Source organism: Crocodylus siamensis, chromosome 8, assembly GCF_052110815.1.
Source record: "Crocodylus siamensis isolate JL-2025a chromosome 8, ASM5211081v1, whole genome shotgun sequence".
Classification (NCBI taxonomy): domain Eukaryota; kingdom Metazoa; phylum Chordata; order Crocodylia; family Crocodylidae; genus Crocodylus; species Crocodylus siamensis.
The window spans coordinates 45436608-45579518 of NC_143402.1; the positions used below are offsets into that span (position 1 = coordinate 45436608).

Consider the following 142911-nt stretch of genomic DNA (forward strand, 5'->3'; position numbering starts at 1 on the left):
ACTTACCCCTCTGGCTCTTGCTGAGCCCCCTACTCAGCCTGTGGCCGAAACTACAGCCTCAGGCATCTGAAGACATACTTTGGCCTACTCCCCTCACATGAGGTTCCTACCAGGCTCTCTCTAGGACCTATGCACCACACCCCACCCTGGGGTCTGCTCATCATCTTCCAAATCAGCTGCTAACAGGGCTGGCCCTGTTAAAGCTTACAGCTAGTTCAGCCCTATTCAACCCCCCTCAAGCACAGTCCTTCAGGCCTACTCCCATTCAATCCTACTGTGTGTGAGGCCACAACTCCACATTCTTCCTTAGGGCCTCACTACACTGCCCTCACTCAGGGCCTCAGGGTCCACCACCCCCATAGGCTCAGGTGACACTCCATTTGCCATGTCTGGCCACACTACACTCATGCCCTGGCTTCTTTCACCCCACCTCACGGGCTCAGGTGGCTACAGCCATACCTGGCCCCACTCTTGCCTCTAAAGCCCACCCAAAGATAGGGCTGGGGTTAAGGTGCCCCTCCTCATCTTTCACCAGGGAGGTAACTGGCCTGGCATTTCCTCGGGACTCCTGCACCACCAGAAGCCCCACCAAGCCACCCTTCCCCAGCAGGATGCAGTTTCAAGTCATACCCAGGCCCAAAAACCTCCAGCTCCTACCTGCTAAATATTTCATGCAGCTCAGCCAGGTGCTGTGTTTATATAGGCAGCCAGTGTTTTAAAATGGCTGCTGCAATCGAGCACCTGCCAGCTGCTTGACTCAACCCTTAAAGTGGCAGGCACTGCAAGTGCCCTGCCACACAAGTGAACCAATCTGCAGAGCTGCTACCTGCTTGTCTGACACCCTTCTCCATTAGGATTCCTGGCTGTAGTACCTGGATCATGAGGATCCTGTCTTAAACCACTCTGACTTGGACACTGACACCAATTTAGAGTTCAACTACATATCAACTTCATATCAGGGTCAGTCCAGTTGCACAAGGGGCACATTCTGATGATGTTAAGTGGGAAGAAGCCAATCACAGAAATCTCTTCTGGGAGCAAGTGGCTTCACATAGCCCTTTGCAAATAGGGATTTTTTTTCTCTAGCATCCTTCTTCTAAAGATGCTTGGCACAGGGCTGTAGCTTTAATTTTGAAAGCAGACTAAACAACAGAGCAAGTCAGGACCCATTAAAAATGTGACAGTGCAGCAGCAGACTAGCCACCCTTCTTGAAATCATGAGCCTTCTATCCCAGTCCCCCTCCCCCATGGGTCCCTTCCCTGGCCATCTCTGCTTTTTCCTGCCTAAAGCTCTATTTATTTATTATTTTCATCTCCCTTATGAGCTGCCTTGTGTTTATCTCACTTCCCCCTCCTCCTCTGTCTCTGCCCTGGCCTTCAACCATTGGTTAGAGGAGGAAGCCTAGGGATTCTCTATATAACTAACCACTCCATTCAAAACCATTTCAGTAAGAGTGCAGGCAGCAACATCCTCAAGATCACCACGCACATTAAAGCAAACTCCAGAATCTAAAATCTGTGGGTCTCACTGGGGTCTCCAGAAGAAGCCCAGCAGTCTACTCAGGAAAAAGGAACCATTAGCGTGAATGAACTTCATCCAAGGAGCTTCCAAGTTCATAAGGACAAAGGAAGGTAATTTATTTCTGAGGAAGGCTTTATTGTTTCATGGAGTGATTTGCAAAACATTAAATCAACAACTGATTTCATAGCTTTTCAGAAATAACTTTTCAGAAAAGAAATAACTTTTGCATGCTTGTCTGTCATTCCCTCTGCATCTATATGTTGTGTGACAAACTGAAAAAAAAAGATTGTGCAGACCAATCAAGGTGTTCTTCAGCTGCATAGGGACAAAAAAAGGGAACTTGGTACAGGTTATAGCAAACCCTTTATTTCCCCCATTCGTTTACGAACCAGGTTGCACTCAGAGTAAAGGGGCATCTGGGGACATGAAATAATCTTTTTTAAACATTATTTTTTCACAGTAAAAAGTTACCTTCAGAAAAGGTTTGTCTCATAATGTGTCAGGGCCCTCTAGCAAGGACATCCCCATACACTTGCAGTGCTGTTGAATGAAACAGGTACATAGTGCTGTCTCCCTGATTGTGGCGGGTTGACACGTGGCAGAGGGATAAGGTAGTGGCTGTGTCAAGGTGAAAGTCTTAACTAAGAATCTAGTGGATTCTCCTGTTCTTATCCCAAAGAAAGTCTTAAAGTCCTGGCTTTGGCTATCTGACACCTTTTAGAAGTTAGTATTCTGGATGGGGTACTGGAAAAAGCCACATATGTGTTAAGCTTCCTATCTGAAAACTGTTTCAGTGAAGCCCATCTCAGGAGCATGGTTGAACCATGATTTTTTGTAGATTCATTTATGTTCTTAGTAGACTCTCAGGTAGACTGACCAGAGAGATGTAGGGAGTTGGTCATTGGTATAGTTATTTGCATGATTTTTTTTCCCAATATGAGGGTCCCACTCTAGTATTTAAGTGTATCAGATGAAATAGAGGGTCTCCTTTAACCCTGAATGGGTATGTTTCACAGTATGTATAAAAAAACGTGACAAATAATTTAATTACAATTTTGGCTGATTAAAATCAACATTATTCCATGAGCCCTAGGGTCTGGCCAAACATGGGGGGGGCGGTGTGCATGCATGGGTTTTTTTTTACAAAACTGTATACTAGTAGAAGTGTTGGCATCATTTAATTTTATAAATTTCAAAAGCTTTGTTTACCACATAAACATTCCCTGTGATGTTGACAACCCAAACATTGCAATATTTAACCAGAGCATGAGACTCTAACAATGGGCTGGTAGTGACTGGTGTATTTTCATTGTCTGATCTGAGTGAAATGAAAAAAGTAAATGAAAAAAAACCATGATTAAAAGAAGCATTATGAGAATAATGGAAGCTATATGAAAAATAAAAAGAAAGGAACCTTTATAAAATAATGAAATAATAAAAGGAACAATAAAAGGAACCGTTATGAGAAAGACTCTTAGGATTGTGTAGGGAACACTAACTATTGGATACATTTTTAAGCCAAGTTATAGATTTCTATACATGAATATATATAATTATTGGATTCAATAAGATTCTGTGGGAAGTGGCTCATTCCTCCTTAAATTCTTGATGTTTTAGAGAAATGTCTACCTAATGGTCTTGAATGTCTATAGCACTGTGTTAAATTATTTTCTATTATGCTTTCTAACAGGAAAATTTAAATAATACGTTAATATGATGGTTGATGAAGTTATTAGCAGGATCAAGAAAGATTATTTTTAACATGAGGAAGCAGCATAATTCAGTGAATTCTATTTCTGCCTCTGCCACAGACTTAGCGTGTATCACTGGGCAAGTTTCTTCCCCTCTCTGGGCCTCAGTTTCCCCATATGTATAATGAGGACAGTACTTCCCTCCCTTTGTTAAGTATTTTGAGCTTCATAGAGAAAAAGCATTCTCTGGACCAGGTCCTGCCCATTGGTCTTCTAAAGATGCAGTGGTGATGATGATGGTGCCCTCTTCGAACACAGGGAATATTTACTTCAGACCAACAGTCCAACACTGCAAGCAAACTGAAGAGCCTTGAAATGTAAATAATTTTCAGACTTTTTAGGCTAAGAGGAAATAGAGGTAATTTTTTGCTAATTGCTTTGCAAGTATCTTGTGGGTCGTTAGAACTGCCTGTTTCTGGAACTCTGGCCTGTACAAAGAATCTGACTGAACTCATTGGAGTTGCATATCTGCGTATGTTTTGCAGGACTTAAGGCTGGGAGAGCAGAAAGGGACAGCATGTTATAGCATGCCTCAGGTACATTAATGGGTAGAGGATATAATATAGCTGTGTTTAGTCTGTGCAGCTCAGCTCTCTGACTGAGAGCTAGTAAAAGCCTTTCAGACTGTAAAGATATATTTGTAATGATCCTCCACTATCAATCATCCTGGAATCTTTGACCATTTGCTTGAAAGCAAAGACTTCTAGCACTTGAACTAAAAAGAGTGACCCTATTAGCTGGCAGCACTAATAAGCTATTATTCTAATAAGTGGAATAGCCACCAGAGGGTGACATGGAATATCTTTTATAGTAAGTCAGCTTACCACAAAACTCCTGTCACTAAAGCACTTTTAAAAAGGTAATATCAAAAAGTGAAAATTTCAGGTATATAATATTGTTTGATTAAATGCTGCCATCTTATGGATGTGATATAAAACCAAGGAGACAGAACATGAGGTCATTAAAGATCTTGTGTTGTTCCTTGAAAGAGAGATTCTGTCTCAAAGGTATTTAGGTACATCTATGCCTCTTCCGTATTAGTTTAACTAGGGAGAAGTGAGGGGCCACCAGCCTGGTTGTGGGAGGCGTCCAGAGATAGCAGCAGCCCTGTACTCCCTGCTCTCTGGCATATCTGCCCAGGGTGCTGAAATTGCTACTGTACCTCTGCTGTTTTGGTACCTAAATCCACTATTTTAGAGCCATCAATATTCTCAAAACTGCTGCTTGGTTGCCACCTAACCCTGATGACATCTAACTCACATAGTCACTCATGTTGCTCCTAGTGGTCTCTCACAAAGCTGTCTCAGTGCTGACAGCACCTGACTCCACAAGTTGGTTAGAGCCCCCCCTCCCCCCGCTCTGCGCTCCAGCCACTTGCCACATCACTCCCTCACACAGGCTGATATGCCACGGGCCCTGCACACCCCTAGGGGCAGCTCTGCCTACATGTTAGGCATTGCAGTGCCCAGGGTGCCAGAACTGAATCCAGAACCTGGACTGAGGTGCCGCCTATAGCAAGTAGGGAGAATGAGGTGCCTCAGAAGGGCAATCCAAAGCCTTATATGCTGCATGAGCAAGAGAAACAAGCTTGGCATATGTCAGAACTCCCTCCACTTCCTGCAGCTTAGGTGCCTGAACCAGGGCTGCAAGGGAAGCACCTCCATTCACATGGGACACTGAAACCAGAACCTACCACTGTGGTAAATACCTACAAGGATTCCTTGAAAGAGCCAAGCAGGGCCCACTCTTTTTAAAACACAGTTGGTGACAGTGCCTCCCTTTCAGATGAATAGCTTAGTGGTTAGCAAACTTGCCTAGGAAATAGAAGAATCCTGGTTCAGTTCCTTCTTTAGTCTGAGATTGTTCAAATCCAGATCTCCAACCTCCCATGCAAGTGTCCTACTCACCCAGCTATAGCAGAGTCCAAGAGGAGGACACTGTTCACAATGCATCACTGTGCAGCAAAGAATGCAATATTCCATGGGCCAGAAAGAGAGCAAGCAAGGACCTAACTGAACCTACTAGTTACAGATCTTAGCTGGGGTGGGGGGTGTTGTTCCATGTTATATTACAGTCACTGGATAAAAACAGGTATAGTCTGGAAAGAGGATTAGACCAAGGGTTAATCCAATAATTCTTTGCAATATGACTTTCTTCCTTTCCTAAACTGTTCTGTGGTTTACCAGTTGCTGCCCTTCACCCTAGAGATACATGGCATGGATATAGTTTATATAGATATATTGGATATAGTGGAGCACCAGCTTCAGGTGCCCACTTAGAAGGAACACAAAAATGGCAGCACCACCACTGCCACAGCTGTCCCAGTCCCTGCTGCGACTGCTGTTACCACTGTTCCCTCCTAGGGTGCAGTGCCTGGTAGGCCACTGGGAACAGTAATGCAGTAGTTATATTTGTAAACTCCTTTGGAATCCTTATGGATGAAAGACACTAGGCATATAAAATGTCATTATTGTGACTATTTTAGCATGTAGAAACATTCCAGTCAGTAGCTGCTGAAAAAAAGGATGGGGTCCACAGCTTCTCTTTAGTCGAAACATATCCAAGCCTCTCTTCTCCACATAAGGAGGCAAAATACAAAAGAATTTTCTTTAAAGGGGTATTATATTTCTGTTCCCTTTGCTTCTTTAACAAATTCATGGCACTTTAAATGCTCCAGCCTCACTTTTCAGGTCCATTCTAGCTATGATTAAAGGATTTGATTAATATTTTAGCATCTATATTCAGCATATCAATAGAAACCAGTGTTATGATCTCCTTCCCAAAGTTGGATGTTTACAATTTAAACTGCCACGGATCTGATTAAAGGATGATAAAAAGATAGAATTGATTAAGCTTGCCTGGCAGGGTATAAGTAAGTGTGATGGAATGAAATGGAGCAAAGGACAGGCAAGAGCCTTTTATCTACGTAGACTCTTTAAGCACTCTGTCTTCCCCTATCCTCCTCTTTGTATCTCCAAGTGCAACACCAACATGTAACATAGATCCCTCCTCTGTTTCCTCATGTATATCTCTCATGCCCTCATTACCCTGTCCCCATTTTGTGTCCCTGATCTTTTCTTTGTTTTTCTCTTCCTGCCCCACCCCATACTTGGTCTGCCTGCTCCCTCTCTGTCTCCCCAGTCTGAGACCAAGAAACACACTATTTTTGTATCCATCATAGTCCCTGGTCTTCAGCTTGATGCTCCCACTCAGTTCCCTTTCCTGGACTCCTTCCATCACATTTTCATATGGTTTATTTCCACCTCCACACCAGCTGAGATTCTTGATATCCATGTTATAAATGGGTCACATAGGTTAACAGCAACTTGCTAGAGGTGATGAAGAGGACCCTGACTCCTCCAGAAGTTAATGGAAATCTCCCATTGATGTCACTGGAAAAGGGATCAGGTGCATGGGCACAGTGTTAATGTAGAAGGTGATGTTCATGTCTGTCAATCATCCATCCCTTGTATCATCAGCAAGGTAACAACTGGCACATGCTAGACATTTAGATTTGTTACATCTATGCCCCATGACAGATGTATAGTGAATGTCTAAAAGTTACTCTATAATTTCAATAAGCAAAAACAGGAAGTAGGATGGGCATGGGGGTAAGAATCCAGGTGCAGAGTCAGAAATATAGCTGGTGAGGAATTTTTAGATTAGTTAAAACAAACTTTTCATAGGAATTTACATATTTTCCTGCAACAAAGGTTTCTTGAGTCCAAGATGGAATTTCCGGTCAGAATCAACAGTTAAGAGTAAGAGACTTGTTCACTCATTCTAGATAGCCAGTAACCCAGAGAAAACTCAGGTTCAAGTCCCTGCTTTGGCTTAGACCTTGCACTTTGCTCGCTACATCCTAAGTGAGTGCTTAGTTACTGGACTACTGGCTGTTCTGAGGTGGCAAGGGTCTCTCTCTGCAAAGAATCTTAGGGAGATCCTGATTTCATCCCAATGTGTAACAAAGGAACTTTCAAAATTGCAAAAATGTTTGCATGCTGGGAAAGCCATTTTTATCCAATTCTAGTCAGAAGACCTATATTCTATTCTTGGCTCTGCCATGGACTTGCTGTGTGAGCTTTGAGAAGTCATGTGCTATCGAGTTTTCTCTGTGGCAGCTTCTGTCTCTGCAATACCTACTTACTGCTTTGAGCACAGTGATTTTGAACGGATTAATGACTGGAAAATGTGTTGAGATCCTTAGGTGGACGGTGGTATTGATGTACTAAATGTTCTTTCAAAGATGTGACTGTGACCTGTAAAGTGCAGTCATCTCTGCTGATGTATAGGTGCATTTTGGGAGTGCCTAGGACAATGATCAAGATGAGAGCCCCATTACTGTGTTCTCACTAGTCAAAAAAGAGTGTAGCTTAGGGAGCTTTACATCATTCAGTATTTAATTGAATGTTATAGGATATTCTGAAATGAAGCTGTTCAATTAAAAACTATATAGATGGAGGGAAAAATACTCTCCCACCACATTAATTGGTATGAGATGTCTGCTGTAAATATAACATACAAAAAATCCTGTCCTATATTCCCAGCACAGCTTGTAAGCATATCTTACCAGGACTTTTCTCTTGGCACAAAGGAGAATTGTGTGGTATCTAAAATCTACAAGGGTTATGATAAAAAATAGTTATTTGTCTGCTTTGTGGGTGCCTTACATAGCTGGGATGTTTAGTAAATATCCATCCTGATACCTCACCAACGGCCAAATTCAGAACCTTCCAGGGTCAAAGGGAATACCTGCATCAACATTAAAGGGAGCTGGGTTGAATGCCATTGGGACCCCAACACTCCTCCAGAGACTATTACAGTACATTGTTGCCATAGATGGTAGTTAAGATGGGTTAATATGAAGTGTTACCAAATATGCTGAAGATGAGGAATGATTTAGTAGACAGGTTATTAATCTGTGCTTTTGGAAAGGCACGTTCAATTCTTTGTTTGATGGCCTTGAGTAAGTCACGTAGTTTCAGATTCTTAAAGGTACTGAATTTTCATTGATTGTAGAAGAGGTTAGGTAACTTTAAAAATCCAGACCTTAATCTGTTATCTCAAGAGTAATGAAAATGACAATGTGGTTCCGCCAGTGAAGCACTTAGTTCTTTTGTTCAATTTTATCAAGTTTCCTGTTCCCCTGATAATCTGTTTTTGCCTCATTCTCTACAGGTAAAGCTAAGACCAAGCAAGGACATTTTAGCACTGCAAGCAAATATACATATAAGAATCTGGAGGGGGTCTGAGACTCAGTCATCAATGGCTAGAATCCCAGCCTCTGTGGCACTAGCCATGTGCCTGACTTGCTTTTTCTCAGGTGTCTGTGGTCAGACACCAAGAAACTTCAAGGACAGTACTGTACCATTTGAGGTTCTTGGCCAGGAGCAGGCCTACAGTCTTGTTCAGTCAAGATTATTACAGGATGCTACAGTCCCCTCCAACCAGTCAGATGACTTTCCTGGGAATGCCCAGCCACAGCCAGCACTGCCTCCTATGTGTGTAAAGCCTGCTGAAATCAGACACATCTTCAAGTACATCAATACCATTGTGTCCTGTACCATCTTTATGGTGGGCATCATTGGGAACTCTACACTGCTGAGGATCATTTACAAGAACAAATGCATGAGAAATGGACCTAATGTCCTCATTGCTAGCTTGGCCTTGGGGGACCTTCTCTACATCCTTATAGCTCTTCCAATCAATGTATACAAGGTAAGCATGATGAGGCACTAACACCATATGCCATGATATTGAAATTTGGGGAAAGTGGCAAGGGGAACTTTATCAAATGAAGGTGCTGAGATACTGCAGCATAATTTAAATACCTAACTTGGTTTAGCAGGTGGCTATGATATACATCTGATTATTGATTGCAAATCAGGAAAAACAGTGTTACCCAATGAAAAAGTCACCGAGCTGGGGCCCAGAAAACCAGAATTCTATTTCCAACTCTGCCACTAACCTTCTGTGGACAGGTCATGTACAATATGCTTTCCTCATCTATTCTGGGAGAAAGCTCTTTTCCACAGACATTTTCATACTATGTGTTTGTATACAGCCTGATACAGTAAAGCCCTGGTAGGTAGGTAGTCACGAGGTAGCCAGCATAATCCTAGGTTTCATACGTAAGAGGGAGAATCAGGAAACCTGAGATAAGTTCCCATGTTTCTGCCTGACATTATTTCTACACATGTTACTTCTCCTCTCCATTGCTCAGTTTTCCCATCTGCAAAACAGAATGATGGCAATAATGCTTTCCTTTCCTTTTTTCACTTTGAGATCAGTGGCTTTAAAAAAAAGGCTACACTGTTATTCATGACAAACAAGGTATATTCTCAGATAAAGACTGTGCATGAGTTTGTGAGAGGCTGAGTGTTTGTGTGTGAACATTTAATTAAACTTAACCCCTCTAAATCACTGCTTAAAGCCTCCGAGAAAAAAATATATTATGATCCCACAATGCACAGTTTAGCTTATTCCAGTTGAGCCAAATATTACTCTTGTTAATTCTAAAATGTCCATTAAGTTTACCCTTCACCCTAACTTGATACTTTTTTAGTGATTCTGAATTTGGTTGATAAAAATAGTAGTAGTCATGTAATATAGGACTTCTCTGAAGCTTTTGACTTGATACTGCACCACATTTTCAATAAGAGGTTAAAACCAGGAGTGCTCAAGACCTGGCATACAGGCCAGATCTGGCCCCTGGTGCCATGTCACCCAGCCTATAGGGCTCCCCATGGGTTCAAAAATTTGGCAGTGGAGGAGCAATGTCACTGCTTCCTGACTGCCAAATTTCTGGGGGCAGCACAGGGCCTTATCCTACCACATGGGGCTGGTCAGTGGGCAGCCCAGACCTGATCATGGCATGCGAGCGGTATGGGGTCTGATCCTGGTACAGAGGGCCAGGAGAGAGCAGTGCCAAGCCTCAGGGCCAGATCCCAGGACTTGGGGGCAGTGCAAGGCCCCAGGGCTAGATCCTGGTGGATGAGCTTGACACTGGCTCTAGGTACTGACCCCAGCAGGCAGGGACGACATGGGGCACCAGGGCAGGATCCTAGAGTGCAGAAGCCCAGGGCTCAATCCCAGTGCAGGAGGTTGGTGTAGGGCACTATCTGGGTCCATGGGGGGGCTTCATCCTTGTGTGCAAGGCTAAATCTGATCCATGGACCTGCCTCACGTCTTTCCTATGGCCTGTGGGGTCAAGAGTTTGAGCAGCACTGGGTTAACATTATAGGAAATCAACAGGGTGCATGTTCAATGGATTAAAAACTCACAGATAGAACTCAACAATGTTAGTGTTAATGGAGATTCATTGTGCAGCATATATACATAATAGAGTGCTTTTAGGGACCCCTTCTTGGTCTTATGCTAATCAACAGTCCAGACTAGTTAAAACTAGGGTGCAAATATATCACGAAAGAGAGTAATCATAGGCACAATTTTACCAAGGGTTGTGGTGGGTTCTCAGTCACTGGAGACTTTTCAGTCATGACTAGATATGTTTTTTTAAAGCTACACTTTAGTTCAAACTAATTAATGGCAGTAATAGGGCCTGTGTTACACAGGAGGCCAGACTGAATAGTTGCAATTATCGCTTTCATCTTTGTAGTCTGTGAATCCTCACACAAGGTTTGAGTCATGTGAACTTCCTTCGTACTAGGAGCTGAATTGAATGGCTGCTGAATTGGCAGCAAGCCCCATGTTAGTTAAGAGCAGAGAACAACCAAGTGAGGGAGACTGGTGAAGGAGCTCTTCTGAAGAGACAGGCGTGGAGTTTCACCTGTGGCCCAGCCAAGAGGCTGCCTGTACATGAACCCTGGAAAAAGGAATCTCAGAAAGGCAGCAAAGCCCTGCAGAAGTTGGGGCTAGGTCACATGGAGTGATCAGAGTCCTGGTCTTCCGCACCCACTAAACAGGCTGTACTCGGGGGACGGCAATCAAGGTTGGACAGTCACTGGAGAGGAGCCAGATTACAATCAACTCTATGGCTGCCTGTGTCTTGTCTCCTTCACACCACAGGTCACCCAGCATTGAGGCACTGCCCTGAGGAGGAAACCCAGGCAGTTGTATCCAATGGCAGCTCAGCAAAGATTTGTGTCTTGGAGCTTTCGCAGTGTGCAGAGGACTGGGCAGCCTGATTTCTCAGTGCAGCTGGCCTGACCTCTTCTGGACACAGTGCTTCAGCTGAGGTCTCACCAGCACTGTGTAGAAAGGAAGTATCACTTTCTTAGCCCTGCTTGTGATGCATCAGCTAATGCATCACAAGCAGGGCTCCCTGCACTCCCCGTCTATAAGGATGGCAACTTTCCCCCACCTTGTGCTGGCTTCAGCAACTCACATGCAGTAGCTGAGGAAGATCTGGTCCTTGACACAGTGCCGCAGGGAGTTTCATCTCAGTTCAGCTTCCAGAATTGTTGCCTCTAGTCTAAACTGTGAGAGTGCCAGTTTGAGTCTCAGCAGAAGCAACCTGTGGGATATGTGCCTTGTGGCTGCTTGTGGTGACACTATGGAAGTGTCTATACAGCTCTGTCCATTGCTAATAAAATATTTCCCACCCAGTTAGGCTCACCAGAGCTGGCAGTGAGGCAGAGTAGACTGAGAATAGACCTCAGTGGCCCCCTCCAGCACTGAGCTGTCTACTCTACTGCACTGCCAGTCTCTGGTGCATGCAGATAGATGGAGCTTATTTTATAGGCAATGGTCCTTGTTTAGGTGGGAGGCTGTGTAGACAAACCCTATGAGATCAGAGGCAAACAGAGTCTGACCTGTAGTGTCCAGCCACAGTTTAGGGGACTCTGCCAACTTGCTAAAGCAATCCAGTGCTTTGAATTGCACATCAGTTTATCTGCTACAAATCACCAGGCCCCTAGCAGGCATATACAGAGACTGAAACAGTAGCTCTGTCCCTTAGAAAGCTCTATTTCCAGTGGGTTATTCCATGAGACTCTGTGCTCTGGAGATCTATGTTCAATTTTCAGCTGTTGCCAAATGTCCAGTTGAGTTTAGTGAATTCTACCCTAGATCCTATTTGGCACCTTAGTCTCAGGACTGTAGGACAGGGGCTGTCACAGCTGGTAGATGCACTGGCAGAATTGTCTTGAGAGTGAAACACCAGAGCTGCTGCAGCTCAGGACACAGATACTGTGTAGTGTTGTGTGGGGGCCCAGAAGTACAGTAGGATGCGATACCACTAGGGAGGATGGCGCTGCATGGGTAGAGCTTGGGCTAGGGAAGCCTGATATAGTAGGGCCATAATGAAGATATCTGGGTAAAACCACATGGATACTGTGTCCCTCTGGGGTTTGCAGGCTGAATGCAAGTATTTATCATCAAGTCTCAGTGATCATTTATTAGTAGCAGTCATGACTGTATAGCATTCTTGGAGCACCTGGCATTTCATTTCTGTAAAGCAGCCTAAATTCCCTGTCCCAAAGAGCCTGCAACATAGAATACACAGATACCACAATAAGTAAACATACTATGTGTGGTGTATGAGAGGGGTAAGATAGCTGAGGACGACTAGAGGTGGCTCACAGGAAGGTGCATTTGTTTTCATAGTTTCATAGTTGGTATAGAGTAGGGATGGAAGGGACCTAAGCAGATCATCGAGTCCGACCCCCTGCCATGGCAGGAAAAAGTGCTGGGGTCAAATGACCCCAGCAAGGTGTTCGCCTAGCCTCCTCTTAAAGACCCCCAGGGTAGGAGCCAGCACCACTTTGCTTGGAAGTTGGTTCCAGATCCTAGCTGCCCTGACAGTGACGTAGCACCTCCTGATATCTAGCCTAAATCTACCCTCTGCCAGCTTGTGACCGTTATTCCTAGTTACTCCAGTAGTGCTCGGGGGAACAGGGACTCCCCCAATGCTTGCTGATTCCCCCTGAATAGTTCGTAAACAGCCGCTAGATCCCCCCTCAGCCTTCTCTTGTGGAGGCTGAAAAGGTTCAGGTCCCGTAGCCTCTCCTCGTAGGGCCTGCCCCACTGCCCCCGATCATGCAAGTGGCCCTCCTCTGGACCCTCTCCATGTTGTCCACATCCCTCCTGAAGTGTGGCGCCCAGAACTGGATGCAGTACTCCAGCTGCGGCCTGGCCAGTGCCGCATAGAGGGGGGGATCACCTCCATGGACCTGCTCGAGATGCATCTGTGGGTGCATGACAAGGTGTGGTTGGCCTTTCTGACTGCTTCCCCACACTGTCGGCCCACGTTCATCTTGGCATCAATGATGCCTCCAAGATCCTTTTCTGTCTCTGCACTGACGAGAAGGGAGTTCCCCAGCCTGTAGGTATGGTGCTGGTTCTTCCTCCCCAGGTGCATCACCATGTACTTGTCAGTGTTGAAACTCATCCTGTTCTCATCAGCAAATTTGAACAGGGTGCTTTTTACCCCCCTCGTCCAAGTCACTGATGAAGATGCTGAACAGTGCAGGCCCGAGAATCGAGCCCTGGGGGACCCTACTGCCCACATCCCTCCAGGTCGAATAAGACCCGTCCACCACCACTCTCTGGGTGCAGCCCTCCAGCCAGTTGGTGACCCATTTGACTGTGTGGGTGTCGGCACCACAGTCCCCTAGTTTTTTAATGAGAACAGGGTGAGAGACAGTGTTGAAGGCCTTCCGAAAGTCCAGAAAGACTACATCCACTGCTTTTCCTGCGTCTAAGGATTTGGTGACCTGGTCGTAGAAGGCCACCAGGTTGGTCTGACAGGACCTGCCTCTAATGAACCCATGTTGGTTGCCCCTAAGCATAGCCTCCCTGGCTGGCCCCTCGCAGACATGCGCCAGGATAATTCTCTCTAAAAGCTTACCCAGGATTGAGGTAAGACTAACTGGCCTATAGTTTCCTGGGTCCCCCTTCCTCCCTTTTTTGAAGATGGGAACCACGTTGGCCCTCTTCCAGTCCTCTGGCACCACACCAGAGCACCACGAGTGCTCGTAAAGCCATGCCAGGGGTCCTGCAATGACCTCAGCTAATTCCTTCAGCACTCTGGGGTGGAGATTGTCTGGACCAGCTGATTTAAATACGTCCAGTCCCTCCAAAAGTTCCCTGACTAGGTCCTCAATGACCCTAGGCCTGGGTGCGCCTCCCCTGGGGCCTGAGGGGGTCCTGGTTGTGGGGGTTGATCCGGTCCCTGCTCAGTTTTGTTCATCAGTAATGTTGATCCAGAGCCCGCTGAATTCAGTGAGAGTCTTTCTGCTAATGTCAGTGGCCCTTTGAGATCAGGCCCCCCTAAGCAGGGGCTTGACAATGCAAAGTACCTGCATGGCAGAGGGAACAGTGGATGGTGGGAGGCTTGAATGTGAGGTTGGTAGTTGATAAGGAGGTGAGCAGTGGCATGGGTGGCAGAATGGATAGCCAAGTTTCTAGGAAAGGGTCTCCTGGCGGGATGAAGGAGTGTAAGTAACATAGGAAAATCCAGTGGACAGAGAAAAGGGGAAATCAGAGTTATCGCAATATGGGCTGAGGTTATCCCAGTAGGCTAAACCTAGGTGACTGCTATGCTTTCACCACTATGGATTTCAAACAACATTAATGGATATTCCCCTATTAAAAATGGTGAGAATATGTACCTATTCCAAACATAGCTGGATTAATACATGGGGTGGTGAGGCCCAGGGCCAGAAGCCCCTGCTAATCAGGGGCCCCCTGCATGCCTGGGTTCCCATGGGAAAGTGGGGGGGTTCTAGCCTGTAAGGGGCTGCTGGGAGTGAGATGCAGAGGGCACTGTGTACATGCACATGGCTTGGAACGCAGCTGGGCAGCCTGGAGAGCAGCTTCCTGCAGGTAAGTATATTGGGGGAAGAGGTATGGGGGGCAGATCAAGGCTCCCACTGTCAGGGAGGGAGTGGGGTAGGGGCAGGGACTGGAGCTAGTGCTGGAGGCACCTCCCAGCTTGAGTGATACATGGGACCTAGGGCTGAGTCAGAGAGCAGGACAGAGCCATGGGTGGCTTGTCCAGGGTGTGTGTGTGTGTCGGGGGGGGGGGGTCAGCTCACTGCTGCTGTGTGTACCCCCCATGGGAGGCATGGGGGGCAGAGGAAGGGCACGTGCCCCCTTGGATTTGTACGCAGGGTGGATGCAGGCTGCCTGCTGTGAGCTTGGGTCTCCTTGCCCTGCTGCCTTTGCCCCAGGGACTCCATGCTAGCTGTGCACCCCCTGCCTGCCAGGCAGCAGTGGGAGTGGCAAGCTGTGCTGCAGCCCCCAGGGAAAAGGCAGCAGGGTGGAGAGCCCTGAGCCCACAGCAGGCAGCCCCCATCTGTCCTTGCTCCACTCCAGCTGTGGGGGGTGGCAGGGAGCAGGGAGGAGAGGCAGGTATGTGTCACCCTGGCTCCAGTCCAGCCAGGTCACTCCAGACTCCCTCGGATGGCACAAAGGCCTGTGCCTTGGCAGTGACAGCACCAGGAGAGGAAGGGGCCCCTCCTCCCACTGGAGCCCAGAGCCCCAACAAATCTTAATCCACCGTTAGTTCCAAAACCCATCACAACTGGTAGATCCAGCCTCCAGTAGCGCCTTCTTCAAGTCCACAGAGAAGGAGCATGCAGCAGAGCAAGGAACTGAATCCATATCTTCTGAGTCTCAGTATAGTATACTATTCACTCTTCCTAGCTATGATTACCCCTGATTAACACCAGTTAAAGCACTGAAAGGTACAGGCCTGTCATGGTTATAAATCTATGGCCATAGCCTAAACATGCTGTTCAGTACACACTTAACAGGCACAAAGTTCTGGTTGCTTAACTGAATTTCCTGACTTCTATGAAATTAAAATCTCAGACTTCAAGTTGCACTAATTCTTTCTTTTTTGCATGCATGCATGTAATTCAATTCTGTAATGCACAGAAATGATTTTTGCCAGTATAATCCTGAGTCAGTCAGCCCAATAATTGGATTTCAAATGGTTATGTTCAGTTATAAATTATCATAACAACCCATCATAAGTATGCAGTTTTATTACATTAGTGCCAGGCAGTATGCTAAATAAGTACTGTGGGGTGAACTCAGTGTAATGCCACTGAGTTTCTGGGATGAAGTAACAAGTAGGGGGTGCACATGCACACCCTAGGATTGGCGGTGCACGCCCTGTGATTGGCTGCTGCCGATGCTGCCAGCAGCGCCTGTGGGCAGTTGCCACTCACCACCACCCCTGCACTCACAGCTGACACCGGCGGCAGCATCTGTGAGGAGTTGCCAATTGCTGCTGATGCTGCTGGCGGCATCTGTGGGTGGTCACTGACTGCAGGTCGGCGCTTGCCACTGCCACTGACACCACTGCAGCCACCTGCAGGAGCTCCCCAGTCACCACCTCCATGCCCCCTCTGCCACCGCCTGCAGGTGGTCACCATGCCCCGCTCCCCAGCCTCCAGGGGCACACATTGTTCATGATTTTAGAAAAAGTGTCCCCCCCGGGAATCCTAGTTACCATGAATATAAACCAGAAGTTGTGAGGTTTAGTGAAGTGCAGACAATAAAACGAGGGCAAGACTTCATTCAGCCCCATTGTCACCGATGGACAGGAAGCAGGGAGAGTCCGTAATGGGTGGCTGTGGGAGGCCAATTCTGCTTACCTTACTCAAGCATGTACCTTTACTGGCATCAAGTGGGTAAAGGAAGCAAAATTTGGCCTATGGTAGAATCAACATTGTTATTTTTGTTAGTTCCTCCTTTGTTGGCTAAATCCTGATCTCCTTGAGTTCAATTAAGAACTAGTCCTAGATGAAGCTTTCTTTCCTGACTTGTCTGAGTCTGACCAGTGACTTCCAAAAAATGAAGAATTACATAGTATCATAGAATCCTAGAAATTAAGGGCTGGAAGGAACCTCAAAAGATCATTGAGCCCAACCCCCCTGCTCTGGGCAGGAATACTGCTGAAATCAAATGATCCCAGGAAGGTGTCTGTCCAGTCTCCTTTTTGAAGACTTGCAAGGTTGCACCACTTCCTTGGGAAGTCTATTCCAGATTCTGGTCACCCTTATGGTAAAGAAGTTCTTCCATACATCCAACCTGAAACCATCCTCTAACAGCTTATGGCCATTGCTCCTTGTCCTCCCCTGGGGCACCTTCATGAACAGTTTTTCTCTCAACTCCTGATATTCAACCCTTACATACTTATAGATGGCCGCCAAGTCCCCCCTCAGCCTTCTCTTCCCCAGGCTGAACAGTCCCAGATCCCTTAGTCTTTCCTCATAAGGTTTGTCCTCCAGGACCTTAATCATTCTTGTGGCCCTTCTCTGGACCCTTTCAAGATTCTCCACACATTTTTTGAAGTGCAGCGTCCAGAACTGGACACCGTACTCCAGCTGGGGTCTCACCAGCACCGAGTAGAGGAAGTATCACTTTCTTAGCCCTGCTCGTAACATGTCAGCTAATGCATCCCAGTATGCTATTAGCTGTGTTGACTACAGTGTCATGCTGGCGGCTCATGTTCATCCTGTGATTAACCATAACCCCAAGGTCCCTTTCAGCCATCATGGCCAAGACACCTCCTAACTTATATTCATGTCACTGGTTACTTCTTAGAAAGTTGGCCATTGCTTATTTTCCTAGTCTCAGGCAATGAAATATTGTCTATTGTAGCTAGTATTGCAACAAAAAAACTGGTATTAAGACCTATGTTGATAGTCACATTCAAGTTTGGATGCAAGACTGAATTTGGTCTGGGTTTGAATGTAATTACATTGAAATTCAGGAGCCGGTTTTACAAAATTCTTGCTCCCTCTGAAAAATATGTCTCTTTAATTAGGAATCCAGCCCAGACCCAAAAGCCTTAGGCCTAAAGGATTCAAATCCGAGTTCTATACATCTGACCCCAAAACGCCAGTGTATGGGTTCACATATTGGCATTGGGTCCATTACCAGCACATGTGACCATCCTTTTACATCCATGCTCTTGGAACAGGTCTGGTTAACAATATAAATAGTGGTCCTACAATCCTATTTGTAGACTGCCAAAGGGGGGACATGTAAGCTTTCTAATGATTTTACCTTACCTTCATGGGCAGTTACCGCCCTGAAGACAACTCTGTGATACTGAAAAAAAGCCTAACATGTCTATTAATCACATATGCTTCCTCCACCACTCTTCTCAGCTCCTGGCAGAAGACTGGCCATTTGGAGTGCAAGTGTGCAAGCTGGTCCCATTCATTCAGAAGGCCTCTGTGGGCATCACTGTCCTCAGTCTCTGTGCACTCAGCATAGACAGGTAACATACCTATCACCACCATCACCACATTCTCCAGCTGGACCAGTTTATAGTTTCATAGTTTGTAGGGTCGGAAGGGACCTGAGCAGATCATCAAGTCTGACCCCCTGCCATGGCAGGAAAGAGTACTAGGGTCAAACAACCCCAGCAAGGTGATTGTCTAGCCTTGTCTTAAAGACCCCCAGGGTAGGAGCCAGCACCACTTCTCTTGGAAGCTGATTCCAGATCCTAGCTGCCCTGACAGTGAAGTAGCACCTCCTGATGTCTAATCTGAATTTACCCTCTGCCAGCTTGTGACAGTTATTTCTAGTCACTCCTGGTAGTGCTCGGGGGAACAGAGACTCCCCCAATGCCTGCTGGTCTCCTCTGACTAGTTTGTAACGGGCCACAAGATTCCCCCCTCAGCCTTCTCTTGGGGAGGCTGAACAGGTTCAGGTCCCGTAGCCTCCCCTGCTGCCCCCTGATCATGCGAGTGGCCCTCCTCTGGACCCGCTCCATGTTGTCCACGTCCCTCCTGAAGTGCGGTGCCCAGAACTGGATGCAGTACTCCAGCTGCGGCCTGACTAGTGCCGCATAGAGGGGGAGGATCACCTCCTTGGACCTGCCTGAGATGCATCTGTGGATGAATGGCAAGGTGCGTTTGGCCTTCCTGACTGCATCCCCACGCTGCCGGCCCATGTTCATCTTGGCAGCAATGATGACTCCAAGATCCTTTTCTGCCTCTCTGCTGATGAGAAGGGAGTTCCCCAGCCTGTAGGTATGGTGCTGGTTCTTCCTCCCCAGGTGCATCACCTTGGTTTAATCATAGTGTGGCCATTTACTGTCACACACCCCATGGCTCCCCCAAGCCAAAGTCAGAGAAGAGTTTAATATACTGGAAGTTAGACTCAGGCTCACACAGACAGTCCCTTACTAACATCCAAGAGAGTCTAATTTGGTTTAACACACCTGAAGGGGAGATGGAGAAATGTGGAAGTTAAAATTGGCGTGGGGCTACTTTAATCCATCCCTTTGTAGTCCTTTTGATCCGGCCCTTTTCTTGCTGCTTTCTGCTCTCCTGATGCTCCTGCAGGTGAGGTACAGAGTGTGAAGGGAAGGGAACAACCTCCCTTTGCATTCATGTCTCTTTGGCAGGTACAGAGCAGTGGCCTCTTGGAGCCGAATCCAAGGGATAGGAATCCCCATGTGGAAGGCAGTCGAGGTGATGCTGATCTGGGCTGTGGCTATTGTCCTGGCTGTCCCTGAAGCCATTGCATTCGACATGGTGGAACTGAACTACCGTGAGCAGATTCTCTGGGTCTGCATGCTGTCCTCTGAACAGAAGTCCAGCTTCACAATGGTGAGTACACCACTCCCTCCTCTGCCTGCAGGGTGATGTGATGGGGTGGGGGCCCAGGCACGTCTAAGTTTTCGTCCCAGGCATGGCTGCAGAAGTGGATGGTATCCACCTTCTCCTGGTCCTCAGAACAAGGCAGGGGATAACAGGATTGGGCAAAGTTTGGAAAGGTCTAGGATTTGGCTCACATGCCCATTTGGGTCACAGTGGGCATGTCTGCATGTGCCCCTGACTATGCAGTCCCAGTGGCGCATGGGTCATTTTTGACCCTCCTGTGCAGTAGCTTGTTGGTACTGAGCAGTGGTGGTGGCATTATGGTTACTGCCCACCAACATTATGTCAGTGTAATGATGAGCTACATCACCATAGCTCATTGCTACAGCAACAGAGCATCTCGCATAGACATGCCCTGGTACCTTACTATTAACTGGTTGGCAGGTGAACCAGAGATTTGGTTCAGCCTGTTGGAGAGACAGGAGCTAAATCAGGACTTGTCATCTAGATCCACAGCCACATTCACTCAGGCTCCAATTTGTTGGGATTTATGCTCACCTCTAAGCCAAACCTCCCAAGCCAGTGTCCAGTGATTTCACATGGGCTGAGATGAATGTAAGACTTGCACCTCTCATGATTGCCCTTCCTTGGAAGGGTCTAATTTGGCCAGTCAGAGGCAGGACTAGTTGGGCCCTGGGATCCAGTCTGATTATTTCCGTCATTCCTCATGACTCTTCTGTTCTGCATGCAGTTCTACCGAGATGTGAAGGACTGGTGGCTTTTTGGCTTCTATTTCTGCCTGCCTCTGGCATGCACCGGTGTCTTCTACACCCTCATGTCCTGTGAGATGCTAAGCAAGAGAAATGGCATGAGAATAGCCCTCAATGACCACATGAAACGGGTAAGAAAACCAGGAAAGGGAACCAAGCCATCTGCCAAGTAAGCTGCAGAGAGAATATAGACACATACTGGCCCCAGTATTAATGAGTACAAAGTTACTTCATTCCACTCAAGTCAATGAAGTAGAAGACAATGGAGCTATGCAAATTTACACCAGGACCTGTGGCCACTAGCTATATACATTTCAGAGCTCACTGAGTTTGCCTGGATCAACAATGGTTACATGGTCATAACTTTCCCCATAGTTTCACGTTTTGTCATTTTCAACACTTAACCTTTCATCTCCAGGTAAATACTTAGAAGTATATACAAGGATAGGCAGGTGAAGCAAGGCTCTTTAGAGTGCCTTAGGCTCAGACAAGGTTTTTGTAAACACAGGCCTGTCCCTGGTCTCATTTACACTGAATTTTACACTGCTGTAAGTATGATTTACACCAGTGAAAGAAGAGGAGACTCGGGCTCATTTTAATGACACTTTTGACAGGGGTAAGTCAGACCACTGGTGACGTTTAGAACTTCATAGGCAGTAGCTCTCCTTATTTAATGTGCCGCAGGCTGGGCAACTCTCACATTATTATATGAGAGGCACTGTGTTTCTTAAACTAAACTAGTTCTTTATTAACAGCACTATACAGAGAGATGCTTCAAGCGCTGCTAGTGTTCCAGCCAGGCACACACACAGAGGTGCTTCCTGGTGCCTATTCCAACTATCCCTTCCTGCAACCTATACCTTCTTTCAGGTTCCATGCGGGTTCTTACATCCTTCCTTTCAACATATAATGCTGTTTCTTTTTTACTGGCATTCTCTGAATGCTGGAGTTAAAGACGCATAGCTCAGTGCAGGGACATGGCTTTCAACATCCGCCCCGGCTAGGTCTCACAGTCCTTCAAGCCCACTGCTTTTCAAACTAGTCCTCTTTTCTGTTTGCAATGTCATTGATGGTGGAGACTTGTTTCCACTGAATTGCTGTCCTCATTTTGCTGTGTCAGCTCTCAGTACTGCTCCTCTACTTTGTTTCCTCTGACTCTTCTCTATCAGGCCAGTTGATACCTATGCCTCTTTATAAGTCCACCAGGTCCTGGCCTTGTCCCCATCTATCCAGGCATTCAAGCTGTCTGGTACTACTGCACAGTTGTCTTCAGTTTTTTCCCCACCACTGTCCTGAGTTGGTAGCTATCCCATATGACAAAAGACAAAAAACCAAGCAAACATCTGTTCTGATTTACTAATATCATGTGTACTTGAAAAGCACAAATTGAGCATCCACGAGAAAATGCTTTACTGTATTTGAAGGGAAGCAAAGTTCACAGATAGTCTCCTGGGAAGAGTAAATGAATCAATCTGTAGAGTGCCTCCCCTACTGCAAACAGTAAAGTCATAAACTTTCCCCTCCTACAACACAGGACAAAAAGGGATACCTGGGTATAGAACCCATCCCCAGGTATGACTGGGTCTCTGTCGCCCCATTACTGTGGTCTGTGATTGCTCGTTCCACGGATACATTTGAGGGTTACCCAGGTAATAGTTAAAAATACCTGCATGCAAGAGTAACAGTGCATCATTATTCTGTCTCAGGCTGACTGTATATGGGAAGCCAAGGGCTCTAAAGTACATCTCTAAATGTTCTCGATTGCCTGCTGGTTAAATACATGATTCATTATTACAGCAGAAACAGGTTGCAAAGATGTCACTGTTTCATTGGTTGCAATGGCTGGCCCTTGTGTGTTCAGACCTCCTAGTAGCTTTCCATTGACTGGGAGGAATATTGGACTCAAGCTTGTTGCACCAGGACAGTGGTCAGCTCTGATGCTCAGCTCCAATACTTATTTTCTCATTCTTGTAAATTCCCTTATCTTTGGACATGTGTAGAGCAGTGCTGTCCAACTTTCTTGGCTCTGTGGGCTGAATTCAGCCCACAGGGCTTCTCACAGGCTAGATGACTCACCTTTGCCACAAGAGCAACAGCTGCTGGAGCCACTGAATTAGCCAGTGATTTGAGCTAGCAGTGTTGACTGAAGACCCCAAATCTGGTTGCCGAAAAAGGAGTCTTGGGAGGGAGGAGGGGGAAATGGTGGTGGCATATGCTCCCTGAATTTCCGAGCACTGCCAATGCAGAGGCTCCTGCAACTGCATGGGCCACATTTTAACCCCTTGCAGGCCACATGCAGTCCATTGGACAACCCTTGTCTAGGGGGTTAAGGGAGACTATGGTGGATGCTGCCACAGATCTTTCCCCTCCACTGTGTGAGCAATTACGCTCACCATTGGCTTGACTGAAGCCAGTGGAAGGCTTTCCATTGATGATGTGTGCTTGCAGGGCTTTTGAGTATGCGTTCACCCAATGTCGCTCACTTGGGATGCACATAGGGTATTCCAAGCCACCAATGTTTTGTCCTGCTTGTACTGTGCTCTCCCTCCCACATCACTCAGGGTTTCTCTGAGTGTCCAGTAATACAAGCTTCAGTGTAACAGAATCAAAAGGGATCACATAGACATCCAAAGGAGCCATGAGCCCTTATTAGCATTGTGCAATGATTGCTACCATTTTGAGAACATGCTGGTGCTACAGGGGGCACCTGTGGATTTGAAAGGAGTGCACTAGTTGGTGCCCTCTTGTTCCTCTAGTTCACGCTCACTCTCAGCATGCGCTGACCAGCATGTCCTTACTCATGCGTTTTAGCGCCGGGAAGTTGCTAAGACGGTGTTCTGCCTAGTGGTGATCTTCGCCCTCTGCTGGCTGCCTCTCCACCTCAGCAGGATCCTAAAGAAGACTATCTATGATCAGACAGACCCCAACCGATGTGAGCTGCTCAGGTAGGGGCTACCAAAAAAATGACCTTTGCTACTGTACTGCACTTAAAACTTGTGATCACAGAGAAGTAAGGCTGGAAGCAGTGCCATAGTAAGGGTGGGGGGGCAGTGGGGTTACTGCCCTGGGCACCAAAGTTAAGGGGCGCCAATAGGCGCTGCCCAGCTGGGGTGGGGTGTGGGATGGAGCCATAAGTGGCTCGTCTGGGGGGACACGGGGATGGAGGGAGGGCGGCTCCTGCCACTGCATGTACTCCAAGGCAAGCATGGGGGGGTTGGGTGCCCCCTGGATCTGTGTGCAGGATGAGGGTGGGCTTCTGCTGCAGACTTTGCCCTGGGCATCACTTCCTTGCCATGGCACTGGCTGGAAGGGACCTCCAGAGTTCATCTAATCTAACCCTCTGTCTGAGGCAGGAGCATCCCTATCCAAACCATCTTATAGAATTCATTATCTAAACTCTACATAAAACTACTATCAACCCTGACACAACACAGATATAACATCATAACCTGGCACAGAGAAAGCAGGAGAACTGTGACAGACAATGTCTTGCTTCTGTAAAGGTTGTCAATATATGCTCAAATGATCCCAAGTAAAGGAGCACTGGCATACCCTAGTCAAAGTCCCCCGCCTTGGCTTGCAATTGCAAAGGTGAAGTTCCCAGTACTGGACTGAACCAGGGCACACATGATGTTAGGATCAAGGAACAGATCTCAGTTGCACTGTTACTACCTGCCAGTGCAAGAAGCCATTATTCTACACTCCCCCTGGACCAACAAGTAGAAAACCAGGTGCCCAGTGAACCAGTGTGGTCCTGGAGCTGGGACCAACAATCAGCTGTTTGGCAGTCCCAGCCCCAGGACTGCACTGGAGTCTTGAACTCACTCTAGTCCAGTCCTGGGGCTGGGACTTACCAACAGACAGCTGATTGTGGGTCCTAGCTTCAGGACTGCACTAGGGCCAGTCCCAGAGCCCCATCATGCAGCTGGCATCAGGCTGCATGGCAGGGAATCTGTCATACGCTCAATTTAAGGCATGATGGAAATTAGCCACAAAATTATTACACATATTTTGTAAAATATTTTGTGGCTTATTTCCCACATTATAATGCCATTAATTACATGAACATGTGTCCAGGTTATTAAGTAAAATGCTGTTAATTGGTTAATCACATCTTAAATATAATGTCTGCTAGGAGCCAGACAGAGCAACAGGTTGGTGCGCTGTGGAAACTTCTTATTTTGTGTTTAGAATTTTTCTACCACATCTAGCATCCTCTCCTCTCTCCTCCCAGTTTCCTCCTGGTCATGGATTACTTTGGCATCAACATGGCCTCTCTGAACTCCTGCATCAATCCTGTGGCTCTCTACTTTGTCAGCAGGAAATTCAAGAACTGCTTTCAGGTAGGAAGTAATTTCAGTGACTCACTGCAGGTGCCAGTAGTCAAAGTGCCCCATGGCACTGCCCACCTTAGCTCCTGAGAGAGGTAGTGGAATCCTGTGGAGGTTAGCCAAAGCCTAAAGCAGGATTTTTCTTCCTCAGATTAAGGGCTGAGCCTTGGAAAGACGGTTAATACTTATATGACTTGCACCTACAAGTCCTAAGCAATATTGTGTTGGGGACTGTTCAAATACTCAGAGGGATAAAGTCTCTGTCCCAAAGAGCCTTCAAATGTTATAAACAGACAAGCAGAGAAAAGATGAGGAGAAACAGAGGTACAGAGATGGGGAAGTGGCTTGGCAAAGGGCACACAGCAGATCAGTGACAGAGCCACAAACAGAACTTGCATCTCCTGATACCCAGTGCAGTGCCATTTGGTAGATAACACTGCCTCTCAGTGGAGTCACTGAAGTATCAGCTTCCCTTTGGGGAATGACCTAGTTGAAGCAAACAGTCAGCTATTTTTTATGGCAGAGGAGAGGGTCCCAAATGGTGTTACTGATGCTCCCATACCCACATCCTTGCTCAGCTTGACAAGACTGTGAAGCACAGTGAAGAGGCTCAATCCAGAACAAACTGTGACTAACACTGTTTACCATACCAGCAAGGCTGGGAGCATTGGAAACACTGAAATGTGATATAAAAGGACACGTGGAAACAAGCCAAGTTTAATTTTTACCTTTCCTTGAGCTAACAGCAGAGGTAAATGGTGAACAGATAACCCAGGGACTGAGATACCTTCATGCAAAGTGTTCATCAAATAATTTCAGATGTAATTAAATCCAAGTCTGTTTCTAGGTAATTTGCAAACAAAGGTTGGAGTGGGCAAGTCTTACTCTGGTGAGCACTTACTCTTCTAAGTATAGTCCTATGGGATTTGATGTCATTGCTCATGTGAGTAAGGTTTGCACAATCTAGTCCTAAACTAATCCCCTAAATTATCTGCCATTGGTAGAATAATTATATTTCAGTAGTGTACTGAGGCACTGAACCAAGTTCAAAGCCTTTTGTTCTAGGTACTGTACTTAGCACATAGAAAAATGTACAAGTTAAGGGTTTGTCTACATGGGGATTATAATCCAGAATAGCTCTTCTGGACTAAACCTTTGAAATCAGATTCAGTTATACCTGAATAGACAAAAGTACTCTAGCTCTGGCACCTTCTCACAGGGAGTCAATCCAGAAGCACTATTCCACATTAAAATTTCACCCAGATTAATGTTAATGAAGATACAAAACTTAAATAGATAAAAACAAGGATTCAGCTGTGACAGATGGGCAAGACAGTTAAAGTGACTTGCTCAAGATTGTGCGTGGAGTCAGTGGGCACACCTACACAAGATGCTAAATACACAGTAGACTAATTCTACGGTGCAATTAGTGCTTCACAGTAAAAGCTGTGCTAATGAGCTACTGCATGGTAGAATTAGCCTACTATACATTAGCATCACTAAAAGAGCATGCACCAGCAGTACTGCACAGTAGCACCAGTTACTGTGCATTGAGTTAGTACCTGTTATTACAAGTACTAAACCTAATGCACAGTAACAACATTGCATTAATGCATGTGTAGATGTGCCCAGTAGCAGGGAAAGAAATTGACTCCACATCTCTTGCAGCTATGTTTCCTATCTGTCTGTAAAGAACAGCTGAGGTTTTCAGAGGTAACTAAAGGTATTTGGACACCTCATTCTTATTTTAAGGAGTCCTTAGGTATCTGCATTGATACTTTTTCCCAGGCCAAAACTCTTCTAGTTATTTAATCACAAGACATCTTTCCTGCACTGATATTCTTAGGGGAATATTTCCCCCTGCTTTCTCCCACAGTCCAGGCTCCTAATCTCTCTCTGGCTCTTCACAGTCCTGTCTGTGCTGCTGGTGCCAGAGACCGACCCTGAGCATCACACCAACGGATGATAAAGGGTCTGTTGGGAAGTGGAAAGCCAATGGGCAGGAACTCGGTCTGGACCGGAGCAGCTCCCACTTGAGTAACAAGTACAGCTCTTCCTAAAGATACAGAAATCAATGGGGAGAGAGGGAGAGGATGAGAGACAGCACCGCAAGAGATGAAAGGAGACATCTATCTCACTCTCAGTCATTTCCTGGATGGGTCTGAATCATTCACCTTCATATTACAGCTGCTGGAAACAGCAGGAGCTTCACTCCCCACTTTAACACAACCCAGAGCTCAGCCATAGCCTGGGCCATAACTGCAAACCTAAACCTCCCTGTTCTTTCTTTCATTTATGATCTTTTCTGCACTCCTCTAAGGATAATTTGGTTTTTAAATCCACAAAGAGAAAGATGAGTGACCCTGGGACCATTCCTCTCCAGCTATGGGGCAAGGGGTGCTGGGATTGATCTCACACTGAAACTGACAAGGGATGTCAGCAGGGGAAAGTGAATTCTCATTTCCAGATTTGATTCAAGAACCCAAAGCAAAGCTGATGTAGCTGCATCACCAGCACTTCACCTTCCCCTCTTTGCTGCTGGGACACAATTGCTAGAAATGAAATTCACCCAGTGGCAAAGAGCCAGCTCCAACCCTACTTACCACTTAAGTTCTATTGGAGCCCATTGGATTCACATTTCCTGCTGGCTGTTTACTCAGGGGATGAAGTTCACCCTTTGTGTCTATATTGTAATAATGGCAATGGCATGTATATAATAAAGCTTCTTAGGGGATGTTATATTCATAGTAGTATCAGGGTTAAGAACCTGTTTTTTTATTTGAAATTATAGCTTATACATACACACACACATGCGTGTGTGTGTGTAGGCTATATATATATTGCCTACTGTAGCTTCTCCCCTCCCTTCTATAGGGTAGCTTCTTTTCATTGCATCTTCTATTGCGAGAGCTGAAGAAGTCAGCTAGGTCCGTTTTACATTGCTGTTTGTAAATGCAAGCAAGGGAATGGCAACACTGGCTAGAATTAAGGTGGAGCTAGGACCAGGCAGTGTCCTGATTTCTTTATCTAGTCTTCCACTCTACCAGCTTTTCACTTAAGCCTGATTTGCATCACTATACAGTGTCCCAGTCCTGGCCCTCTTTAGAACAGAAGCTCTGTTGGTGTTGTGCTGTGGACAGATCTGTACTTGGAGACAGGAAGTTCATGGCATACAATTTCTCAGTGAACTGTAGGGGGAAAGGAATTGCTGAGCACCACTGGTGCTGAGCAACACTCTGCCCAGGAACTTAGACAAAGGAGTACTCCACAGTGTAGACTTGTAAGGGACTATTAGATCATCTGGACTGACATCCTGTGTAACACAGGCCAGAGAATTTCCTTCAGTTCCTCCCGCACTGAGCCCAGTAACTTGTATTTAACTAAAATATCTAGAGCTGAAGATTTCAAGAGATAGAGGAACCATGATTTGGAAGTTTCTTTCACTAATAGGTCACCCTCAAGGACACAGTTCAGAGACTCCCCTCAGGACAATGCAGATTGGCTACTGATGGTGATTGTTATTTCATTTCCGTGGATTCTTTCCCTTGTGTCCATACTGAGACAAGGCTCTACCTTGGAATGAGGTGATGATATACTGACAACTATGCCATTTCTGCATTTTATACAGAAAAACATGATCCAGGCCATTTGTAATGGTTGATACAGTCATAGATACTCTATGCTGCAGTCAGGGTTTGTAAATCCAGTTGTCCTAGGCCATAATTTCAAGCATGATGGAATTACTGAGTAATTAGAGGAATATTGGAGCTGCTTGAAATATGGTATATAGAATTTTCCTAAAATATTCAACCTTCTAAAATTATTTTCACAGGCCTTAGAAAAGATCAGTTGTCAGTATATATCATTTTCTTGAGATACTACGTGCAATTTTGCGTTTGTAGTGGCAGACGGTGGAACGCAGATTCATCAAACATCAGATGACAAAGATTTTAAAGCTGAAACATTCCAGGGTAGATGCCACTTTCTCAATAGAAGTTATTTTTGAAACATCCTTATTTCTGTCAAGGTTCTGACATCTCTTATAGTTATTCAGTTTGCCGGGGAACTGAAATGATTGTGTTGTATATATGTACTGTATATAAACCTCATTCTCTTCCTTCCCATTCAGCCTCTGATCTAACCTCCGACTGCTTTAATCTGCATATACCCTGTCCTAGACTCTGGAATCTGAAGTAGGGTTAAACTGAGCTCTCCATTAATGCCCAGTAGATTACGTGATGACTATCTGTAGTTAGGGTAAGTCACCTTGTTCAGGACACAGAGCAGATAGGAATTTCTAATTGCAGGGAATGATGCAACAGAAAAGAGAGCAGGGGAAAGCTGAAGACGAGGGAAGCACTGCAGAACCAGTGGCACAAGAAAAACATGCAGCTTTGTTCCTATGGAAAAGGAAAGGATGCAAGTGGCATTTGACAATTGTGGTGGCACTGGGGACAAGTGAGGTGATGCTGCAGGAAAGGCTGCTGGCCTTGAGGTCAGCAAAAAGCACCTCAATAAACAATCTGAAGCACAGTGAGCAATAGATACACAACAGCACAGTTGCCCAGTGTGAGAACCCCATTAGTGCATACAGGTATCCACAGCTTGATTTGCCTTCTTCCTGCCTACCTGTTTCTTGACCCTTGTAGCAGTTCACATCCTGAACCATGCGCTGGCTGATTTTCAGGCAGTTGTTTCCAGTCTGATCCTGGGATGCCAAGATCACAGGGTTGTACTTACGAACAAGTCACATAAAAAACTGGAGCTGGCAAGAGCCAGAATCTCCCTGATGTGAAGATCATGGGAACAGCAGTCAGAAAGGAGGCTGCCTCTGACACAAGAGCACTGCAGAATACGGGATGGATGAAGGGGACAGTAAGTCACTTCATAAAGATGGTAACAAGGGCTATTTCTCTTGATCCAAGAGTGACGGAGACATTAAATGAGGACAAAGTGCTTAGTGCTTCAAGGGTATGGGATTGTGGAAAGGGTACATGGTGTTCTGGCTTGTGGAGCACTTGCCAGTGAATAAGATGAAGAATGGCAGCTTGGGCACATCCAAGCTGAGAGCTGTGATGATGTTTGGAACAAAGAGGAGAGACAAGAAAAAAAAAACACAGATGAAGGAAGGAAGCTTATTCGGTAAATAGCAACAATTTGGAAGAAATGGGCCTTATCCTGACAGTACACAGGCAAAGTGTCCAGAGTCCATCATTAACCTGTTATGGAAAGGTACCTCAGACAATACATCTTGAACTCCTCCCAACTTTAAATAAAACGACAACCAATTTCAGCTTGTGGTTCAGTTTCATTTTAGGGCAACCCTTGCTGTGTCATGCCCTATGTGCATGTAGGGCTAGGTAAATTAATGCATGGCTCCCATAAATGTCAATGGGAATTGAGCATCTAAATCTCCTAGACAGCTCTGAAGATGTTAACAACATTTTGGAGGTGTCAAAAATACAGAATAGCCCATACTTTCAATAGCCGCTCCATGCTTTTGGGGTACTGGAAAGAGATGTCAACTGTTTGTTGTTCAGAACAGACAGATTTCAGACATAACAGAAGAACTGCAGATAACTGTATTTATCAATCAGTCAGACACAGAGGGGAAACCAATCGTATTCCTTTTCATCCTACAGGAGCACTTTTAATCATTTCCACATTAGCAGTTGCACCCACATCAACATTTTCATTTTAAATGTTTCAAAACAGTCTCAGAACCACTCGTTATAAATATTACAACAAATTGACTACCGTGAGTTAACTCCAGCTCTGCATTCTGATGCCCCAGCTGCATGCTTGTTTAATGAGGGCATCAGTATCCCCAAGTGCAGTTATTCCCTTGCATTCCACTGTAGCTCCCTCAAACTCTTGCTTCAAGCACAACTAATCTCAAAGTTCAGCCAATAGTACATGGAAAAAAGTTATTAGATCCAGTAGGATGCTCTAGCATTTTAACCCTTCTATATCTCAGATGGATATGGCTGCAATTTCTCCAACTTTAAATAGCACCTTTGGGCTGAAACTCAACCCAGAAAGAGTCAAGCTAAAAGGAAACATTTCAAGAAAGTTATGAACACGGAGTTATAATGGAATCTGTTTTGCAGACTCAAGTTTTGAATACTAGCAAAGTGCTAATGCCATGACATAGCCACATGCTGTGAGATCCCATTTCCATTGACTCTCCATCCGTTCTGGGGGGGGCACATGGTATCATTAAGAGAGCAAGCACCCTTTCTTCCTTGTTAGAAGGAAGTTCAGAGAAGACAAGGAGGGCCTTACAACCAAACATATGGCTCAAAAAGGGTCACGTCCATGCATCTCAAGAAATCCTAGGAACTCATCCATCAGCTGCCAAGAGCCAACTGGGTTTCAGATTATTAGAACTACAAAGGTTTTGTTCTCTTGTCTGTTGTCTGTAGGACTTCTCAGCTGAGTAGTCATGGGACGAGCTTGTGTGTGAGTCAGTCCCTGTATTTTACCCTCCAGGGAAACTGCCTTCCTGCTTGTTAAAATACTTATTTTTAAGGTCTCCCTTTCATTTGTGTTAGTGAAGTTGGTGACCAGGAGGGACAAACAGTGCCATCTAGAGGCAGATGGGGACTGTGCAAATTCCCCCTTACACAGCTCAGTTGGGCACTGGCCAGGAACTAATCAGGCAGGGACTATCAAACTCACCCCAGGTGTGCCCCAAACCCATCTGGAAATCAGGTCTTTCACAAGAAGAGTCTCAGCAATGTCAATGGACAGCGCTGTAGATAGAAAAAATGTCAATAGCCTGCTATGCCCTTCCAAGCCAATGGCTTGCCACAACCTTGCATCACATTGAAAAGGACAAGATGAGCCTACTGCAGTGGATAGGGAGAGAAAGGAATCTTACTTTGAAAACCAGGAAAACCATCTGTGAAAGCAAAGCACTGCCAACCCATCACAGGGATGAAGTGTGTCAATTTGTATTTGAAAGAAACATTTTATTTATAACAGACCACATTTTATGTCCCTCTTCTCTTCTGCATGTTAATAAAACATATTCATGTTTGAAAGGAAAGACTCTGGGTGTTTCTTACTAATGGGCAAGGGGTGAGGGAAGTGTGCTAAATACTTAACAGAGTTCCAACTTGTCCTTCTAGCTCTTGTGTTCCTTTGGTGTCTCCACACATATCTCCCTCTCTCCCTCCAGTGCAAGCATCTTAGCAAGAGTCAGTGATCTGAGGGGTTAAAAATGATCACTTCACTCTTGATAGGTAAACTGATAGGTATTGATTTTATACTACATTACACTTTTTATATGTAATGCTATGGACAAGATGTCAACAGACACCAATCAAGACCATATCTTCATACCTGTAGCCACTGTGCACTGTAAAAAAAACAAAAGCATTTTGATCTTTAAAGATGACAACTCCACTGAAATGCACAACAGTCCTAGAGTAGCTTAGTGCTCTTTCTGCTAGAAAAGATGACCAGTGTTCACATTTAAAGTGGCACTGCTGGGCTTTACAGTTATGCAGTGCTGAAATGAGCAGAGGTGTCTTCAGTATCTTAGGAATTTGGGAGATGCAGGTGATCTTTACCTTATTGGATAAAACCCTTCAAGATGTTTCGTTCATCTGGCTCAAGCAGCGAGTCACACACAGTACATATTTCATCGGATGACTCAGGCATACACCAACACTTCTGTTTTCAGGCGACGTATTTTCTAAGTAACAGTGAGATCTAGAATATTTTCTTTACTGGTTTTGTTTTAACAAAGAAACCCCTCGATTTCTGCACAAGCTGCTGGGTTTAGCTGAGAAGTACTAGTAAAGCTTGCAGGTGTGCTTTGGCTCAGTGCAAACCCTACATGTGCCTGACATCTGAGCTGGAATATTGCTTCTTATAGCAACAGTAATACCTGGAGCACAATAAGGGCTGCAGCTCCCTGCCCTGCTAGGTGTTAGGAATATGGATTCATGCAGAAATATGACTTCAGGTTCCTACAGGTTAAAGGAAGAAAGAACTGACATAACTGTTCTATCTACAAATACATTGAGCTTAATTTTATTCTCCCTGACGCAGGGGAAAATGAGGGAATAAAAACAACACAGAGGACATCAGAATCAGGCCCGCAGAAACTCTTTTTTCCCATATCCACGTTGAATTCAAATGGAGTGGAACGTGATGTGGTCTGTGCTCTACATTGTTTATTAGAGAAACTGCAAGGTGGTCTTCAGAACTGCCATAAAAAATAAACCTCTTCCCATTAAGTGTAAATAAACCCTATATACACACACACACGTCCATCTGATGGGGCTAATCCATTTCTGTCTCCTTCTGGGCCTTGTATTCCTTCACGCTCGCCTATAAATGAGAACGGAAAATGAATGTCACAGGTATACGACTGCTTAATTAAAAGGAAAGCAACCCCACACACTATGTTCTTCATGTGAACCTCTGATTCATAACACATCACCTAAGGCAAAGGAAAAGGGCAACATTTTTGCTTACCTGGAGCTCCCACTTGTAAACAGTGGAGGATCAATGTAGGTCTCAAGATGGAAAGAGACTCACAAGCTTAAGTTGCTCCAAGAAATGGCTGTTTTATTTCTCAGTATAACATGCAATCACTGCTGGGAAGGCTGGGCAGCATCTCCTGGCCTCAGGATCAGCCAGTCTATCGATACAGGTGTCTTGCCAACTGACTTGGGAGCTCATTCAGAACCCAGTCCCCACTGAAGCTGCTGTCACTACTGTCAGCGACTTCAACAGGAACAGAACTGGACCCTTCCTCTGCAGATCTTAAGTCCATTCAACTTTGGGGAAGGGGTGAGCAAAGGTTGAACAGATTCCAGTTCCCAGTTTATTGCCAATGAAGCCTATCCTGGTAAGATGGTGAAGGAAGATTTTATAGGTAGGCAAACTAAATCAGAAAGAGACCATGTGATTTCCCTAAGGGCAGGCAGCAATTAAAGGTTGGTCAGGGAACTCAAGTCTCTTGACTCCTCACTGTTGCTCTAGATACAATACCACAGTATTTCCATGTATTAACTGATCTCACCAAGAGACCAAGGCAGGACTCACTTGGAAAATGTTTAACCACCAAGATCCTTGGGTGAAAATGTGATCTTCTGTCTGTCAACTGACATAGCTAGTTACTTCAAGAGAGGGAAGGGGCCCAGAATCTTTTCAATGTGGAACAGTGACCTCACCTCAAATGTGCTGAGCACATGGTGGCAGACGTCCATCAAATCCGTCAGCCCTTTCCGGAATGGCTCAACAGCTGGGATTCCCCCTTCAGGAAAAAAAAAATAAAAAAATCCAACATTCATTAAACATGGGTGGGGCCTGACTGGCTCCATCAGGGGACCAGGGAGGCTAGCCCAGGTGTGTAATGACTTGACCAAAGATCTCTTTAGCAGACCTCATAAGGTAAGGATCTGGGCCAGTTCCCAGTGCATCAGCAGGCACATTATACTCCTGCCTGCCACCACACCTCCCCCCAGCAATCATGAGAGGGAATACATGGGCTGAACAGACCAGAGAGACTGAAATCACTCACATTCCTACAATGGCAAGTCAGATGTAATGCCCCCCAGCAGGGAAAGCCTGACATGCTCTTGCATAGGTTCTACTCTTTTATGCAATCAGTGCTCACAGCTGCAGAACTGGAGTATTGTGACCTGGGGAACAAGTCTCAGATCTTAGCTAAGGTTTTAAAAGGTTTGGATAATATTCTTACAATTAATAATATCAGAAGCTACTGAACAGTGGTAATGAAGTATCTTGCCAGCATTACTCTTGCAATGGCAGGTACAGCTCCTAGCAAGCCCTGAAGGCATCAACACAGATTCTGGGGAATGTACAATAGTGCACAAAAAAAGGTCCCCCACCACGGGCCACATTTAATACTTTACTCTTCTTCAACAAGCAATATAGGCCCATCCAGCTCTATAAACTACTGCATCTTTGGTTTACTGTAGCTGAATCCTGTCTAAGGATCTAACTAGGAAGGGGACACCTCAAGAAGAGAATGGGGGTGGGGGAGGAGGAGCGATACCAGGTGGAATGTCCAAGGCTAAGCAAAGTCTTGACCTCGCTGTTCCCCAGGTCACCACGTTCCTGCAGAGGACACCTCTGCGCTGCAGGAATGCAGAGAGAGACCAGCTCTATTACTACACCTCAGAACTGCATTCACGGTTCAGGTAGCTGCCTCCCTGCCTACTCTCCCAGCTGTAGCTGCCTGGCAGAGGAGGTGGGATCAAAGATGCCCAGAGGAAGAATATAAAGACTTTTTCTCCTCCATTATGAAGATTCCCGGTGTCAGGGTCTAACATGACAAGGGGAACTGCAACAGAACAACTACCACAGGCCCAAAGGAAACCCAACTACACCATACCTCTAGTCTGGATCCTGAAGTTAATTTTGCTTTCAGAGGGATGAGTGATGCAATAACCACAGAACTCCACTTCAGGGCTATGGGGCAGAGAAAGGCAGAGATGAAGCACTGGTGGGCTCTCAGAGCCAACTGTGGAGATGCACAATTTTAAGGTACTACTGAAATCAGTATAGCTACTCAGACCTAACTCAATATGTTCCTAAAGCAATTAGTTTTCACACCCAGCCCTTGGCTTGAGCATGCAGAAGAGCAGGTGACTTATCAGGTGCAGTGGATTCCAAGATGGAATGGATATGGAAGCAAGTTCATGCACCCCTGCTGAAGTCACCATGTGAATGAAATTTATGGTCTGACTGGGGCAATACAGCCAGAGCCTGGGACCATTCAAGATGTCACCCTGGCCTTAGGACATGTAAAGAATGGTTTAAAGTGGGGGAATGGCAGTCAGGGATCTGAACTCCTCAGCTATTTCCTGCAGCTGAATCCCTTGTATCCTGAGGGCCATTGGCCACTTTAAGGATTTGCTTTGCTCTCTTGGTCAAGACTTCTCACTTTTTTGTGCTGTGGGTCCAACTGATATCTGTCCTCCTGCCCCGGAGGCTGCATTCAGAGAACACTGTACAGAGTACAGAATGTAATTCCTAGTGAATAGCTTATTGTTATTTTGTTGAAGGCAATTTGTCTGTGAGCAGCTCAGATGATAATTGCACGTTGTCATTTGAAATTATTCACAAAATAAAATTCTCCTCTAACAATTTTAGAGGTATAATTCTTGAACTGGGAGCTCCTCACAAATAGTAATTGCCTGACCCAGATAAGCCTTTTCCTGGTCTTTGACTGATGAAGCATAAGAATCTGGCTCCCAGTGCAAAACTGGCATTCGCAAGTGCAAAATTAGCTTCTCTAACACTCGAACACTGGCTTTTCCTATTACCCTTCCTGTAGACACTCATTTCAAAGGAGACACAAGGCAGTCAAAGTACACTTATTTAAAGGACCTAATCAATATGTGTGGACGCAGTTTTGTAGTATTCATCCAGTGACGAAGGGGCTCGATGATGTCGGGTATTAGAAGCTAGTTACAGGGGAGACAGGGCACTTTGCCCTCACATTGTACTAGTTTTAAGGACTCCACTTACTTCTTCATGATCATGTAACGGAGGGAGTTGCCAAGTGTGTGGTCCTCATCATGCAACACAAACGTGACACAGTTTCCATCTGTCCCTTCTGCCTGGACCTGCCACCAATAAAAAAAGAAAAACTAAGATCACAAATGTATGGTTATGTCCCAGCTGACTGAAGACCCCCTCTGAAGCAACTAGGGCTGGGCCTATATTAGAGAAATTGCACACAACTGAGCGCAAAGAGCACAATTCATCTGGAACCCTATCCGAATGGTCCCACAATGAAAAGGAGAGAATCATAGAAAAACAGGGCTAGAAAAGGACCTGACGAAGTCACCTAGCCTGAGCCCCTACTCAAAGCACAGTCGCATGCATCTAACCCATTCTAGCTCAGTTCAGAGTGGAAGCACCTGGGCAACATGAAAAATCATGAGAGAAGGTTTGCTTTTCAATGGGGCAAAGTAAAATCTGGATTCTCCGGACAAAAGCTAGGCCTATGGAAAACAGTGGGAGTGTGAATGTTCATACACTAGGAATGATCCTGTGAGAAGCTAAGTGTTTTCCTCTCCCACTCTAACACCAGCAGATCTCGAGGTGCTCTGCCAGGCTGTGCACAGGAGTAGATTCATAATCTTCCCAGCACTTTTTGTTCAGACACCTGGCAATAGCACCAAGTGCTAAAAGCTCCAATAAGGCCGGTTTGGGTTTGGGATTGTTTCCAAACCCAACAAAGCACCTAATTAATCTTCCAGCCATCAGCTCACTGCTGTGCCTCTGACCTCTCTCCAGGCTAAGTATAGCTGCTGTGGAGCCTGATGAGCCCAGACATCCCCAATCGTTTCCTCTCTGTGCCTTAGAGAGATGCTTCAAGGTTAAGTGTAGAGCCAGGGCTACAAAGCACTGATCTTTCACATCCTGCCCACAACCTGATCTTAGTCACTCCAGAAGTTTCACAATCCCCTTCATTTCCCATCACACAATGACACCCAAAAGTTACAATAGTCTTCCAAAGCAGATATTACAAAAAGCGTACTTGACGTTATAAAAAAGAAGGGCAAATTGCACACTGTTTTGTCAGAGAAGGGGACCGATGGCTAAGGTCTGCTAGACTACAGAATTCAGAAAGCCCAGCAACTCCTGGTGGTGTGACTCAACAACAACATCACGATTACAATAAATTCTTTGCATTTACAGAGCCCCTTTCATCAAGGGATCTTATAGCACTTCACAATCATCAATAAATAAAGCCTCAAAACTCCTCCCTCTCAAAAGGGAAGAGAAATATCATCTTCAGTTTTATGGAAGAGGAAATTAAGGCAGAAAGCCTACCTGAACTTGATAGAAGAAACTTTCTTGGAATAGAATAACAAGACATAAACGACTTATCATAGGCCCGGGGTGCTCAACCTCCAGCCCACGGGCAAATATGGCCTGTGGAGCCACTGCATCTGGCCTGCAGGACTCCCGACAGGTCCAAAAATTTGGCAGCAGGGAAGCAATGGCCATAAATATGGCCACCCTCACACCTGCCAAATTACCAAACCCCAAGCCCTGTGATGCCCAGTTAGAGTCAGGCTGCACCTCTTTCCCCCTACAGGGTTGGGATGGGCCATGCCCCTTCCTTCTGTGCCCCCCTCAAGACTGCCCCATTTTCCCTTGCAGGGCTGGGCTGATGCCAGGCCATGCCCCTGGGGGGCCAGGTCAAGTCCCTCCCCCCCCACCTCTCAGAGCTGGGTAAAGCCCCCCGCCCCACAACGGGGTTGGGCTCAAGCCAGTCCCTTCCTCACCCCCCTCCATATGGCTGGATGGTGGTTGCTGCACTGGCCCTGGATCAGAACCACCATATAGCCGCAGTCAGACCAGGCACTGAGCATCCAGCCCACTGGAGAAAAAGGTTGAGCACCACTGTCATAGGCCAGCTGGGGAACCGGTAACACTGGTGAGAAGCAAGCTGACTCCCAGTCTCCTCCTGTAGTCCTAAGGCCTAATGCCCTCCCCTCCCATTTTTTCCCTGAAAGCCACGGGTATTTTTTCCCAGCCTAGCCCTAAATGGCTGTAAAGACTTGTATGAGAGTAATGACATTACTAGTGTAAATCAGTAGTCAAAAGCCTTTTTTCCAAGGTTACAGGTACCCGTGTCGTCTTTGAACTGCACCAAACTGAAGGACAAGCTCTAATTGCCTGTCCTTCACACATCCAGTCCCAGCTGCCAGGGTGTAAGCAGCCCATTTAAGCCAGTCCCTTCTCTCTAACCAACTTCCCTTGTCAGCTTATCACATTACTCTTCAACCAACCCTTTTGCAAGGAGTTGGAGAGAACAGATAAGCCTTGCAAAGGGCCCTGAAAAGAAGAGAAAGGGCTCAGAGTCCCTAAACATGCTCTGAGCCCTAATGTTTTGGGCAATGAATGGACATGTGGTGAGAGTTGACTTCTGCCCCAAAGGGTTCAAACCCAACAAAGGATAGGAGAAGAGGAAGATTATTATGCCTGTTTTACAGATGGAAAATTGAAGCAATGAGGGATTTAATGGTCAATCCAGTCACACAGGGAATCTGTAACAAAGCTAATCACTGAACCCACATCTCTTGAGCCCTGATTTAGTGCTTTCCCATAAGATGATCTTTCTTGTCATTAGGGATAAATCGAGCTTTCCTATGCCAAAATATATACATGGTCTTCCAGGCCAAATCTTTGAAACTTAGTGATAAATGCTGGAGAAACAGGATTTTAAAATGGAACTGCCATGAATTTAATAGACTGCTGTCAGTGACATCACTTTACAAAATGCTCCCACTGCAACGGATGTAGCAACGATTATTTTAACACCACAACAGGGGGTTATGCATACTACACGTGAAATGCATGCTCAGTCCAGTGACTGAGGGAGCCCAGGCCAGAGTTCTTGAAGCGGATGGAGAAGGCAATAATTTAGGCAAGACACTACAGTGAATTTAGCTTTTCTGTGTACCTATTGCACTGTGAGAAACTAGTGCATTGATCCAGCAGATAAAAGCCAGAGGCCCACAGTCATGCAAGTGCAGGGAACAAGCTGTGCTGAACGTGTCTGGTTCACAGAACCTTGATTTTCTCTCCCATTTTCCACAAAGATCCCTTTGATGTATTTTCAGGACTTCACAGAGATGCAAGTTTTGTCACAGCTCATTAGACTATAGGTCCACCTTGTCAGGTATCCACCTGTGGCAGTGGCCATTACCTGATGATGTGGAGGAAGGCAAACAAACACCCCTCCCTCAGGTAGCATACCTCTTAAACTGTACTGTGCTGTACACAGGACTGACTGCTTTCCGGGCCTCAAAACAACTAGTTTGTGCCCTGAGGCACAAAGTGGGATTTCTCTAAGCTTCTAAGGGCTTGCCCATACTCCCCTTGCTCCGCCACTAGAAAACATGCACGCCCACATGCTTCTGGCAGCCCCACATGGCTCCACTCAGCAGCTGGGCCACCAAAGAAGGACGTGCACCCACAGAGGACAACAGCTGCTGAAGGGTCCATGGCAGCCAGGGGAAGAAGTGGGGAGTGCAGGGGCTACGAGGCAGAAGTCTCCCTGGCAGATGTGGTGCAATTCTGCTGCCAAAAAGGGGGGTTCTAAAATGCACAATCATCAATCAAGCCCTCTCCAGCTCCCAAAAGACATTAGAGACAGAAAAGATCCCCATCCCTCCTTAGATTATTCAAGGTATCCCCTCCAGCAAGGTCAGGATTTAGCCCTCAATCCTGACAGCCCATGCCTCAAGCATGATTAGCCTCTTCTGGCTAAGCTACCTTAATCGCTGCAACCTCTCATCATATAAAATTTTTTCCTGCTTAGGAGGGGTAGTAATTTATGATTATGAATTATTTAACATCATGCTTGGTGCCCAGATACCGCAGTGATGGATGCATTAGCACTGCACAAAGAGAGATCAGACTGGCTAGACAAGGTATCTATATGAACCGTTTGTCTTTACCAGGGTTCATGTTGGGAAGTCTAAAAGGTCACTCTAACCGTAAGTTATCTTGTATGAAAGTAAAAGAGTGATTAGGTGGGAAGCAGGGTCTACGTCTGACCCTAGATGCCCTGCTATCTATCACGGAGCCACCAAGCTCAGTCCCCTTTCTTTATTTTATTATATACAGGTCTGCATAACATCTGGCCATTGGAGATCACAACATGTGGTTGGCTGCCTCAGTCTTTCTTCTCTCCACAGCCCACTGGCATTAACTGCAGCGACTGCATGAGCAACAGTGACTCATGTGAGGAAAGATCTGCAGGATCAGGCCTTCTGTAAGAACAATTACTGACCACATGACTATTGTTTCTTCTGAAAACCATTCAATGAAAACCAAACACTACTGAAAGAAACCAGTTGTTTCCCTGATACAGCTACTTACATTTTGGCTGTCCCCCTCCCACTAGCAAAGCCACGCAGAGAGTAATAAATTACTGCTGCTCAACAAGCAAGGTACTGGTAAAGGACTGCCAGCACAGCAACTGCAGGCTCTGCTGCCACCTCCTGCCTTTTATGGGAGCAACAAGTTACAACAGTTAAAAGCAAGGGTGGCCAACCTGTGTGGCATGGTAAGCCTGTGTGTGGCATGTAGCACATCAGAGCGGGGACAGGCAGCACAGAGACAGACAGGGCAGGAAGCAAAAAGCAAAGCAGCAAGTCAGGCAGGGAACATAGTGAAGGAAGCAGAAAGCAGAGCAACAGATTAGGCTGGGAAGGAGATTTGAGTGGCACTAGGAGGGTTCAGGGCTTATCTTGTTGGTGCCCACCAAGTTAAAATAAGAAAAGAAGCTGAGTTCAACAGCAAAAACACAGCTCTGTTAGACGTCCTGCCACAGGTGAACAACCTTGCCAACACATGTCTGTCTAGAGCCATGATTCTCAACCAGGAGTAAAGAGTGAAAGCTGAGGCATTTTCCAAGCAATGCCTTAGAATAATACAAAATGAGGGTTGGAAGGGTCCTCAGAAGGACATCTAGTCCAACCCCCTGCTCAAAGCAGGACTATCCCCAACGAGATCATCCCAGCCAAGGCTTTGTCTAGCCACCTTTTGAAAATGTCCAAGGATGGAGATTCCTCTACCTCTCTGGGTAACCTGTTCCAGTGTTTTACTACCTTCCTAGTGATAAAATTCTTCCTAATATGTAACCTAAACTTCCCTTGCTGCAACTTGAGACCATTTATCCTTGTTCTGTCACCCACCACCACTGAGAAGAGTCCAGCTCCATCCTTCTTCAAACCCTCCTTCAGGTAGTTGAAGGCTGCTATTAAATCCCAACCCCCCCACCTTCTTCTCTTCTCTAGATTAAATAAGCCCAGTTCCCTCAGTCTTTCTTCCCAAGTCATGTCCCTCAGCCCCCTCACCATTTTTGTTGCCCTCCGCTGGACTCACTTCAGTTTGTGCACATCCTTTCTGTAATCGGGTGCCTAAAACTGAACACAGCCTTGAGTTTAATGAGGGTGCTTTGTGTCTACAAAGGTAGAGAACCTCTTATCTAGAGTGCAGGGCAAATATCCACCACAACAAAGTTTTGGTGGTCATCAAACTGATCACCTGGGGCAAGCTCTAGCATAGGCAACTCATAAGGCAAGCACGGGGGGGTATGTGCCCCCCCCGAGATTGGCCGCTGTTGACACTGCCGCCAGCTTCTGTGGGTGGTCACCGCTCACTCCCCCACCCCCGCTCTTCCCACTCACCACTGATGCTGCCGCCTACAAATGAGGTCGTTTCCCCCTCCCCCCCCCCCCCAATCTCAGAAGACACCAGTCATTCATGAGCTCTAGGCCTGGTTTTCACAGAAGTTCAGCAACTCTCCTTAAAAGGAAGGCTTTTTTTTAGGTAATGTTAGTCCTAACTTGTCCTGACTTAACTCCATTTCAAATATTTGAAAGGCTGCCATAAAGAAAACTGAGAAGCATTGTTCTCCCTTGTCACAAAGGGCAGGAGACATGGCAATGGGTTTAAACTGCAGCAAACTCAATTCAGGTCCAACCTTAGGAAAATGCTGTCCACCTATTAAAAAAAAGGACAATGGAACATGCTGTCTAGGAAACTTGGAGAATATTCTTCACTGAAAGTTTGCAAGAAGACACTCGAGGCACCTATCTGAGGCGGTTTGGGAATAGGTCAGCCTGACTGGATTCATCGTTCATATTCCCCGTCTGACAAGCCTTCCATGATCCAACCACAGTTCAAATTTTTTAAGGAATCAAAGTGAGAGGCAACTTCTTGGTTCTTTCTACTCCATCCACTTTCACAAACACAGCTTTTTTTCTCCTCTTGATTCCTCTCCCCCTCTCTGTCCATTGGTTAGCAATTTTAACTTGCAGGGTAGGTTTAAAATTGTGATTAAAAAAATAAAATTTAATTTAAAACACTATTTTTTATTTAAATGAGATTTTTAAAAATTTAATCGTGTTGATGTTTTTTGTTCCGATGCTTTTTTAAAAAAAATACACCTATATAAAAGTGGTTTTAGTTTAAGATATGTTAAAGCTCAAAGATGATACCATGGAATATGGACTATAACTTGTATTTTTATACTATTTGAGACAATATATTAATGTAACCTTTTTAGAAAAGATTTTATAAATAGGTCACAAGAGGCCATGGACTATATTAGGGGCCCAATCTTATGGGGTTCCCAGAAGCTCCTCTATAGGTTAGTAAAGACGAAAGAAAACAAGTGAACCTAATGGGACTCAGTGCTCAATCTAGAAGATCCCATCTAAGCATTTCAGTTCTCTAACTGTGGAGTTGTATCTCCCAAGATAACATCTTTATTAACAGCAGTATATGGAGATGAGACCTACCCATCAGCCCTACTGTCTCTATGCAAATACTTTAAGTTTATCATACTGACCTGGCTGAAATAATCTATTTAATTTTTGTTAAAAAACACATTTCACATTTATAACTAAAATAGTTAAAAATTCAAAAATACATAATTTGTTTTGTTAAAATAAATATGTATGTTTGTTGTTGAAGAAAAATATCCAAAATGCGTAAGCTTGTTTTATTTAACTAAAACACCAATGTACGTGTCTGTTGTTTTTGGTGATGGTTGTTGTTGTCCTCCTAATACAACATGGCAAAAATATCCCCCAAATATCCATGAGTAATCTAGTGAATTGGAGATAGCTCACTTCCCAATGACTTCATGAGTATCTGCTTCAATTAGCTGTGGTAAATAAAATAATTTTGCAGCTACTTCAGAAAACCAAATCATAATTCAGTTAATCTGAAAAGTATCAAAATAAATCACTGCTTTAAAAAATATTGTGTGTACCTTCTAAAAATGAAACCTCCATCTATCTCTGAGCTGTAGATTATATGCATTAAGGTTGCAAACAAGGATGCACTTTTTGTAGAAAACAATGATTAAATCGAGGCTTCCTGACCAGTGATTTAAATCGTGATTTAAATGACACTTTAAAATTGATTTGAGTTAAATCAAATCTACCTTGTTAACTTGTCAGCAATATTATTTAGCAACATAAAAGATGTTACCAGAACAAACTGGCATCACAGACTGTGGTGCAGAGAAACACTGGACAGTTATTCTTGCTTCTAAAGAGGAGAAAAGAAATCCTAACTCTGAATCATTCTTTCACACCTCTTGACAAACCGCATATTACAGGGGATGAGCATGCAAACAAAAACAATCCCTGGGAGAACTGACATTGGTTTTATACATTTCTGTGAATTACACTAGGTGCAAGATGACCAGATCTGCAGCTCTCTCTTGGTAATGCATACAACACAGAGCTATTACCACACCTTGCCACTAAGCAGAAGAGAAGCAGGTAACTAACAGTCTATTTTCTTTTAGCAAACAGCTCCTATCCTGAGACAGATGTGGACAGATAACACCCTCAACTTTCACTGGTAGACTATGAACCTGAATGCGGGTCTGGATGGCCCCCCAGTGCTTCTGCAAATCCCAGAGAAAAAAAAATTCTTTCCTTACATGCAGGGATGCACTGACCGCCCAGTAAGTCACTACTGCAAAGGAATGCAATTTCCCCCCATACACGTGTATTGAATTTTTAGAAGCATGCATTAACCATTAAACTGTACCACTGCGGAGTTGGATCAATTAAAATTAACTACATAATTCTCATACCAGTCTCAGCTCCAATAGACATTTTTTCCAAGAGGGGATGTTTCAACCGGATTTAGGTTACTGGAATCAGAACTCTGGGTAGAGGTGATATCTTATTAGATCAACAAGATATTTGCAAAAAAAATTTCTTTATTCACATGCTTTTTCAGGCATAGGAGAATGCAAAGATTGTAAAATTTCTCCAAATGCAAATTCATATTTCACAGGACAGGTGGAAATGCAAATTCATATTTCACAGGACAGTTGAAGGTATAAGTCACAGGGGTAGGCAAAATGCAGCCTGTGGGCCAGCCCGCCAGGCCATTCTATCCTGCCTATGGGGCCCCTAAAAAATTTAGAAAATTAATATTTATCTGCCCCTGGGTGCCTGTCATGCGGCTTTCGATTGCTTGCCAAAACTCAGTAAGCGGCCCTCCGCCTGAAGTAATTGCCCAACCCTGGTAGAATCTCTCCTGGTTGGCAAAGTTCATTTTGTGCAAATTAAGGTCAGATAAAAGTTTGAGCAGTCTATTTACCTTGAAGTTGTCTGATGGTAAAGAGGTGCATCCAAGAGAGATTTTTTGGGCTGATACCAACAAATGATACTTAAAGAAGCATATCAGCTGATACAATCCGATTTCTGATACGCAGCTCAGCAGTGTCCAGCTGGTAAGTCTGTGTGATGGAAGGGGGGAGGTGGAGGGGAAGGGGCATGGCAGGGGCAGATCAAGGCCCCTGTGGTGAGGGAGGGAGTGGGGCTGGGGCAGATGCTGCCCAGCCAGGGCAGGGTGGGACACGGGATGGAACCGTGGCTTGCCTGGGGGGTGCAAGGAGGGGGCGCTCCTGCTGCTGAGAGCACCCCAGAAGGACACAGGGGTGCATGTGGCCCCACATCTGTGTGGGGAGGAGGGGGCTGCTGCTGAGGGCTGGAGCAGGGGCTGTGCCAGGCTCTTCCCAGCAGGGGCTGGGCTGGGCTGTGCTGTGCTTGGGGTGGGCAGCAGCAGCACTGGGAGGGGGTTATGGTGGGGGGGGCTGCAGCCACCCCAAAGTTCACCATAGCCCCCCAACCCAGTGCCCTGATTACAGCTTGGCCCAGCCCCTGCCGGGAAGAGCCCAAAGCAGCCCTGGTCCCACCCTGCAGTGGCAGCCCACCCCTCCCCACACAGATCTGGGGGGCACACGTCCCACCTGTGCCCTCCTGGGGTGTGCACAGGGATGGGAGCCTCTGCCCCACCTCGAACAAGCCACAGGTCTGTCCTGTGCCCTGCCCCAGCCCCAGCCCCACCCTCACCATAGGGGCACGGATCTGCACCCTGCCCACCCCCAGCTCTTCCCACCGCCCTCCCCTTCCACCACAACAGACTTACCAGCTGGATGCAGCTCTGCAAGCTGCCAGGCTGTGCTCCTCACCACCCACATGCTGCACTGCCACATCGGGCAAAAAAGCCAATTTCTGATAGTCAATTTTTTTTTATATCAGTGCAGATTTGATATTGGACCAATGTATCAGTACACCTCTATGAACTGTTTCTTTCTGGTTATGTTGTTTCATATTTTGCAAGAGGATGGGTACACAATCAAGTACTAAATAAATGTGCAGTAACAGTAGCTCCAAACACCTTTTTAGTGGCGTTACTGTGCAGTAGCCTAATAATACTGGGCAGTAGTGTATTGGCACTGTTTCTGCTGTGATGGGCTACTACACAGCATTATTAGGCTGTTAGCGTCTCATGTAGATGCACCCACTCTCTCCAAAATAACAACAAGCGAGAGATTAGAAGCAGATGTGCAACACCCCCGCAGCTCTATAGCTAGTCTCCGCTCCTCCACCGTCTCGCTCACTCCTTTCCAAAGCACATGTTAGATGGAGGGCTAGATTTTCCACACCTTAATTAGCAACGTTGGGAATGTTTAACTTGCATTTAAAAAATCCCCTTATTCATAAAATAGGTCATGGAGGTAGGTGACAGATACTAGAAGAGCAGGAAGTTGCCTCCTAGTTGCAAAAGACCTTATGAGCCTCAAACCTGCTGTAACTGTGCTCAGACTCTTTAGGAAAATTAACCGGGCCGGGCTCCTCCCTGGGCCAAGCCGCTTGCTGGCTACAGCGGCAGCTTGTCTACCTCCAGCTCCTAGCCCCGCCCGGCCCTCATTCAAAGACAGCTAGAACCAGCGTGAAACCGACCCCTTGACTGGGCGACAAGACACGGCCCCCCCGAGGGTGGTCACAGCCCGGGGGGAGGCGACCACGTGGCGCGGGGGCGACGCCGGGGCCGCGCGCGCAGCCCCGCGCTCGGGTCTCGGCCCCTGGAGCAGAGCGGGTCCCGCTCCGCGCGGCGGCTCCGCCCTGCGCCGGGGGCAGCAGCTGCCCGCACTCACCGTCTCCAGCACCGGCTTCCTCTCCGCCTCCTCGGCCATGGCTGCGGCGCGCGGGGCGGGCGCCTGCCTGGGCCGAGCCCTCCAGCGCCGGGGCCGCTGGGAGCTGTAGTCCGGACCGGGGCCTCCGGTCTCGGGGAAGCCCCAGCTCCCGGAGTCGCGGGATCTGCCGCGATCGCTGTGGGAGAGCGCCAAGGGCCTTTCGTCCTCTGGCCCGGGACGCGGAGCCTCGCCGGGTCCCGCGCCCGCTGCTCAGTTTCCGATTCGGCTGGGCCGTGAGGTGCAAGGGCGGAGCCGGGGGAAACGGCACCGGACGTGGCTCCCCTGCTGCCAACTTCGTGGCCCTTTGGCGAGCCACGTGGGCTGCAGCCGGCTCGGCCGGGGAGCAGGGGAGTCCGGCACAGATCCAGCCACGGGGGTGGGGCTGGAGGCAATTTGGGGCCCTGCTCCCACAACCTGGGGCCTTATCTGACAGCGCAGGGGCATCGCGGGACCGGGCCCGCACTGCTGGTAGCCGTTGGCGCTATGCTCGGCCTGGAACCGCCCGCAGGCCAGGCACCCGGATCACCCCAGCCCAGGGCCTGCCCGGCCCGCTCGGAGGCCGCGGGGCGCCCAGCTGAGACGCTCCCGAAAGGCCGAAGCCCGACCGCTTCAGCTCCCGCCACCAACACGCCTTCGAGGCTGCATTTCACATAGCAGACGTGAGGTCGCCCCTGACGTCACGTTCTCGGGCGCGGTCCAATCGAGACGTCACAGGGACTCGGAGGGAGGCCGAAGCTGAGCGCCCGCTTCGCCTGGGCCCCGGGTCGCCGCGGCGCCTGAACTCGGAAGCTGCGTGCGGCCCGCCCCGGCCGGCAGGTGGCGCTTGGCCCCACCCGCCACCTGAACTACCCTTCCTAGCGGGCAGCGCGGTGGCCCAGACGGGGGCCGCTTCCCAGTAGGCAGCGCGGGGCACGCGGAAGCCGCCTCGCTCTCTGCCCCCTCTCGAACTACATTTCCCAGGAGCCCCCGCGGCGTCGAGAGCGCCCTTGGCGGAAGTGCACGTGCCGGCCGGGAGGAGCGAACGCCGCGGCGAGGGGGCGGGAGCAGATAAACAGCGCGCCGGGCGGGGGACCCTTGCTGCAGCCCTTTCACTGCCGCCTGCCGGCCGGGGTGAGCCTGGGGCTGCGGGGGCGGGGGCGGCATCGTCCTGTGCCAGCAGCGCGGCGCGGTGCTCCCCGGCCCCTCGGGTGCTGCCTTCCAACCCCCCCCCCCCCCCATCAGCTGCTTGCGCAGTGTCGCTGTTGGGCGGCGGGAGGGGCTGCCTGGTGAGGGCAAGTGGACGGGGCTCAGGAAGGGGAAGGTGAGACGGAAATGGGGAGGGGGGGACGTGATGTCGTCTGATGCTGGAGCCCGAGGTGATTGTGAAATTGGGGGAGGCCAGTGTTAGCCAACTGCTAGAAAGGAGACTCCAAGTGTTGTAGCCGGGCACCTGCATTGAGCAACATGTTCCCGCATTAGCATTTGGGTTGCTGGAAGCAAAAACCAGAGAGCTGTGGAAATCGGTGAGCTTGTGACTGGGCACGTGGGCTTTTATGTTGGAGGAGTCAGAAGCCAAGTGAAGGCCTGCTTTGGTGGGAAGCTAGCTAGTGAGCAACAGGCTTCCTGAGGCGGTGTTGTCAGCAAAGGGTTTCTCCCTTCTGTGAATGTCCTATAAATTCTTATCTCTGCTTTTATCCTTAATCTTATATTGGGGATTGTTAAGAATGGAATTGTAAACAAAACAGAAAGTGCCCTGCTGCCTGGTTGTAAATCCCTGGTGTGTCTACATCTTGACTCTTGTGCCCAGTTCTGGTCCCCTCACCTCAAACACTATCTAAAGAACTAGAGAAGGCCCAGAGAAGGGTGACAAGGACGATGAGCAGCATGGAGCAGTTTCCATATGAGGAGAGACTAATCAGTTGATAAGAGATACTTGTAGGGGAACATAAGGATTTACAAAATACTAAATGGTGAGGAGAAAGTAAATGGGGATTTATTATGTACTCTCAATACAAGAACAAGAGGTCACAAAATAAATCTAGTAGGTCGTAAATTTTAAAACTAACAGGGAAGTTCTTTTTTACATGGTATGTCATTAAAGTGTGGAGCTCATTGCCACCAGATGTTGTGGAAACTGCAAGTTTCACTAGGTTCAAAAAGGCATTGGACAAATTTTTGGAGGAAAAGGGCATCGGTAGCTATGGAGCTTAAGAGGGAGGGCTACAGCCCCTGTGCTGGAACTTCCTGGGCCCTAAGTGCTGGAGGCTGCATGTGAGAGTGACAGTGAAGAAACACCCTGGTCAGACACCGTTTGCTCTCCCTTCCAGCTTCAACTCCCTGTCACTGTGTGAGATGGAGACTGGCTAAGATGCACCTATGGTCTGATCTAATAAATAGCACCTCCTAGGTTCTTGTGCTCCTCTTAGTATGTGAGTAATTAAAAATGGTCATGTTCTCTTTTTGTAGTGATCCTTTACCTTTGCTAGGACAGGAACCAAACTTTTCAACTCCTTAGGTTGTAGCTCCTTGTAACCCAAGCCTTTTAGAGTGCTCCTGCTTATTTTCATCGTGTCCAAAGAATACATTCCAGGCTATGTTCTCTGTGTAAGGGTGACAGCCTGTGTTGTAGAAGACATAGTCTCCCACAACTTCTTGTTGCCTTCCTTGTCTCCTGAATTACTTCATCTTGGTCTTTTTTCAAAGACTGCTGGGAAACTCAGCTATTTGTAGAAGGCAGCAATTCTGCTTACTTGCTGACTTGCATTTCTGTTTTGACTGTATGGGCTACCAACTCGTTTAAGATGCTGGGGTTTGTTTTGGTTTTTTTTGTTGTTTTTGTTTCCCCCCCCCCCCCCCAATTCTGTAGGGCCCTTCTGGAGGAGAGAGAGATGGCAAAGGCCCCCTCTTACTCCTTTCTGCCTTATCTTGGGCTGGGAGTTTGTTGCCTTTGTGTGTCCTAAGCTCTCCAACAAGATAGATGTTACTTGGAGCCTGAATTAATAGGTTCAGATCTTCTGTTCAGGAAGCTTTGATTTGGGTCTTGTAGAGCGTGGCTATATCTACATTGCTGGTGTATAATGGATATAAGTCTGCCTGTAAGCTAGGTATACAATTACTAGATCTAAATATGCAAATAAGATTTATCCTTGATTTTCCTGACTCTGAAAGACCCCTGTTATAAGTTTAACCAGCACTTAGAAATGTTAAGTGATTTGCCTTTACTGAAAGTAGGAGGTGAGAGGAAAGACTTTCTCTTGACAAGTGAGAGAATGGAAGTAGTCATTCCAGCTGACTCGCAATCAAAAGCCTAAGGTTAGGGAGGGAGTGCTGCAAAGTTCAAATCCTCTGTCTCTACCTTCTAATACCCAATATGTTGATTGCCCTGCTAGTTCAAGGCAAAGATTTGGTAGGCTTTTATGAAAGCAATTTTAATGTCTACCTGTTAACTCAGTGGTAGAACTATTCTACAAGTACAGCCTTCTCCTAAATGCTGTCACTAACAGGCTTGTGCTAATGATGGAACTCCTGAATATTATATCTAGAAATGATGTAGTTTTAGAATTTACAATGAGTTGTAGCAAGATCCTTCATGGGGCCCTCAGTTTAGGTTTAGGGCATCTTATCACTTGAGATGAGGCTTTTTGACTTTTAAAGTAAATGCATTGCAGTCTCGTAATGAATCCTGTTTTATAATGCATCCTGATTTTCAACAACTCTAATAGTGGGAACTCCTTCCCCCTCCCCCCCCCACATGATTATTGTATAGTAAATTAACTCATTTTTATTTTATTTATAGCAAACACCCCTTTCTCCTGGCCCTATGACCTTTATTGTAATGAAGTTGTATTGTGTGCCAAACTTAATATTAGGCTAAAACAACTGCTGACACTTTCCCTGCCCTCTTCCTCCCCACCATGTTTCCTTTCAGTTGTAGCTGTTGGCTGTGTCTGGTTAATTCTTAGATGACTTTCATATGTAGTTTGGTCATCTGACTGTTTGAGAAAGGTGTGTATGTTTCCTGACTGTCTTCTGTTTAGCCTGATGACTTAATATGCCTTAGTGATGACATGGCACTGGAGTGAGAGACAAAGGCTTGAGTCTTTATCTTACCCAGGTTGGCATTACTACAGAGTAATATACTGTTTCTCCAAATCTGAGGCATGGATTCAATGACTCATGCTGGCTCTTTAGGGTACATTTAAGGACTGCTGAATTTCTGAAGAGCCTGTTTGCTTTTCAGCCAGCAGGAGCACTGAAGATGTAAAAAGAAGCTGGAAAGGGAAGAAGAACTGCCTGCATCTCAACTTTCATCAGTCTGAAGTGTTCTGCAGATGCAAATGATTCCTTTTGTTCAGCCTCTCTTAGGTGGGGAAATCAAAACTGCATGGGTAACTTAGCCAAGGTCACTTAAGTCAGTTGAGTCTTGGCTACTGGCTTCTAGGCCTGTGCTCTCTGGTATGTCCTTTGCTTCTGCTGGGTCATTTTGTTTCCTTATCCATTCTGTTACCAAGCATTGTAGTCGGCTGCCTACTACTAACTCTGGTGAAAGGAGTAAGTTATGTGGTGGTTCTGCAGCCATGTTCTTGTAAAATCTAAGTTGAAAACCTTAGTTTTGCTTTTGTACCCCATCAGCATTAACAGGGGAATTTTACTGATGTTGAAGAGATCCAGTTGTGTTTGAGGAAAGGTCTATTTCTAGTTTGGCTTGCTCTTCCGCCTAAGCCTCAGACAAGTGAAGGTGTAAGTTTTTCCTGCTTGAAAGACTTATTTAGTCCTGAAATGTGGCTTTTTAAAGTTGGCCCATGACCTGTATAATGGCAATTTACATAAGCACTTGGGTTCCATGGTGGTGAGCATGTTATAAAAATATAGATGCTCAAGCCCTGTGGTCATCGGTGTTCTATATTGGCTACTGAATCTGAACAGCTACAGCAATAAAGTTCTTTAATTAAATTGCAGTGCCTTCAAAAGAGGTGCTGTGCTTTGTAGATCCACAGGCTCAAGTTTTCTCAGACCAAAGGAGGTAGGAAAATGAAGACCTTGACTAAAATTTGCCTATCTTACTATGGTATCCCTTCAAAAAGTGTGACATAGCGTAAGGAACATACTAGTTTGAGAAACAGCCTTTAAACCAAAAATTGAGTCACTTGTCTAGTTTTGATCTTGGGTAAGAGGTTAGGGAGCCCACTCCAAGAAGGGCCTGTCTCAAGGCATTTAGGGGCACTTGTGAGGTGATCAGGTTGGGGACCTGGGTTTCCCTAGACTTGCTTCTGTAGCAGAAGCACCATGCCATTCTCCCATAACATGGCAGAGCATCTGCCTGATAGGACTTGTGGTTAGGTGTGTTTCTGGATGTAGATGGGAAGGAACTATGGGTTATGGTTACCAAGCTTCTAAGGCTACATGTAAGTGACTTACAAGAATGAGTTCCAGCTGATTGCCTGAGGTTTCCATTGCCAGATGATTCAGAAACTGAAGAGGTGGTGCAACTTGGAGGCATGTTTAAAGTTCCTTTTTAAGCCCTTTCACCTGCTTGATTAAATTGCTACCCATTGTGGTGGTCTACATTTTTTGTGTGTGTGTAATTTTATAGCCCAGTGTGGTGGGCCTTTGTGCAATTTTAGTCTTTTCTTGAAGTAGATGCTGTTTCCTTAATATGGAGAGGAACTACCCTTGTTGATTGACCAATCTTGGGTTGCATTGACCTGAGCTGAATGGCCAGCAGTACAGGCTGGAAGTCTTGGCTGCCTCTCCTAACCTTTGCTCACAAATGAACAATTCTGTACCGTTTTGTAACTGGTCTCCTTTTCCATCCTGCAAAGAAATCCTAAATGTCTGTGGTATACAGTAGCTTGAAAAATTGACCTGTATCATTACATGGCTAAAAGGAAATTGGGTGCCTCTGAAGGATAAAAAGTTAAGGCTTCCTTAGCCTTTAAGGACTCTTGCTAAGCACAAGATGTGCTTCTGAATCTAAAATAACAAGGGATGTAGGGAGACCAGTTACCTTTACTTCATAGTTGTACAGGACAGTGGTGAGCCTTGCTTACTGACACAACTTACGAGATTTGAAAAGAAAATAGCTCTGAAGATCTTTAACTGGAAAAATGTACTAGCTGTGTTGCAGACTTGTACTTGCAAACTAAAGATGAGAACAGTGCATTATGCACCCTTGGAGAGAAGAATTTAGAAGCCCCTTTTCCTGAAGCTGGTTGGTTTTTGAAGGCAGCTAGGTAAACTGATTAGCTCCACAGTGAGTGGAAGCAGGAAGTGATGTTGGGAGAAGGAAATTGCAGATAACAGAATGGGTTTTGTGAAAATATAAAAACAGGGTAGGGTCCTGTAACTGAAGTTCTAGAGTTGTCCTCTTGAAGCACTGAGGGAATGAGCAGGCACAGGTTGGGGGAGAGCCTGTTCACCTAGCAAGAGGGACCCAAGAACAGCAAGTGCATATGGAACAAGCTGCCATTGGTCTGGAGGCACTAGTTAAACTGTTTTTGCTTCTCATGTTACAATATCTCCTCAGCCACAGAACAACAAAAGTGAAGCCTTCCCTCCCCTTCTAGCCGTTGAAGCTGAAAGGGTACTAAATTTGGGCTGTAGCTTGCCATTACAGGGTAAAAAGGGAAGTGGAAAGGCAAATTTGGTGGACAAGTGCAGTGAAGGGGAGGAAAAAGTGTTTGCTGACTATAGTAATAAAAGCCCTGGTGCAGGGGCTGGCAACACTTTCAGGTATAAGCTAGAACCACTCAACTCCAGTCTGGCATGGCCTGGGTGGCTGTAGCACCTCTAGAGCAATGGGGGTTTGCCAGTGCTGGGCCCAGGCAGCTGGCAGTGGTGCCAGCACTGCTTTTCATAGCCTCCCTGCTGGGGTGCAAGCATAAGTTCTGTTTAGACCAAATATGTGCCAGTGACTAGGTAGCTACATCTGCGCTGCTGCTCCTGGTGCTTTCCTCCCTTGCCCTGCAGCAAGGAGCAGCTGGAAGCTGCCCAGCTCCTGCTCAGCTCTTCGGTGGTTGGAAGCTGCACCCACACTAGCTGGAGAGCAGGGCTGGGGGAGAAGAGGTGGCTTTTTCAGCCCCAGTCCATCTGCTTGCAGGTTGGCTTCCACATGAGTGCAGGCAGAGGCAAAGTCTTCTTGTCCTGTGGGCCGTATGTTGTCAACCCCTGTTCTAGTGCCTTACTAATAGCTCACTTTTTCTGGTATCAGTATAAAAGCAAAGCATGGATTATTTGTTCTTGTCTGGGACTTCACTGATTTCCCAGCTGTAGTCTTTGGGACTCCTGATGTCTTCCTCGGTGAGTGTGATCTTCGGTCTCTTATCAGACAGCCCCTGAGATGTTTTCCAGTTCAGTTTTCCTGCTACTGTCCCTTCTCATCTAGCAGTGCCAGTGTGGACTGCCTGACTATTTGCATACATCTGTCATCCTGTTGATGCTTATGCATGAAATGGCCTTTGTGAGTTAATCTGTAAATTCACGGTACTTTGTGAATGCTCCTTAAGATGTGCTGCTGTGATGCCCATAAGAAATCCAGCACCCCTTGATGGCAGAGCTGGGCAGCCCTCATTTCTGAGCAGTGCCATCAGATTAACTCTATCAAGTTTGAAACCGCCTTCTCTAATCTAAATTAGGTAGCTGCTAACTGGTATAACCATATAGTCAGCCTTCCTACTTCCCTGTTGTCACGTGCACTTGCTGAACCTTATTCCAAATTCAGTTTTAAATCCTGCAGAATAGCAATTTTTTTGTGGAATGCCTCGTACAAAGGGAACTTCATCTAGAGAGATGATAACACAATTAATAATCAAATAAACCTAAGTGTTTTGAGTGTGAAGCCCATAAAAGGGGTACTGTAGTAGTAGTGCTGGAGGCTTGGATAGAAATGTGGTGATGGCTGCTTCTGTACATGCTTTCCAGATCCTACAATTAAAGGCAGCCTCGTATTCTGGAGAATACCAGTCTCTGTATGTCTAGGGATTTGCTTGTCTCTTATTACCCTGTGCAGTGCTGGGGAAGCTGACTGAAGAGAAGCTACAGAAGAACAAGTAGTATCAGGTCACTCTGTCCCTGCTGCCAGCATGTGAGAGGAGGGGCTGATGTGATTCTGGATTTCCCAGAGTCATTTCAAGTCTCCAGAGCTCTGTTTATGCAAGGGAATTGTGCTGTTTTGAGCACAGCTGTTCTCAAAACAGCTCAAGTTTCAGTGCCTTCCTGGGAAGGGGGTAGAATAACAGAGGTCAGGGGGAAATTATTGGATCTCAATTCTAGTATTTCTCTGACTGCATGTGTGAGGAATTGAGTTGCTCTTTCTATTGTAAATAGGCAGCTGAGTATATAGGGAAGGATGACTAGGGCTGAAGTAGCATGTTTTGGTGTTTCTTGTCTTGCAGCGTAATGATGAGGTTGAAAAGGCTTCCTCTTCCTATGGGGAGGAGGATGGCATGGAAATGTTCACACTCTGCTCCTAGTGTGAATGGGGGCGAGATCTTTCAGCAGTCACAAAACTCGCTATGTTGCCCCCCCTCCAGTTGCATACAGTTCATTGTGGGTATCCTGGGGCTTGTCCAGCCATGTCTCTGCATTACAGTTGGGGTTCTCAACAAGGAGTTAGTTAAATGGGCAGTACTAAAACTCTCCCCAAAGTGGGAAGTGAAGAAATAAAGATTGCCTTGCAGGGTCAGCAGTTGTCCTTCTAAGCCTCTTACATAGACTACATTTGTAGCTGTATTCTAGCTAGCCTGTCAAAACACAGCTGAACAGTGTGTTGTCACTGCCACACTCTTTGGGCTCTTACCTCTTAAGCTGTGCCAGGGAATGAAAATTTAAGGTAATGCTACTGCTACTGAGTGACTTAAGTGCATCTTCCCCAATATTGTAGCTGGTATTTTTCCTATTCCCTCAGGCTCTTGTTATCAGCACACTGTGATCTATATACAATAGAAAATGTAGATAGTGATTTTTACACTGCCAAGGATTCTGATAGCTGGGGAATGGTCACTCTTCTTGAATGAGATGTAGATGAGCAGGCTACACTGAAAATCTCTGTTTTATAGTTGATCTGCAAAAAGGTGCTTAGTGTCTCTTGTGTCGTGGCTTCAGACCTGTAAGCAGGTGCTTGTTTGTATGCTTAGCTTCTTAAAACCAAGAAACTTTCTGAAAGCAAAGTTAATTTTTTTTAGAGTACAGAATTATGTTGGTGGTTGGGTCACTTTCAACCTGGAGGGATGTGGGCAGTGGAGTTCCCCAGGGCTTGATCCTTGGGCCTGTATTGTTCAATATCTTTATCAGCAACTTGGACAAGGGGGTGAATAGCACCTTGTTCAAATTCGTGCATGACGCTGAGATGTGGGCAGGCTAGAAGGGAGGCTGCAACTAGATCTAGACAGGTTACAGGGTGGGCAGATAAGAACAGGATGGGATGCAACACTGACAGGTGCAAGGTGCTGCACCTGGGGGGGAAGAACCAGCACCATACCTACAGGCTGGGGAACTCCCTTCTCATCAGCACAGAGGCAGAAAAGGATCTTGGAGTCATTATTGATTCCAAGGTGAACATAGGCTGCCAATGTGAGGACGTGGTCAGTAAGCCTAACTGCACCTTGTCATGCATCCACAGATGCATCACGAGCAGGTCGAAGGGGGTGATCCTCCCCCTCTATGCGACACTGGTCAGGCCACAGTTAGAGTACTGCATCCAGTTTTGGGCACCGCACTTCAGGAGGGATGTGGACAACATGGAGAGGGTCCAGAGGAGGGCCCCTCGCATGGTTGGGGGGCAGCAGGGGAGGCCTTACGAGGAGAGGCTACAAGATCTGAACCTGTTTAGCTGCCTCGAGAAGGCTGAGTGAGGATCTAGTGCCCATCTATAAACTTACCAGGGCGTACCAGCAGGCAGTGGGAGAGACCCTGTTTCCCCCTTCCCCGAGTACTACCAGGAGTAACTAGGAATAACAGCCACAAGTCGCCTAGGCTGAACCTACTCTGTCATCAGGAGGCGCTACTTCACAGTCAGGGTGTCTAGGATCTGGAACCAACTTCCAAGGCAACTGGTGCTTGTTCCTACCTTGGGTCTTCAAAAGGAGGCTGGATAATCACTTATCTGGTGTTGTTTGACCCCCAGCATCCTTTCCTGCCCATGGCAGGGGGTCAGACTTGATGATCTGCTCAGGTCCTTTCCAACCCTATCAACTATGAAACTGTTGTGGTAATTACTGTAATGATGGATATCTTGCAGCTGTGCTCCTTATGTGTGGTGAAACCAGTTACTATAGATTGGTTCTTTTATGAGCAGAACATGGTCAATTGTTCATAGCATGCAAATAGATGGGAAGTGTGAAATTTAAGTTTTTTGACATCTTGCGAGAACTGAAAACTTTCAGTTGAGGAAGGGAGTGGGAGGGTGGCAAACTGCAAGTTGTCTTGTGATGCATTGAATTGGAACCCTTTTTAGAGGTCAGTATAATCTTACCTACTGTACTGAGCAGCCTGCGAAGGGGAGATGGAAGAAGATGAAGGAAGAATTAGTGTTGGTAGTGGTAACCTGTCAAGTACTAGACAGTTTTACTTCTACCATGCTGAGGATTGTGAAGATGTTGTTTAGACTGGTGCTTACCTAAGGGCTCTGTAGGGGAAGTGTTGTAACCCTGTCTATGTATGCGCGCTCTCTCTCTAGATAGAGTGAAACCATGGCCATCCTGTTTGCCGTTGTTGCCAGGGGCACAACTATCCTTGCTAAACATGCATGGTGCGGAGGGAACTTCCTGGAGGTGACAGAGCAGATCCTGGCTAAGATACCATCGGAGAACAACAAATTGACCTACTCGCATGGAAAGTGAGTAATGTTTTTCCTTCCTGGGCTTGGGGAGAAGCCAGAGGGTAGGGCTTTGCTAGGTGTACGTGGAGTAGAAAGGCTGGATTTCTGGTTCTTGGTTGGTGGGTGGGGGGAGCTGAAGTGTATATCTCATGCACTCTGCTTACTTGTTTCTTACCTTTTTTTAAAATCCAGATTTTGATTATCATGCAAAAAAGATCTGAAAACGAATTTGATTTCAGGAGAATTAAAGCTGAGTGTCTGTCCGTCTCTGAAATGATATGGAACATGGCTTGTGCTGACTTGTTCTTGCAGTCAAAAACAGTTCAGCACCTGTTCATATGTGCTTATTATTAATACTTTTTCTCAGCTACAGATGCTGCATAGCTGAAGATGTCAGTGTGGGAGATCAATCCCTTCAAGATGCTAGTCACATGGATATTATCATGTCATGTTGCTACCCAGAACTTTATACAGGGAGTGCTTAGACCTCTTGTGAATGTTCCTGAGCATCTTTTGGCCTGTCCCATAGAGCAACCGGTGATGTGCACTTTTGGCTATGTGAAAAAGATCTATGTGATGAAAGGTTTAAAGTGGATTACTTAAACTTTCTTTTACACGTGTCAACCTGGGCAGTGCACTACCCTCATTGAATGACTTCCTTCCTGAGGCTGGTAGTCTGGGATGGATGAGAAGTGCCTCCCTATTTTATGTATGTAATGAAGAAAAATCCTCAGTGTTCCAGCTGAATTGAATTGACATACTGATTGAGATGCAGCTGGCAGCATTTTAGAAGGGAGGCTGAGTTGCTAGAGAACTGATGGAGGTCCTCGGATATCACTGATGGATTTTGGGCTCCTGTGTGCTTTCATTTTCCATGTTTCTTGCCTGCCTGCTCTGTGCTTACATGAGAACAGTCAGATCAAATGAACAGGAATCCCTCAGCCAACAGAGTGCATGGCACAAGTTGGAAGCCCTTAGTTGGTCTTGGAGCACTGCAAATTCTTTTATTTTTGGGGGCATGCTCTGAGTTTCTAGTATCTGCTTTGTAGGCTGTGGCCAATAATGAAGTTTAATCTTGAGGATATAGCAATCTTGCGAGTGTCTCAAGATAGTAGTCAAGTGATGCTGATGAGGGAGGAATATTGCTTTAAACATCAGTAGCATTTTTTGTTGGACTGTCTTGGCAAAGCAAGATGCAGACTTCCTGCAGCTCTGGCTATGGAGATGGCTATGGCTATCTCCATGCTGAGATTCTTTAGACTAGTCTTGTGGAACCTAGCAGCAGAATTGACCTTCTCAACAATCGATTCCTGCTGGGTCTAGTTGCTCAGGACAGAAGGGGTTTGTAAAGATGGGAATGCTAGATAGACCTCTGTCCTGAGGGGAATGAGATGTATACTGTTCATTTCATCTTAAAAAAAAAAAAAAAATTTAAATACTTGGGTGCCTGAAGGGTGGGTTGTTTTTGTTTAATTCTCCCCTGCTGGAGGAAGCAATTCCTTTCCTCCCCAGGAGAAAAAAGTGAAGATTATGGAAAGGACAGAAGAGGCTGGATGGATGCAGCTTAGCTTCTTAAATGCCAGAGCTGGGGAGAGAATGTGGCCTATTCAGGCAGTTGGATCTCCTTCTGGGTTGTAAAAAATTAGGTTGTTTCTGCTTGTTGTGCTTCTTGGCTAGGGACACTGTTCAGCTTGTGGCCTGAAATTTGGGGTCTCTTTTCTTCCCCTTTTTTTGACATGATCAACAATCTCTGGGTGAAGAGATGTTGAAGGGCAGGGGCTCCAGCTAGTGCAGGATCTTGGGGTGAATTCCTGATCTTCTTGCATGCCATCTTGAAAAAGATAGGCTCTCTGGTATCTGGGATCCCTAATACTGCTGTTCTCAATGTCTGGGCTGTCTCATCCTATCTGTCCTCTGCTGCTGATGGGAGTCTTAGAGGTCTTCTTGTGAGGTAAGAGGTGGACTCTTTCTGGGAGGAATGGAACAGGCTTCTGAGACTTGAAACCTCCTCAATTTCTCATCATGTACCAAACTTCTAATGGGATGTTTTAAGAACAAACCTAGGGAAAGCAGAGCAGGACTAGCTTGTTACACTCTCCCAGGTATTTATGAAATGCAGTTAAACACTTGACAGTTGGCTTTTTCAACTTTGGATAGAAGATGTGTAACGCAAAGTGTTTTTTGGTGCATAGACCTAAAACCCAGGAAAATTTCCTGTTCTACGTGGTTATGTTCATTACAGGTACTGATAGTGCACAATACTGGGTTTGCTTAAATATTGGCCTAAGTAAAATATGGCAGGGGGGAGGGAGGTGTTGGGGAATAAATGCAGTACTCAAAGCAGTGACCTGCTTTTCATTTCCAAGGACTTTCACTTGACTTCCTTTGTGAACTGCATCCTCTGCCAGATTATTAAAGGTCTGTATGTAAAACCTGCTGAGTAGTGTTTGTGGAACATAGGTGTTTGGAACCAGTTTAATAAAATCAGTTGAGCCTTTCTGTTTTTCTGAGCCCACTTGTGATCCAACCGCCATGATGAACTGGCATTCTTTGTAACCTAATGTAACTTCCAGCAGCTCTTAGAGGATCTATACTTGAATATCAATCCAGATAGCACTGCATGAGTTGTTCAGTCTTATCCCTAGGAGCCCCTTGGTTGGTTTGTTGTTTTTTGTTTGTTTTTGTTAAACCAGGGGTGTCCAAGATAATGGCCTGTGGACCAGATCCTGAAATGCTGCCAATGTGTCCTGAACTGGACTTGCACATGCACCAGACTAGTCCTGCTCAGGGCTCGGTGCACAGGACTGGGGCTGGTGCATGCTGCTTTGTTTAGCTGTTTCACTTGACCCAGGAATACATAAAAATGTAGGCTTGAATCTGTCATATAGCCCATAGCAGCCATCTCAGATATGCTGCAGACTACAAAGATCAGAACCAACATGTGCTGTGAACAAGACTGGCTGCTTCAAGCTGAGTTCTGCACTCCCTTCTGTAGGGTGGCAGTACCTTGCTCTACTTCATCTGTTACTTCCAAAAGAAGATGGAAGAAACCTTTTTTCCAAAAGCTCTGGAAATCCCATTTGACACCTCCTCCTAAATGCAATTTGTTCTTTTTTTTCCTGTTGCAGCTACCTGTTTCATTACATCTGCCAAGACAGGATTATATACCTGTGTATCACAGATGACGCAAGTATCTCCCTTTTCTTCCCCCCTGCTTTTTTCTTCCCTCCCCTCTTTCCCCTCCCCCAATTCATTTTTACCCATCACATGCACTTTGTAAATTTTTGCTTTATCTCTGTGCATGTTGGCAAAAATCAGTGATGGGCAAAAAACCCAGATGCCGCTCTTCATAGAGGGCACTGCATGTTTACACTGGTGACTCAAGAGCAATGGCCCCTGTAGTTAACCCCAGAGTTCAAATACTACCCTCACTTTTTCATTTGGCTCTTGCTTTTTTCTATAGCATGTTGTCACCTTGTCCAGTGGCCCCTATTTCATTCTCCTTGCTGGTTCAGATCTCTGCTTTTGTCTTAAGTGAAAAGATCCCATCTTTTAGTGAGTTTCACTTGTTTTCCAAGGTGAAAGTAGCCCTGCTAAAACTTGACTGAATTCCAGTCCATCACCTGCCTTCATGCAGCTTTCCCCTGCCCTCCTTAGATTATGCTTAAACTTTGCCCTTAACACAAAGTATAAATGAGTTGTGCAGTCGCTTCTCAAAAAGATGTAGAAGAATAGGCATAAAATGTGCCTGCTCTGGCAATATTTGGAATCTGTGAATAACCAACTATTAAAAGACCAAAGCAAAATAACACATCTTGCAGTGTTCTATATAGTGCAGCTATTTACATCTGATAGTGGTGGTGGTTCCCTCTAATTGGCTATGTATTTTCCCTCCTCTGCCTTCTGCCTGAATCTTTATAGGTAGACTCTTCTCTAACAAGTTGTGTTGAGGAGACTTCAGGTTGTTTGTCTGGTATGAACATCTTGGTTTTTTCATTGTGTGGTTTTTTGTTTTTTTTTTTGTTTTTTTTTTAACTCTTAGGATTTTGAACGTTCCAGAGCCTTCAATTTCCTGAATGAAACTAAGAAGAGATTTCAGACCACATATGGGTCAAGAGCACAAACAGCCCTGCCATACGCCATGAACAGCGAGTTCTCCAGTGTTTTGGCTGCACAACTGGTAAGATTCCTGGCTGACTCTCCCAATGTTGCACTATTTCTTCATTCAGCCACTGAGGGGGAAACAGCCTAGACATTAAGGCTTCAGATAAGCCTGTAGCTAAAGGTAGACATTACCTTTATTAAAAGGAGAAAGCAACTTCTGTGCAACTCTGACTTGCTCACCACTTTAAAGCATTTAGTTCTGTTAAGTCTCCCTGTAGAATTCCCTCTGCTTGAGCATTGGCATAAACATGGTGACTAGCACAGAGCAGCTGAAGCCTGAATAGCAAAGGTGTGATTTCATGTGGTTTGAAGTGCAGTAGAAGAGGCCTGTAGTAGAAGCTTGTATAGCAAAACTGAGCTGGTCAGCTGAACTCTGAACAGGGATCAAAAAGAAAGGGTTTTGTCTTGGTCTAAAAGTGCCTTTGGAGATGTCACATGCCTCCTGCTGAGAAGACGTGGAATAATAGCACCCTGCTTCTAAACCCATCACGTGAATACACGTGAGCCGTCAGGCCTATACATGGGGATTTAAGACCTGCTGATTTGCAATAATAAAAAAGCTTACTGGCTCAGAATAGGAAACCTCTTGTTTCAGTCCTATTAAAACTGCTGTGCCAGAGGTAGAGTGAGTATAAAGTATCTAGAAAATGGTCTATTTCTACCCCTTCTCTCCCCCCTTACAAACACTTTTGTCTAGTTGCAGCTGTGGTCCTGACTTCTTCACAGGCATGGTTTCCAGGGCCTGGTAATACCAGTGTTGGCTAGTCAGTAGCCTTGTTTGTCCCATAATAGATGCATATGTACTGTAGCTGACAATTACTGATGGCTAAAACAAATCTCTCTGTGCTGCTTGATCTTTAAAACTGCATAAGTTAGCGGTGTTTTTTTTTTTTTTTTTCCCCCTTCCCCATAGTAGAGACATGACCATGTCTAGCTAACGGTGTTCTTGGTATTCTTTACTTCTAAGATGACTACTTAAAGAGGGCTGGGGTTACTTAATCTTGGCTTGGACTCTCTAAATGCAAAAAGATGGAGGAAGGGTAATGTGTCCCTGCAAGATGTTGGTTGAGTAGATGATACTAGTCAGTTGAGACTGTACACCTGATGAATTCCTCAGCACCAAGCTGCATACTGCACTGATGGGTTCTTGCCTACTGAGGCCAGTAACATGCAATGCCTACCAGATGTCCAGTAGTACAGAAACACTTGTCCTTCTTACTATAGGATTACATTTCTGGTGAGCAAGCTTAACCAATGTGCTATCTTTTGCCATCTGTGTAAGCACAGGCTGGTCAGGTGCTGACATAGAAACTACTATAGTGCAATGAGTGCTTTGAGTGAGGTAGCGAGTAATGCCCTGACAAAGTTCGCTGGTCCTATCACTCCACTATGCACTATTCAGCACTGTTGAGTGGCTGTGGTATGTGTCCTTTATGAAGCTGCCCATATGGGGAGCGCAGCTGGCTAGACCCAGCCACTGGAAACAAAATGTTTCTGGCAGTAGAATTCCAAGGCAGCCTGATCTGTTAGCAGTGCTTAGGTCCAGGTATGAAACGGATCTTTGAGGGAAAACCTCTCTTGGAGTATGGTGGTCATTAACCTTGTGCAGTACTTGAATAGCCCTAGTGGGAAATACAGTTAAGTTTTCCTATGTACCTTAGTGATGCTGTTCAAACACCTGCTATGTTACTAGTGACTGCACTGGCTTTTGGATTTTCCAAGCATCTGAAATGGGGAAATAATTGCAGGCTGTTCTTGAACTCGCAGTAAGGCATGTTAGTATAGAATGTGTGTAGATGCTTTCTGCTTCACTTCACAGCAGCCTTGTGTGTAGGACCATTACTGATCCTAGTAACTGGACATTAGGGGTGCACCAATAAAGACTTTGTCAATACCAATAGCCAATCATTCACCAGGCATATCGGCCAATACTGATATGACTAATAACGGATTTGCAGGAATGCATCTGGGCAGCATGGAGAGCAGCTCCCTGCAGGTAAGTTTGTTTTCTTCCACAAGAAAAGTGGGGGGCAGATTGAAGCCCCCACAGTGAGGGAGGGAGTGGAGCTGGGGCAGGAAGTGGGGTGGAGCTGCAGGTGGCTTCTCCAGGGGATCAGTGTCCTTGTGCTTTAAAAATGGTGGCAGGGGTGCTTGAGTTTAAAGCTTGTTAAATAAGCTGTAGTTCAAAAGCACTACCACCACCATTTTTAAGCACAAGGATGCTTTTTAGGACCCATGTGCTGGCAATGCATCCCCTGCCCATCCAGCAGCAGTGGTGGTGGGCAGCAAGTTGCGCCTCCTGTTGCCAGGTGGGCAGGAGATGTGCAGCCAGTGCACAGCTCCCAGGGCAAAAGTGACAGTATGTAGAGCCCTAAGCCCCCACACATTTGGGGGGCAAGTGCCCCCCCAGGCCTCCCCCCAGAGGGTGCATGCAGCAGTAGGGAGCTTATCTACCTTCCCATCCCTCCTCCTCACTGTACCCCCTGGATGAGCTGCCTGCAGCTCTGTCCCACTCCCTGGCCCAGGGTCCCATTTTCACTGCCTGGGCTGGGCAGCACCCCCAGCCCATGCCCCACTCCCTTCCTTACTATGGGGGCCCACAATTTGCCCCCCTTTTTTCCCCCTATACTCCTTCTCCTCTACAGACATACCTGCAGGGTACTGCTGTCCATGCTGCCCATCTGCATTCCTGGCCACATGCATGCGTGCGGCACACATGTAGCATCCAGGGGCCCCTGCCATAAGTCGTATTTATACTTACCAGTTAACATTATTGGCTACTGGTCTTTTGGCTAGTGTAGCTGATACTGGTTAACTTTTCCTTTTTAATGGTACCAATCCCCAATACGGCACCAATTTTTATATTGGTGCACCTTTCCTGCACATACATATGCATTTACTTTTGTTGCCTTGTTTCCCTTGACACAACCTATCAGTTTCTCACTGACAAAATATAGGTTTGTCACTAGAATTTTAGGGTAACTTCTCTAGTCTGTATAGATCTAGTCAGACTTTCTGCCCCATAAAGTGAGGAGGAGCCATTGTAACATGGCTTCTGTTACCTCTGGTGCTGAAAGGAATTATAGTAGTGATGACCAAATTTTGTCTCTGTTATGGTTAGTAAGTAATGACTGACTTGTTCATTACCTCTCCTTCAGAATAACTTCAGCAGTAGCCTATCCTGCCTGAGAAGGATCTATTCCAAAAGGCATGCAGGCATTGCTGTTCTGTGCCTAAATGCTTCTTAAGAGGGTAGGTGTGTTGGCGGCAGGATTTCATAGTTTCATAGCTTCATAGTAGCTAGAGTCAGAATGGACCTAGGTAGATCATCTAGTCCGACCCCCTGCCTTGGCGGGAAAGAGCACCGGGGTCAGATGACCCCAGCAAGGTGCTCATCTAACTTCTTCCTTTTAAAAATCCCCAGGCTAGGAGCCTGCACCACTTCCCCTGGAAGCCGGTTCCAGGCCCTAGCCGCCCTGACTGAAGTAGCGCCTCCTAATATCTAATCTAAACCTACCCTCCGCCAGCTTGTGACCGTTATTCCTGGTCACTCCTGGCAGCACACGGGGGAACAGGGACTCCCCCAATACCTGCTGATCCCCCCTGACCAGTTTGTGGCAGGCCACAAGGTCCCCCCTTAACCTTCTCTTGTGGAGGCTAAACAGGTTCAGGTCCCGTAGCCTCTCCTCATAAGGCCTGCCCTGCTGACCCCTGATCATACGAGTGGCCCTCCTCTGAACTCTTTCCATATTGTCCACGTCCCTCTTGAAGTGTGGCTCCCAGAACTGGACGCAGTACTCCAGCTGCGGCCTGACCAGTGCCGCATAGAGGGGGAGGATCACCTCCCTGGACCTGCTCGAGATGCATCTGTGGATGCATGACAGGGTACGGTTGGCCTTCTTGACTGCCTCCCCACACTGCCGGCCCATGTTCATCGTGGAGTCAATGACGACTCCAAGATCCTTTTCTGTCTCCGTGCTGGCAAGAGGGGAGTTCCCCAACCTGTAAGTGTGGTGCCGGTTCTTCCTCCCCATGTGCAACACCTTGCACTTATCAGTGTTAAACCTCATCCTATTCTCATCTGCCTACCGTTGCAACCTGTCAAGGTCAGCTTGTAGCCTATTGCACCCTTCTAGTGCACCCACACTATTTCCATCTTTCCTCATCCCCAGTTGCTCTTCTTATGGTCCTAAGCCTGAGTCTACAGACTCTTCTTTAAGGCTATCTGCCTCTGAATTTGCAGGCTTGAACAGGACTGATTGACACTGCCTGATGGCAGCCTAACTGGTCGCTCTGGTCTGTGTGTATGTTCTGACATGAGGGGCCTCATGAACTCTTATGCTATGGTTCATTTTTCAGTAAAATATCTTCTGTCTGGTTGGGGCATGTATTTGTTTTGAACCAGTAGTGGATAAGCTATGCTGCAGTCCTTGATAGTATCAAGGTATCTTCTGTATCTGATCAGAGAAATCATCTGGGTAGTTCGTGTACCCAGCTTGTATCTGTCATGCTCTGATTACGTTCTCAGATTCTTTGGAGCGGTTGTGGCAACACCAGTGTCACTGTTAACAGTCCTAGTTGGGCAAGTTTTAACTTGACATCCACACCCAACATAGCCAAAACCAGCTGGGGTTGGGGTGGGAGATTTTTGGGGAATAAAAATAGGTGAACTTGCGGTCAGATTTCCACATGGTGCATTCTGTGTGGGGTTTTTTTTGTGTGCGTGTGCGCTCTATAGTCTAACCAGCTTTTGGTGCTCTCAGCTGTACAGGAAACAAGGGTGCTGTTGCAGTCTTGACACCTGGCTATTTAAACTCATCCTTGCATATTTTTTTATTTATTTATTTTATGTAGGCCTAACTGAAATGGTGCGTGTCATTTATCTTACAGATGGTGGTTAGTAATGTGAGTGTTCACTCCAGTAAATGAAAAAGTACAAACCCTTCCAGAGATTTAATTTCCCAAACCAACTTAAGTCAAAAGTGAATGCATTTTTTGAGAGTACAGTAAGGAGAGGTCTAAAGGGACTTTATTTTTAGCTAGTTACAGGGAGTGCCAGTCATGCTTATTTCAGTGGGTGTTAGTTATGTCAACCCTTTTCATGTTGTTGCGTTATGGTATTTGCCTAATTACACCAGCAGCATCTATTAGAAGTGGTGATGTGCCATGCAAGTAGGAAATAATCTGTGCAACAGGGTGCACTACCAGGACTGTTTCTTAAGGGACAAATGACCAATGCATAGTGAAATGGATTATATAACGTGTGTGTTGGGGCTTGGAGGCTTCCCTTTTCCATATATCAAATTGTGACAGATAAACTTGTCTAGCCTGCCTCTGTGGGATATCTATATCCCATATCTATGTCTCCCAAGTTCTTTAATTTAAAAAAAAAAATCTAATAAACTTATAGATGGGATACCTATATCAATATATCCCATACTCTCTAATAAAAACCCAGTTTTCCCATGATTAAAATGAAATGCCACTGCATGTCTGGTTGTGTATGTGATGTCCATTTAATCTCAGAAAAACACAAAGCCTGGGATTTTTATTAGACTATTTTGTTTTGTTTTTTTTAAAAAAAACCAAGTTCCATGCTTATCAGCTCCTAATGAGTTTGAACTGCATTTTGTACAAACATGCCACAGTACACTAATCTTTTTTTTTTTTTTTTTTGATGACCAGAACAGCCTGGTAGCCCAAAGACTAATGCTGCCCTCAAGAGGTGGTTGCATTTATAGATTCATAGTGTTGGAAGGGACCTCCAGTGGGCCATCTAGTCCAACCCCCAGCCCCTGGCAGGCAAGAAAAGTTACCAACCCTGGGGTCATGTGATCCTAGCCAGGTGCCTGTCCAGTCTCCTCTTGAAGACTCCCAGAGATGGGGCGAGCACCACCTCCCTTGGGAGCCCATTCCAGATCCTGGCAACCCTGACCATGAAGAACTCTTTCCTAATGTAACTGTTTCCTAAACTTTCTCTCTAATAGCTTATGGCCATTGTTCCTTGTCATTCCAGGGGGTGCCTTGGTGAACAGATTGTCACCTACTTCACGTTGCTCTCTCCTCATGAATGTGTACACTGCCACAAGGTCCCCTCTCAGCCTTCTCTTGGAGAGGCTGAAGAGGTTACAGTCCCTTAGCCTTTCCTCATAGGGCCTTCCCTGCAGGCCTCTAATCAGGCAAGTGGCCCTTCTTTGGGCCATCTCCAGGTTGTCCATATCCCACTTGAACTGTGGTGTCCAGAACTGGACACGCTACTCCAGCTGCTGTCTGACCCAATGCTGCGTAGAGTAGGAGAATCACTTCCCCAGACCTGTTTGTGAAGCACCTACGGATGCACGACAAGGTGCGATTGGCTCTTCCGACTACTTCATCACATTTAGACTGACACACTGCAGGATTTGGACATAGAAGCTGCTGCGACCATTAGGTCTTCAGGCTTGTTTTCGCCTTGCTCAAATCTGCTTGTCTCATCCTCCTAACTATCATGAGATAATGTTTTCTTCAGGTTGCCTTAGTTCAAATCTTGTGGGTTGTCCTTTTCAATTTTGGTGTAGACCTTTTTTTCAGGGACTCTCAGTATGGGCTTGGCCTTTCTGCTGGAGTTTTCACTATAGTGAAAATATCTACCATTAGGTAACTACTAATCTGAAGCCAAGCTAGTAGACCTCTGAGCCCAGGCCAGATTTAATTCTGATAAGGAACCTCCTGATCAAACTCTGGTGTAGTTGAGGGGAGTCCTGCGTCTCATGGCATTTAGTGATGGTCTTAAGATCTTTCAATCTCCCCAAGACTATCCTGGCTCATGTATGAATCCCTTCTATTCTATCATTACCCATTTAGAAGGGACTCTGCTTATCACCTACTCACTAGAGCTGTAGTTCTCAACCTCTATAGACTCAAGGCACCCTTCCATAACTCCTGGATTTAGTAGTACCCTGGTTGAGACTTGCTGTGGGGCTGTCTTAGCTTACCTGTTCTCATAGGTTTCATAGACATTTGGGCTGGAAGGGACCTTGGAAGATCTTCGAGTCCAGCCTCCTGCCCCAGGGGCAGGAAGTCAGCAGGAGTCATAGCATCCCAGCAAGATAAACATACAAATGTCTCTTGAAGGCATCTAGAGTAGGTGCTTGAACCACCTCCAGCAGCAGTTTATTCCAGACCTTGGGGGCTCAGACAGTAAAGAAGTTCTTCCTTATGTCCAGCCTGAAACGGTCTTGCAGGAGTTTGTGACTGTTCAACCTTGTCATCCCTTGGGGCGCTCTGGTAGATGGATGTTCCCCCAAATCCTGGTGAGCACCCTGATTTAAACTTACAGGCAGCCATCAGATCAGCCCTAAGCCTGCGCTTTTCCAGGCTAAAGAGCCCCATGGCTCTCAGCCTGTCATTATAAGGTCTGTATTCCTGACCTCTGATCATGCGTGTGGCTCTTCTCTGGACTCTCTCAAGCTTCTCCCCCATCCTTCTTGAATTGTGGAGCCCAAAACTGGATGCAGTACTCTAGCTGCAGCCTCACCAAGGCTGAGTACAATGGGAGAAAGACATCTTGGGACTTGCTTGAGAAGCATCTATGGATGCAAGCCAGCATTTTGTTCACTTTTTACTAGCTGCAGTATCACTCTGCAGGCTCATGTTCATCTTGTGGTCAGTCATGACCCCCCCCCCCAGTCCCTTTCGTCCGTAGCTGAGCCTATAAGCATGCTGCAGGTTTTTCTTCCCAGGGTGGAGAACCTTGCATTTTTTTGGTATTGAACACCGTCAGGTTCTCATCTTCCCATTTCCTGAGCCTGTCAAGGTCAGCTTAGATCACCCTCCTGTCCTCAGGTGTGGATGCTTTACCCCAGAGTTTGGTGTCATTGAACTTGGCCAGTCTGCTTCTGACACCAATGTCCACATCATTTAATGAAGATGTTGAATAGTATAGACCCAAGGACGGAGCCTTGAGGGACCCCACTGGTCACAGCGCACCACAATTGACTTCTGTCAATGATGACCCTCTGGGTCCGACCACGGAGCCAATTCCCCAGCCAGCAGACCATGGTGAAGGTGAGGCCACAGTTGGCCGCTCTTGCTAAGAGGATACCAGATCAAAGGCTTTTTCTTAAAGCCAAGCTATGACATCAGTCTCTTCTCCCTTGTCCAGATGGTAGATCACCTGGTCATAAAAGGAAATAAGATTGGTTTTATCAGATAAATGTAATGAAGGCAGGAGCACTTCCTTCTCCCACATCTGCTTTGAAGTCCAGCTCCACATGTGCTTCCTGGAAACAGGTATGCAGAGCAGTTTCACCATGAAAGGTTCTTGAACCACTCCACTAGGGGTTTTAGCCATCAACCTTGTTCATCTAGTCCCTCACTTAAAACTGTGAAGCTGGCAGGGGAGGGGCATGGCTTGATCTGTGCAGCTGTTGCAAAGGATGGTAGGACTACAGGATCTGGTACCATGCCTAACGGACTGGTCCATCTGTTCTGTCAGGTATAAATGAGCATCTCCCTGGGACAAACTTGATGGTACTGCTGCTTAGGCAGCAGTTTCAGTTCTTGTGTTTATCAATGATGCACATCATATTGTTGTCCTGGTTCCTGCCATCACTCAGGTAATCAATTTGGGGGGGGGGGGAGTGTCAAATCTAGAGGCTGCTAATTTTCCATGAACAAACCATGGGAGCCAAATAACTGGTTGCAGAGCAAAGCTGATGGGCTTAAATTCTTAGCTGAGTTGGAAGACCCAGATCTTGGCAATGAAGTGAGGAGAGGGCAGAAGGAGAAGCAGTGCTGCTTTAGAGGGAGAACAGGAAGGAGACTGAGGGCTTGCTGATTAGTTTGACAGGCACACAATACAAACTTGCTGTCTTCCTTCCTTTGATCTTATGACCTGGTGGCGGTTTCTAGTCATGTGACATTGCTATCTAGCACTGCACAGGATGGTACAAGCATTAAGTTCTTCCTTTCTTGCTATCTCAAACCAGATTAACAGCTCTAAACTGTCTATTTCCAGTTGCAAACCTGTTCTGTATTCTGCAGTCCTAGGATTCCTGGCTGAGTATTGAGGGGGGGCTCAGAAAGAGGAAGGCCAGCTGTGGTCCGAGTTACCTGGAAACTGAATGCTGTGTTCCCCTGAGCTTGCAGACTTGTTGAGCAAGTGCAGGCCACTAGGAGAGAACAGATCAAGACAGCCAGCAAGTGAGCTCACATGCTATCCAAGAAACCCTGGGAATAAAATGTTCCTCAGAAGCTGCTCTTGAACCAGCCCTGTACCAGCTTCCTGGCTATAATTTTAAAGGGGAATTCTTTAAAACCCTCTCCAAGCTGGTCTGAAGAACAGAGTCTAAGCAGTGACCTGGTTTCTCTACTCTGTAGATCTGATTACTGGATAGGCAGCCTGGAGGTCCAAACTGTCTGTTTTTAGGCAAGTCGCTCTTGCTGACTCTGCTCATCTGTCATAGTTTTCTGAGCTTGTGTTGCTTTTATTACTACTGGAACCTAACCGTCTATTCAGAGCTGTCTCTAAAAGTGAATAACTGGCATGTGGGGATCAGATGCTGAGTACATTATGAAGACTCTGGGGATCTACTACAAGTCTTTTTGTTTCTTTGCCCCTTGTGTGAGGGTTTGTGAATGAGCTGGGGTTGGGTATAGCAACAGCAAATGGCTACATGGGACTGTGGAATGTCCAGCTGTTTGCTGGAGCTCTTATTTCAAAGGATGCTGGCTCCTTTCAGTCACCTTCCCAGCACTGAGGCTATGGATAAACAGTGCTCCTTGAAATAAGCTGCAGTACACAGCTGCATGCTTTTTCCTTCATTTGGCAGCCTGATGCCAACTGAGTGAATTGCAAGCCAACCTGATAAGAAAAGATCTGGGTTCACCTGTATAAAAGTAGTATGAAATGCTGGGTTGTTGTTTACCCTTCCCATCATCGGGTAGGAAGGGTCTAGTGACTGGAGCCAGGAAGCTGACTGGGACCATGTACCTAGCTTCTTGTCGACTCCCTTGTCTTATCTGTTGGAAGTCAGACTCTCTCAAAAGTACCCATCAGCTTGGGATGCTTCAGTTTTTGACAGCAGACTTATGGGATCTCTGGAAGATCTCACCTTGCATGACTAGAGATGGGCGCCACCTATCAGGAGATAGTTGAAAACTTTGACATGGATTCCACAGATGGGTGTATCCCCCAGGGGTATGTATGATCAGCTCTTCTGAAAGGTGCAATTGAGAGAATTGGAAATAAGGCTGGTAGTGACCTCCAGAGTTAATCTAGTCCAACTCTGCCTGAGGCAAACCATCCCATACAATCTTTAAAGTATATTGCCTCCCACCCCTTGATGGCAGGAAGCTCATTAAGACTAGAGAATGTTCAGATGGAATGAAGTGATCTTTGTTTCCTTCACTGCCTCCCTCTGCTTGTCTTACAGAAATACCACTCGGAGAACAAGGGTTCTGACCCGATGGCAGAGACACAAGCTCAAGTGGATGAACTTAAAGGCATCATGGTCCGAAACATAGGTATATAGCTTTTACTTCCTGTCCTGCACTTGTTGTCCAAGGTCCCTTGTGTATGCCTTGTACAGACACTTTTCCAAGAGTGTCAGTGCAGCTACTGTTAGACTGATGTTTTTGAAGTCGGGGTTTATTTGCCACTTTGTGCAGCAGGAATTTGGTTACATACAGCATTTTTCCCTGGTTAGCAGGTACTTTATTACTTTTTTTCTTTTTCTTTGTTTTTGTTTTTTACAAAAGTACTTGTTCTGTAGGAAAAGTTGCTTGCTTTTTGGCTATCAGTATTAGCTGAAGGTTGAAGAGCTGTTTAAAAAAACTGCCAATCTATCCAAAATCCTGCTTGGGTTTGTTTTGCATCATGAACACTTGGCCTCAATACATCCTTGAACTATAGGTCATTCTTCAGGGTAAGATTTTTGGAGCATAATCCCTTGCTGCATTTGAGGGTCCTTCACCTGGGGATCAAGACTTAACTTGGAAAAACATGACTTCCTCCAGGCTAAAAATCTACATGGTTGTTTGGCACTGCCATGTAAAAATAACTCAACAATTCAAGGGTTTTTCCTAACTTGTCAACTGTTTCTAGAGTCAAGCTTGTATCCTTTTTCACATGCACTTCTTTGGAGTTCTGTAGGTTGGCTTGAAGCTTCATGGGGGGGGGGGTGTTGCTACCTTCAAAACCTCAAGTTCTTTTTAAGTGACCAATCCCTATACAGCCTGGTTTTTGGGGGGGAGGGCTATTTAAGGACTTGGTGCTAGCCTACTTTGGGAAGAAAAAGTATAGTTGTCCCTTCCAAAATGGGGGGACAGACATTTGCATAGTGGAGCTCTATAACCTGTAGCTCCATTCTCCTTCCCTTGTGTAGTGTTTGTTGGGTAGCTTGTGGTACCACTCAGTTGTCTGACAAGTGCTCACTATAGCAATGGGAGGCCTCTTGACCTTGCAGTAGTAGCAAGAGACTTGGGGAGAGGGGGCCATGAAAGCTGACTTATCCCATGGATTCTTATTATTGGTGTATGTTTTTCCTTCCTCAGACTTAGTGGCCCAAAGGGGAGAGAAGCTGGAGCTGCTGATAGACAAAACAGAGAATCTTGTTGACTCAGTAAGTTTGAAGATATGTCTAAGGGGTGCTGGGGAAGCTTTTGGTAACTGGTCTTATGGTAAGATACTAGAGTGTCAATACATGTGCTCCCAGATGGCAGGGAGGGGCGTGCTTTAATTAAAGCAACTCTTGAGAGCTGCTCCAATTAAAGCCCCCTCAGCATTATGTATTCAGTGTCCCTGTGCCTAAGAATGGTAGCACAGGTGCTTTAACTAAAGCTTATTTGACAAGCTTTAGTTAAAATGCCCCACTACCATTTTGAAGCGCAGAGATGCTGAATGAATGTGATGGGCTGTTGGAGAACACTAGTTAGCATGGTCCAGCAGACTTGATTTGAAACAGCTCTGCATGCTAATGAGCAGAGGTCCATCATGTATATAGGTGGCCCTAGTGATTAGGAGAATCTGGGTTTTTATATCATGCAGGGAATGTGTGTGGCCACAAAACCCAGGTGCTGGAGCTACATACAAGCAGTGCAAAAGAGGTTTATGAGCTTTAAGTTCTGGTCTTCAATGCATGATGAGCTGGTACAAGCCATGTGGCTGCCTTCTAGTGCAACCTGATCTGACGAGCCTGATCTGTCCATTGTAGTTCAAGGTACCTTTGTACTCTACCCTTCACTGGGCATCGGTCTACATGTAGACTTGTATGCCCTGTCATTAAGTGCTTAGCACCTGTTCATTTGGGTTGTGACAGATCAAAGGATCTTCCTCTTAAACTGCACTACTGCCTACATGTCACAATTGTCTATGTAGGCCTTGGTGTTTCTTACCTTCCATTTCTTCCTAGTAGGCAAGGGTTGGGTCTGGTCTGTTTGTTTTTCCTTTCATGCTGTAGTTCCCAATCATCATAATCTATGCCCTTCATTATAGGGGCATAGTTCTTGGCCCTGACTGGCCTCAGATGTGAACTAAATGCCCAGCTGTTCAGACTGGTAGCTGCACATCTTCACAGAAGCAGAACTTCACATTGTTAGGGGAAAGTACAGTAAGGTGATGGTGCCATATGTGAATGGCTCTTGATAGTGGGTTTCTGTGAATTGTGGTGCTAGACATGAGTGTCTCAGCTCCTGCAAACTGAAATTGGATCAGATCTAGCCCTTTAAAGGTAAGGGAAATAAATGGCATTATAGAAAACTCAAATACAGCCAGTAGAGGGTGCTGCTAAAGTTCTTTCTCTTTCTTCAGCTGATTTTTCAATTGGAAGATCTTGTACAAGGAACACGCAACAATTTTCTCTTTTACAGAGATTCTTGATTTTAACCTGTTCCAAATGCTTTATGCCTCTAAAACATCTAAGAATACCATAAACTGAAGTTGATATGGTACTGCAGTCTCTTGAGTCTGAGAGACCAGTTTGGGATGAGGTCCTTCTATCTCCATCTCTCTGAGAAATGAATGCGGGGGGGTGTTTCTCTATATTAAAAATAAATAAATACTCAATTCTCTAAGTTTTTTGTTTAAGTGGACACCTTGGTAAAAGATAAGTATTGAAGAAGACTTTCAAATGCCAAATTCCTTTCCCTGGTCTGTTACACTCATAATGAAGCTGCTATGCAGTGGTGGGGCTATATGCAGTGCCTCCTTTTATACTAAGATATCAAATCTGCAAACAGAACCAGGTAAATGTTGCAAATAAGCTTGATGTGGCTTACCCCACTGCTTGCTTGTAGAGTAGGAGTATGGAAATACTGGCTAGCTGTGCAGAGGACGGTATAGACTACAAGCAAGGCTCAAAGCCAAGCTGACAAACCTTGCTTTCAGAGATGCGAGCTCTACCTTCCCTCTACATCTTTTTTTCTACACTAGTCTGCAGAAGTGGTCTGTACAAAGGTAAGACTTAGACTGGACCCTCTTCTCAGACAGTGTCTAGCTGCTACTGGACAAGAAGTTTGGAGGTCAGTCCTGAGCCTGGGTGGCCTGTTAGTCATGGTTAATTGCTGTAGCAAACGGTGCACATGAGGGTGGTGCAGCTGGACAAGATGGCAGTGCTTGACTGCTAGTCCAGTGACCAGAAACCTACTTATAGCTGGTCTAGTGTGGGTGGACTTTGAGCCTTACTCTAGACTTCCTGACACGTTCTGATTTTGGGGTTTCATAGCATGATGCCTCAACTGCTCTAGGACCATGTTCTTGTTAAAGACTGGTGGCAAAATCTTACTTCCATTGGATGAAATAATCCCCTGATCAAAAGTGAGGTAGGTACACAGCATGGCTTGCTGGCTGAGGGATTTTGGGGTGGGAATGAGTGCTTCCAAATACCTTAGGACATTGTTAAATCTTATGGGACTAGGCCTGATCAGTGATGCTTGGGGACTGAGTAGTGTTGTTGTGCTCTCTTCTAGTCTGTCACATTCAAAACTACAAGCAGGAACCTTGCCAGAGCCATGTGTATGAAGAATCTCAAGCTTACCATCATCATCATAATAGTATCCATTGTAAGTGCAAAACATTGTAATGCCACCTCCTTTAAGGGAAGGTTTGGGTGTTAACACTTTTTTCCCTCTGTGTTACTTCCTTCCTCCACCCTGCCTATGCTTCCATCCTCCCCAAAGCAACAGTCTGCAAGGGGGAATCACCTAGCCCCTATAGCTAGTAGACTCCTCTGGAGTCATCTGAGGCTGGGAACCTGCACTTTGCTGGTGTCCTCATGTTGGATGAGCACTAGAGGGATGGCAAAATCCTGCCCATAGAAATATCCAGCTGAGTCTTATGTGAAGTTTAGGACCCACCACTAGGTGTGAGAGTATCTGAGGGCAGGCATAAACCATCTCCGGACAAGCCTATGCTCCTGTTTAATGACTCCTCCAAACAGACCTCTGTCTTGTGTTTATCTACAAATTGTCCTGACTCACCCACCTATAATAATAAGCCTGGGTACTCTAACATCCTTCATCTGAGAGTATGAAGGCATAATTAAAGGTGCTGTATGTGTTGAAGTACTTTGGTAGAGCCTCCAATCAGTTGGTGCCATAGGGATGTCATTATCTCTGTGCTGCAGTTGAGTAAGTGGAGCAGAGTTTAAATGACTCATTAAATGGAGTTGCTGGCAGAGATGGTTTCAGTTTCCAAACTCCAGGTTTGACAGCTACTGTCCTTGTGCTATACCCTACTGGCTAGGATCTTCCTTCCACATGACCAGTGCTTTCTTCCCCCAGGTCATCATCTACATCATCGTGTCGGCTGCCTGCGGTGGGCTCACTTGGCCAAGCTGTGTGCAAAAATAAATGGAAGCAGTTTGTGCTGATCAACCAAGGATGAGATCACCAGGGTGTATGAAGGAGCAACCCACAGAATAACTCAGTCTTTCACTACTGACACCTCATTCTTTCATCCTTCCAGGACTTCAGACTTATTTTTTGCCTTATCACCCCAAGCAGCCCCCTTGGGTCACCTGGCCCTGAACAGCTTGAGCCTTGAGGGGGGCGGGGCATGTTTTAAAACTACTTGAAGGGATTTTTTTGGGATGGGTTCTGTTTTTTGTGTTATGTCTTCTACAGAGCATCTTGGCAGGGTGGGCAGTGCTGCTGGCTCAGGAGGATACATGCATGCTCATCCATGTATACATGCGGCTTTGCACTTTAATGTGAGTGTCCTAAATAGAGTGGTAGTATTAGTGGCCTGCCTTCCCTCTCTATGAGGAGAGGGCTGGAGAGAACCCAGTGAAAGGTGGGTGAATGTTGGATGGGGGAGAGAGGGGTGAAAGGCTATTCTTTTGCTAATATGTGGGGACCCAGTTCTCCCTGCATACTTAAGCCTTCACAGTACTTCACTGAGAGCCTTCCCTGCTCCCCCCTGCCCCCTCCAGAGCCTGGTTGTTGGGGCTTTATCTAAGAGCCATGGATGCAAATCCTGGTCGACATCACAAATAGAATAGCGCAAGCTAGACCAAAATGAGGTTCTTGGAAAAAGTCCCCCTTCCATACTGGAACTCCCCTTCCTTGAGGAATCTCCTTGGAGATCTGTACTGTAGGCCGGGGAAGGGGATTAGGGATAAACTGGGCACATTTTGAAATGGTTTTCCACCTGTTGTCTTGGCTCTTACTTCATGGTTAAGTTGATAGAGTAAAGGAAATGGTTGTGGCTGGTTAAGGTTCCAGTAATTTAACTGCTTTGTCATTTTGTGGGGTGTCTGTGTCTCTCCTATCCTGTTTTTACTTTGATTATGGAGGAGGCTAAAACTTAGTGCAAATGTGTCACTTGATATGAAGTGGATTTGGGGCCAAACTGCTGCTCTGGATTCCAGGGAGGATGCATGTTGGTGGGGAAGTGCCCTGTGTTTTTTGCATTTCCATCCCAGTAGACTGCCAAGTGTTTTGAAAACACTGAATACAGAAAAGGGACAGAATCATCAGTTTGCCTAAATCTCACTGTTTGAATCCCTCCTTTTTAAGGGGGTTCTTGTCTACACATGTATCCTAGATTCTAATGAATAGTGTGAAACAGCACCAAAGTTAACCAAAGGCCAGGGGTCCCCGACTAATGCTGCTGTAGGAAGCTCAGAGGGCCAAAAATAATCCCATAGACTGGCTCTATCTAGCACCTAATTAAAGGTTTTTTATAATCAATTATAAGTTCATTGTCTTGGACACCCTGATCATCATAGGACTGCCCTCTGCACAGTCCAGTTATGAAAAGTGAAGTGGTAGCTCATGTCCATGCTTGGTGGGGTGTGTCAGAGAAACATGTTCCCTTTGCACTGTGAATGACTTGCCAATTTCTTTCAAGTGGCTCAAGATTTCTTTCTGAGTTTTTTTTATGGTGGTTTGTTTTTTTTCTGTGGAAGAAGAAATAGAGCCAAAAGCAAATTTGCAAAAAAAAAAGAAAGGGTGGCTTAATGCACATTGAACTCCATTAGCACCAGACTGTCCTGTTGTGCTAGCTTGGTTTTCCACTATAGAAATTCTGGTTCTTAAGAGGTGAAGTTGCAGGGGTGGTGGGGAAGACTTAATCTAGTGGCTGGACTTGGCATCACAGAAGCACATACTGAGGCTTGATGCACAGAACAGCTCTTGCACTCTCTGGCCTTGGGAAATGTATGAGAGCCACATTGTATTAGGTCCCCATGAAAGCATGCACTAAAACCAAACTGCTGCTCCAGCATAAACTTGCTTTGCTGCCTACTGCACAGTGTGACTTGAAGGTTTCAAACTGGTACCCAACCCAGCCTGGGTTAGACTTATGCCAGCTGAGATCTGACTCTTTCAACTGCAATAAGAGATGGCATCTGACATGTTGGTGACCCCCTATTCTTGTTCACTTCTGTCACTAGTTGGGCTAAGCGAGAGTCGGCCAGTGCAGAGCTAACTGGAAATCTGTGTCTGCAGTCCTAGTGACTTATCTGGGAAGACCTATGGTGAAGTATCCTTCTTCTCTTTAGCACACCATGACCACCCACAAGTCTATGTGCAATTGTGCATGTTTTAGGGATAGTTCAGAACATTACTATATTGATTTCCTAGTTGTTGTCTTTATGTACAAATACTTTTTAAAGAGATAATTTCCTCTTGTTTTAAAGAATGCACTGAAGCATTATGTAAAACAAAGTTAACCTGTTTAAATAAAATTTTCCTGTAAAGAGAAGTTATTTCCTTGGCTCTTCTGCAGGGTGGCTTGATATAAACTTCGTGTTTTTTAATAAACAGGTTCCAGCTACTTGGGTATGGGTACTAGACCTGGCTGGAGAGCCATTTTTTCTCTCATGAGTGTCTTTATGCATCTTCTGGCTTCAGAAGACTCTTACAATGCTGCTTCAGACTTGCAGTCAGAAAATACTAATAAGCCCCCACAACAGAAGCCATGTTCTCAAAAGTCATTTTGGGGTACCTGGCTCTAACCAAAAAAAGGCTAAAGACTAACATCTAATAAAGAACGTTTTGGATTCTCATCCTTATCTTAACTTTTTCCTACCTGTCCACTGAAATGTTTTGTCATCACTTGAAGAGCTTAGTAACTTGGACAGAGCTTTCTAAAAGCAGCAATAGGCATTCTACGTGCATTGACCCTCCAGGAAAACCTAGCATCTCATCTTCCCAAGGGGAAGAGAAAACTAGTGCCAAGTCAAATGTTGCATTTAGTGTCTCTCTCTCATATGTAGATCAGTCTTTGTATAGCACTGTACTACAGTGGAGACCCAGTTAGATCTTCCTAATTGTTACTATTAAATCAGGCTATTACTGTCTAATACAATTTGTTGCTTCTCAACCCAAAATGAGGATTTGCATGAAACGTCACCACCATGTCATTCAATTTTAATTGTCTATGGCAGAGGGAGATTCTTCAGTCTTTCAAAACGGTGTTGAGAGTCTCTCAAACTGAACAAATGTCCTTCTAGGTAGAACTCCTTTCCTTCTTGGAAGTGAGAATATTACTTCTATTTGAAGGTTTAAAATCACTAGAGCAAAACAAGCTAACTTACTGTATACCTGTCTGATACCATAACTTTCCTGTTTAGCATCTTTTAATTAAGTCCTCTGAGAACATAGAACCTAAAAAATAGATGCAAATGAAGCTACAGGATGTGTAAGATGCTCAGGCCTAGTGCATGAGCCAAAAGAGTCATCTTGTAAATGAAGTAAAGTGTTTGGCTATTAAATATGACTGCTGACTCTCTGGCCTAAGTTCACTTATTTATTTGTTTATTTATTATCTAGTGATTTAGGGCTTTGAAGTGCAAGAATGCCAGAGTCAGTAATTTATTGTAATAAACTGATAACCTTGAAAACATGAATCGGAAACCACTAAGAATAGTTTTAGCTTCTTAACATCAATTACACTACTTGTGTGGTTAACTCTAATGATGTGCATTTAAAATAAAAGTAGATCATATTAAACTTACCTGTCACTCTCCAGTTAAGTGGAATGTTCCTCTTTGAATAGAGAACTGAAACAATTGGAACTTGATTTCAGGCCCCATTAGAAATAACTATACTACACTGTATACATTTTAGTGCAACTTAACTTTACCCAAGAAAGCCTTGAAGACTCTTGATCTGTTGAAGGAAAAGTACTTTTATAGATACTAAACTTCCTTTAGGACAGACTGAAATTTCAACACACTTTCTCTTCTGTACCTTCACCTAACTCTTCAGGGTACTTTTCTGCATGGAAAAACATTATGGGGATGTTCTCTCTCTCTCTCCCTAACACATCATTTCTCCATGAGCAAATCAGTGGAGCAGGTCCTCAAGAAGCTCAGTGAAGCACCTAGAGGAGAGCAAGGCAACTAGGAACAAGCAGCATGGATTTACCGAGAGCAAATTATGCCTTGCAAACCTGATTTTCTTCTAAGGAGACCACCTTTTGTGAACCGGGGAAAAACAGTGAATGTAATACACTTTCTGTTCTTTTCAGCACTGGTAAGGCCTTACTTGGAATACCATGTCCAGTTTTGGGTTCTACACATCAAGAAGGCTGTGGGCAGTTTCTAAGGAGTCCCATGCAGGATGAGGGACCTGGGAAACAACTTATGCAGAAAGGCTGAAAGAACCAGGGTTACTTAATCTGGAGAAAAGAGGATTTCGGGGGGGGGGGTATTTAATAAGTCTTCAAATCCCAAATGGCCAATTATAGAGAAGATGGAGATGTGCTTTTCTCTGTGGCTGTAGGGGATAGTATTAAGAGCAATGGTCTCAAGCTACAGCAGAAGAAATTGAGGTTGGAGATTAGGAAGAACTTGCTATGCAGGTGGCCAGCTTGGAACAAAGACAGACTCTCCATCCTTGGAAGTTTAAGAGAAAGGTTAGACATTTGGCAGGGATGGGCTGGTCAAGGACAAGCCTGTTTTGAGCCAGGGGGCTGGACTAAATGACTTCATGTGGTCCCTTCCAGCCCTACCTTCCTATGATCCTAAAGATGTTCCAAAGGAAAAGTGGGTTTAACAAGAAGATAACAGCTATTGGAGGAAGATTTCAGAAAAGAAATCCCCAAGGGGGACAGGAAGAAATCTGACCCAAAAAATGGTCTCCTGCAGAAGAAAGTTACATTTTCCAGAACAGAAGCTGCTCTGGGAACCTGGTGGCTCTAGCAATTAATGCCACCTATCACTCAAAACTAAGCAGGGACAAAACTAGCTTTAAAATCTAGTTACTAAATACAAATTAGCTAAAATACTGCAACTCTTCCAGCTTCACTCCTACTGAAACAGGACAAACCTGCAACAGCTAAAGTAAGGGTCACATAGGGAGCAAACATATGAAGCTGATGAGCAAGGCCTTGTATTCTCCCTCAGTATGGACAGCTAGACCCTAAAATAGGGATGTATGTAATTCCTGCCTCTTCTCAGTGGCTGTAAACAAGTCTGAAGGACAGAAGGTTATTAAGTTAAACAGCTAAACAATGCAGTACAAGCTGACCCCATCAGCAGTAGTCTTTAGACTCTAACTTTTTAGAAAACCTTTTTTATGTCTCAGTTAACATTTGTTAAACAGACAAGTGGAGAGAGTTTAATGCATATTACTGGGGCAGAGGGGAGATGCAGATCACGCTTCTAGAGATGCTACCATAAACAAAAAAAACAAGACTCCTTGTTTGCTATTAAGGCAGATCTACTTTTCAGCACCTTAACATTTTATTAAGCTACACTATCAAATCACATTAATGGCAGGGAAAACATTGCTGAGCTCAAATCAGTGCATATTTTATGGACTCCATTTGAATCAACAGCCTCTTGCTGAAGATGGGGGATGATTTTACCAATTCCTTCATATGAAAAAGGCAATTAGAAAAAGTTTCATACAAAACCCAATTAAAGGTAATTGTTACCAACAGGAAATGGGGCAAAGTGTATATTATGAAGAGAAACACTTAAAGTAAAATTAGTCTCTCTAACATACAGTGGGTGCCAAAGACTGGACATTACCATCTGCAAGAAGTTAAGCTTGCTGGTATTTTCTCAACTAAGATACAGAACTTAGCAATGTGATAACTATCAGTTTAAGTAGCACCCACTGTATTATGATGGCCTGTTCAGAAACCCACACAAATATTGTGCATTACTCCTTCATTTGTGAACTGACACTACTGTGATGCACACACTTGGATACAAACATGTCTGAAGTGTACTACTGATAGTTATAAAAGCTGCCTTTGACTTCTAGAGAAACATTAATAAAAAGTAGCAGAAGAAATACATTTTATACAGGAATAAGTATAAAAAAAATTCTGGGCTTCAGATCAGCTAGATTAGATGACACCAGGTGCATTAAAAAAACTCCGAAACCTTCTAACACCTATACAGCTATTTCTACACTCTCCACCCCCTGCTAAGAGCAACAAACAATAAGTTGAAGCTTCTTGCTGGCACAAACACAACAACTTGTGGCCTTTTAAGCAAGTTTCCATGTGAACATGTCATAGTGGATTGCAGTCAATGTCGCTTCCAACAATAGGCTGTAGGTAGAAATCTATATTAAAGATGCAAAGGCTACTCAAGCTTCTGCAGTTTTTCAGAGTTCAGGGATACAGTACACAAATAATTGTCCATTTCTATCATTAAGAGGCCAAGCTCTTGACAAATTAAATGAAGTCAAGAACAAAGTCTGCATTCTAGAGATGGAGGGAGGGGGCTGGGGAATGTATAAGTCAGTCCCATGCAGTGGATCTGGAAAGAAGCATATTTTAGAGTATTCTTATGCCCAGCCAGCTGGGGTTCTTCAACACAGATGTTTGGCAGTGCATCAGCATCTTTGGGTTGCTTCAGTAACATCCATCCTTCCAAGAATCATCAGCAGTTGTCTGACTGGTTTTTGCCGACTGAGGAACTCTGTTTAAAACAAAAAAACAAAAGCCATCTAGTCACAAGTAGTGACGCACTGAGCTCCGACTTAAGTGTTCATTATACCATTAGCAGAGGAACATATTAGTGATCAAAGCCTTAACTCAGATGCCATACTTTTGCGCTTTCTGGCTTGCCACACAGGCATGCCTCATTCAGTGTCCTAGTTGCATGTGGCACACACCCATGCATACTATTAAAGCTAGTCCTGCATTTTATGGCAGGCTGAATAAAAACCCTACACACAGTATCTCATTTCTGTGGCAAGCTGGCACAAGAAACTGGAAAATGCAGCAGTCCTGGGTAATGTGTTTGGAAAAAAAAAAGCAAATTTAAGCAAACCCTTTAAAAAAAATAAGCACCTAATATCACTAAATGTGAGAGAAATGATTGGTAAAATATATTTGCAGCATTTTCTGCACAAGTAACTTCACTATAACAGTGAAGTCCACTGAAGATGTGCTGTGTTTTTTATTTTACACAATGACAAAAAGAAATCTAGAGGGCCCAGAGGATCTTGGGGAATTTCGGAATAGCTGAAAACTTAAAAAAAAACCCTCATTCTTAAGGCCTGGGGCTTTTATAAAGAAACACTCAGCACTTGCTTTAATGGAAACCAGATGTAGGTCAAACACAAATGAAATTTAAAGATAATTGTGCTTCTTTCTGTGTTGTCCGTGTTTAAGAATTTTTTTAATAAACTCTCTCATTGGACAAACTGTATAACTGGAAGAGATGTTGACAACGTATTCAAAAACAATCCAACCTAGTTCTGGGACATAAGATACAGACTTTAGATAGTTCTGAGACCAGTAAAAATCAGAGCATATATATAAGCCCTGACTGAAGCACAAATTTTTGAAGATATATAATATTCCAGGTGCAGTTTGGGTGCCATTCATCTTTATTCTGCTTCAGTTCCATTAGAGTAGGGGTTGTCAACCAAGGGTGCCCATACACCTGGGAGTACTTGGACCAGTCCTAGGGGGTATGTGTGGGCGGGTGAGGACGGAGCACCGCTGCCTCCCAGGAGCAGGGCAGGGAAGCTTGCACATCAGCCCAGTGAGCTTCCTCACCCCAGCCGAGTGAGCGTCCCTGCCCACTTGCATGCTGTCCCTGCCTCCCTGTTCTGTGTCTGTCCATGTGCTACTCTCCCCCAACCCCCGCTCAGTGACTGGCCACCGGGGGTACTTAAATTCAAAAAGGTTGAAAACCCCTGCATAAGACAAAAGAGCAAATGCCTGAGAAAGCCTGCCAAATGAGTTGTTCAGAGCTTAGGGCCAAGATTTCTCAATTCCTTAACTTTATGTAGTCACTTAAAATAGCCTAGAGAGGGAATATTACCCTCTCTGGGTAATATTACCAAATATTATCAAATCAAAATGGTAATATTTTATCTGCCATGTGCCTCTGGAAACTGCTACAACAGACACAGGACAATGAAAAACAAGCCATGGAAAGCCTGTTGAAGATTATCTCAAGTAGTTGATGGAACAGGAAATGTTACAAGATTTCCAGTACTTGTTTTGAGAAACAATTTAGGCCAAGGCAAGCACTTAAAAAAGTATCATATATTTATAAATCAGGCCCAAAATGTAACCTGAATGTTTCATTAAGAGAGCCAAAATGTCTACAGAAAGCAATCTTAAAGCTAAGGATTACTTATAGCTTACTGCTGGGGCAAAAACATGCTAGGAAGTTCCCATCTGCAAACCATCTGATTTGGAAATCACATCCCAGTAGATGGAACATACTACAAATAAGAGATCCCTTTTACTTTATAATTTGAAATGTACTTTATAAGCCAAATTTTGGCAGACATAGTTAAGGTGCACTTAATTTTCTTAAGTTTGTTTCAGTCATTAAGACCTTACCTCTTGGACGGGGGTGTCAGCTTGCTCTTAGGAGTAGAAGTTCCTCCTACAGATGTCCGTACTTTGATGGGCGAGTTTTTGGCTATCGTGACCATATTACTTCTGGTAGCAGAAGAACTGCTATTGGAAGACCCTGGACTATAAGTAGAAGACTGTGGTTTTCGAACTCCAACAGGATTTGTGTAGCTGGAGGCTTTCACTGGCTGTCGTGGTGTTAACAGAGAATTTGTGCATGACCCTCCTTTCACTGGCTGTCGTACTGTTAAGGGAGACTGACCAGCACTAGAGGAATACCTGAGCTTACTGGAATTCAAATCTAAAAGTGTAATGAAAGGAAACAAGTTGGTAATGCTTTCTCTCCCACACCCCCACAGGCCCCTCTCCCTTACACACGTGCACACTACAAAGTGGTAAAAACTAAAGTGAACTGACTTGTTGATGGTTGCTGCATTCTGGAAAGTCGGCTGCTGGGCACCTGTAGATCTGATTCCAAACTCCGGCTACTCCTTACAGACTCTAGAGCGCGAAGGCTTGTCCTAGCCAAGTTAGGCATACTGTGACGCATCTCCTCTGGAGTTCGAACGAATTATAAATAGAGCATAATATTAGCAGACCAAATTACTTCCATGGTATAATCTATTCCTAGGAAAATGCATATTGTTAGTTTTAATTCAAATTGATAAGAAAAATACAGAGTAACCATGAAAGTGATTGCTATTTAATAACAATCATTTTTTGACCAATCCACATGTCCATATTTTTTAATATGCAATACTGTACAGTTCATAGCTAGCCTACCTTCATTATTTGTGTACTTCAGTCGATCTTGCATGGTGCTTTGCACAGATCTCCTTGGGGGTCGAATACGAGAGGTAGTTGCCCTGTTGTAATCTGCTCCTGAAGAAGGGGACTGACATCGGGGGGAGCTGAGAGGAGATGGTGAGTACCTGTGAGCACTACGATAGGACAGGGAACAATCATAATCATCCTCATCCTCCAGACTGTATGCGTCAAACTCCTGGTCGCTGTAGGTACCTCTCCTGAGAGAGTGAAGGGAGGCACTGGAACTACGACGAGACACTGAAGCAGAGCTAGAAGCACAATCCTGGCGGAGACCTGAGAATATGAAATGCCACGGACCAAATTACTTTTAACTTCATACAAACTACTTCCCCTGCCATGGTACAGCAGAAGTTAACTATTACCTCTCTGATCATTTTGTAAATTGGCTTTGGGACTGGATTCAAGAAAACAGAACAATCTTCATCATAACATCACATGGTACATTACTTTAAGGGAAAATTTACACAGATACAGGTGGTATGGGGGAAATATTCATGATTATTGTTCTAAACTTCAGGAGCCATCTACAAGATTAGCGGTACACAATTACAGATTATGAAGGTTTAAACAGTTGGTTTAAAATGTCCCAGAATGCATTACATGCATGTGTATCCCTGGGGGTACTTCAAAAGGTCCCAAGGGCTATGCGGGGGTGGGAGGGAACAGAGTGCCACCACCCCATGCTGCTGCCTCACAGGAGCAGGGCCCGGGTGGGGTGAGAGCAGCATCGCACGGATGCTGCACTGCCACCACTCGCCACACCCCTGCTTTGCATCCAGCTACTTGCAAACCCCACCCCCGCCACCATGCTCTGCGTCCGGCTGCTCACAACCCCCATCCCACCCCCTCCTGCCTGCACTCAGCCGGCATCAGTCTATTGCCAGGTTTAGATGGAAGTCTTAGAGCCATAGACTTTACCCCTCTATGAGACCAGTCGCAAACCATCTATATTTCCTCAAAAATCCAAAACTGTAAGATGAAAAGGAAATTGCTGTCACATACTTTCTTCCTGTAGGCGTGCCATAACCTGGACATCAGTCAAGTCCTGCAGTTTGTAGCCCATAGAGATAGAGTCATCAGATGTACTAAGCTCACTGTCCACAGAGGACTGAGAACTCAGTGCAGAATGCATACTCAAGTAACCTGTGGGAAGAGGGGTGGAGAGGGAGGAAAAATAGTGAGCAGCAAAAAATGATTTAGAAACGCACAGAAACTCATTTTTATTTGAGGGCAAAGCAATTAAGGTGTTGGAGGTAGCTCAGTTTATTTGCTAAGGAAAAAACCAAAAAATCCAAAAGTTAGTTACACCTACAGAGGATTGTTCTTCACATCTTGACTACTAAATAGACTGACTGATATGCTGGAGCATGGATTCCTGTCCAGAGAAAAGCAACTGAGGCTACCAGAACCTCAGCCTGATTTCAGTGCTTAATATTTCCACACTTTGAGAAAGATATGTCTGCTGATCCAGAAGCTGATTTTGAAGTCACAGGAGACGTTTGCTGTGGTGTTTACACAGGGTTATATGAGCACTAATGCCTCACATCCTCCTGAACCCATACAATTACTATCTAGATTAAGAATTTACTATTATGAGTAGAGTTCTGCTGAGATACATCAGTCACATAGTAACACTCTTATGCAACAGATGGTTTTATAATAGTCACTTGTTACCTCATGATCCTTCTCCCTCACCCCACCTGTTGTTTCATCCACTTGCTGCATCTTGTAATAAACCACGACTACATTTCTCAGGGAATAGAATGGCCTTGGATTTAAACAGACATAACTGTACTGATATCAAAGAATACAGATACAAGCTGTTATGATACAGCTAGTAATCATGATTATGTGACACCACAAACGTAGCAAAAACGCTTCACTTTTAATCCTGCTTCAGTTAGGATTAAGGTTAGGGCGATTTAAAATCAATTGTATTGCTACAAGATCACGCAAACTTAACAAATCAGTGGAGGCCATTATTTTTGGCAGGTGTACCACAAACTAGCCTACACCAATGCTCAACCTCCTGCCTGCAGGCCAGGCCTGCAGAGCCATCACATCCAGCCCAAGGGAATCCCCACAAGTTGGAAAAATTGGCAGCTGGCAAGCAGCAGAAGTTCCATGCAGCGGAGTCCAGCCCTGCTCGGGCCACGGCTATGTAGAGGGATCGGGATGGTCCCACCCCTGCTACACCTGGATCAGGCCAGGCTGCTCCTCACCCCCTCGGGTGTCCAGATAGGAGCCGTTCCATTCCAACCCCCACTCCCATGCACCCAGATCAGGACCACTTCGTTCATCTTCCTCTTCCTGCTTTCCCACACACATCCAACCCATTTGTCCGGATCATGGCTGCTCCACCCCTTCCTATTCTGCCCCCTGCGTGCCAGATCAGGGCTGCTCCATCGCCCTCCCCAAGCCCCTAACCCCCTCACATCCAGATCGGGGACCAAGTCGCCCCCTGCCTGTCCAGCACATGGACCAGGGTCAGCCAGTACACCTGCCTGTGGCCAGATGGAGCCCAGCCGGGATGGATCCAGCCCACAGCCAAGACTTGGCATTGTCCATCTGGCCCACAGGGCAAAAAAGGTTGGACACCACTGACTTGTACCTTTCCTGAATGCTACTCCAATGCCCTTCCCCTACCCAACCTGCTGCTCTTTCTGCTCCCTGCCCAATCTGCTGGCTGTCGCACCTGTGGCACACATGCAATAGCTGCTGCATGCTCCCAACTAGCTACTCCCTCTCCCCTTTTAAAGCAACTAAAACACACATTTGTCCACACCCTCAGGTACTGGTCTGTATAACAGTGTTCCTCAACCCGTGGGTCACAATCCAAAAGTGGGTTGCAAGAATATATGAAAGGGTTGCAAACAAGCTTTAAGAACTGGATCAACAAACTTTAAAAATGGATTCTCCTTTAAAGGAGAAAAACACTATGCCGGCTGGCAGAGGTCCAGCCTACAAGGGGCTGCTAGGAGCAGCAAAGTAGCCAGGCAGCATGGACAGCTGCTACAGGGGTGGGGGCATAGACAATATGTCAGGGGGTGCAGAGACAAAGGCAACACTGCCTGTCACCACACCTCCTCTCCAGAGTACAGCCATGGCTTCAGGGGAGTGACAGCAGCTGGGCCAGAGGCAGGGGTATTGCTGCGCCCAGTGCACCACCAGCTGGCAGGAGAAGGTGAAGGTAGCATAGCCCTCCTCCTCCCCCCATCCATTATTCCTTGTGCTGCTGGAGGCATGGCTGGTGCAGGGTTTCTGGCGGCAGTGGCAGAAATGAGTTGCCACCCTACCGGAGTCTCGGGGCAGTGGGTTGCGAGTGAGGAGCACCAGCAGGGCGAGAGGACTGTTTTCTACTTAAACTATTCACTGGTTCAGGACTGGCCACTGATGTTTATAAATGGGTCCTGGTACAAAAAAGGTTGAGAACCACTGGTAAAACACCTTGAGATAATACAATGAGATCCTTACTGGGACCACTGGACCCTACTCTAATACAAATAATAACATTCGAAGAGGGTACACCTCCTATTAAGATGTTAAACTTCTATTACATGCACAGGCATAAGTAAAAGGGAAATAAGGTGTCATTTTCTTTTAGTTTAAGTTCATAGTAACTGACATGTAATATTTAGTTAACATTGTTTGATGACTGAAGTCAGTCTCTCAGGATTTTCCACAGTATATGAGATACACCACGTTAGGCTAGTGGAATATGAAAATGGAGCGAGTCCAGTAGCAAATGCTTGCTACTGGAAGGCTTTTTTTGATAAACTGATTATACCACTGATACCAATGATAAACTGATTATACCAATTATACCAATAAACTGATTATACTTGTCCTTGCATCTCAGATGGGTGGCAGTCAACCCAACACAGAAATGTTCATACCTCAGCCCACTCTTCTCTGCATTTTCTCCTCTTGGTTGGCAAATGCGTTATAACACTAATAGCCATCATTCCCCTGTATTAGTTAAACAAAGTAATTTCATAGTAGGTAGGGTCGGAAGGGACCTCAGCAGATCAAGTCCAACCCCCTACCGTGGCAGGAAAGAGTACCGGGGTCAAATAACCCCAGCAAGGTGTACATCTAGCCTCCTCTTAAAGACCCCCAGGGTAGGAACCAGCACCACTTCTCTTGGAAGTTGGATCCAGATCCTAGCCGTCCTGACCGTGAAGTAGCGCCTCTTGATATCTAGCCTGAATCTACCCTCTGCCAGCTTGTGACCATTAGTCCTGGTCACTCCTGGCAGTGCTCGGGGGAACAGGGACTCCCCCAATGCCTGCTGGTCCCCTCTGACTAGTTTGTAACAGGCCACTAGATCCCCCCTCTGCCTTCTCTTGTGGAGGCTGAACAGGTTCAGGTCCCGCAGCCTGTCCTCGTAGGGCCTGTCCTGCTGCCCCCCAACCATGCAGGTGGCCCTCCTCTGGACCCTCTCCAAGTTGTCCACATCCCTCCTGAAGTGCGGCACCCAGAACTGGATGCAGTACTCCAGCTGCGACCTAGCCAATGCCGCATAGAGAGGGAGGATTAGTTAACAGATCTTCATTTTTTTTTTTTGATTTCAGAAGTATCAAGCTACTTCATGAGAAAACATTAACATCACCCAAAAAACTGAAAATGGGAAAAGAATTAAAAAGTATGACAAAGACTTATCCCAAAAAAATGCAGATAAAGGCTGGATTCTCTGCCTAATTTTAATAGCTGACATCATCAGCACCTAAAGTAGGATGAAGAGTGCTGCTTCCTGAAGGATCCAATTAAGTCTATCATGACTTGAGGCTCCCAATGCACTCACTGTACACACAATCCTATCAAATATACTCGCATACTACATACACCCTTCCCCCCACCAAAAAATTGGCCCTCCAAAGTTGGGGTGCATTCTCGATCAGGGAAACTGATTTTTTTTTCTACTGGAATAGAAGCATGCAAATGCTGCTTTTTAATGGCTATTGCTTTTCTCTAGCCCCAGCAAACAGAAGGGCAGAGTCCTATGTTAACTCTCTCAAAGCTACAGTGGCTATTGGCTGATCACTATGGCTTGTGCCAGAAACAGCAATTCAGTTGACTCAAGCCAAGTGAACTGCTGCATACAGTCTGTAGTACTTTGATGGGACTTCTGGTATAGAACTTATATAAAGAATTATTTATAGCAAAGAAGTAGCAGTCTTTGCAATGGTCTGGGACCTAGCCTTGTTGCTGTACTGCCTCACAAGGAAGTTCCTGCTGCCTCACCCAGACTGTCTTCTGGAATGTCACACTTCCTGGACACACTACATTTCCAGGAGGACTTACTCTATGTCACACAGTTAGCTGTGACTCTGGAAAAATTTGGAAAAAAACTTTTTTCTATATTCTTCCTTCCAAAAACAATGTTTGTGTCTTATTTGGGACATTGTAATATGTGAGAAAATACAGCATTAACAGTCTCATTTTACAGGCAGTCCTCAGGTTTACGATGCAATTGGTTCCTGAAAGCCACATCTTAAGTTAAAATGTCATAACTTGGAACCAATTTCTCCATAGGAACAGTGTTATAAATGGGGGGGAGGGGGTGTTCCTTTACGACGGTCGATACTGTGTGCAGTTGGTAAGTGGTGGAAGGGGAAGGGGAAGAACGAAAGGGGCATGGTGGGGCAAATTAACGCCCTCTGTGGTGAGGGAGGGACTGGGGCAAACGCTGTCCAGCTGGGGCACTGTGGGCGGGGGGGCAGCAGCTCCCACCGCTGCACGCTTCTCATCTGGCAGCTTGACTGGTGATTCCTGCCATTGCTTGCCCAGCTGGAGTGAGGCAGGCATGGGGCAGAGCCACTGCGCTGCCTCTGGACAAGCAGCATGCAGCAGCAGGAGCTGCCCCCTCTTCCTCAAGCCCCTTGGATGAGCCACAGCTTTGAGGGCATCAGGGGGCATGATCCCCTAGATCAGGATGGGGCAAGTGGAAGAGCAGGGGCTACAGCCACCTGAAAATTCACCATAGCTCCCACCACCTGCCCAGAGCACAGCACAGAGTGCAGCCCCAGCCGTGCCCACCACATGCCATGCAGTTCTGGGGGCACACACCCCACCATGACCAGTGGCGGAAGCAGCGGCAGGAACCACTAGTCAGGTCACCAGATGAGCAGCGCGCATCAGTGGGATCCACCACCACCACTCCCTGCGGCTGCCTGGCCCCGGCTTGGCGCTACTTGCTCCAGCCTGGTCTCTGAATCAGCATCAAAGATTTGGATTCAGCAGAATCAAATCAGGGCCAGTGATCTGAATCAACGAATCAAATCACTATCCCCAATTCGGGACACCCCTAGTAAATCTACTGTTATGCAATCGGTGTGGCAGAAGCTCGCAGTCAGCTGCTTTGTGTGGTGCATTGTGGGAGTGACACGCACCAAAATATAGTCTCCTGTGTGGATCTGTGCTCCTCACTTGCTTATAAAAAAGGATCCCCATTTTTATAAGCTCCTGAACAGCAATCAGATTAAAGTAACTGAGTCACACTAGATCTGGGTTCCAGGTTCAAATCAATAACCGAAGACCTGCTCCTACAGCCATCATCGTAGAAATCTGTCCTTAACACATTTCTGATTCAGCTCCTCAAAAAGAAAAAAAAGACACTACAAAGATAAAACAGTCCTTTCCTATGGAAACCAATATACAGAATTTAAGCAGTAAAAAGAAACTGTCAAAGTGATTAAGTATTTGCCAAAAAGGTGTCCTGTCATACACCAAGAAATAAAAGTGGAAGGGAAAGAAGAAGCTACTAATCTCAAGAGCATATCTGCAACTATCAATATAGCCAGTTGCATGCAAGACAAGTATTTAAATATTCATTGGACTCCATGTTTCAAGTGAGACAGTGTTAAACATGCAAAAAATTTGTAACATGCACATTAGGATACAGCCGCCTATACAGACAACAAAACAAGGAAAACTCCTTTGATGAGAAACCAAAGGCAGAACACTGCTCCAATATACAATGAGGCATGGACTGCAAAAGGGCTAAATGTTACCCTTGAAATAGCATGTACAATTTCACAGACAGGAGCCCACATGCAATCTCAGGCAGACTTCAGACAAAGCATTTAGCCAAACCACCCAGTTATAACTAAGTACTTAATGTACAGTTAATACTTTATGTTATCAGGTGGTTTAAGGAGCAATGCTTCTTTGTTGTGTTTATTCCTGAACAGCTGGTTTATATTTCATAATGCTTTACGTTAGTAGAAATGAACACAGTCTATAAAAACAAACATTCCATCACCACAAGACATTCAGAATGCAAGGAAGCTCCTTCCACTGTAATGTTATCAAGTCAAAGATTCCCTGCAGCACCATGCATAAGTGAGATGACCAGCAATATTCACCATATTGAAGTTGATCCAGTGGATTCGCCTGTTCCTCTCGCACCCCAGATACTTATTTCTGCTCCGCCCATGAAAGAGCCCAGACCAATTCTCCTTGCATAATATTAAGTTTTGCTCTGTGCTATTGTCATGCCATACCTGAGCTGCCACAGGTTAGTAGTGCTTTGTTAGTCGATTTGAGGTGCCCAGGAGAGTTTAATGCATTGCTACAGGAGCTTGTCTCTGTATTCAAGTTATGTGCACTTGGTGATGCCAATGGACTGCAATACAGGTTTTTCCACCTACTGGCTAAAAGGAAGATATAAAAAAGCCACAAATGTTATCAAGTTCTCTTTGAAAACAAATGGGATTTGAGGAAAGAAAGCATTAAGTCAAATAGGATCAAGCATTGCTATCAGGCATTTAGAATCAGCCATCATGAATGGGCATAACACTTGCCAAAGTGACCAAGAAGACAAACATCATTTACTCTTCTAAAAAGCTCCCCCATCCTTTAACTTATATACTCACTGATGAAAAGAACTCTAAGAGTAGTGTCCTCACTAAAACTGAAATTTTCTAGCACATATTTGAACATTTCAAGGCAGCCTTCAAACAGACAGTCTTAAAAGAAAAACGAGAACATGATGAAGAATTAACAGATATTTACAGTAACAGTTTAGTAGTCTTTATGCTTTGATGAGCACCATCCTTTGGATTTTTAGTCTTAAAACTGACAAAGGATCATTCTATTTTTATAAGATTTTAGCTTCAAACTTCAAACAAAGTAGATCCATGGTGAAAAAAAATAATCTGTTTTGAAATAGTTTTTAAAACAAAATATTAGCACAAGACAATAATAAAGCAGAAGTGACAGCTCACAACTTGAGTCTTAATAACAGTTTGATATATGCAGATACAGCACTATGTAAAGAATAGTTTCCATAACTAAGTAATTAAGGAATTGCTAAACTATCGTCCCACTGACACTCACTACCTAAAAACAAAAGATTTATGAAGATTTAATGAAGACTGAGTACTTTAAGTGTCCTATAAAGTCTCCTTTACAAATACTGAAAGAAACATGCAAAACTTTAGTTGAAATGAAATGAAGGAGTTTGCAAAGCTTATAGTGAGGCAATGGCAAGAACAAGAGATAAAATATGAAGATAAAATGAATGGTTAATATGATGAAGCCTTCAGGTTTCAATATGCACTTTAAACACAAGGCTTAAAACAAATTTGAGAATGTGCTGTACTGAGCATACAGTTGGCACAAATGAAAAAGCATAGAATTTTATAAAGGACCTAAAGCTGCACACAAAAGTTTTTGGCTGAATTGAAGCCAATGTCATAACATTCACAGAGAAAAAAAATTGTCCATTTCAAAAGGTAAGCAAACACTAATACTAGCTTTGTATTAAAAGTTTGTTTTTTTTCAGTAGCTAAGACAGTGGTCACCAACCAGTGGATCTTGATCTACAGGTAGATCTCCTGGAGCTGATCTGAGGCTGGGGTGGCGGGCTGAATGCCCTTGTGCATGCACGCACACACCCCAGCCCAGCAGGTCAGTCTGTGGGGAGGGAAGGGGCAGGGGCTAGATCGAAGCCCCCAGCAGTGAGGGACAGTGCCGCAGAGGCAGGAGCAGGGGTAAACTGAGTGGGGTGCTGGCTGGGTGGGACTTACCTGCTGGGAGGCACGTCCCCAAATATTTTTTTCTCCCCCTGCCTCGATCTGCCCCCCTCCTTCCCTTCCCATAGACTTACCTGCTGGGCTGGTGGGGGGAGGGAGGGGGAGGAAGGGGCAGGGGATGGGACAGGACAGGGGACACAGTAGATCTTCAGTTGCTTTTAAATGCTAAAGGCGATATCCTACTTAAAAAGATTGGAGACCACTGAGCTAAGACCATCATCTAACTTTCAAATGTTAGTTCTCCCAAGAACTCTGCACAGAATATGTGCTGCTCTTCATAGGATTTGGATTTAGGTTTAGGTTCTCATGAATCTACCCAGAGACGGTGATGTAAAAATGCACCACTTCCCTCTCCTCTAATAATTAATTATTGACAGATGCTGTAATTGCAGTTAGTTGCCTTTTTGGCTGTCAGGGAAGTATACCAAGAATCAAGAAAATGATGGATTAGAATAAGCATCAGTGATTCAACTCATGATTACTTAACAAATTAAGAACTCATTTTATTTTGAGGCACTGGGAGTGTATTCGGAGTGGGAGGATGGGGGCAAAGATCCACCAGGACAGTCCTTGACTTGAAGCTTATTAACTACCATAACAGGGAAAGATGCCAACACATGTAATCAAAATCAAAATGAAGTCAAATGTTCAAAGCTCTTTTTCGAAATCCTTGCTTCAGCCAAGTACCCCAGGGAACAGTCAATGGTCAGACTGTATTGAAAAAAAATGAATCCGGAACAGTGACTCAGAAGTCAGCATGCAACTAGGGAAGAGAAAATTCTATAAAATGTTACCCTTCAAATCCTACCTAAGGAGTTTGACTACAAACTATCAGTTCAGGCACAGAAGCAGAAATTCTTCAGTCTCTATGAAGTATTGTTTTTATGTAGTATTGAAAATTTAAATACACCATCATTCACAGAAGTTAGAAAATTCTAAATGCACCATTATGTTGTCAGCACTGGAAGATGCAAGGGTAACCTTTCCCATAAATAATGCATTAAGAATTATTATGCAAGAAAGAGAATTAACTGCAACACTAGATTTTTTTTTTTTGCAGGAATAGGCTACAGAGCCCTAAGTGAATCTTTTCTGACCAAAAACACTATTTTTTTTTTGAAAATGAAGGTTTAAAGATTTATATTTCATGTAAATTTAAATCTCATTAGAACACTAACAGGAGTCTTCCATTGATGAAGCCTCTAACATAGCATTAAAGAAAAGGTGTATATGGAAGTTGACTAGAACGTCCCCACTGCATGAAACTGAAAACCACTTTGTTAACATTAATACACTTAAGACATTCTTATAAACAAGAGGCAAAGCTATATTGGTTCTATTTTTTCAAAATCATAATGATTAAAAGTAAAAGTTGTATCTTGCTTCTGATTCATAGGTTATTATTCTTAACAGAAAACACAAGGAGTTTTAGTGATAAACATATCAGAAGTATTCCCTGATACATGAAACATTTGATTTTTTTTTTTTAATAGTGATCATCATCATTTAATAGTGATCATCACTATCGGTTATTTTAAGCTTGCAATAAACTACATCATTATACTTCCATTCCAACTAATATATCTCAATACCGTACAAAATATACACCACTTTTAAAGTATTCAATGCACATTTAATTAATTTACCTTGGTCAAGTCGATTTATAAGAGTTCGACAGGCTGCTTCCGTTTCAGGACTGGGGTTGTCCAACACCTGCCGGCACCATTTCAGAGGTGATTCTGTTTTCTGATCTGTAGTGGATTTTCTTGGAGACACATACAACCTCGAGTAAAAATGGATTTAAAAAAGAATGCTGAATAAATGTGAATTAAAAAACCCTACCTTCCATATTTTTATAGTAGAATGTTTTCTGAAAATAATTACAATACCAAGAGACAAAACAAAACCTTTCATTTTGTTTGGATAGCTTTATGTACCACAATTTGAAATGTAAACTCTGAGGCATGAAATACATTTACCTGTATGGTAATTTGGTTTACTTCAGTGAATGCCTGTGGAGAGAGTGGAGAACTTTTGGATAGGTGGGTTTAGATATTACTAGAATATGCCTTTTTCCTGAGGTCTTCAGGTTTGTATACTATTATTCTTCCTCCAGAGCTACTCCAATGCTGCCACACGCACACAATAAACATGTTGGTTATAAGAACCTGTAAGTAATTTTGATGCACCTTTCTAATCTGTCAGGATGGTCAGATGGGTCATCTTCAGGCCAAATATGACAATATTTCTAGATAAACATGGCACTATCAATGAAAATGGAGCATCAAGATCCCAGATTCTGGACCCAAAAGTTAAGAAGTTTACTTCATATAAATCTGATAAATAAAATTAATCAATAAATCTATCATGCAAAAGCAGGGGCTAATATAGTGTGAATAACAACATAATACACCTGGTTTGAACATTTAATCTTAATTTAAAGTCTTTTTACCCAATAGATAAAGAAGCAATAGATAAAGAGCCAAATCTGGTGTGAATTTACTTGGGGGAGGGGAGGGTGGCATGTATGGAGGCAGGGCAGAGTTGAAAGTTACAAGAGAAGGGAAGATAATGTCTACTTTAATCCTCAAGTTGCACACGTTTACTGACATACCCCACACACCTTTTTCCAAAAAAAGAAAGAAAGAAATAACCAACCTTCCAAAACTGGAGGGCATGTCTTAATCAGGGAAGCTTCCTCCTGCCCCTATTGCCCCTAGGAAGGAAGCACCCCACTTTCTTACTCCACCCAAAGTTTAAAACCAACTGGCCAGCAGCAGCAGCAGCATTTCTATTCAGGCAACTGAGGGACCATCATTCTTCACTCCACAGGTGTTAATGCACATCTTTTTTGCAATGGTCTTGGTGGAAACTAACCTTTCTTCCTGCAGTTTTCCTGCCTACTGATTACTCTTATTTCACAGCCCTTTACATTGTTTTTAGCTCTATCAAAATCATAGGTCTACCCATGGAGACCAGTGGTCAGCAGAAGCTACAATTTAAATTTTTGGCTTAACCGGAAAGGGTGAGTGAGCTGAAAATTAGGCTCTGTCCATGTGCTATACAGCCATAACTCTGAAAAAAAAATTTCCCCCTTCATTTTTCCTTCCTAAAAATGTTATTTGTGGGTGTAAAGTATATGAGAAAATATAGTATTTTCCCCTTCCCCTAGACCTTACTAACATTTTTAAAAACAAACTGAACAGCCCACAAAAAGGTTTTACAGTTTACCAGCACAGCAAAATAACACCCCCCCACCCCCCAACTAAACAAATGGCATTAAGGTTAGAATTGTGTATCTGTAACATAAAGAAGGGATACTTTATGTACCCATAATGAAGGAGCAAACCCAATCCTGGGGGGGCGGTGCAGGGCCCAGGGTAAATCAGCCTGTGCGGGGCCCTTTTAACATTTCATGGGGCCGTGGTACCCTCACAAGGGGGGTGGGGGGTGTCTCTGTGCTTCTTCCACAGTGTGGGGCTAAGCCACCAGCTCCAGACAGGCCCTGTAGGAGGGGCCACAACCACTCTCCACAGCTCCATGGGTCCCCCTGCTCCCTAGGGACAGGTCTGTGAAGGGGTAAAGCAACATTCTAGGCACATTTTTCTCATGAAAGAGTAAAATTCAGCTTGACAAGGAATACAAGGTATTTGCTTTCAAAAACTAGGAATGGATATAGGTTTTATCTTCAGAAAAGGCCCTACCAATAGACAAATACTTGTTGCTGTTTAGATTTTAAATGTATAAATACGACTAACATTTTATGCTGTCCAAAACTGTCACAAAAAGTCAACATCAATATTTTAACATTTAACAGATCCTTAATCAGTATAAGTATTTAATTTGGAGTTGGGAACACACTTATATCTTATTGACTTGCCTGTAACTATCAACTAGGATCTGATGCTTCTTATAAACAACATCATGATCAATCATTCTTTAAGAGAGGCTGCCCATAACAGCCATAAAATTCCTAATACAGCAAGTGTACAATGTGATTTAAACATTTAAAGGTTCTCTATTTATACTTATTCTTTATGTTTCCCTGCCATTCTATTGATGTTACTTTAGGAAACTATCAAATATTGTATTCTGCCTGAGAGAATCGAAAAGACCTGGAGTGTTGGGAAAAAATAAGCCCTATATTGGAGTTGGATCTTAAACTATTCACCTTATGAAAAAAGGAGGTTGAGAAGCAATTTGATCACTGTGTACAGATACACATGGAGAAAATGTCTGATATTTGACAAGGACCCAGAGAGTTGTAGTGAACGGATCAGTGTCATCCTGGGAAGAAGTAGGCAGCTGTGTCCCACAGAAGTCAGTGCTCAGTCCAGTACTTTAACATCTTTATTAACTATTTGGATGTAGAGGTAAAGAGCTCACTGGCCAAGTTCACGGATGGCACCAAGTTACAGGGAAGCAAGGTCACGCTTGAAGATAGGCTACAGTTACAGGCGGGCCTAGACAGGCTAGCAAGTTGGACGGATCAGAACCTGATGAAGTTCAACATTGAGAAATGTAAAGTGCTCCACCTCGGGATGAGCAACCCCCAACACACCTACAGGCTTGACAGCAACAAACTGACTAGGCACCTTGAATGAAAGGGACCTGGGGGTAATAACAGACCACAGTATGAATATGAACTGGCAGTGCGATGCTAGCCAATAAGGCAAATAATATTCTGGCATGCATCAATCAACCCATCTCCAGCAAAGCCAAGGAAGTGATTCTTCCACTCTACTCAGCACTGGTGAGACCCCAGCTGGAGTACTGCATCCAGTTCTGGGCACCTCACTTTAACAAGAACATGGACAAGCTAGAGAGTCCAGGGAAGAGATCAGAATGATCAGAGTCTTACATGGCAAGCCATACAAGGAAAGGCTGAGGGATCTGGGACTCTTCAGCCTGAGGAAAAGCAGGCTCAGATGGGACCTGGTAGCAGTTTACCGCTACCCTAGGGGAGTACATTAATGGCTTGGTAAGCATCTGTTCACCAGGGCACCCAGGGAGAAAACTAGGAGTAATGGCCACAAACTCCTGGAAGACCAATTCAGGCTCAACATTAGGAAAAGCTTCTTCACAGTCAGGGTATCCAGACTGTGGAATAACCTCCCCCAGAGGTGGTCCAATCGCCTTCCCTGGAAATCTTCAAGAGGAGACTAGACAGTCACCTTGCTGGGGTCACCTGACCCCATGTTGTCTTTCCTGCTTGGTGCAGGGGGCTGGACCCAATCTTCCAAGGTCCCTCCCTTCCAGCCTTACAATCTACGACATAAGGCTCAAGGGTTGGAAGCTGAAGTTAGACAAAATTAACCCGAAAATGCACAACTGCCTAACAGTTGGGATAACTAAACACTGGAACAACTCACCAGAGGAAGTAGAAGACTTGCCATAATTTTAGATCTAAAATGATTTTTCCCCCTAAAAGACATTTTTCAGTGCAGCTTTTGAAAGAGTCTTTTGCTTATGATTACAGGGAGTCATGCTGGATGATAGTAGTGATCTTTACAGCATTAGAACTGGTTGAACCACACCAATCCAGGTTCACGTCCTGCCTTCACAAGGCCCAAGGAGGACAGGATTGCTAGCACTGCCCTTAACATACCCAACATGCAGCCATGCATTAAGCTAATAAGTTATCTTTGTGTCAAGGATCAGCCAGTTGCCTATAGGGATCAGGAAGGACTTTCACATGCACCAGTGCATAATTTGACTGCTAAGGGCTTCCAATTAGGGCCCTGAGTATAGTAGACCACTGATCTATGGCAATATAGAGTATGCCCCCTCAGCTGAGGTCAGGAGGAGGGGATGGAGGGATTCAACTTCTTCTGCAATGTGAATGACTTATGTAATCTGGAGAAATGGTCTAAACTCAATCAGCTGAAATTCAACAAGGACAACTACTAAGTCCTGCACTTGAGATGGAATAATTGCCTGTACAAATGCAGACTGGGGTAAGATTGGGAAGGTTATGGTACTGCAAAGAAGGACCTGGGAGTTATGGTGGACTATAAACTGAATGAGCCAATAAGGTGCTCTAGTTACAAGTAAAGCCAGCAATACACCCGGTTTCTTATGATCCTATAAGATGTATTAAATCCCTTCTCCTACAATACTCTGATTAGCAGTTTATTCATTAACCTTTTTTTTTTTTTTCTTTAGTAATGACACCATTAATTCCTGAAACTAATGTTTAAAGATGAAATTTGCAGAAGTATTCACTCAGTGTGTTACTTGATTTTCAGGTGCCTAATCTGAGGCACTCAATTCCCAACAGGAGCTGAGAATCTGTTGCAGCTGAAGGTAATAAGAAGGCATGAACAACATGCAATCTATGCAGTGCAAGTGATACAGCTAGGGAGCAAGGATTTGTACAGTGCAAAGTTAGAATTATCTGCAGAGTTCTACTCTACCCACTCACCCCTTAAAAAAAGTAAAGGAGTAGCAATGTTTAAAAATGAAAATCTAATATTTTGTATAGTTAAGGAGACTTTGGTCCAGATCCTGCTAAGCATTCAGGCACTTAACTCCCATTGATTTAATCAGAAGTTGTGTCTAAAGTAACGCTGAGAATCTGGGCCTTCATAGGTAACTAGTTCCACTATATTCCTTCCTCCCCTTGTTCTAACCCCTCCCCCACTGTAGATGTTTCATGATGCAGCCAAGAGAAGGCAGTTACAAATATTGAAAAGTTGTTTGAAGGCTTAAAAAAAAGACAAAAGCAAAAATCATATTTTTAAACTGACTTGCTTTCAAATTTGTAAACTTTTACAGTAAAATGTCCAAACATTTAAAATAGAGATTTTTCATAATTTATGTGCAGATCTAAAACAGTAGAGAAACAGAGAGCACATTAAGATTATGGAGATATACAAACACATGAAGCACTAATGCACATCACAGTGAGCATAAGAACATTAGTATCCTCCCTTGAGTTACAGAAAGTCTATACACCAGTTGGGTACAGCAGCAACTAAAAAAAAATCAGAATGGAAGAAAAGGAGGTAGTCCTAAATATGAACTTCTGTTCAATACTTATAAGAGGTAGGGGATAAAATATTAGAAATAACTCAAAACACTGTTTGTCCACAAAAACACTTTCAAACTTACATGAGTTACAGTACTTAATGCAACAATAAAGGCTCAACTCAACTACCAGTATCATTATGGAATTAAGGCGTATTCTAATCGCTACTTAGGGTGACACTGAGAACTGGAGAAGGTAATGAGAAAACTATACAGACCCATGTCAGGGATTCACCCCAAAACTGAGTTGCATTTGGGGTTCATCATGTGGCAAGCAGGGGTATTCTGTTATATTAAATTTACTCCTGCATTTTATTTGCAACTAGTGTGAAACATTCAGTTTTGTCATTTTTATTGCCTGTATGTACCTTTGATATACATGTATTTTTGTGTTTTCATGTTAAAGCTGTAAAATAATCTAGTGAGGTACTTAGCATATACCCAAGAGACATCTAGTTGGCATGCATCTTGGACCAGGCAGGGTAGCAATGATCAGTGTTCATGAAACAATAGCCAATTCCCTTCATAGAAGATCATATTTGCTCCTGAAATAGACTGAAACACTAGCTAAGTAAATGCGCCCAACAAGCTTTTGGAAAAGGAAGTGACACACCTTCAGTCACTCCCACCTGGTAGGGAGGGAAAGCTCATCAGGATAATATTGATTCTTCCCAGAAATGGGAGAGACATGGAAGTTAAAGGCTAGTACCTGAGAAAGAGGGGAGGAATTCAGGAAATCCCTGGGGGGTCACCTGTGGAAGTGGTACAAGAATTTAATCCTGTATTTTCAGAGTAGCATAGCAAAAGTTTTTTGAAATATAACATATTGTTACAGTATTGTGATACTCTCATAAAGGATCCTAGTCAGAAAAAGATGCTGACTTTGATCAGAAAGCCTCACACATAGAAACACACAGGCTAGAATTTCAAATGCCTCAAACGTGTCTCCAAGGCATTAGCTCTGATTAACAGAAGAGTGGTTCTAAACTTTTTAGACAAGGCACCCCTTGGGGAGGGAGAGGAAGAGTCCCTATCCAGTGCTTCACAGAGTCCTCTTCCCTACCCTGGGAGAAGGAGGAGGAAAGAGGCCCCTCTCGCATGGCACAGAGCCCCTCTCCCCACCCTGTGGGACAACCAACCCAGCATGGCGCCGTTAAGGTGAAGGGGCAGGGAGAAGAGTTAATTCCTCCCTCTGTCCCTTCCCTGCAGCTCCGTCCCATCTACCACTCCAGGGGCCACCACTGCAGCCCCCTCTCCTTTGCTCCCCAGTAGACAGGCTGACCACAGCTGCAATGGAGAAGGAGGGAAGAATTAACCCCCTCCCTGCTCAATTTGCCTTAATGGGGTCATGCCAGCTGGTGTCTCTGGTAGGGCCGGTCCCTTCTCTGGCTACAGAGCAAAGGGGAAGGGCCAGCCCTGCGGCCAGAGTAGAGAGCCCGGTCCAGCCCAGAGAGCATGCCAGTATGCTGGGGGTGTCTGGTTTATCTTAAACCAGCAACGAGTCTGGGACAGACATTGCATACACCGGTTTGAGCCAAATCAGTTAGGTCTGATACTACAGTCAACCAGGTTTATCTCAAACCAGTTTTGGCCATTTTGAAAATGGTTTATGTTCACTGAACATCTGTTCTGTTACAGGTTTAAACAAGTTTCTGATCACTTAAACCAGTTTGTGTGTAATGTCTGTCCCTAGCCTAGGACCTTTTTTACATGTGCAAGTACTACAGTGCCAGGTGCTTTGAAAAGCTCTTGTAGCTGAGACGCATACAGTTGTACAAGTGACAAAAGCAGCAGATCTCCAGCACATCGCGGGACAAAAAGGTATGTGTATAAATTGCCCTACAAGCAGAACTGCTTTAGTCACAGAGTCATCACAGAAAATTAGGGTTGCAAGGAATCTCAAAAGGTCACCTAGTCTAACCCCCTGCAGGGCCACCCCTAATTAGAGTATGGCACTCCCTCCAAATATACCTTCTTAGCAGGGCTAATTACCCCAGACAAAGCACTGCAGGTGCAGACAGAAGTGACATTTTTTCCCAGTCTGGCCCCTGAAAGTGCTCTACAGCAGTGACCAAACAGAAGTACATGGCTGCACAGTGCTTTAAAAGGGCTCAATCCCATGAAGCTCTGAACCCTCATTGCATGAGGATTCAGATGAAGGCACCCCAAAACAGATCATTTCAGTAACTTGCATCTGTGCTGCCTCAGCACAGAATGGCAGGGGGGAAGGGAAGCAGAAGGAGTTCAGTCTGGGGTTTTTCCAGCTGGCACTGGAGAATAGGATGGGTGCATTAGAGCCCCACCTGAGGTAGACGGGCTCTAATCTATGCACGCCACCTTCCAATACCAATGGGGAAACCCCCAGAACAAGCTGCCTCTGTTCGATTCCCCCCCTCAGCACCAGGGCTGAGAGGCAGGAGGGAGGAAGAAGGGCTTTCTTAAGAGAGACAAGCTGCAGGCTCACATCCAGCAGTTGGATTCCCCAACCCCCTCAATCTAGTAAGCTCTGAAAAAATATACTGTATAATACAGTATTATACTTAATACAGTATAAAATATTAAAATATACAGTATTAAGAAATGTCATAACTATGCATAAATCTACTTATTTCTCAAAAAGTGTCTTTTGGTTCAACAAATATCAAGTAAGATTCAAGCTTGTATTCTTCATTTGATATTAAAAAAAAAAAGAGTGCTCACTATGCAACCTATTATATACAAAACATTTGCACAGCCAAACTTATAGGAAATTCTTAGCAGAAAATGTATTTAGTTTCCACTTGTGTTTTTTATACTTTGTTCACTATTTCTCACATACAATATATTGTTTAAAAATACGACATTAGTTAAGAGTCAAGTAGTAGCTTCAGTTGTACACTAACAGGTGAAATGAGATTTGTTTTCTAATGTGAAAAATGTCTTGCCCCAGTTAAAAAAAAAAATGGTGGTGGGATTCAGGAAGGGGTTTTCATATGCACAAACAGCTGTTTAACTTTTAATATGCATTTTATTTTGCTTTATATTTGCAATTATCTGCCAAAGGAGAATGGGTGAAACTTTTCAGCAGTTCCTGCTATTTAAAATACATTTAAATTAAAAACAAAATAGGAAAACACCCAGTGATAAGTTCCCCTGTAACCTGCACCAATATAAACTGTCCACAAGCTGACACTGTCCTAAACCTGACCTAAAAACATACAGACAACATCTAATTCATTTTGGATAGAAGTAAACAATTGTTTTATCATAAGCCACAGTAAGATCACTAGCTAAACTCTAGGCAAACAGTATATTTGGACAACTAGATCTATAAATACAAAAACAGAGCTTTTTTTCAAATAAAGATTCAAAACTTCATTGAAGTCCGCAATGCAGAATTTGTAATAAAATTAAACTGAAAACAATATACCCGAGTTGTCAAGACATAAGCTTACATTTCCACAGTTCCTTTGCTGAAGTTTATGAGACTGTTAATAGCTAAAACAATACAAGTGTTTCATCTATCCCAATTTAGAAAAATCTATAATATATTGATGCAAGAGGAAAGCAATATAGGGTTCTTTAATTTATAGATATAATTTAGATTTATAAAGCGTATCCTTCTTGAGTGCTTCAGGGGCAGCTAAATGGTTCAGTGAAGTTTATAAATCCAACATGTAAATCTCATGTTTGTGGGGCAGGAACCAAAGCTTACAAAACTGTTTTTGAGTAGTCTCTGTATTCCCACTCAGCTTTTGTGCAACAATTTATTGGTTAGAGCACTATTGCAGGAACTGGGGCCCTGGTTTCTGAGCCCCCTCTTCTGCCTGCAGAGATACACACTCATACCATCCACCCTAAGAGATCACTAACTACAAGTCCAGTAAATGGTTCTGATGAAGCAGGGCTACTGAGCAGCCAAGAAAGCTAGTCACAGGGCCAGAAGAAGATTAAGTTATCTCTGTAGTTTAATAGGACACTCATCTTAAGCAAGGGAAGCTGGGTGTTCAGTCCTGGCTCTCAAAATTAATTTATTTTTTGTCCTATTCCCTGGGCTGCACTTTCATTAGGAGGTCATTAGACAACGTTCTACTAGTTTGTCTCTCCTAACTGATTGGAATAAATATCTGAAAGTTTGTAAGATACTAACGAAGTACTACAGGTTTGCATGGTAACATACTGAAAAAAATGCCTCCCATGAGGATTACACAATTTTAAATTAGAAAAGAAACTGTAAGGAATAACCAAAAACATTTGGATAGGACTGTTGTGAAAAAGGCAAGTTATATAAAAAAAACCCCAAAAACAAACTTTTACAGCTCTTGTCCTTCTCACAATAATCCTATCCAAGTATTAGGAAGGTAAGGTAGCAGCCTAGCAAATCATTCAAGTACTAAAGGACAAGGACTCTAACTCTCCCTAAATTTAGAGTTTTTCATGCAGTTTGATAACAGAGGGAAGGCAGCCAACTTCCACGCAAACCAATTACATGTGGCACAAACAGATACAACATTCCGAGTACTGCTTTAAAAAGATTAAAAAACCTAAGCTAGTTTAAAAAACAACAACACAAACTAAGCTATAAAGATCCGAAATTTTCCAAGCTGAAGTCTGTTACACTTGAAAGAGCTACTCATCTAGAAGCATGGTCTATTTGATTAATGCAATAATATATTTGTATTTTTATTTATTTATTTAATTAATAAGAAAAGGTTTACAGACAGATCTTGGGCTTCAGTGACTCAATACACTGAGATATCTGCATAGCAGAACCCTTAAAGAAACTGAGATGAAATATAGTATGTAACTTTAATATCCCATGTATTTCTTTCGTTTGTTTGAGCAACCCAGCTGCAAAACTTATTACTTTCATAAGCATTTATGGTTCCAATATCAACTTTCATTCTCACCTGTCTCAGCCAATCATTACAGAGGCCCCTATTTTGGCAACATTTATAAAGGTGTTCAAAATAGAATTCTAAGTCAAAAAATTTAGTAACTATGCTAAAACTATGCTAAAACAAATCACCATAACATGTAAATTTCTATATCAAAAGACCACAGTTAGGAAAGTTTGTTTCTGCCCATGTTGTTTGAATATATACATTTAGGAATAAAACCTCTTTATTCTTGTAATTTTGTCCAACTTCATTATAGCAAGACTGATAACTAGTAAAAATCATTACAACTCAGCCAAAACTTTAAAGATGTGTTTAACCCTGCTGGGTTTTTGGTTGTAGCCATGTTGGTCTAAGGACATAGGCAGGCATGGTTCTTTGAGTAGATGTGATATCTTTTATTGTGATACCTAATTAAAAAAAAAAAAAAAATCACATCTACTTGGGGAAGCCTGTTTCTTATCTTGACTTAATGATGGTCACCATCACCCTAAGCACTCAGGCAGTACAGAGAAGGAAGTCACCTGATTCAAATACAGAGCGTCTGAAAACAGACCGACTAGAAACAAGGAACAAGTAAACAATGACCCTGGAACTAGGTAAGGATGGGGAGGAGGGGGCAAGACTGGGATAAGAATCCTCGGGGGTGGAAATTAGAACAAGCCAAGGTTCCAGAAAGAGACAGGGTAGAAGGTATCAAGCTTAGGGAAACAAACTTAAGAGCTTGTGTCAGAGCTTGGAACTGAACACAAGGATTTCTCAGTCGCATCAGTTCTCTGCTATCAACAGAACACATTTGGTTCCCGCTGGCAAAGCACACCTCTCACGACATGCTATTGCATGTACCCTAGGATGGGGGTGGACAATTATTCTGGGTGGAGGGCCACTTACCCAGTTTTGGCAGGCTGTCGAGGGCCGCATGGGTAGCCTCACCCTTTGACAGGTGCCCCACCACCTGGTCACCACCTTGGGACCAATGTCCCAGGGCCAGCACTGGTGGGGCCCAGAGTGGGACACAGGCTGGCAAGGGTCTGTGGAGCCAGGCTGGCCTGCACCAGCAGAGGGGCAGGGAGCTGGCCTGACTCCATAGAGCCCCTGCCAGCTGGGACCCCGCACTCCTGCCACCCTGCTCTGGGCCCCACACTCCCGCTGGCTCCCTACCCACACACTCCCAGTGCCTCCCAGCCCCACAGGACAGGCAGGAGGCAGCACTCAGCCCCAACCCCCTGCTCGCAAGCTGGTGCTGAGCATGGGGAAAACCAGCCCCTCACCTGCCCCATGGTCAGCGCTTCCTGCTGCAGGTGCTCACAGCCCATGCGGGGCTGTCTGGAGCAGGCACAAGCAGCTTCAGGCAGGCTGCAGGTGGCTGCAGCATGGGGTGCTGGCCACGGGGCAGGTGAGGGGCTACTTTTCCCCATGCTCAGCACCAGCTTGTAGCCCACCCCACTGTCAGCCTGGAAAGGTGGGGTAGGTGAGAGGCCACTTTTCTCCATGCAGGAAAGGAGCCCAGGGAAAAACTGAGTGCAGGGGGGCAAGTGGCCTCTCCCCAATCCCACGCCCAGTGCCCTATACTGTAGGCGCTTGCAGCCTGCATGGGGCTGTCCGGAGAGGGCACAGGCAGCCCTACATGGGCTCCAAGCAGCTACAGCACAGGGCACCGGGTGTGGAGGGGCTGCTTCCCCCCCATGCTCCTTCCCTGCCCAGGGTCCCCCCACACTTGAGCTCGCCATGCCAGGGCAGCCATGTGCCCCAAGCCCAGAAACTACGGCTGGGGGTCCGGCTGAGGGGCAGGGCCAGGCCGGGAGGGCCCCACTGTTGTGGAAGCCCGCCAGGCTTCCCCTGGGTCCTACTGGCCTTGGTTCCAAGGGCAGAGAAATATTAATTTTCTACATTTTTTTTAGGGCCGGATAGAATGGCCTTGCAGGATGAATCCGGCCTGCAGGCCGCATTTTGCCCACCCCTGCCCTAGGAGATGATAGTCTACTGTTGCTATCAGTTACTCTATCCATGAGCTGAAGTGAAAGAGATCTGTGCAGTGAATCATATGGGTGTCATGATGTTGCTATGGCAGAATTTCTGGTTTAAACTCTCATATAATTCTCTAGATTTTTAAAAGACTATATTAAAACAATTAAAAGTTCATAAAATTAAGTAATTCTGCTTTTCCTCCATCTTCTTTGCAGTCATCGAAGCATATGCAAAAGTCATTCAATAGATTTAGTGATTCTAAACCAAGGTGCCGCACAGAGTTAACACTGCCAATTGTGCAAATGAGATTCACAAGATAAACCCAGAGGTTCTGGCTGGTTACGATCTTTCTACATTCTCTGTAACAGAAAAATTTATCTTCTATATTTTTGTAGTAAAAAAAAAAGTGAAATTTAAGAGCTGGCATTTTGCAACGGGTGCCTTGAGTCTATGAAAGTTGAGAGCCACTGCAATGGATGAAGCACATATCGCCCTACTTATGCACAAGAAATACCAAAGATCAACTATAGCTACCTAGCATTTAAAGCAGCTTTGAGGGTAAATACAACTGTTCACAAGCATAGTACTCCTGTCTACTACTAGCTTAACTTAAAACAAAAATAGAAACTGGTTTAGTCTGAGATTAGGTTCTCATACATTTGTTGCAAAGAAAGCAAGCCACCATTAAGAGAAAGAATACAAACACCAGAGTTCATTAAAAATAAATGTAAAAAATCCTTTGTCAAATGTATTTTATTTGATACCAAATATTTCTAGTCCTGCAAGGCTTCCTAACTTGCATGCAGTATCAGATTGTTCATTTGAAAACAAAAAAAACTGAATAGATAAGCGTTCGATTAAAGCTCAAAGACTACTGCACACATACTTATCCCATTTCAAGAACCTCACCATGCCACTCAGATTTTAAGGTTGAGGAACACAGCGAACTTTTACTTTTTCCTCCCAAATACATTTACCTGGGGGCATATAGTTAGATTCCTAGAGTTGTATTTTCAAACTAGAAAACCACACTCAATCATGATTAGGAATACAGTCCATTCTTTACATTCAGCCACATGAAAAACGTGTATTTTTCTAATGACTGTCTTAAAAAGTAAACTGGATTAAGCTGTTGATCCTGTTTGTAAAGAGACAATCTGAACTATTCATAATGTGAAATTAGCATCTGAAAAGGAACATTCACCAGTCTTTTACTCTTTATGCATTTTCATGCTACCAACTGGAACCCCAGATTTCATTTTTGATATTTCTTCTACTTGGTACAACCTTTTTTTAATAATTTAAAATGTATTGGTCAACATCAAACTAGGGGTTCCAAGCGACTATTCCCTTGCACACTGTAATAATTTAAACCAGTGATAGCATTTTTAATCCACGCTGCATCCTGACTGGAAGCATTTTACATTCATTCAGCTCCGCTTCATGTGACTAAACAAAGAACCCAATTCTGATCTCTTGTTTATATATACTATAAACACAAGTACTATTTTAAATCTGTAATAATTCCACCAAAGCCAGGGGAGTTACACTGGTATGAAAATGAAGGTGACGTCAAAATCAAAGCCAAGACAGAAGATAAACAGAGTTCCAGGTATTACCTGCAAAGGAAGCGCTTAAGGTTGTCTCTTAATCTCGCTATTATCATATTTTAAATGCGATTGAGTTAAACATGATTAAGGGACAGATTTACAAAGTATTTGGGTGCCTAAAGATGCAGGGAAGTATCTAGAGAGATTTGTAGGAGCATATAAGGTTAGAAAAAGCCAAACCACAACAGTGGCACAAACACAATTCCAAAACATTCAACTGAACTGATATGATGATACTCATTTATATAAAAACCTTTTTTCCCCTAGGGTAAATTAACGTTAGTAAATTTTTATTGCAATTTTATATGTGTAGAGCAGGGGTGTTCAACCTTTTTGAATGTGGGGCCAGATCACAAACTTTATCACCCAGGGGGATGGCAAGCCATATTCAAATACATCACAGGAAGTAGTATAACATCAGGAAGTGATGTCACGTGACTTTTGACACCAACGAAGTTGCAGGGGTTGACATGGTGCTGGCTGACATGGCATGCATGCCCGAGTTGACATGGTGCTGCAGGAGCCGCTTGGCTACAGCCGGGTTGACCTGGTGCTGGAGAAGCCGTGGGTCCAGGCTGGGGTTAACCTGGGGTCTGCCTGGCCTGCCAGATCTGCACCAGCCAACAGATGCAGCGGTGGAGCCATGTACACGCTCCTCCCGACCCCAGCAGCACATGAGACGCGGCCCCCTCAGGGCCTCACGCGCGGGCAGCCGGACCCGGAGAGCTGCAGCGCCCAGGGGAAGACTGGCTGGGGGAGCAGGCTCCGCTTTGCTATGGGGCAGGGCAGGGCAGTGGGGCTGGCCTGAAGCAGGCGGGCAGGTGAGGAGGCAGGCGCGGGCCGGCAGGGCCAGTGGCCGCTGCTTGGCCTCCCGTATGGGGCCACTCGGGCAGCACAGGACACTGACACCAGCAACCGCGCATCCCGCAGCCCCAGCCTGGCCCAGCACCCCCAGCTCCATGTGGGAACTTACCTCTGCCCACCATGTGCCTCTGTCCACCACACATGCGGGCAGGGCATGGGCCATGCTGCAGCTCCCCTGGCCACGAACAGGGGCAAGGGGCAGAGCCAAGGAACAAGCTGTACATGCTGTCCCCAGCTCTTCTAATCAGGCGTGGCTGGAGCAGCCCCATGCCGTGCAGCCCTCAGGGCAGCAGCGGCAGGACCCAGCTCACTGATGAGCCCAGCCCCGTGGTGGTTAGCAGCTCCCATCCCCTCGCTGCTGGCTGGGGCCTGCTGGCCGGCCGGCCCTGCCCACCTTGCCTTACCGCTGCCCCGCCACCGCCACTGTGGAACATGGGAGCAGGTGCCTCAGGCCACATAAAATGGCTTGATGGGCCGCAGGCCATACGTTGGACAAGCCTGGTGTACAGGAACTAAGCTTATGTAACAGAGTGCACTGAAAGTTCTCTAAAGTTACTAAAACTACACTAAGTTCACATATTTTCTAAGTTTGCAAGATGCTAAGTGTGGATTTGATAACAAGAAGCCTTTCCAGAAAGATTAGGCATAACATTAGATTAAGAAACAGCCTCCTGAAGCACAGTCCTGAGCAGATGTGGACTTGGAGGTTACACCTGTCAGTAGATAAACTAGTTAATGAGATAACCTGAACGCAATTGGAAATAAGCAAATACAGAGTAAACAAAGAGCCCCATTACTTCATTGGGAAAGAGGGAATTATAAACATTCCTGTTGACTTTGCAGACAAAGATAGATCTGTTAAGAAATTCACAAACAGCACTTTCCCATCATCTCGCTACTGGGCAGTAGTTCCCCTGTTTAATAATTCCTTACTTCACAACAGCACTGAAAGGAAAAACTCATTAGTGTTTATAAGGTAGATCCTATGGCAATGGGACTACATATTTATGATGCAGAAAATACTAAAGTACTTATGCACTGCATCATTTCTTTCTCCCCTCAGGTCAGGGACACTCATTAGAAAGCCAGATATTAAGTATGCAAGCTTCAAAGGCATCTGTAATTTGGTTTTTGCTTGAAATTAAGAAATGTTTAATAGAATATTTAAAAGTTTTACTGATCTTGGCAATAAGTCTTTTTACTGTGTACACATGCTGAGGACAAAAATTTTAAAATGTGTGAATGTTTTGAACTTGACCAAGTCAAGCAAACAAAAAAAATAAAAAGGAAAATGGTACTTAGGTGTTACTACAAACAGTTATTTTACTGTAGCTTAGCAGCACTTTATATAAAGTGTAGCTGTTCCTTTACCTTTTCTTTAACAATGCTACCAAGTAAATGACTCTCTCTTGTTATACTTAGGATTATTTTTCTGTAAAAACTTAAATTAGTAAATTAAAAAGTCTAGCCATCTTTGAGCTAGAGTTGAGGAGAAAGCAAGAGTATATTAACTTGTACATCTCAGTAGAACATTTTGAATGGCTGATACAATGATCCCAGAGTTTTCCAAAGTCAAATGAGCGAACAACTCATTTCTTCAGTAAATCTCAGTTTATAAATGTTAGTGAGAAGTGCTTGGATACCTTATATTTAAATTAAAGTTTTAAATTAGTACTCAAGGTAAGAAGCCAAATAGTCTAATCAAGATCTGAGTCTTAAAATTTGACTTTTGTTAGAAGACACTCATTTTCTTTAAGCTAACGGAATTCCAATTAATTGGCTTTGTGATGTACAGTGAAATTACAGTGCACACAGATTTTTTTTGTGTTATAAAAGTGACTAAATTACTTTAAAGTCCACATCTGAAGGAACTCCTGGTACCAAGAAAACAAAGCTCCAAAAATAGTGGTGCGGCACATCCTCCAGGAGTGGGTGCCAGAACAACTGGAGGCTGAATCCTCTAGGGAGATGCTCTGGCTGCCAGCCTGAGCTCCGCTGCTTTAGGTGACTCCCAACTTCTCCAGCATACCAGGAGCCAAGAGAAGTGGAGAAACGTCTGTTTCCCCAGAGCAGGACATCTTACCCAGCAGCATACACCATGTGCAGGTGTGTATGCAGTGGCAAAAAGCAACTGTGCAAATTTGTGCCAACGCTATTTGCACCATAGAAATTCTATTTGCGCCACAGGAAATGCATGCCCCGCATTTGGGGATGTGCTCAAACGGAGCAGAGGCTAACAGTAAGGAAAGTGGGAAGGGGCTGCCAGGGAAAAAAGCTGAGTGGCAGCAGAAAGCAAAGGGCTACCCAACCCCCCCCCCCCCCAGATTTTTCCCTGCTGTAGCAATGGGAGGAAGACAAATTTAAGGTAAACTGCAAATTAGATTTTACACCTGGAAAACTGTAACAAATATATACATTTTCCACATAAAGAACCTAATTAATTGGGGGCTGTCTTCTAATCAGGGTCATCTACTATTTGAGTAAATATACTACTTAAATGGCATTTGGCCAAGTAATACTGATTACACATCAAGAAACTTAAACCTATTAATAGAAAAAATACTTCAGAGGGAGACCACCAGTGGAAATAAGAGACATTATCTTGCAATATCTGCAATCAAGACATTGAAGCATTATGCTAGTAAGTGATAGCATGATGAATATTAAAAATGGAATAAACAGAAGTGTAACTGGATCAAATCCCCTTTACTCCTCAAAGTGGTGGTGACTGATCCCTCTTGTCGGGTCATTTGGAAGGTAATTATTACCCCTTCAATTTTCTAAGATGACCTCAGATTTGGACTATAAACTGATGTCATTAAGGCACTGATCTCCCCTCTAGTAACATGCTAAATAAAAAGGTTTCTATAAATTTGTTAAGTTACCTTTAGAAATACAATTCAGTCTAGAATTCATTAATTATCTAAGACTAATCTTGCACTATTTTGGAACTGCATCTTTACTACAGAATTGATGTCTTGCCTGCTTACAGTTGCACAACAGTAATAAGACTACGTTAATTTTACCCAGTACTCTGTGAATTCAGTAGCTGAAGTCTTAAAGTACTAAGCTGAATAGCTTACTTATAAAGGCAAAGCTACTGCAAAAACATTGGCATTACTTCGGAATATCTTTTTGTTAAAGAGAGTGCAATTTTTATTTTGAAAAATTACTGTGAGGCTAAACTGCTAACTTGAGAGTCCAAAGTAACGTCAGATAGGGATTACATGTAATTGGTTTATATTTTCTCTCCAGAGAAAGGAGAGAAGTTTTATTAGGGTAAAAATGTATCTGGGTGTGAATGCCTTGGCTAACAAATGAGGAACAAACACATACACACCTAAAACTAAGATCCTGGAACATTACTTCTTTTTATAGAATGCTCACATATTTGAATTACGAATACAATTAGAAAAAAAAAGGGAAATGTTTCTCCCTTACTTATGCGAAGACCGTATTTCTGTCAAGTTTACTATATACATTTCCATGCTTTCTGTCATGATACCAAGAACTAAAACATGGATAAAAGCCTTACAGTTTAGTCTAACACATCAAGAATAATGAGACTTAATTACACTCATTTCATTCTAGCACAGGATCTGGTAAACAGAAACAGCCAGTGGCAACTGGATTCTTGACCCAGAAGACAGCACATACAGAGACCATCTAATTCCTTTTACTAGTTTTTAACACAGGAGCACCAAACCTTTACAGTATCTGATGTTTTGAGATACATACCAGCAGTCCTCTTCATCATTGCAATTCCCTAGTTCTAGCACTTCCACTTCATCCAGAGCAGTATCATTCAAGAGGTCCCCTAGATCGTCACTCTTCTCATTGGGACTCTCTTCACTTGGTTTAACTGCCGCATCAATACTTGTTGTGATCAGGTCTTCCCCAAGCTCCATACTGCTACTCCTATCCATGCTTGAAGGACAGCTAACATTTACATCACCATACTGCATTTCTGTATTATTTGTGTGTTCTGAATTAGCAGACACTTTTTCAGTAGCAGTATTGTTGCAGTACTGCATTTGAGAAATCATGTTTTTCTTTAAACAATTACTCTCTTCCTCCTGTGTTCTTATTTTGTTTAGCTTGCTGTGTAGATCTGCCATTATTTGTAATTCGTGCTTTTCAGTGATAGCGTTGATGCTATTATTAATTTCCATTCCATTTAGACCTGGATCGTGGTTCTCCACGCCACTGTCAATCTGGCTCTGAGCATTTGTGCCTAGCACACTTCTACGGCTTCTAGTTCTTAACTGCTGATTTTGGATCTCCAGTCTCCTCACTAGTTCCTGCAGCTTTCGCACCTCCTCCAGCTCTGGACCCACCTGATCAGCACTTGGTTCTGTGTCAGGACCCATAGCAGAATTCTCTGTTGAATCCTGTCCCAGGTCAGGTTCCAGAGCATGATCTTGCTGTATGACAGGGGCACTGCCAGGAACTACCATCTTCAAGAACATACAATTTCACTCTATGAAATAAAAAAGACACGAGATTAAGCGCAAGAGTATGCATACAATTTTAAATAAACCACAGCTTTAGACTGGCACACACACAAACAACCTTTGGCACGTTAAGAGCTTGAACCACGGACAGCAACAATAATCTGAGCCTGAATTTAAAGGGTATGTGCTACTGATTATATGAATCAGTCTGAAAAGTTATAAATGTAAAAAACATATATATGTACACAGCATAATTTTGGCTTTAGAACGTTTTTTGAACTGAAATTCCAGTTATAAACTGTAATGTTAGGTTTATATAACTGGATAAGTTGCGTCACAAGAGATGCAGAAACCACTTATTTCCATTGTATCCTTCAGGCACATAATAAAATTAGCTTTTTTTAAACAAATGATTAATGGAACACTCCCATCTTTGCAAGCCATGTAAAGTGAGCTTCAAGAAGGACGTGGACAAGCTCGAAAGGGTGCAAAGAAGGGCCACCCGTATGATCAAGGGCCAGGGGGATAAGCCTTACAAGGAGAAACTTCAGGATCTGGGTTTGTTCTGTCTGGGTAAAAGAATGCTGAGGGGTGACTTGAGAACCACCTATAAATATGTCAAGGGAGACCAGCAGGATCTGGGAGAGCAATTTTTCAGAAAAGCACTCCCTGGGAGAACAAGGACCAATGGGCACAAGCTAGTTTAGGCTAGACATGCAGAAAAACTCTCTCTCTGTACGGGTAACAAGAATCGAGAACACACTCCCAGAAGAGATGGTACAGTCGCCATCCCTGGTGGTGTTCAAGAGGAGGCTGGACAAGCACCTCATTGAGCTAGTTTGAGCCCAATTACTTCATGGCCATGGCAGGGAACTGGACTTGATGATCTTACATGTCTCTTCTTTCTACGATTCTAAGTCTAACCTGTGCACTGGAAGTAGATTAACAGCAGACATGCTTCAGAAAAAGTTCAAACGTTTCTTCTCAAATTGGTTACTCAGTGCAAATATCATGCTAGAAATTAGATTAAACCAGTCTCCTTATATGTGGTTGGGTACAATAGTTCAACTTCCACCTGTTTACATATGACTACATTGAAAAGGCATTGACTGAAGGAAGCCAGGAAACAGAGCAACTGAGCTGCTAATTTCAGACAATGAAAACATTGAAGACTTGGTAAAAGCTTTGGCTCAATTATAAAATTAACACTAGAAGCTCAAAAAAATACCCAGAAAACATTTCTCTGGACTTTGGAAGAAGGTGGTAGATTAGTGGCAATAAGGCTGCAGCAGCAATTATGGTGGAACACATGAGAGTGATTACATGCAGCGCTTTCACTGGAATGCTTTTGCTGTTGCAGTTGAAAAAGTTGAGCCAAGATCTCTGCTGCAAACACAGCAAAGAATGAAATATAACAAACCTCAGATTATAGACTGGCATGTTTTAGGAAGAAAATCTCTCTCTGCTCCTCTGGGGTTAAGTGCTCCTGTTTATCTTGTGGCTGTGTTGACCAAAAGAAGGGCGTGTACAGAACCACCTCTCCCAGAGCCCTAAACTGCCCACGTATACAGATTTCTGAAAACGTATGGAGCGATGCTTGAGCAGAATGCACATCTTCCATCATTTCTAGCAGTTTCTTGTTTTAAAATTATGAATAACTACTTCACATCTACAATGAAAAAAAATATCCAGGGAAACTGCCCAAGCATATGAAGGAAACAGTGAAGCAGTACCACAAACAAAGTGCTGCCAGATACACAAAGCAAACAAGAAAAAAGAAAAAAAAAAAAAGAAAACTCCTTGCAATGTCCTTCAGTTGTCTTATCTGCCACTGCTGGAAGTTTTCTATATAAGCTGCCTTTGGCTGGGAAAACAGGATTTCAAGGTGGTGGTACAAGACCTGGGCACACTTAACTTAACCCACACATTCATCTTGGGCACCGAGGATTGCAGTTAAGAGTCACTTAAAAAAATCAAAGGGAGAGTGATGCCCACTTTCCAGCCTGGTGCCCACCTGCGTGTGAATACTACCTTGGGCTTCTTTAAAGTTCCTCTTTTGTACCTGTTAGTTTTTCAGGTGTGCACTGGTCCCTGGTTCAATGTTAGAAACCAATTAGAAAGGGTGCCACACAAAGCAGGGTGCAGCAAGCGCTGGAGCTCACACAGGCAGCACCACCTGCTCAGCCAAGACGCGTCCGAGGGCTTGCCCCCGTCCCCCAGCGGGTCCCGGACAAGGCAGCAGGTGTCCCCGCAATAAGAGGCGTCGCCCACCTGATGCCTCGCCCCGATAAAAACCGGCCCCTTCACAGCTCCCTTGAAATAAAGGGGGCTGGGCAGGAGCCGCGGGGGAAATGCAGCGACTCCCCGCACCTGAGGCTGCCGCCATCGGGCCGAGAGAAGCGGCAGCGGCCGCTATTGTGCTGGGCAGCTCCAGCTCCCCCGGCGGGGACGGCGGCGGCCGCCCCACGGGAGGCTCAGGCCGCGGCGGCAGGCCAGCGGGAGCCTCCCCCGCCGCTCCCCGGGGCCGCGAGCGCGGGGGGACGGGGCTGAAGTACAAAGACAGGCGAGGAGCCGAACGCGCCCGGCCCGGCCCCGCACCCCCAGCGGCACCCCCACAAAGCCCCGCGGCCACCGGCGCCGTCTCGCACGGCTCGGGGGCTGCGAGGGGCGGGTTCAGGCCGAGACGCGCGCGGGGCCCGGCCCGACCCGGCGATACCTGCAGCCGGAGCCGCATCCGCTCCCGCCCGGGGAGCCGCCGCCGCTGCCGCCGCCGCGCGCGCATTCGAAGCCCCGCCCCCCCGCGCCGCGCCCGCCTGGTGCCCGGAGAGGGGCGGGGCTGCGCCCTGCGAGCGGAGCCTTGGCTCGGAGTGCGCCGGCGCGACTGTGAGCGCTCGCTGGTGTGCAGGAGGGCTGCGGAGCGCGCGTGCGCGGCCGCGGCGGGACCCGCGTGTGTCCTGGACCCCGCACCAGCCGCCTCCCAGACGGCCGGGGCCGGGCGCGGGCTTGTGGGGGGAGGGTCGTCACGGCCCTGGGGCCCCGTGCCCGCACGAGCGGGAGGCCCGAGGGCCGCGGCCCCTGCGCGGGCGACCAGCGGGGTCCCAGTTAGGCGGCGCCGAGGGAGTCGCTTGGCTTCAGCTGCTTCTCATCCACCTGAGCCCTTCCCAACTCCTCATCCCCGCCCTCTTGTCCCGGCTTGATGTGCTGCAGACAAGCTGCCCTTTGCTCCTGCTCAGGCAGCTCGTGCCTCAGCCCCGCGGACGTTTTTTAACTCGTCCCGGTGCAGTTCTGGTTGTTTTTGCTTTAATCTGCTCCATCAGCCTGCGCCGGGGCCGGGAGTGTGACTCTCTCCCCCAGAGTTACCATGGAGAGACACAGCCTGGAGGTAATGAATCAAGGGCTTCCCCTACCTCAGTAGCCCCCTGACCCAAGAGCGAACTTTGAAGAGCAGATCCAGCCCAGGATCCTGTGCACAAGTGCCTCTCTTGGGAAATTGCTTTGGCATGTCTTGATTCACTGTGATCTCTGGAAAGACACTGAGATCCATAGTTGGTAGGGTCAGAAGGGACCTGAGCAGATCATCAAGTCTGACCCCCTGCCATGGGCAGGAAAGAGTAGTGGGGTCAAAGGACCCTGGCGAGGTGATTATCTAGCCTCCTTTTGAAGACCCCCAGGGTAGGAGCGAGCACCGCTTCTCTTGGATCCTGACAGTAAAGTAATGCCTTCTGATATCTAGCCTGAACCTACTCTCAGTCAACTTATGGCCGTTATTCCTAGTTACTCCTGGTAGTGCTCAGGGGAACAGGGCCTCTCCCATTCCCCCCTCACCCTGTAAGTTTATAGATGGCCACTAGATCCCCTCTCTGCCTTCTTTTGTGGAGGCTGAACAAGCTGAGGTCCTGTAGCCTCTCCCCATAGGGCCTACCCTGCTTCCCCCGATCATGTGAGTGGCTCTCATTTGGCCCCTCTCCATGCTGTCCACATCCCTCCTGAAGTGCGGCGCCCAGAACTGGACACAGTACTCCAGCTGCGGCCTGACCAGTGTCACATAGAGGGGGAGTATCACCTCCTTGGACCTGCTCGAGATGCATCTGTGGATGCACGACAAGGTGCAGTTAGCCTTCCTGACTGCATCCTCACATTGGCAGCCCATGTTCATTTTGGCATCAGTGATGACTCCAAAATCCTTTTTTGCCTCTGCGCTGACGAGAAGGGAGTTCCCCAGCCTGTAGGTATGGTGCTGGTTCTTCCTCCCTAGGTGCAGCACCTTGCACTTGTCAGTGTTGAATCCTATCCTGTTCTCATCCACCCACCCCTGTAACCTGTCTAGATCTAGTTGTAGCCTGTTGCTCCCTTCTATTGTGCCCACCTCTCCCCACATCTTAGTGTCATCCACAGATTTGAACAAGGTGCTTTTCACCCCCTTGTCCAAGTCGCTGATGAAGATGTTAAATATTGCGGGCCCGAGGACAGAGCTCTGAGGGACCCCACTGCCCATGTCCAGCCCCTCCAGAAGTTCCCTAACTAGGTCCTCACTGACCCTAGGCCTGGCTGTGCCTCTCCTGAGTCTGTCTGGGATTCTGGTGGGGGGGATGTCCCGGTCCCTGCTCAGAAAAATGGAGGCAAAGAATTTGTTAAAGAGGTCAGCTTTATCACCTGGTGCAACCACCAGATTGCCAAACGTGTCCCGCAGGGGCCCCACATTACCTGGTACTTTCTTTTTACTCCCTATGTATTTAAAAGAGGACTTCTTGTTATCTTCTGTCTCCGCCTTAGCCTTCCTAACAGCCCCCCTACAGTCTCAAGCAATGGAGGTGTACTACTCCTTGGTGATGGCCCCTCCCTTCCATTGGGTGTACACCTTTTTAGCTTTCAGACATTCCTGAATGCCTTTGGTGAGCCATGGGGGCTTTTGAGCACTCTTGCCCGCTTTGACTCGCGTTGGGACTGTCACCATTTGAGCTCAGAGGATCATCTCCTTAAGGAATGACCACTCGTCTTGGACTCTCAACTCCCCACTCCTCTGGGACCTCAGCACATCCCCAACTAATCTCCTTAACTCATTGAAATCGGCTCTTCTGAAGTCAAGGGCTGCTGCCTTGCTGCAGGCCTTTGCCACCCTGTGCTGGATGGTGAATTCCAGTAGGCGATGATCACTATCGCCCAGGTGGTCGAGGACCTGGCATCCCCTCACCAGGTCGTCACTTGTGGCGAGGACCAGGTCCAGCAAGGCATTTCCCCTGGTGGACTATGCACCTGGGTTAGGTGGAGGTCCTGTATCTCAACTAGGAACCTATGTGAGCAGTCAGACTCGGCTGACTGCTCCTCCCAGCAGATGTCCGGGTAGTTTAGGTCACCCATGATGACCACGTCCCTTGACTTAAGTGCCTCTGTGAGCTGACCTGAGAATTCTCAGTCCAGCTCTTCCCCCTGGTTGGGTGGTCTGTAGTAGACCCCCACCGTTAAGTCCCTTTCCCCCCAAATCCCTTGTATTCTGACCCAGAGCATTTCAGTCTGCCCCTCTGACCCCATGTTGTTTGTTGAGGACATGTATTGGTCTTTGACACAGAGCACCACACCCCCACCTTTTCTCCCTGTTCTATCCTGCCTGAACAGTCTGTAGCCCTTGATGTTTACAGCCCAATCATGGGTTGAATCCCACTAGGTTTCAGTGAGCTCAACTATGTCCAGATTTGTGTTAGCTAGCAGGAGGGCAAGTTCTTCCTGCTTGTTCCCCATACTAGGAGCATAGTGTACAGGCATTTAAGTCCTCCTGTGGGTGCGTGCACCACCCCTCTGATCCCAGGACTATCCGGACCCCTGTCACTCACCTGGGTTCTTCTTGTGCTCATCACCTGTCTTGGCTGGGAAGCGTCCTCATGTCCCCCTGTGGCCCCATCCCCCGGTGAAGCTAGGTTAAAGCACATCGTACAAAATCAGCCAACCCAGAAGAGAAGACATGCCTTTAGGGGAGATGTGAAGCCCATCTAGATCTAGAATGCAGTCATCACCCCCTCTACTCCACAGATGTGAAATGTGGGTGACCTGCCTTGTCATCTCAAGAGCTTGGAGAGGTGTCACCACCAGTGCCTCTGGAAAATCCCCCACATCAAATGAGAAGATTGCTGCACAAACATTAGCCTGCTTGCCATTGTTACCAGCATGGAGTCAATGACCCTCAAGCACCACCAACTTCACTGGACTGGACATTGAGTACAGATGCCCAGCTCTTAAGTCCCAAAACAGGTGCTCTTCTCCCACCTTAGTAAAAGCTTGAGATCTTTCAGTGACCTGACATAAAGACTCGGGAGAAGTTGGCTGCTGGGGGCAGGGGAGAAGGATAGAGGGTGGGGAGTGGGAAGGTCTGAGCCCAAGAACTCAAGTTTCATATAACTATTCATCAACTAAGTGTCAAAGCTTTGGTCACTGGGACATCCTTGTAAGGACTCTCCCATCCTGTCCCATGTTCTTCTTATACCAAACCCTTTGAAAGCTGCTGGTATGCAGCACTACCCTGAGATGGGACTCAGACACAGCATCCATGCCATATTTTGTACCTAGAACAGAGCACTCTGATGCACTGTATGTGGTGTAGAGTCAGTATCTTTTCATCTGCCTATGGTCATAAAAATAAATATATTTCTTAAAAAGCTGGTATTTTGCACAGGCTTGTCATATAAGGTGTGCTACTATAGCATGTTGTTGCAGCACCAAACAACTTCCACCATGGAAGACCCTGACTACATTATCTTTTCTAATGCTTTTCTAAGCTCTGATGGAGGCAGAGGAAAGTGACACATATCTATGTCTTACCCCCACTCTTCTGGCCTTTGCTGTACAGATCCCTTGATAAGCAAAGTGGTCTCTCAGCAAGCTGAAGAAAGTTGGTTGACTGCATGACTGCATGGGAGAAGCTAAATACACATGTAGATAGTCTCTCCCCCATCAGAAATCAAATCCAATGTCTTCTACTTCCCCTTTCTTCTGTTTAACTGCCAACTATTACCATTCTCTTCCCACTTCCCCTTTCAATTGATTCTTTATAATTTTTTCTCTGAAAATTTAAAGGAAAGTCTAGAAACAAAGTCAAAGTGCTGTGGATACAGATTAACTTTCTTTGCCTAATATTTTTTCCCTCTGTCTTTTGTTAGATGGACTCCAAGATCAAAGGGCAGCACAGAAGCTTTTGAAACGCCTCTGTATTTTCTTCCAAAATGCTATTTGGTTACAAATTACAGTGATGCTGCATGCATCAGTGTACTACATACAATAGGCATTCATGCATCAATCCCAGCAACAGAACACTCCTGCTTGCTGATGAACAAGACAACCTGGTTAGTTGGACTATTACCAAAATGCAGAATAACCCTCCTGGGAACATGTAGTAGAGTTAGTTAAAAACAGAGGGCTTTTTGTTGTGTTTTCAGTTGTTTTGTTTGTTTGCTTTTAAACAAATTATTTTTTTTAAACTGTTTTTGATGATGTATTGGCAGTCAAAAAATATTCAGCTGGCTCCAGCACTAGTAAAAAAAGAATCTTGAGCCCATTTTATTGAATACTGATTGCACATTTTTAAATGAAAAATACATTAGGGAATATTCAAATTTATGATGAAAAAATGTCACTGAAAAATTGGAATTCACAAAATTCTGAATAGCTCAGTATATAAGTAACATCACAGATCTCTCACAGGAGTACAGTGGCATAGTCTCAAGGGACTCTTTAAGTCAGTGCTTCCCAAACTTTTCCTCAGCACAACCCCATACATGACCCCATTTCCGCAGCATGCCCCTCCCAACCCATAGCCACCCCAGGTATCCCTTATTCCTGACCCACAGCCTCTTGGCCTTGCTGGTGCCCCTCACTGCTGACCTACATTCCCCTGGCTCTGCTGGTGCCCCTCACTCCCAACTGGCAGCCACTGCCTGCCCCACCTAGGTGCCACAAGTCAAGGGCCAGCAGCCCCCTCCCCCTGCCCCCAGCAGTGTCCAAACCCCAGCTACTACCCATGGGAAGCAGTAGCTACTGTGGCCAGAGTGGAGCATAGAGCCCAGCTCTCCTCCTACCTCACCACCCTTCTAGGTGGCAAGGCCAGAGCAGAGTCAGTAAGTGAGGGGAGGATGCAGGCGGCCTGCTATGGACTCAGGGCTCCCTGCCCTGCTACCCTACCCTTGGGGGTTCTGCGGCAGAGTGGGGTGAGGACGCTCAGTGCCACTGCCACAAGTCCCACGCTGGCCATGCTGCCGTGGCGGGGTGCCCCCTTCCTACCCGGTAGCAGCAGTGGCACAGAGTTGTGCTCTCCACACTGCTTCCAGGTATATAGGAAAATTGAGAGGCCAGCAGACATAAGAAGATGAAGGAAATTACTTACTACCTTGCATAAGATTTCACTGGCTGGAAATAGTTTAAAATTCTGCATTCTTTTGTTTATAACCAATTATAAAGGTTAAGGGCAGAATTAAATTCTTCACTTGATATAGTACTTTCAAAATACCATTCTTCAACCCCAATGATCCCCTGTAAAAATTCCCCTATCTTGTTAAGACTTTTTTCTGTTTAAATTAAACATTTCCTTACAACTAGAATTCATTTTGTATAAGCAATATTGCTTTCATCTAATAAAAATCCACCTAGATTAGCCTAGTATACAAGTTTTGCTTCTACCTTTTCCAATACAGTGATCACTATCTTTTTGAACATTTTCTTAACTTATAGTATATAGGAAAGAATATACAACTTATATTGTCTTTAGTAATTATTGTTACATACATTACTGTAATACTACAATTGTGTTCCAGATAGACAGGAAGACATAGTCACTACCTTCAAGCATAGTATAAAAAGGAAAACACATATGGGGGTAGCATAGAACTAGTACAAACAAGATTTTAATTGTGAAAAGAAATGTCATTACTTACAGGTTGTTGGGTTTAATTTAAGCAGACTTGCAGTTCACTCCTCCCTCCACTATTTTACCATCTGAGCTTCCCCTAAGCCTAGTGCAGTTTCCCAACCTGTGGGTAACCCAAACATGGATTACAGCCCTGGGCTGGGCTGAGCTGTCTTCTTCATAGCCAGATGCTGCACTCCCTAAGGCAAAGGGGGCAGAGAAGAGGTTTATTCCATCTTCTCTCCGCTGTCCCACCCACATGGACCCCAGCCAGGGCCTGGCAGGCAGGGTTGCAAGAATATATGAAAGGCTGCGATCAAACTTTAGAAATTGATTCTCCTTTAAAGGAGAAAAACATGGGACACCATGGTTTTTTCCTTGTAGGCTGGCTGATTTCCAACGTGCAAGGACCTGCTTGGGGCCTCCCCTGCCCCACACATTGGGGGGCTGGGGTTTTGGGGTGTGGGGGGGTGGGCAGTGGGTCGGGAGTGAGGGGCAGTGGGCCAGGACTGGCCATTGATGTTTACAAATGGGTCCTGATACAAAAAAAGGTTAAGAACCACTGTCCTAAAGCAATCCGAAACATCCTTTCAAAAAACCCTTAAAACTTTTCCTTCCCCAAAACACCTTCCCATCATGAAAGGAGTGGTTTAGTCCTCAAATAAATCAATGGGATAAAGTACAAATGACACAGTGTCTTTCAAATGTAGTGAAACATTGGGATAATAGTAGTAAGGAACGTGGATTCTTTTAGGAAAGGTGGCCATATGGTTCTGGAGTACATCTGAAAGGTGGAATCCATATCAGAATGGCAGGGGTCTGTCCTGGATCCAGTGCTTTTCAATGTGTTTATTAAATATTTGTCTGACAGGAGAGAGAGCTTCTAGAGCAAATCTGCAGATTACATGAAACTGGGAGGGATTACAAACACCCTGAAGGACCTCAAAGAATCCATTTCTAAGCACTTGAAGGAGAAGAAGGTGGTTAGGAACAGTCACCAAGAGCAAGTCAGGCCTGACCAACTTGTGTCCTTTTTATGATGAGATGACAGGCTCTGTGGATGCAGGGAAAGCAGTGGACATGGTATACAGGAAACCCTCACCATGTGCAGATTCGTGATTCGCAGTTTAAAATATTCACGGTGCAAATATTCAAACCCATGCTCTCTCCATGCACATGCTCTCTCCCCTGCATGCTCTCTCCTCGCATGCTCTCACCATGCTCCACTCCTCCACCCCCATACTGCCAACAGTGCTGGCAGCATCTGCTGGAGCTCCGGGCTTGCTGCCACTGGGCTCCCACCACCACTGCTGGGCTCCCGCCACCACTGCACTCCTGCTGCCGTTCATGAACGTATTCTTGGATTTCCCCTTTCGCAGGGATCCCTAGAATGTATTCCCCGCAAATGGTGAGGGTTTCCTGTACCTTGACTTTAGCAAGGCTTTTGATACAGTCTCCCATAGCATTCTTACAAGCAAGCTAAGGAAGTATGGGTTGGATGAATGGACTGTACAGTGGATAGGAAGCTGGCTGGATTGTTCAGCTCAATGGGTAGTAATCAATGGCTCAGTGTCTAGTTGGCACCTGGAGTGCCCCAGGGGTCAGTCCTGGGGCCAATTTTGTTCAATATTTTCATTAACAATCTGGAAGATGGGATGGATTGCACCCTAAGCAAGTTTGCAGATGTCACCAAGCTGTGGGGAGTAGTAGATATGCTGGAGGGTAGGGCTAGGATTCAGGGTGACCTAGGCAAATTGGAGGTTTGGGCCAAAAGAAATCTCATGAGATTCAACAAGAACAAGTGCAAAAACCTGCACTTAGGATGGGAAAATCCCATGTACCAGTACAGCCTGGGGACTACAAGCTAAGCAGCAGCTCTGCAGAAAAGGACCCGGAGATCATGGGTGTCTGGTGCCTCTTGAGTCAAGGCGGGGGCATGTGTGCCCCTGACACCAGTGAGTGACTGGGGGTCCCCCCCCAGCATCCAATCCCACTGGCCGGGGGGAGGGACCCCCAGCTGGCAATCATGTGATCTATTTAACTCACTGTAAAAGCGGCCATGCCACTTCCAGAATTCCTGCGGCCACTTCCGGAAGCAGCACAGCTGCTTTTGCTAGCAGCCCTGCTCCCCAGCTGGTGCTCACAGGGGGAGCACTGGTGCTCCTGCCTGCCCCACTGCCTGCTGACGAAACAGGGAGTGTAGCTGGACAGCAGGGGCCCCAGTGCTCTAAGGGGGTGCACATGCACCCCCCTGCACCCCGTATGTATCACCCCTGCTGGAGGTTACGGTAGACAATAAGATAGATATGAGTCAGCAGTGTGTCCTGTTGCCAATAAGGCTAACAGCATACTGGGCTGCAGTAGTAGGAGCATTGCCAGCAGATCAAGGGAAGTAATTATTTCACTGTATTCTACACTGGTGAGGCCACGTTTGGAGTACTGTGTCCAGCTTTGCACCCCCCCCCCCTTCATAGAAAGGATGTGAACAAGTTGGAGAGAATCCAGTGGAGGCAACAATAATGGTTTGGGGGCTGGGGCACATGATTTATGAGGATAGGCAGAGGCAACTTGGCTTATTTAGTCTGCAGAAAAGAAAACTACGAGGGAATTTGATAGCTGCCTTTAACTACCTGAAGGGGGGTTCAAAAGAGAATGGAGCTAAACTGTTCTCAGTGGTAGCAGATGACAGAACCCAGAGCAATGGTCTCAACTTTCAGCAAAGGGATTTTAGGTTAGATATTAGGAATTTTCTCACTAGGAGCATAGTAAAACATTGGAACAGGTTACCCAGAGAGTTTGTGGGATCTCCATCCTTAGAGATTTTCAAGGCCCAGCTTGATAAAGCTCTGGCTGGAATGATCTAGTAGGAGATGGTCCTGCTTTGAGCAGGGGATTGGACTAGATGACCTCCTGAGGTCCCTTCCAACCCCAATTTTCTATGATTCTATAATAAAAGGGTCTTTATAGATTGGAACGCTGGCTAGAGCCAACAGTGCTGGCAAATGCAAGATGCCGCATGTCAGAAATAATGTTAAAAAACACAAACACAAAATGGTGATAATTGTTTGGATGGCAGCACTACATGGACAGATCTAGGAGCCTTGGTGGATCACAGACTCAATACAAGACTGCTAGGATTACGGACAGACCCAGTGGAGACACTGCCATACCTAGGGTCAGGGATGACCTATTTCTTTTGGAAGGGCTGGACATATTTAAATCAGTAGGTCCAGATGCTTTTCACTCGAGGGTGCTGAGGCAATTGGCAGAGGTCATAGCGGGCCCTGACACAGCTGTATGAGCTCTTGTGGGGCTCTGGCCAGGTACCAGAGGATTAGAAAAGGGCCAATGTGGTCCCCATTTACAAGAAGGGGAGAAAGGAGGACCCCAGCAATTATAGGCCAGTCAGTCTTACCTCAGTCCTTCGGAAGAGCTTTGAGAAAATTATCAAGGAGCACATCTGCAAGGGCCCAGCAGGGGAGGTAATGCTCAGGGGCAACCAACATGGGTCCATTTAGCGCAGATCCTGCCTGACTAACTTGCTTTCCTTTTATGATCAGGTCACAAAGTCTATGGATGAGGGCATTGAGATGGATGTTGTCTTCCTGGACTTTAAGAAGGCCTTTGACATGGTTTCCCACCACATTCTCATTAAAAAGCTAGGCAACTGTGGCACTGATGCCTACATAGTCAGATGGGTGGCAAATTGGCTAGAGGGTCGCACCCAGAGAGTGGTGGTGGATGGGTCATTTTTGACCTGGAGAGATGTGAGCAGTGAAGTCCCCCAGGGCTCGGTCCTGGGACCTGTGCTGTTCGATATCTTTATCAGCAATCTGGATACGGGTGTGGAAAGCACACAGTCCAAATTCGCTGACGACACCAAGTTATGAGGCGAGGTGGGCACGCTAGAGGGGAGGGACAGAATCCAGCTAGATCTAGACAGGTTACAGGGCTGGGCGGATGAGAATAGGATGGGATTCAGTGCTGACAAGTGCAAGGTGCTGTACCTAGGGAGAAGGAACCAGCAACATGCCTATAGGCAGGGGAATACCCCTCTTATCAAAACAGTGACAGAAAGGGATCTTGGAGCCAAGTTGCTGCCAATGCGAGGAAGCGGTCAGTAAGGCGAAACCACGCCTTGTCGTGCATCTACAGATGCATCACAAGCAGGTCCAGGGAGGTGATCCTTCCCCTCTATGTGGTACTGATCAGGCCACAGTTGAAGTACTGTGTCCAGTTCCGGGTGCCACACTTCAAGAGCGATGTGGCTAGCATTGAGGGGGTCCAGAGGAGAGCCATTTGCATAGTCAAGGGGCAGCGGGTCAGGCCCTAGGAAGAGAGGCTAAAGGGCCTGAATCTATTCAGCCTCCACAAGAGAAGACTGAGAGGGGATCTGGTAGCTGTTTACAAACTCACCAAGGGGTACCAGCAGAAATTGGGTGAGGCTCTGTTCCCCGAGGCACCACCTGGGATTATTAGGAATAACGGCCACAAATAGTTAGAGATCTGAAACTCATGCTAAGCTCGAGCCTACTCACAAAAGTTAAAATACAGAATACTGATGCTAACTGCATATTGCAAGAGGATGCGAGTTCATGGCTAGGCCACCTGAGAAGGAATAATGAAGTATCTCTTCCAGCTTATCTTGCTATATTCAGGATGATTTCAGGCAGGCTCACAGTTGTCTGGTGTGTAACCATGTGAAATGTCTCTCCTTTATTAATCAGTATGGTAAATATTTCTTTTGTGATTAACTCATGTTTATATGTAGAAAGAGACATTCTCCATATGTGATAGATGTCTCCTCCTGATTTAGTCCAAGGACATGTATGTTTTTCGTGGTTGGTAATCAGTTTCTTAATATGTTTCAAACTGGATAACCTCTTGTCAGTGAAGAAGGTAACTCATTCAAATTAGAAATTTCTGATAACCAGTAACGAGCAGGTTTTCCTGTCAATTACTGCTTGGGACTCTCTCTTGATTTACACAACTAAAAGACTGCTTTGAAGATTCTGGACTAAGGGTATAAAAAGGCGGTAAAACAGCAAACAGTGCATGTGCTTCAAGAGTGAGAAATCTCTCTGACACTAGTTGCTGATGCACCTGACTTACTCGAGAAGTTGAAGAGAAACAGACGGCCTCTTCGTCACCTGTTTGGTGAGAAATCATCACCTTATAGCTAATTACTGGACTTTGATTTTGTTTGGGCTCACTTGACTTGATTTTGAATACTTGTAGTAAATTAAGCCTTTCTGACACTCATCAAACGAGGTGTCATGTCAATCCCTGGGCTAGTCCAGAATCTAAGGTTTTTATTTGCTAACAGTTCAGGCTGGACATCAGGAGACATTACTTTACAGTTAGGGCTGCTGGGCTCTGGAATGGGCTCCCAAGTGAGGTGGAGCTCTCTCTCCTACCTTGGGGGTCTTTAAGAGGAGGCTGGACAGGTATTTGGCTGGGGTGTTATGACCCCAGCACTCGTTCCTGCCCGGGGCACAGGGTCAGACCTGGTGATCTGTTTAGGTCCCTTCTGACCCTAGGCACTATGAAACTATGCAGTGTGAGGCAACTGCAGAAAAAGCTAATGCAGTCTGCGGCTGCATCAGTAGGGATGTTAGGTTTAAGACACAGGAGATGATAGTACCTCTTTACTGGTTGCTGGTTAGGCCTCATCTAGGTTATCGTGTGCCATTCTGGGCTTCAGATTTTAAAGAGGAAATGAGTCAGGTATCCAGGTTGTAGCCATATTGGTCTAGGCTCTTGAGGCAAAAGGAATCAAAATGCATGGCAGAAGTGATATCTTTTATTAAACTAACTAGATATTTGTAAAAAGATTTTATTTGGAAGCTTTCAGGTATAGGCATCCTTCATCAGGCATAGGAGATTGCAAAGATTGTAAAAGTTCTCTTAGGTAGGAGTGAAAATTCGTCTTTCACAGGAGAGCTGAAGGTGTGGTAAAGTCTCCTGTTTGGAACAGTTCATTTTGTGCAGATTAGTAGGGGTGTGCCAGGCTTCAGGCAGAACTTCGGATCTGGAGAAGCTTCAGACACTTCGGGGTCTGAAGCAGCATGTCCAGATCGAAGTGCTGGCCTTGCTAGGTTTCCCAAAGTGGTTCGGAGCCGCCTCAGAGCCACCTCGGAGATCCGGCCATAGGGTACAACGAGGAAACAATAAAATAGCTATACCTTTGTTGTTTTTTGTCCGATTTGGATGGAATTTTCAGAGATGGTGGACTCTGCAGAGAGCATAAATTCTGCCAAGTTTCAAGAAGATCAGTGAAGGGGTTTGAGAGGAACTGCACCCCAAATTCCTGAAAGCAAAACTCATGTCATGTCTAGGCATTACAACAAAGTGGGGTGAAAACTGCAGGAATGATAGCCTATAATGGGACCACAAAGCCTGCCAAGTTTCAAGAAGATCGGTGCAGGGGTTTGGGGGGATCTGCACCTCAAGCTGCGGACAAGCAAAACTCGTGACATGGGTGACACTGTGTGTGGTAAGGCACAGTGGGGTGACAGCTGCAGGGATGGTGGCCCCTGCTGTGGCCATGATGCCTGCCAGCTGTTGAGGAGATCAGTGCAGGAGGGATCTGGGGCACTGCACCCCTAGCTGCTGACAGGCAAAACTCATGACATGGGTGCTTGTGGGACTGATCCATGTCACGAGTTTTGTCTGTCCACTGTGGAATGGATGCCTACACAGTCAGACGAGTGACTAACTGGCTTAGGGACCGCGCCCAGAGAGTGGTGGTTTACAGGTCATTTTCAGCCTGGAAGGAAGTGGGCAGTGGTGTCCCACAGGTTTTGGTCTTTGGGCCGGTATTATTTAATATCTTCATCAGTGATTTGGACGAGGGTGTGTTGAGCACCCTCTGCAAATTCACAGATGATACCAAATTATGGGGCTAAATTAATACACCAGAGGGCAGGGAGCAGTTACAGGCTGACCTGGACAGGTTAGATCAATGGGCAGAATGTAATAGGATGCAATTCAACAAAGATAAATGTAAGGTACTCCACCTAGGAAGGAGGACTTCCCAGCACACCTACAGGTTGGGGGATGTCCTTCTCAGCATCTCAGAGGCTGAGAGAGATCTTGGAGTCACAGCTGACTCCAAGATGAATATGAACTGGCAGTGTAACAAGGCCATCAACAAAGCCAATTGCACCTTGTCGTGTATTAGCAGATGCATGACCAACAGATCGAGGGAGGTGATGCTCCCCCTCTATGCAGCACTAGTCAGTCTGCTGTTGGAGTACTGTGTCCAGTTTTGGACGCCGCACTTCAAGAGGGACACGGAGGATCTGGAAAGCGTTCAGAGGAGGGCCACCCACATGATTAGCGGTCTCCGTGAAAGACCCTACAAGGAGAGGTTGAGAGATCTGGATCTCTTCAGCCTATACAAAAGACGACTGAGGGGTGACCTTGTGGCCACCTATAAATTTATCAGGGGAGGACAGCAGGGAATTGGGGATGTGCTGTTTACCAGAGTGCTTCAGAGAGTAACTAAGAATAATGGGTGCAAACTAGCGGAGAGTAGATTTCAGTTAGACATTAGGAAGACATTTTTTACAATAAGGGTGGCCAGAGTCTGGAGTGGGCTTCCAAGAGAGGTGGTGCTGTCACCTAACTTGGAGGTCTTCAAGAGGAGGCTTGACAATCACCTGGCTGGGGTCGTCTGACCACAGTCCTCTCTCCTGCCAGGGGCAGGGGATCGGACACAATGATCCATTGGGTCCCTTCCGGCTCTATAATCTATGAATCTATGAATTTCTATCGGGTTCGTAAATCTCATTACTGCATCTCAGCTCACTTTGAGTTTATCTACACACACAGACATATTTCTATTGGGTTTGTAAACCTCATCACTGCACCACACCTACAGTTTTCAGTTTATATAGGAATGCAAATACATTTATATATTTCTTGAAAAGGAAGACATGAAACATCATGAAGCATGGTGGAAGGGAAGGTGGCCACACTGGCCAGCCTTCAGGGAGGAGTGGAAGAGGGGGTAGAGGGAGAGCTGTAAGTTCCCCCCCACCAAACTGAGACACAGCCTCTTTTCTCCAGCTAAAAGGGATGAGGCTGCTACAAGCAGCAAGGAGAGGGTAACAGTGCCACAGACACTGCCTGTGCCTGAGACTGCATCCCATTCACATGCAGCAGCCATAACCCCCACCACCACCACCACCAGCATGAAGACAACCACAACCAGCAGCACCAGCACCAGCACAGCAACCTACTCCATCCCTTTGTCACTTCCCATGCTGAGCCTTCCAGTGCCAGAAGAAGAGCTGGATCTGGATCTTAGTGCCCTGGCAAGGGAAATTCTGGGGAAGGAAAGGGAATCAGCTGAGTTTGTACTTGACACCCCTCAAGTTTCCCTTTGAGCCAGGTCCCCTTTCCCAGAAGGCACTTTGGAGGAGGTTTCTGTAGAGATGGAGGCAAGTGGCTCAGTTGAGCCTGCTCCTACCCTTGCTGTGCCTCTGCCTGCTAAGGACGGGGAAAGTGCAGCAGCATCCAGAGATGCACCCAGACCCCAAAAGCGAGTGGGTAGCGTGGTCTGGGATCATTTTGCGCTGGCAGATGATCCCACATATGCTATCTGCCTGCACTGCCAAGCCAAAACCAGTTGGGGCAAGGGAACAAAACATACGACCACCACGGGGATGCTGATGTATCTCTGCAGGCACCACCCCCTTGCTTTTGCTCTTGCTCTTCCTCAGCCTGGCATCAGTGGGAGCATGCCCAAAGGGAAGTCCTCTGCTCACTTCAAAGCCCCTGTCCCCCCAAAGCAGAGGCAGGCCACACTGAAAGAGTAGGGGAAAGGAGGACAGAAAGTGGGGTGCATTGTAATGCCGAGCGAGCTCACCCACAGCATTGGGGAGATGCTTGCTGTTGATGGCCAGCCCTTCTCCTTTGTTGAGTGGCCAGGGTTCAGGTGGTTCATGGTACTTGCAGTCCCATCATACCAAGTGCCCGCACACACCACCTCCAGTAGGAAGGTGGTGCCATCCCTGTATGAAGCATGCATGGAGTACTTGAGGGACGAGCTGTGCAAGGCAGGTCCGCAGGTGGCCTTACACTTCACCTCGGATATCTGGAGCAGTCGGAGTGGAGATCATGCCTACCTCTCCCTCACAGGGCACTGGTGTGACCAGACAGGCCGTCGGTGGGCTCTCCTTCAAGCCGAGGTGCTAGATGAGTCCCACACAGCAGCAGAGATCATGGGGGCCATGAACTGCCTGGTGCAGGTGTGGCTCACTGGGCAGGGCGAGCTAATCCACGGCTTCATATTTACTGACAATGGGGCCACTATGGTCAAGGCGGTCTGTGATGCCAACTTTGTTGGCATCCACTGTGTGGCACACAAGTTGCACCTTGTTGTCAGAGATGTCTTGGAAGGGGACAGGGCTGCCGGTGATGGTGCCAGCACCACCAGCAAGCTCATTTCCAAATGCAGGAAGTTGGCAGGCTACTTCCACCGGAGCATCAAGGGGGGCAAGATGCTGCAGGACAAACAAACAGAGCTGAACATCCCGTAGCACAAAATCATGCAGGATGTGGAGACTCGGTGGAACTCCATGTACCTGATGCTTGACAGGCCGGTGGAGCAACAGCAGCCCATCCATGAGATGGCCTTGCTCAGGAAGATCAGGATCAGCGGCCCCCTGAACAAAGCTGAGTGGGGTACCATCTCCCAGATTTTGGTGGTCCTCAACCCTTTCCTCAAGGCCACCAAGAGCCTCAGTGCTGCTGATGCCCTCCTTAGCCAGGTGATCCCCATAGTGACGGAACTTCAGAGCCAAATGGAGAGCTTCCAGGGGATCAGTGTTCCTGGCTGGGGCAGACCGCTGTCACCAGACATGCAGGCACTGGTGAGGTGGCTGAAGAAGGGCATCAGGAAATGGTTTGATCCCTTGTGGTCCAATACAGTCCATGGCCGCCATGTGTGACCCAAGGGTGAAGGGCACCATATGTGGTAGCCAAACACTGAATCGGTGGACAGAGATGCTGGTAAAGAAAGTCAGGGAGGCAGAATGGCAGAGGCGGGGAAATGTGGAACAGGGGGATCCATTGTCTCATGCTAGCATGCTATCCATGAGCCAGTCTTGTCCTCCACCATAGGCACTGCCAATATGGGCTAAGGGCATGGCTTCTATGGTGGGGTCCAGAGCCACCAGACCTCAGCATCAGGCAGGTAGCGCTCATGCCCTGGTGGCTGCCAATCTTTGTCAGGACGTGGAGCCACTGCTGTGCTGGGCAAGCAGCATCCCGGTGTGGCCAGATCTGGCCAAAGTTGCCCGGCAACACCTGTCCTGTCCACAGACCAGTGTTCCAAGCGAGAGGGTGTTCAGCATCACTAGGGATGTAGTGACACCCCACCGCACCTGCTTGGATGCTGTTTTGGTGGAGTAGCTGGTGTTCCTGGAGGTGAACCTCCTACTACTGGGGTTTCCCAAATTCCAGGTGCAAATGGACTGAATGCCACCCTCCTCATTCTGTCTGCACCTATTTCCTTTTTTCATTTTTTTTAAAACCAGGTAATGCCTCACTCTCAGCTTTAGGGGGCACTAACTGCATCACCAGCCAACAGGGGAAAAACATGTCCCTGCTGAACTCATTCCCCTGCCAGGACAAACTTGGAGGTATGGGATGGGGCTATGGGGAAGGAGGAGGCCCCAGGTCCTGGGCATGACCACTGAAACTGCACCCTGCCAGGGTAGTGAGGCCTGGTGGGACTGCTGGTGGCACAGCAGCCCTGTAAATGCCAGGACCAATGATCCTCTGGTGAAAGGTGGGTAAGAGGTCCCATCACCTCCAGCTAAGACACATACGCACACAGTCCTGGCTGGGGAAAGCCCAGACCTGTCACGTCTTTGATAGGCCTGACACTTGCTGGTTGCTGTGCAGTTATGAGGCTCCCGGTGTGCTCAGCTTAGCTTCCAAGGATGCCAGATTTTGGGTTGAAAAACTCTTTGTCAGGTTGAGGAAGCACCTACAGTGTTGGGGTGGGGAGTAGGGGACAAAGGGGGATGTAGCAGCAAAGGTGAAAGTGCAGAAGGGGCTAAGCTGCCCCTCTCCCAACAGGGAGGAAGCCAGTGCCCTGGAAGATGCAGTCCACAAAAGGACAAGTCCCACTTGCTGGGATGGTAAGTGATAGTCCAGTTTGGTTGGGTAAAAGAGGTTGGACAGCAGGTTGGGTGGTGAATGATGAGCCAGAGTGAAGCAAAACAAAGCAAGTGAAGCAACCAACACATGACCCCCACCTGCACATAGATCTGTGGCAATTGCTTTGTTTGTCCCCATTGCCACTCATCCATCACTGCAGGACTTTGTAGGGGTTATGGGTATTGGTGATTCATTGTTGTGGTAGATGTTGGATTCAGTGGGAGAAGACTGTATGTGACTTGTTTTATGTGAGGAGACCATTGCAGGTAGGCAACTGCATGGATCTTGGTGGAGGAGAAGCCTGTGTCCAGTGGCACAGAAATCCAAGACAACTGGGGTTACTCTTCCACTACAGCCTTCATCTGCCTTTGCAGCCATTGAGAAGTACATTTCCTTCATCTGCCTGCTCCACCATTGAGGTCTTTATGTTATGTTGTGTTGAACTGCTCTTTGTCTGATATTTCATCTTTAACTTTACTGCATTGGGTGACCCTACCAAGAGTGCAAGACTCCTAATAGTGTTGCTCTTAGGGTTATCAGTACATGCAACCTTCTCCAACCCATCATGGTGATCCCACAGCAGAGGCAGCACCTGTTTATTGCTGTATGAGGCAGTCCAGTGGTCTATGCTTGCCTCTTAGTGCCAGAGATGGTGGTCCCTAATGCCTTTGACTTGTAGAGAAAGTAGGTAGTTATGATGGTTCACCAGCTGGTTTGGCTCTTCTCTGTAATGTCAGGGAATTGCAAAGGTGTACTTTGCTACCCACTATGCCCAGTTCGCACAGTTTGATGAAGATGTGATAAGAAGCACTATTGATCTGTGTCTAACCTGTCAGCCAATAACCTGCAAAGGCTACAGACAGACAGCTGCTGCACCACTCAAAACGCATGGTTTGAGAATGGAAATGGAACAAGTGTCTCTCTCCCTTGCTCCATCCTGCCTTGAGGGGATTGGCCACCCACTCCTGTGGCAGAGGCCACAACCATATGAGACGCATATAGTGTGCTGAAGGATGGCAAGGGCTGAAAACCTTTGAGGGATGGGTAGTCTTATTGTATGCAAGTCATGTTAACTTTTTTCCCCTACCCACCCTGCATGGACACAGGGACCCCCAGTCAACCCCATGACTTATCATCTCCCTCTAAGAAACATCCCTGGATGGCATGAAGTGAGTTTGCTAGGGTGGGGGATCAGGGGGAGTTTAGCCTGACTTTTGGCACCCACATCCGCATTTGTCATAGTCTGAAACAATAAAACCAAAGCTGTGATTGTTTAGAGGGGAATCTGAACTGCTAGTGGTTTACACTGACTGACCAAGCAGCAGTCTGATGATTTAACAGCTGCTGCTAGCTTTTTCCTTTCCTTGTTGGCTAGCTTGCAATGCATTGCCAGTAATTAAGTGTCTTTATCTATCCCTAATGAGTTGTTGGCATGGGAGTGAATTCCATTGCTGCTGCTTTCTCAGGGCTGCTGGTAGAATGGAAAGCTGGAGCTGGGGGGCAGTGGGGTGTTAAGTGGATTGTCCTAACAGTGCTTCCCAACCTTTTCCTCAGCCTGACACCATTTATGACCTCATTTCCTCAGCATGGCCCCTCACTCCCAACCCACAGCCTTCCAGCACCCCCCCAGGTGCCCCTCAATCCCTACCCCCAGCCCTCCACCGCCAGCCCTGCTGGTGCCCTTGACTCATGACCCACAGCCCCCTGTCCCCCTCCCCGACAGCAGTGCCTGAGCCTTGGCTTCTGCCTGTGGAAAGCAGTGGCTGCTGTGTCTGGAGTGGAATGCAGACCCCTTTCCCCCCTCCCCCACCACGGGTGACATGGCCAGAGCAGAGCCCAAGCAGTGGGGAAGATGTGGATTGCCCACTGTGGGCTCAGGACTCCCCTCCCTGCTGCCCTCCCCCCAGGGAGCTCCATAACCCAGCTGGTGGAACCTGGTGCTGAAGGTTGGGGAGGCTTAGTGCCATTGCCATAAGCCCCACAGTGGCTGTGCCTCCATGACAAGGCACCCCCTGCCTTCCTGGAAGGAGTGGCAGCAGTGGCATGGAGTTGTGCCCCCTCCCCCCCCCACACACACACTTCCAGGTGGACAGAGGGTGCTTCACCATGGTGGCATGGCTGGCATATGCCCCTCAGCTGGGTCAGCCCAAGTGACCCCTCTCTTTCCTGGTTTTCTTCTTGGTTCAGGCTGGTCAATCAGGTGACCTGGCCAGATACATTCCTAGGGGGAGGACAGAAGTGCTCTCTTCCTTCCAGCAGCCATTCTGAAAGCAGCAAGCAAAGGCCCCAGGCTTCTGCCTGGAGATTTACTTTAAATAAAAACCTGGAAACTAGCCTGAAGTTAGGAATTATGTCTAGACCAGGCACATCTTAAAAGGATTGTTGTGTCCAATTTCTGTAAAGACTCACACGTTTGTTTCCTCAAAGTGTATTCTGACTTCCTTGTTTTACCCCCACCTCAATCAATAAAGGTGTTGAGTTACAGCTCACCTTGTTGTGTTATTGTGGAGGGGGAGAGAGAGAGTTTGCACTCCTTTGCTTGGCCAGTTAAGGTGGTCTTTTTATTTTCCTTTAGTCCTACCTGATGCTATCTTGGGATGCTTTGGGCTGAAAAAAGCACCCAGAAATATTACTGTGGGCAAAGCAGCCCCAAGGTTCACAAGGTCTGTGTTCCCCAGGCTGCACAGAGCTCTACCAGAGACCAGTGCCTGGGTGGTGGCAGCATTACCAAGCCTGGAGGTGTTCTCCAGGAAGCGAGTCAGCTGCCTGTAGGCTCCCTGCTGGAGACTCCCAAAGCATGGTTTTAGACCTGGCAGGATGGCACAGTGAGCCAGATGGCTCTGCATAGTAGCGCCTCCTAGTGTGCATGCCAATGTGCCTCCCATGCCCCCTTCCCCAGGAGTGCACTCATCAGCTGGGTGCAATCCTCCCCTGACATCCCTTGGATAAGCCACCTATGGCTCTGTCCTGCTTCCCCAGCCAAGCCCCACATTCTTGTCCTGGCCCCGGGTCCCATGCACCAGCCTGGCTCAGCAGCTAACACCAGCCCTGCCCTACTCCCTTACTCCCTCACCATGGGAGCCTCAATCTGACCTCTCCCCCATAGACATACCTGGAGGGAGCTGTGGGAACTGCTTTCCATGCTTCCTGCACACAGCTGCTCCTGCCTGATCACCCTCTTCCCACCCCCTGCAGCCCCAAGCAGCCCCTGGCAAGGCTGGAATTCTGCCAGCTTGCAAGGGGAACCCACCATTTCCTACTTTTTTCTACTTTAAAGGAAAAAAATCTGCATTTTTCCACAAAAAACAGAAAACCCAGATCCCTGTATAATTGGCTGACACTGTTGAGTGTCTTTGTGACCCCATTTTTAGGGCCGCGTGAGTCTTCAGATCACGCTTCAGATCTGGTGCTGCTTTGGATGTTTCTATATCCGAAACGGCATGCCCGGATCAAAGTGCAGACTCAGGCAAGCTATCCAAAGCAGATCGGAGCATCCGAAGCGCTTCAGATGCGCTTTGGATAGCTTGACTTGCAGTGAGAAGAGGGCAGGGGAGCAGGGGAGGGAGGGAGAGTGGGAGGGGGGGAGCAAGGGGGAAGACTGACATCTGTAGGTGGCCAGTGAGAAGGATTTCTCCCTGGCTGCCTTTCCAATGGCAGCGTCTGTGGAGCGGGACTAGAAACAGCATAAAATCCTGTTTGGGGGCATGTTGTATCTGTTCCCAGCTTGTTCCCCGTCAGCAACTGTGTGACAGAGGAACACTCGGACTGAGACATTGTGACTTCCTGGGTCAGCACTAGTTGAACTTGCCTGCTCCTTTTGCTTGTTACAAAGGAGTGGGTAGGATTTAGCTTAGCTTAGCTTAGCTCAGGCTTGTCCGACACGTGGCCCACCAAGCTGTTTTCTGTGGCCCATGGTGCTGCAACGGGAAACACTGTTTACTTTCGTTCCCACCCCTTGTCCCCCCCTAGCCCCTCAGCAGCTTCCTAATGGCTGCTGAAGGGTTGGGGAAGGGACAAGGTTCCCACACGCACTGCGTCAGCTTGACCTTGCCGGCATGGCGTGTGTGGGAAGAGGAGTAGCCGTGTGCCGCTTGGGACAGGATGAGCCCAGCCGGAGCAGCAGGGGCTGTTCTCCATTTTCCCCTACCTGTGCTGGTCAGTTCCAAGTGGCACGTGGATCCGTCACTGCCTCTGCTGGCTGGTGCTGACCTGGGCAGGTCTGTCCCATCCGGAGCAGCGTGCTGCTGGGGATGGGGGGAGCCCAGACAGGTTGGCACCAGCCAGCAGAAGTGGCGGCAGAGCCATGTGCTGCTTGGGACTGAGTGGTGCAGGCAGGGGGAAAACGCAGCTGAGCCCCTGCCACTCCAGCTGGGCTCATCCCATCCCCAGCGGCACACGGCTCCGCCACCACTTCTGCTGGGTGGTGCAGACCTGGCCAGGCTCCTCCCATCCCCAGCAGCTCGTGGGAACCCGGCTTCAGCCACATGCTGCTCTGGATGGGACAGACCCGCCCAGGTCAGCACCAGCCAGCAGCAGCGGTGACGGATCCATGTGCCACTCGGAACTGACCAGCACAGGTAGGGGGAAAGTGCAGCTGGACTGCGACCCCTGGGCCTACTGGGCAAGCTGCAACCAGATGTGGCAGGATCTGGCCACGGTTGCCTGGCAACACCTGTCCTGTCCACCAACCAGTGTTCCAAGCGAGAGGGTGTCCAGCATTGCTGGGGATGTCATTCCCATGCCAGGACGAACTTGGAGGTATGGGATTGGGGCTACGGGAAAGGAGGAGGCCCCAGGTCCTGGGCATGACCACTAAAACTGCAGCCCCGTAAATGGCAGCACCAAGATCCCCTGGTGAAAGGCGGGTAGGAGGCGCCATAACCTCCAGCTAATGCACACACACACAGAGTCCTGTCTAGGTAACACCCAGACCTGTCACATCTTTGACAGGCCTGACGCTTGCTGGTTGCAGTGTAGTTGTGAGGCTCCCGATGAGCTCAGCTTAGCTGCCTGGGATGCCAGCTTTGGGGTTGAAAACCCCTTTGTCAGGCTGAGGAGGTACCTGCAGTTGGTCCTGGCTGGAAGGAATAGTAAAGAAGACAGAGGCTGGCCTGGCCCGCAACGTAGGCAAGAAAGCCAGTCAGTGAAAATGGACATGGAGGCATTGCGGGGGAGGGACAGGTTGGGGTGAGGGGTAGGGGGGAAAGGGGGATGTAGCAGTGCAGGTAAAATTGCAGAGGTGCCTGGGGTGTCAGAGGCCCAGCTGGTTGCAGTGTGCCAGAACTTCACTGTCTATATTGAATCCATGAGTTTCTGTACCTACTACCTAGGAGGCTGATGAAGTGCAGTTCATAGGCCCAGCTCTGAAAAGTGGTTTGCATTGTAATTTGTTCCCTCTCAGGATCAGGCCTGAGAGACTGGAGGCAGAGTGTTTTTTTCATGAGGAATGTGCCCCCACAGGTGGTTGGGTTTTGTTGTCTTTGATAGATTCTGGTGTGCAGTTTGTAGGGGTACTGGAGATAGTTGGCAGGTTTTGTGTTTTAAACTGTAGGAAGTTGGCTTCAGTTGTGGTAATGAGGTTAGGTGCTTGTTTGAATGTACAAACTACTTTTCAGAGCTGGGGTGCAGCTCCCCTCAAACCCCTATTCCTATCTTTTTGAAACTTGGCAGGCTTCATACTCAGCAGAGGCTACCACCCCTGCAAGCTGCACCCAAATTGGAGATGAAATAACAAAGTTATAGATATTTCATTGATCCCTTATGATAGCCTATAGCCAGATCTCCAAAGCTTGGAGCTGCTTTGGCTGGATCGAAGCGACAAACCGATCCAGAGCTCCAGATTGGATCACTGCCATCCAAAGCGGCCTGATCTGAAGCTGGATCCGATTGCTGCCAACTCGCACAGACCCACCCATTTTTATTGTTGCAATCCCAACTGGGTTTTCAACCTCAAGGTTGGGAGCCGCTGCTCTAGGCTGAAAATAAGCAGTGTCAGGGACCAGTTGAGAGTATAATCTGTGGTAGACGCATACTCCTTTCTATACATTGACAATTATTTTTCAAATGGAGACTCCATGGAGTTGGGAAGGTTTGCAGCAAAACTTCTAATTTAGACTCCCCTGACTTCAAGGCAACATTGAGTTTATAGGGCAGTGTTTCTTCCAGACACAAGTAGCATGTGGAACATCAGTCTACACATGTGCTGAGCCTTTGTGGCATGTCAATTTTGCCATCTTCTCTGAATATTTTCCATCTTAATTATTTTTACTCCTCTTTCTTGAGGCCCCACCCTTCATAAATTAGTGAAGAACTTTATTGATGATAGTGGCCTCAGGCTTTTGAGGGGAAAAAAATACACGGTACAAAAAACTAAAGAACTCCACTTTGCAATAAGAATGCATTTATATTCTGATGCAGATACATAAGTTACACATAGTGCCTTACTGTTTATTAGAACTGTACATGGAGTTTAAACAATTGATATAAACAAATACAGTAACCAACAAAGATAAAGCAACACATATGATAAAAGCCCCTGCCCCTAGATCATACACGTATTAGGAACTGTGGAATTAGTTATCATATTAGTTGTGCAAGTTTTTTTTTTCCAAAATGCATTTATAATCAAGTGTCAAGTGACATTGTATTTTAAATAACCTCCTTGGACCTTGGGAATACAAGCCTTATAATAGGTGTCTTGCAACAAGAACTGTGTCCCATAATACATCTACTTTGCCAAAGCTGCGATACCAGAAAATCCCAATCAATTAGTATATGTACTATTAAAGAACTTCAGGCTGAGATTTTCAGCAGTGCATAGTGATTTGGGGTACCCAATCTGAGATATCTTGCAAATACCTGGATTTTCAGAAAGTGGATGCTCCTTTAACAGCTCTCACCTTGGACATCTCAAAACTGAGGCACTCAACATCATTAGTCATCTTTGAAACCCATGCCTTTACGACCAATACCTTGGGCTCCTCCTTGCTTTAAGAATGCATTTCAATGCACCGTTAG

General features: G+C 45.8%; 4 protein-coding genes across 8 annotated transcripts; 2 read left to right on the forward strand and 2 right to left on the reverse strand.

Moving 5' to 3' along the window:
* Positions 1–1467: 1467 nt before the first annotated feature.
* On the forward strand, positions 1468–30293 carry LOC149858396 (endothelin receptor type B-like). Its single transcript, XM_090061209.1, has 8 exons — positions 1468–1632; positions 8452–8991; positions 18363–18475; positions 19610–19814; positions 20557–20706; positions 23387–23520; positions 24810–24918; positions 26817–30293. Exons 2-8 carry the CDS (start codon positions 8539–8541, stop codon positions 26964–26966), a joined length of 1314 nt encoding a protein of 437 aa, XP_089917335.1. The 5' UTR covers positions 1468–1632; positions 8452–8538; the 3' UTR covers positions 26967–30293.
* Positions 30294–30479: 186 nt separating this feature from the next.
* On the reverse strand, positions 30480–47031 carry LOC149858397 (DNA-directed RNA polymerases I and III subunit RPAC2-like). The gene is made up of 5 exons (XM_090061214.1): positions 46901–47031; positions 36424–36521; positions 35285–35361; positions 34098–34180; positions 30480–33249 (listed from the first exon to the last, which is right to left on the reverse strand). Exons 1-5 carry the CDS (start codon positions 46937–46939, stop codon positions 33202–33204), a joined length of 345 nt encoding a protein of 114 aa, XP_089917340.1. The 5' UTR covers positions 46940–47031; the 3' UTR covers positions 30480–33201.
* An 879-nt stretch (positions 47032–47910) lies between these two features.
* Positions 47911–79387, forward strand: VAMP7 (vesicle associated membrane protein 7). Of its 4 annotated transcripts, none has more exons than XM_090061210.1 (8): positions 47911–48049; positions 57594–57752; positions 60863–60920; positions 61777–61914; positions 72314–72404; positions 73434–73501; positions 75846–75938; positions 76659–79387. In XM_090061210.1, the coding sequence occupies exons 2-8, from the start codon at positions 57607–57609 to the stop codon at positions 76725–76727; spliced, it is 663 nt and encodes a 220-aa protein (XP_089917336.1). In that variant the 5' UTR covers positions 47911–48049; positions 57594–57606; the 3' UTR covers positions 76728–79387. The 4 variants fall into 4 exon arrangements, with proteins under 4 accessions (XP_089917336.1, XP_089917339.1, XP_089917338.1 ...); XM_090061213.1 differs by having other exon boundaries at positions 47969–48049; positions 57598–57752; XM_090061212.1 differs by lacking the exon at positions 47911–48049 and adding an exon at positions 48128–48239.
* A 2162-nt stretch (positions 79388–81549) lies between these two features.
* LOC149858399 (SLAIN motif-containing protein-like) lies at positions 81550–118718 on the reverse strand. Of its 2 annotated transcripts, XM_090061207.1 has the most exons (9): positions 118549–118718; positions 115117–115858; positions 96677–96813; positions 93498–93647; positions 86995–87135; positions 85948–86265; positions 85582–85719; positions 85150–85465; positions 81550–83263 (listed from the first exon to the last, which is right to left on the reverse strand). In XM_090061207.1, the coding sequence occupies exons 2-9, from the start codon at positions 115845–115847 to the stop codon at positions 83197–83199; spliced, it is 1998 nt and encodes a 665-aa protein (XP_089917333.1). In that variant the 5' UTR covers positions 115848–115858; positions 118549–118718; the 3' UTR covers positions 81550–83196. The 2 variants fall into 2 exon arrangements, with proteins under 2 accessions (XP_089917333.1, XP_089917334.1); XM_090061208.1 differs by lacking the exon at positions 93498–93647 and having other exon boundaries at positions 81700–83263; positions 118549–118713.
* Positions 118719–142911: the final 24193 nt, after the last annotated feature.

Bases quoted from the DNA above. Each gene is read 5' to 3' on its own strand.
- LOC149858396 (XM_090061209.1), top strand. From the start codon at position 8,539: ATGGCTAGAATCCCAGCCTCTGTGGCACTAGCCATGTGCCTGACTTGC. The intron at 8,992-18,362 runs GTAAGCATGATG...CACTCTTCTCAG, and splicing joins TTCCAATCAATGTATACAAG to CTCCTGGCAGAAGACTGGCC. The intron at 24,919-26,816 runs GTAGGAAGTAAT...GGCTCTTCACAG, and splicing joins AATTCAAGAACTGCTTTCAG to TCCTGTCTGTGCTGCTGGTG.
- LOC149858397 (XM_090061214.1), bottom strand. From the start codon at position 46,939: ATGGCCGAGGAGGCGGAGAGGAAGCCGGTGCTGGAGACG. The intron at 35,362-36,423 runs GTAAGTGGAGTC...TCTGCCCCATAG, and splicing joins CGTTACATGATCATGAAGAA to CCCTGAAGTGGAGTTCTGTG. The intron at 33,250-34,097 runs GTGAGGTCACTG...TCTCATTTATAG, and splicing joins ATGTGCTCAGCACATTTGAG to GCGAGCGTGAAGGAATACAA.
- VAMP7 (XM_090061210.1), top strand. From the start codon at position 57,607: ATGGCCATCCTGTTTGCCGTTGTTGCCAGGGGCACAACTATCCTTGCT. The intron at 57,753-60,862 runs GTGAGTAATGTT...TTCCTGTTGCAG, and splicing joins TTGACCTACTCGCATGGAAA to CTACCTGTTTCATTACATCT. The intron at 73,502-75,845 runs GTAAGTTTGAAG...GCTCTCTTCTAG, and splicing joins CAGAGAATCTTGTTGACTCA to TCTGTCACATTCAAAACTAC.
- LOC149858399 (XM_090061207.1), bottom strand. From the start codon at position 115,847: ATGTTCTTGAAGATGGTAGTTCCTGGCAGTGCCCCTGTCATACAGCAA. The intron at 87,136-93,497 runs GTATGGCATGAC...CTCTTCCCACAG, and splicing joins ACTAACCTGTGGCAGCTCAG to GTTACTTGAGTATGCATTCT. The intron at 85,720-85,947 runs GTAGGCTAGCTA...TTCGAACTCCAG, and splicing joins GAAGTACACAAATAATGAAG to AGGAGATGCGTCACAGTATG.